The sequence below is a fragment of the Gymnoscopelus microlampas genome, assembly GCF_963454915.1.
Source record: "Gymnoscopelus microlampas genome assembly, chromosome: 8".
Classification (NCBI taxonomy): Eukaryota; Metazoa; Chordata; class Actinopteri; order Myctophiformes; family Myctophidae; genus Gymnoscopelus; species Gymnoscopelus microlampas.
Window position 1 is genome coordinate 45,516,383 of NC_139945.1, and position 144,179 is coordinate 45,660,561.

At 40.9% G+C, this 144,179-nt stretch overlaps 7 protein-coding genes and 1 long non-coding RNA gene across 17 annotated transcripts in view; 3 read left to right on the forward strand and 5 right to left on the reverse strand.

Annotated features, from left to right (window-relative positions):
- Positions 1-16,625: 16,625 nt before the first annotated feature.
- On the reverse strand, positions 16,626-39,399 carry LOC311050374 (tripartite motif-containing protein 3-like). 3 transcript variants are annotated; one of them, XM_084064418.1, is made up of 13 exons: positions 39,233-39,399; positions 27,358-27,536; positions 26,159-26,399; positions 25,795-25,946; positions 25,523-25,703; positions 24,644-25,373; positions 24,440-24,543; positions 23,446-23,613; positions 23,176-23,344; positions 22,601-22,660; positions 21,950-22,020; positions 20,434-20,574; positions 16,626-18,934 (listed from the first exon to the last, which is right to left on the reverse strand). In XM_084064418.1, the coding sequence occupies exons 2-13, from the start codon at positions 27,501-27,503 to the stop codon at positions 18,782-18,784; spliced, it is 2,316 nt and encodes a 771-aa protein (XP_083920544.1). In that variant the 5' UTR covers positions 27,504-27,536; positions 39,233-39,399; the 3' UTR covers positions 16,626-18,781. The 3 variants fall into 3 exon arrangements, with proteins under 3 accessions (XP_083920544.1, XP_083920546.1, XP_083920545.1); XM_084064420.1 differs by lacking the exon at positions 39,233-39,399 and adding an exon at positions 31,930-32,184; XM_084064419.1 differs by lacking the exon at positions 39,233-39,399 and adding an exon at positions 31,376-31,919.
- A 5,321-nt stretch (positions 39,400-44,720) lies between these two features.
- Positions 44,721-52,872, reverse strand: fhdc4 (FH2 domain containing 4). Its single transcript, XM_084065025.1, has 12 exons — positions 52,714-52,872; positions 51,593-51,986; positions 50,465-50,526; positions 49,633-49,735; positions 49,448-49,533; positions 49,251-49,351; positions 49,090-49,160; positions 48,881-48,988; positions 48,616-48,686; positions 48,402-48,519; positions 48,125-48,289; positions 44,721-48,036 (listed from the first exon to the last, which is right to left on the reverse strand). The coding sequence occupies exons 2-12, from the start codon at positions 51,929-51,931 to the stop codon at positions 46,813-46,815; spliced, it is 2,448 nt and encodes an 815-aa protein (XP_083921151.1). The 5' UTR covers positions 51,932-51,986; positions 52,714-52,872; the 3' UTR covers positions 44,721-46,812.
- A 2,473-nt stretch (positions 52,873-55,345) lies between these two features.
- On the reverse strand, positions 55,346-63,720 carry LOC311050857 (arfaptin-2-like). 3 transcript variants are annotated; one of them, XM_084065042.1, is made up of 10 exons: positions 63,230-63,720; positions 61,941-61,973; positions 61,184-61,292; positions 60,820-60,882; positions 60,101-60,172; positions 59,823-59,935; positions 57,665-57,886; positions 57,399-57,556; positions 57,085-57,259; positions 55,346-56,693 (listed from the first exon to the last, which is right to left on the reverse strand). In XM_084065042.1, the coding sequence occupies exons 1-10, from the start codon at positions 63,329-63,331 to the stop codon at positions 56,538-56,540; spliced, it is 1,203 nt and encodes a 400-aa protein (XP_083921168.1). In that variant the 5' UTR covers positions 63,332-63,720; the 3' UTR covers positions 55,346-56,537. The 3 variants fall into 3 exon arrangements, with proteins under 3 accessions (XP_083921168.1, XP_083921170.1, XP_083921169.1); XM_084065044.1 differs by having other exon boundaries at positions 61,159-61,292; positions 63,230-63,337; XM_084065043.1 differs by lacking the exon at positions 60,820-60,882.
- A 1,393-nt stretch (positions 63,721-65,113) lies between these two features.
- LOC311050858 (caspase-1-like) lies at positions 65,114-71,156 on the reverse strand. The gene is made up of 8 exons (XM_084065045.1): positions 70,994-71,156; positions 68,149-68,430; positions 67,862-67,974; positions 67,303-67,491; positions 66,928-67,162; positions 66,599-66,751; positions 66,336-66,445; positions 65,114-66,167 (listed from the first exon to the last, which is right to left on the reverse strand). Exons 1-8 carry the CDS (start codon positions 70,998-71,000, stop codon positions 66,069-66,071), a joined length of 1,188 nt encoding a protein of 395 aa, XP_083921171.1. The 5' UTR covers positions 71,001-71,156; the 3' UTR covers positions 65,114-66,068.
- A 7,068-nt stretch (positions 71,157-78,224) lies between these two features.
- On the forward strand, positions 78,225-79,678 carry LOC311050864. The gene is made up of 5 exons (XR_014601326.1): positions 78,225-78,317; positions 78,816-78,883; positions 79,065-79,089; positions 79,273-79,395; positions 79,488-79,678. It is a non-coding gene; the product is annotated as an uncharacterized lncRNA (long non-coding RNA).
- Positions 79,679-114,963: 35,285 nt separating this feature from the next.
- Positions 114,964-144,179, forward strand: part of abhd15a (abhydrolase domain containing 15a) — a 47,143-nt gene continuing 17,927 nt past the window's right edge. Inside the window, exons 1-3 of one of the 2 annotated variants that reach the window (XM_084065033.1) lie at positions 114,964-115,898; positions 135,778-136,130; positions 141,686-144,179. The exon at positions 141,686-144,179 is cut by the window's right edge and continues 468 nt beyond it. In XM_084065033.1, the coding sequence (XP_083921159.1) occupies positions 115,329-115,898; positions 135,778-136,130; positions 141,686-142,340 (1,578 nt within the window). In that variant the 5' untranslated portion in view covers positions 114,964-115,328 and the 3' untranslated portion in view covers positions 142,341-144,179. The remainder of the gene's footprint in view (positions 115,899-135,777; positions 136,131-141,685) is intronic. The other variant, XM_084065034.1, reaches the window with a different exon arrangement.
- Positions 116,053-120,372, forward strand: LOC311050852 (uncharacterized protein). 3 transcript variants are annotated; one of them, XM_084065029.1, is made up of 8 exons: positions 116,053-116,386; positions 117,525-117,605; positions 117,726-117,842; positions 117,961-118,062; positions 118,177-118,278; positions 118,393-118,494; positions 118,609-118,710; positions 118,825-120,372. In XM_084065029.1, exons 1-8 carry the CDS (start codon positions 116,141-116,143, stop codon positions 120,004-120,006), a joined length of 2,034 nt encoding a protein of 677 aa, XP_083921155.1. In that variant the 5' UTR covers positions 116,053-116,140; the 3' UTR covers positions 120,007-120,372. The 3 variants fall into 3 exon arrangements, with proteins under 3 accessions (XP_083921155.1, XP_083921156.1, XP_083921157.1); XM_084065030.1 differs by lacking the exon at positions 117,961-118,062; XM_084065031.1 differs by lacking the exons at positions 118,609-118,710; positions 118,825-120,372 and having other exon boundaries at positions 118,177-118,475.
- LOC311050851 (uncharacterized protein) lies at positions 123,322-127,857 on the reverse strand. Of its 3 annotated transcripts, XM_084065026.1 has the most exons (9): positions 127,524-127,857; positions 126,305-126,385; positions 126,068-126,184; positions 125,848-125,949; positions 125,632-125,733; positions 125,416-125,517; positions 125,200-125,301; positions 124,984-125,085; positions 123,322-124,869 (listed from the first exon to the last, which is right to left on the reverse strand). In XM_084065026.1, exons 1-9 carry the CDS (start codon positions 127,767-127,769, stop codon positions 123,688-123,690), a joined length of 2,136 nt encoding a protein of 711 aa, XP_083921152.1. In that variant the 5' UTR covers positions 127,770-127,857; the 3' UTR covers positions 123,322-123,687. The 3 variants fall into 3 exon arrangements, with proteins under 3 accessions (XP_083921152.1, XP_083921153.1, XP_083921154.1); XM_084065027.1 differs by lacking the exon at positions 126,068-126,184; XM_084065028.1 differs by lacking the exons at positions 123,322-124,869; positions 124,984-125,085 and having other exon boundaries at positions 125,097-125,301.

The following is a 144,179-nucleotide window of genomic DNA, read 5'->3' on the forward strand; positions in this document are numbered from 1 at the left end:
GGGAATAAAAACTGTGGGAGGAATAGCGGTTTGAAAAAAAGTTTATCTATAAATAAAGAGTATAGAGTACTATAGTCTGGTTGCCCTGTTGGGCAACCACACTAATGTCTCAAAAGCATGAACATCCAATTTTGTCACTACCGAAACAATGATGTCACTACCGAAACTTGAGCATAATGTTTCGGTAGTGACTGTTTTGGTAGTGACAATTTTAGCTAGTTTTTAGCTTAACTCAACAATGCTAGGCTAGACATGGCTTGCAAACCCAGCTTTGAGCAGTTGTACATGGATAAAAAAACATCACATTTGAAGTAAAACCCAAAAGGAGTTTATAATTGCAGAAATGATGTGTTCGGTAGTGACAATCCTTAAAAATACACACAGATTTTCAGACTTTGGAAGACATTTACTTCTGACTGAAGTAAACTAGTGTGGTATCTTTAAAACCACAGATTTACAGGTTTTAATGCACTATACTAATTGCCAACAACGCCATATTGTAAGATAGTTTGATGTTCCAGAGATGTGAATAGATGTTTGAAGAATGGATTTGAGTCATCACTCCATAGTGAGGTTCGTTGCTTCGGATTTATTTCATGGAACAAACAGAGTACAAACAGCTTTCCTAGGGAGCCTCAGCTCCCCTAAGCGCGGCCCTCCGGCCTCTGACACACACTCAAGCCTACATTTTACAGTATATTTATAGTAGTGAGATCTAACAAAAGTACATGGGTGGGTGTGTCAGCCCTGTAAGGTGGGACCCCACCTTCTCTGGCTCTCCACATTTGCAACTGTAAAGAGCCAGGAAAGGAACGGTGTCAGCCTTGATCACAAATGCTAATTGTACCCCCACCCGGCCAGGCTGGAGCCCACAAATGGTCTGAATCCACTCTTCTGTCTGCAGCCCAAAGTAGACCTGCAATCCTATTACTTCTAACACATGGCTTAAATATGTATCTTAAGTTATGAAATATACCACACTAGCTACTCACCAGGTGGCCATGATGAACAGGAAGTCTATGTAATTTCTTGGTGAACAGTGTGGGAGTGTGGCTAAAACCAGGCTCCACCTATGGACTAAAACTCGTTGTGTTTCGGTAGTGACATGAAAACATGGGACAGCTTTTTTTATATAATGTTTTTTAATTTAAAGAAAATAAAAAAAAATCAATCTTAATATTTCAACTTCACTTTAAGATAAATATAAAGGATGTATTTAAAAACAAAATGTAATAAATTGACAAAAATCATTTAGATATTGTTTTCATGAATTGAAATTTAGGAGTTAGGGGTTGGGACAGCCACCTCCTAATATGAAGTAACATATAAAGTATATTCTTTTATATATTACATTTTGTTCTATCTCAATTAATGTATTGTGATTAAATAGATCATAAGATGATATTAGTACACATGTAAGGTCTGACTACTTAATTGTTTTTAAAAATAATGTTTTCATTGTGAGACTGCAATTTCAACCAATTCGGTAGAATGGTTGGAAGCACCATAGAAGACAGGGAAGCACCACAGGAAGCACCATAGAAGACAGTGACGCGCCATAGAAGACAGTGAAGCGCCATAGAAGACAGGGAAGCACAATATGAAGTACCATGACAGGGGAGCACCATAGAAGACAGTGAAGCACCATAGACGGATTTCCGCGCGACGTCATCACAGAGCAGAATGTGCAATCTGCGCATGCCCGGGTGAAAGGCGCGTTCGAAAATACAGCCCTGAGTGGCAGTGAGCGCACTGGCCAATACAAACTAATAGGCGAGTGTGCTCCGGTGCGTAATTTCCAAACGCACCCATAGGCTTCCCCCTCCTCTGCGCGGTCATATTCCTCTCATGTTTACTAACAGGAAACCCGTCTATAGAAGACAGGGAAGTGCCATAGGAAGCACCATATGACAGGGAAGCACCATAGGATTAGGAAGCACCATAGGAAGTATCATACCATAGAAGACAGGGAAGCACCATAGGAAGCACCATACCATGCCATAGAAGACAGGGAAGCACCATACCATAGAAGACAGGGAAGCAACGGTTTCATAAACTCAAGGCTGTTGGTTCAAATCCAGCTTTTGGAACTTTTTCACTACATCTAAATACTATCAGGCTAAGTATTCAATTATAAACAGTTACGAACGTGAATGTATGTTTTCATTTTCTCCGCCAGGCCGAAGGCATGGCCGATCAGTCTATGTTTGTCAGTATCATGATCAGTGTCATGGTCAGTGTCATGGTCAATATCATGTCAATATCCTATCATGGTCAGTGTCATGTCAGTATCATGTATGGATGCATTATGTTGCATACAACATGACTGCACAGTACATATTGTCATAGCTCAATGGCAATAAGATTGAAGTAGACTAAGTGAGCTTTAACAGGTCGATTATTGTCTCCGCCAGGCCGAAAGGCATGGCGAGAGAGTATGTTTTACCCTCCGTCCGTGTGTCCGTCCGTCCGTGTGTCCGTGTGTCCGTGTGTTACCAGCTAATCTCCGGCACCGTTGGCCCGGTCGCTGCGAAACTTTGCACACACACTCCCTGGATGCCAATTCAGAACCTCTGCCTCAAATTTTTCACATGGGCCTGTTATAGCGCCACCTGGAGGCTGATTTGTGCAAAACCCATTTTTTGTATATTACTCCTACAGATTTTATCCAAACGTCATGCACATCGGTACACAGTATCTCTATAGTCATGTGATCAACACGGATCTGTCCGATTTCCCATATTCCATCCTCATTGGCTAAGGTTGGCTTCCAAAGTTTGCAGGATTGGTCCGTTTTGAACAAACTGCCTCCAATCATGAACGCAGCTTTCCATTTCCATAAAATTGCACACGCACATTCCCACTAGGCCGAGGAAGAAATGCCACCCTTTTTCACATTGCCCTGTTATAGCGCCACCAGCAGGTCTAATTTAGCAAAACACATTTTTGGAACAAAATGCCTCAAATCATGAATGCAGTTGCCGTGAACGACCTAAGAATAAATGGCACCCTTTTCACATTGGCCTATTATAGCGCCACCAGGAGGCCACAATAACGTACCTGACCTGGCGGAGACCTGTGCTCCGAGGAGCACTTTTTCTAGTTAAAATATGTATCTGAAAACATTGGAGGTGAGAAATAAGAAATACACAAAAGTGCCGCAGCATTATTTGCTCCTCTCTCTGTCCCTCGTTTCTGAGCTAAACTTAGCAAAAACGTTAGCAATAAAGCTATTTCATGATGACTTTATTTCCGATTGGATAATCAAGGGCCCTTTCATGCTCAGGGGCCCCTGGGCACGTGCCCAAAGTGCCCATATGGTAGATCCGGCTCTGTTAAATAGTCTCAGTCCCTGGCTGAGGAAAGGAAGAGAGAGGGTCATTCAAAGCCTTATAAGGATGCAATCTTTGTAGTGTATGAGTAACAAAGCTGAGGATTCTCTGCAAAGCCATGATGCAATGTTACTACAATGTCACAAAAAAGTAAAGCGCATGTTTTAGATTTTCAAGTGTGAATGCAAATCATTTCACAGAAATAAAAAGCATAGGCTGTCACTGTCATACAGAACTGAAGTACTAGAGAGATGTCTGTTTACATCTAGACCATTGTTTCACAAAGTGGGGTCCGGGGACCCCAGGGGTCCTTGGAGGGGGCAAAATTAGTTACAGTTTTTCACAATTGTTAACACACAAAAAGCGAAAATTCGGCACAATTTTCACAACCTTAACTTCATGTACTAATCGTTCCACCCAATTTGGCACTACTTCACAGTCCCTCATCTGCATTAGACTCTGACTTTCCTTCTTTACACTCTGATGTCAATTATATTATCACCTTGTTGTCCAAACACTACACACAATGTTCAGTTGTTGCACACACTTCTCACATCAAATCACAAAGCTCAATCTACAACACACCTTGTTGTCCAAACACTACACACAATGTTCAGTTGTTGCACACACTTCTCACATCAAATCACAAAGCATCAATCTACAACACACCTTGTTGTCCAAACACTACACACAATCTTCAGTTGTTGCACACACTTCTCACGTAAAATCTCAAAGCATCAACCTACAACACACAAATAGTCAAATCTCTAAACATTCAGGTCTGGTGAGCAATTTGCACCACCGGGCTGCTCCAGTGCGTGAGTGGTTCCAGGACCACCCACATTTTTCCGTTCTGTACTTTCGACCTTATTCTCCTTTCCTGAATCCCATTGAGGAGTTCTTTTGAGCTTGGAGGAACCCGAGAATGAACGGAACCCACAGCGCCCCACTGCTCCAGGCCATGGAGGAGGCTTGTGGCGACGTCACTGTTAGGGTGTGAATATTCTGCTATCGATTCCGATTCTTGGGGTCAAGATTCCGATTCTTTTCCGATTTTTTCAAAACAAACGATTCTCGATTAGTAAAATATGTTTTTTTCCAATAAAAAAATCGAAAAATGTCATTACAGTTTTTCTCGAATGTCAGAACACATTTCTGGAAACTGCCCTCCGTTTTCACTAAACTCTAAACACAAAACACCTTTCTCAAGCTAGCTCCACAAAAACTCGCATTCTCTTTGCAAAACCAAACTCTCACTCCAAAACCCAAACTTTCACCACAAAACTGTTGCTCCTATGGCCAAACCAAAACTTTGACAACAAAATCGTCCTCGCAGCTTGCAAAAATGTTAACACTATTGGGTATCAATCACACACTTCAATAAAAATTGAAAACACAATGTTCAGGGTGTGATGTTCTATATATCCCATCATCTGTATAGTAATCACATCTGTATAGTAATCAATAGTAAGTCACAGATTATTTTTGGGGGAATTGAATCCCATTTATTGATGACAACTAATGGGGAAATACAGTACAAAATAAAACATGTCAAAAATTATTGTATTCTTGTAAAGAGGTACTGTATATTGTGCAAGGTCACACGACTGCAATCATGGGGTTTGTGCGGGGGCCTGTGCGGGGGCCTGTGCATCACGTCGTCGGGCGGGGTCAGGCCACAGGACCTCGTGTGCATTCTAAACTGGCCTATATAGGTGTTGTCACATCAGTGGCAGGTGTCTTCAATTTTGAGTCACCGTGTTTAAGCAATGACACCTGTGCCTTCGTTGTGTTCAACTTTTGATGACTGAGTCTACCATTTTGCATCATGTGAGCAAAATGAGTTCAGTGAATGAGAATGTGTTCATATTGTTGTGCAACGTGTGTTTTAGCAAGTGCGAAAGTGTTTAGACTAAGTGCAAATGTGTTTAGAGTTCTGCAACATGTGTTTTGGCGAATGCCAATGTGTTCAGAGTTTTGTGAAATCGGAGATTGAGGTGAAATGTGTTTATAGTTAAGCCAACTGGGGGCCTGATTTATTAAATGTGTTTAGGCAACTGGTCATTGTGCTCAGAGATCTAGAAATTGTGCTTTAGCAATCGAGAAAAACTGTATACAAAAATCGTGAAAATCGATTGCAGCCCTAGTCACTGTTGAGGTCTGTCAGGGCTTCATGCACCACTCGAGGCGTTTCTTCCAACGCTGCTTGGACAGGGAAAACATTGCCTATGATGTGGATGAGGCCCTCTGGCCAGACATGAACCGGAGGCATGATGCCTAAATCATGTAGAGAAATAAAAAAAAATGTGGCTGCATATTTGTGTTTTGTTTTATGTTTGACTATGAAAAAAGTAGGCCTACACTGAGTCATTTTACAAAAGGAGAAATGGCTCATTCTCCAGAGTCATTGTCATTCATATGGTGTGTTCCATTTATATGATTGTGTTTTCAATTTTGCCCTGCAGTGTGCTGTAAATGCTTGGTAGTGTGCAGCACATGCTTAGTTGTGTGTACTGTAATGAATGATATGTGTGTGTCATTTGAAATATGGCGTGTGTGTACCAAATGAAAACACGAGTTCCATTTTTGTCACAGTTAAGAGATTTGATGGCAAAGAGTGAGGGATTTCCAGGGGGTCCCCAGCTAAATGAAGGATATAGGAACCAATGGACCCTTATGGGTCTGTAACTCTGAGTGTCCAAATGGAACCAAATGGACCTGTTACACTCTCAGAGTTAAATTAACATTGATTTTATCATATAAATTGGGGTCCCAGAGATAGAAATGCCATTAAATGGGGTCCGTAGCCAATGCATGTCAAACTGGGGGTCCTTGAAATTAAAATGGTTGAGAATCACTGCTAGGGCCGTACAAATCTTCTCTTTTGGGGGTCCCTGGCATATCTTTTCAAATGGGGGTCCGTGGGCCAATAAGTATAGGTGTCAAGTTGGGGGTCCTTGACATGAAAACGTTTGAGAACCACTGCCCTAGGAGTCCTTGGAGGGGTACCAAGGGGTCCCCAGAAAAATTAGTTTAATATAGCGTGATTATTTTATACTTTGGCCATTCAAAAATAGCAGATATATACAAGCTCATAGCGCGGCACCGAGTGCCCACTATGAGCTTGTAGATCTGCTATTTTTGAAAAATCCCTGGCTCAAAATATATTTCAGATGGGGGGGTCCGCAGACCACAGCCAAATACATATCATTGTGGGGGTCCTCCTCGACATGAAAAAGTTTGAGAACCACTGATCTAGAGTAGACACACCGATGTCTCACCTTTAAACACAACTGCAGCAATAGGATCAGGCTCTCCAAGCCTCTTCTTGGGGATGCCCTGGGCAGACTCCACCACCACACGCAGCATTGTCACTGCGTTTTGGTCAGATTCTTAGAATCGCACCATAATCCTCCAAAAAGAAAAACAACTGCGCTGCAGGAGACATGAAGCCATGTGAAACCTGTGAACAAGATGATATGAGAGAGAGAGAGAGAGAGAGCGAGAGAGAGAGAGAGAGAGAGAGAGAGAGAGAGAGAGAGAGAGAGACACACACACACACACACACACACACACACACACACACACACACACAGACACACACTGATGAATAGAACTTCGAGCCACGACCACATCATATCTCTTGAACAATATCGCCACCGTGTGTTTATTATAAGAATCTGACGTTGAAGTTGTTTCCTTCGACAAATCTACAGATGTAAAACAAACACTCAGTGGTGGAAAAAGTACTCACATTATTGTCACTTAAGTGAAAGTATCAATACTGCAATATTTTTACAAGTCAAAGTCCGGAATTCTAAATTTACTTGAGTAAAGTACAAAAGTATTGGTATCAAATGTAGGCTTAAAGTACGAAAAAAGTAGAAATTACTCATTATGCAGAATGTCCCACAAGTATATACTAATCTTTAGCAGATCTACAAGCTCACAATGCGTCAAATGGCCGAAATATATATATATAGGGCTGAGTGGTTAATATATATTTTTTTGCAATAATAATCAAAATCTACAGAGTAGCGAATAACTCACGTTTTCAAGTAATTTCAGTGGAGTAAAAGTACAATATTTGCGTCTGAGACGTAGTGGAGTAAAAGTAAAAGTACTGAAAATTGGAAATACTCCACTATAGAAATACCTCAAAATTGTACAGTACTTGAGTAAATGTACTTACTCCACACACACCACTGAAAACACTAACGTTTAAAACGATGTACTAGGCTATGTATTTTAATCCGTTTCTTAGGTCATGATCAGCAGAATTCAATAACACATAAACGTCAGTTTATGTACATTTTGATACCAATACTTTTGTACTTTTACTCAAGTACATTTTAAATTCCGTACTTGTACTTAACAGAGTACTTCTACGATACTTTTACTTAGGTAAAACATTTGAGTACCTACTTTTTCCACCACTGGTTTGTTTATTTAAATAATAAATGAATTCATGTACACGCATTTGTTTTGACGCTATCGTCTGATCCGCTCTTCTAAGTTTGCAGCCAATTGAATGATGTTTTTTTTTCCCCACAAAAAAAGGCGAAAAATGTTTTGCTCATGTTAAATTTGCATGTCATTGTTCAAATAGCATAGGCTGCAGATAATTAGTTTATTTCCAACTCATTAGACCCAGGGTAGTAGCCACGAAGCGTGCTTCAGAATCCCACCGCACTCTATCCGGAGGCCACGCCCATTGTACACAAACACGCTCCCAAGGCCGTTTTGGGTGACAGCGCGGCGCCTTTGGTGACGTGGCGTGACGTATCACGTTTTTTTTACATGGTGTGACGTCACACCATGCAAAAAAAAAACGTGACGTCTCGTTGATGGAGCTCACAGTTACCATGGTATCCACTTGGTTTTTGTTGATTGAGTTGGTCTTTAAAAGGTAGGTGACAGACCACCAGAACTCATTGTGAAGTCAGCTGTAAGTTAGAGTGGTCTTATTACTATCCTTAACTACAAGTGAGCTACAAGTGAACAGAATGTTCAAATCAAAGTCCTACAAGTTGGAGAACAGCACGGGAGGCAAGGAGGGGAGAACAGGAGAAACAGCTCCCCGCCGGTTCCTGAGAGGGGTGAAGCGTTTCTTCAAAGCTGAGAACAACAGCAGCAGCAGCAGCAGCAGCAGCACAGACACTGCTGCTTCTTCTGGATCCAGCAAGGAGAAGGGAACAGGAGGAGAAACAGCCCCTCAGATCCTGAAGAAGCGTTTCTTTGGACAATTAAAGAGTGAAACTGCAGGGACCTTCACTTCAGAAGATGATTCAAACATCATCAGCACTCCACCCCCATCACCACCTCAGGCCCAGCTTGAACCTGCTCCCCCTCAACAAGCCAAGGAGGATGGACCTGCTCCCCCTCAACCAGCCCAGGAGGATGAACCTCCATCGCCACCTCAGGCCCAGGATGGACCTCGTGCTGCTGAAGATGCAGGGACCTTCAGCACCTCAGTGGAAACTCCTAAAAAGAAGAAAACCTTCAAAGTAGTGATGGAAAGCATCAGGGACACTTTTGCTGGATGGAGGAGAAAAGAGCAACGTCACAGTAAAGATGACGTGTTCACGTGTGACGAAGAATCACCTGAGCTCTTTGTGTCAGCAAGGAGATCCACTACCACCAACATCGTCACACCTAAATCATCCAGCATGCAGGTTGTAGCGTTAGTTCATGCAACTGAACAGCCATCGTCCACCGCCACCAGCATCATCACACCTGCATCCAGCGAGGGAAGGCCAGCAGCAGGAGCTGCTCCACCTCAACAAGCCCAGGAGGATGGACCTGCTCCACCTCAACAAGCCCAGGAGGATGGACCTGCTCCACCTCAACAAGCCCAGGAGGATGGACCTGCTCAACCTCAACAAGCCCAGGAGGATGGACCTGCTCCACCCCCATCACCACCTCAGGCTAAACTTGAACCTGGTCCTGAGGATGAACTTGCTCCACCTCTAGTGGGCAGCAGCTCCACACCAAAATCGCAACCCCGTACGCCCATTCCACCACTCCTCCCACCCCCTACTGTATTACTTATCGGTGACTCAATCATCAAGGACATCAAATCTGCTAACACAATTACACGCTGTTTTCCTGGTGCAACCACGGTTAAACTCATGGAGAGAATCCCCGAAGTTCTGGCTTCTCTCCCCTCCTCCGTCAAAACGATAATCCTTCACATGGGTACAAACGACCGCTACTTGGAACAATCCAGAATCTATTTCACGCATCTCCTTGACCTCCTCAGCAGCAGCGGAAAGTCTATTTACATCTCTGGTCCACTGCCCAAGCTGTGTCGCGGTCGAGGAGATGTCCGTCTTAGCCGCCTGCTGGCCCTGCACCACTGGCTCCAATTTGCCTGCTTCTCACACAACATCTACTATATCCACAACTTTTACCTATTTTGGGACCGTCCATCGTTTTATGCTGCAGATGGCCTCCATCCGAGCATACTAGGCTCCCAAATGCTCGCCATCAATCTACATCGCTCCATAGTTACACGGTCAAAAGGGACTGCACATGATGGTAATTAAATTAACACTACTCCTCCCCAGGCTAGGCCAACAATGAATAAAAAAGAGAAATAGGCTAAATAAAATAAAATAAAATAAAATAAAACAAAACAAAACAAAACAAAACAAAACAAAACAAAACAAAACAAAACAAAACAAAACAAAACTAGAAAATGTGCTCCTCGGAGCACAGGTCGCCAGTACTGTTCCTGATTAATCCTGTCTTACCTATTTATATTACATATTGTCACGTGTAACTTGACCAATGTTAGCTTGGCTGAGACGGACACACACACGGAGGGTAAAACTCCTGGCGGAGACAAAAAAACACAACCCATTCATATTTAGAAACAACAGTGGTCATCACAGTGATGGAAGCTCACTTCAAAAATATAAAAGATTTTTTGAAGTGCGTGGTGCTATTTATAGGTTTTTATTTCATCATGCGTCTCGCTAGCCAATCAAAGCATTGGTGACAACATATTGTCATGTGTCACATGAAGCTTGACCAATGTTAGCTTGGCTGAGACGGACACACACACGGACGGACGGAGACGAAAACATACTCTCCACCATACTGGCGGAGACAATAAAACTAGAAAATGTGCTCCTCGGAGCACAGGTCTCCGCTAGGAGGTGGTAAAAGGTGATCGAGGTGGTAAAAGAAAGTACTGTTCCTGTTTAGTTCTGTCTTACCTACTTATATTACATATTGTGATGTCACGTGAAGCTTGACCAATGTTAGGTGTTCACACACGGACGGACGGAGGGTAAAACATACTCTCCACCATGCCTTCGGCCTGGCGGAGACAATAAAATAAAATAAAATAGAATAAAATATACTTTAGAAATCCAACCGTGGTGAGATGTGGAAGCAGGGACGGATTAACCGGGCCGATCATCTTTTAAGGCCCCCCTCCCTGATGGAGAAGACAGTAAACATAGCAGAAGAGATGAAGAAGGTGTCAGGTTGTATAGCGAGGTTCACACTCCTGTTTTGTGCTCCAGTCATTTCTGTGAGTGTCATCTGAATAGTGACACACACACACCTCAGCTGTGCTGAACTGAAAGTGACTGGAGTTTAATTTTTTCCCTTAAAGCCCTTGAATATATATGACTTACATTTCATATCACACACACCATTGAGTAAGAGCTCCTGTAACCTTTACCATCAAAAAAATTATACATTTAAAAATCGATTTTTGGAAATTGTGAATTGATTTTGAATTGTTGATAATAAGAATTGCGATTTTTACATAACTAGCGAATAGATGGAACCAATATTATAGACCGAATATATTGAAACAATATTATAGAATGAGAATACAAGTGTGAATGTAATATTTTATCTTGGCGTTCAGGCTCTGCTACATTTTTCTCCCTGCTCAGCACAATTAAGACAACCATCATTAACCTTTAAGAGCAGGGAGATAGATGTATAATAACAACCCCCCATGGGGAGACCAATAGCAGAGCCTACTGGTGGTGCTGGGGTGGTGGTGGGAGCAAACGCCACATGACAACAAACCAGAAGACAAGCGGATGGAACGTCTGATGAAAGTGAGTTTAAATACCCGCCCAATTGGACAGCTGATTGCCACGTCAGAGTATGACGTATGGATCTTGCATGACGCTGTAAACAGCCACATAGAATGAATGAGCATGCATTGATTTTTTCCAACACCCCTTGGAGCATTGTGGGTTCTGGGGACCCCCAGGGGTCCTTCAGGGGGTCCCCAGCTAAGCATCAAAATCGTTTTAAACACTTTAACCTTATATGCATCGGGTATCTGACCGTATATATAACCGTATATCTGCTATTTTCAAACAATCTTGAATGAAGTTTCAAAATTTTGAATATTTTTGAAACATATTAACAACACAAATCAAGTCCTTGGCACAAACTATTCTCCGATGGGGGCCTGCGGCCGAAATACATATTACTTTGGGGTCCTTGACATGAAAAAGTTTGAGAGCATTACACATTAGAGCAGGGTCTTTAACGTTTTTCAGGCCAAGGACCCCTTAGCTGAGAGAGAGATGAAGCAGGGACCCCCACTACTGTTTGCATTCATTTTAAATGTGTGTTTTCTGACATTTAACGACTTAAACCCTCAATACTTTGTAAACTTGACCTTTGGCTCGGTACTTGGTCTGCTCTTTTTTCCCTGTACACCAAACCTCTTTGCAGAACATAGCCAACAAGCTCACTAGATCAGCTATTTTCGGCTAATGTTCCCCCAGAATAGGGATGTGAGGATTCATTTAATGTAAAAATTTAAAAATGTCCTTATCACACAAAGATTTGGCGGCCAGTCTGCAGTATCTCTGAGGACCGCCTAGGGATCCCGGACCCCCTGCATTAGAGCATTAAGACAATACAAAGCACATTAGGAAGCTCATTATAAAAGAACATCCTGTACTGTAGAGTGATGTTTTAGTCAGTGCAATGTCACTGGTGTACACTTTATTCCATCGGTGGGTGGAAGCAACGCAAAACTTGTTTTTGTGTGTATTTTTATAACATCAAATTCTATTTTGAATTACTTCCTGTAAACGGAAACATACTGTGTGATGACAAAGATCAAGGGTTCCCAAACTTTATATTTGAACTGGGGCCCCCCCAAAATAATCATATTTGAACTGGGGCCCCCCCCCAAAACAATCATATTTGAAATGGGGACCCCCCACCCTGACAAGCATTTTTAGTTTTATTCGATTCCACAGATAAATATTGTGAAACTAGCTGATCTTCCAGCATGGGGGTCATGCTTATGATCCCGCATGGGGTTCATGCTTATGTTCCCTCATGCAGCCCTATGTTCCCCCATCCCAAATTAGACCCTATGTTCCCTCAGCCCTACTGTATGTTCCCCCATCCCAAATTAGACCCTATGTTCCCTTAGCTTTATGTTCCCTCAACCCAATTCAGGATCACATATAGCCCTTTGATTGATTGATATCTTTATTGATCAAGAAATAAAACATATGTCACATGTAACATACATCTGACCCCCACCATAATCAAAAGGATGACGCAAAAAAAGCTTACAGCTTGTTTCCATTGCAGTCCCTTCCATAATGTGTTGGTGAGGTCACCTGTTGGGGTCCTCTGAAAGGGGGTGCAATGGTGCGCCTCGCCAGTCCGGATATTACGTTTGTGATGTCGACCCACCATTCACTGTACGCATTAGGCAATTTTAATATAGGATAGGCCACGTCCGATTTTATTTAATTTTGTTGGCTATCCCTTGGCCTTATGACAAGGGTTAGCCTAAAAATGTGTAGAATAAATAAAAAGTTTCAACCTTTTTGTCAACTTTGCGTTAGCGCCTGCGAAACATTTATTGGCAAGGCGCCAGACACGTGGCTTTTGTAAACAAACCGGCGTGTGATTCCAAATACAAAAAAAATAAAGATAACTGATGGTGGGGGAATTATGTGAAATCATTACGCGGTGGATACAGGCATGACATTTGGAACACATGTAAACTGTAAACATAGCAACATAATTTGGTGCAAATGTATGCGCATGTCTGTGTGTAGGGGACACAGAAACTGTCAGAACCTTGCCTATAAAACATCCGGGACAACACTCCATACATCCTAGACTTCCAAACTGGAACAAACTCCCCTTTGCAGTTAGAACTACAGACTCACTCCCAATTTTCGGTCATAATCTGAAGACACCTCAGACTCCACTTTAGCCTCTAGCACTAGCCTTGACGACCATGCAGTCTTATGCAAAGGTTAAAATGTAATTTCCTATAGTTTGTATATTTTCACGGTACAGATCATTAATTGTTTGATATTATAATGTTTAGACTGATGCTAGGTCTTGGTTGACTATTATTTTAATAGTTTAATATTATTGAGGCACTACACTGTCTCTATGCATTTGATGTACGTGTTTACCTTTGCTTATTGTAAATCACTCTGGATTTAGAGCAACTGCTAATTGCCTAAATTGTAAATTGTAAATTTTAGGTCTGTTTTGCAAACCATACAGTATGATACTGCACAGGCTTATGAAACATATGTTTTCACTTTATGGGAGAAAACTGAAGACAGAAGATAAAAAAGAGAAGTATGACTAAGTTACAGAAGTGGTAAATCTGATCGCCAACTTCATGTCTGGAAACAAAAGTCAGCCTCCACTGGAAGTCTCGCTAGCGAGACTTCCGGTGGGACGCATTCAAGACATTCACGTTGCATGGTGTTGTCACTATGAACGTCAGATCTAAAAAAAACAAATAAAAAAAAAAGCTATCAAAATATTGCCGTGGTCCAAAATTCCTCTTTACTTACAGCGGCCCTCATATTTGTGATTAAAGAAATAATAATAATGATAAGTAGTGAAAGCTCATCTGTCAATCAAATAAATACAATACAATAAATACAAATTAAAGGGCCCCAGCATGACAATCTATAGGGCAAGACCCCTACGGTCTGTTTTACAAACCAGTATTGTACTGCACATGGCTTATGAAACTATCTCATATTTTGACACTACTTGCCTTTTTTTTACGTTATGGGAGGAAACTGATTACAAAAAGATAAAATAAGAGAGAAGTGGTCAATTTCATCATCAAATTTATGTTGAAATTTGTGGACAGTAGATCCTATCTCACACTAGATATACTAAATAGTGCTAAATAGCAGTAAAAGTGGTTCTCTTGTGTGTGTGTGTGTGTGTGTGTGTGTGTGTGTGTGTGTGTGTGTGTGTGTGCGTGTGCGTGTGCGTGTGCGTGTGCGTGTGCGCGTGCACGTGCACGTGTCCACTATGCAGAAACAAGAAGATACGTAGAAGGAGGCATGGTTGGTACAGTATCAGCAAATATTCAGATGGATTGAAAAACGTATATATTTGTGACAACACTAAAACTGCAGACTAGAAACAAATGTATGTTTTCCACAAACAATAATACATTCATATTATTTTTATTATTATTATTGTATGATAAATGGACTGCATTTAAACGTTTGTTTTTGTCCGTCTGGCCATTCAAATGTGCATGCAGTGTAACCTGTGTAGCATGCAATGTAACATGTAACCTGTGTAGCATGCAGTGTAACCTGGGGGTTACGGGACATCAGAATAATGGGCTGTCTAAATAATGACATGGCACCGTCATTGTAAATGATCGGGTTGTCACACACACACACACACACACACACACACACACACACACACACACACACACCACACTCCAACAGGATTAAATCAGTGTTTTTTTGTCTAAAAATCTGTCTATAACCTTTTGAGACAAAGTTGTTGAAGCTAATCATCTGGGCAGTGGCGTCGTTAGGGGTGGGCTTCGGTGGCTATAGCCACCAATGTTTTGTCCAAAGCCACCAATAAAAAAAAATTAAAAATTAAAAAATTAAAAGTTTTTTTTTTTTATTTGAATTATATATCTATCACCCTAACCTAACCCTACCCCTAACCCTAAAACCGAAATAAAGTAACAAAAAACGGGGAAAAAAGCACCCTAATCCGCGAAATCCGCGAAAAAAATCGCGCGCGCGCGCTTCGCGCGCGCGCGGGAGGAGGGGCACATGCACGCGCGCTGCGCGCGCGTGCATGTGCCCGTTGCCTGCGGGGCTAAGCCCCCGACCTAGTAGAGACCTAGCGACGCGTCTGCATCTGGGGACCTCTCCTAAGATCATTTGGGGACCCCGACCCCTAGTTTGGCAACCACTGACATAGGTAAGACCTTTATGAATATAAACAAATATTGATTCCATTCACCTGTTTGATTCCCACAGCTGCACGTTCCTCCACTCACACCCGATGTTAATTAGGGAGACACAATTGGTCTGCTAGGTTCTTTATTTAAAATGACGGTCAGATGGTGCGTTTTATTGTCTCCGCCAGGCCGAAAGGCATGGCGAGAGAGTATGTTTTACCCTCCGTCCGTGTGTCCGTCCGTCCGTGTGTCCGTGTGTCCGTGTGTTACCAGCTAATCTCCGGCAGTGGCACCGTTGGCCCGGTCGCTGCGAAACTTTGCACACACACTCCCTGGATGCCAATTCAGAACCTCTGCCTCAAATTTTTCACATGGGCCTGTTATAGCGCCACCTGGAGGCTGATTTGTGCAAAACCCATTTTTTGTATATTACTCCTACAGATTTTATCCAAACGTCATGCACATCGGTACACAGTATCTCTATAGTCATGTGATCAACACGGATCTGTCCGATTTCCCATATTCCATCCTCATTGGCTAAGGTTGGCTTCCAAAGTTTGCAGGATTGGTCCGTTTTGAACAAACTGCCTCCAATCATGAACGCAGCTTTCCATTTCCATAAAATTGCACACGCACATTCCCACTAGGCCGAGGAAGAAATGCCACCCTTTTTCACATTGCCCTGTTATAGCGCCACCAGCAGGTCTAATTTAGCAAAACACATTTTTGGAACAAAATGCCTCAAATCATGAATGCAGTTGCCGTGAACGACCTAAGAATAAATGGCACCCTTTTCACATTGGCCTATTATAGCGCCACCAGGAGGCCACAATAACGTACCTGACCTGGCGGAGACCTGTGCTCCGAGGAGCACTTTTTCTAGTTAGGTTCTGAAATAATACTAAGAATAAGTAATAGTTGATGTTGAAGTTTTGGGAAAACTATACTCTGCTACCCAAAGAAACATCCATGCATCTTATACAAAATCAAAAAGGGACTTGAAGACTATTTGAGGGACTATGAAATCAATCCAAACACAAAGTACACAAGTGAATAGTCACAAGAAAATACAAGACTTTCGTAAACCATGTGCTTTTATTACCAGTGCATATTCATTGAGAAAACAAAAGTGTTTGTATTTGGTGTAACACAAATGGCATACTTTAGGTTTTCAACAATGCTTTGATCACTTTTCCAAAAGTGAGCCTGACTCTTTGAAGATATCTGGGCTCCTGTTTGGCAACAAGTCAAACAACAGATCAGATGCATAAAAGTGTTGGCACTCTTTATCCGTCCCATCGTGCAACACTCATTCAGAAGTTCTGATGATTTCTAAACTGGCAGGGAGTGTGATGTGAATGCTTGGATGCGCGCTATGGTATGTGAAATCCCATCATACTAGCACTGCAGGTGGCCTTTTTTATGCATCTCATCCATTTGCTGCTGTGGGAAAGGTCCTTATATTACATGATACTGTATGAACAGCAGGGAGAGTAAGAACAATATATAGCTCTTCTAGCATAGAAAGTTTATAGGAGCTATGGCTTGACATAATGCAAATAGAAAACGTTAAAAGTATTTTTGCATGTCCCATAATCATAACACAGTGGTATTATCATAGGCAAGTCAATTCTAAGCTTACGTACATGACTATCCCCAAATGTCATCAAATTCTTCTTTACATCTAATACATTGTCAGAATTGCAGCAAAGAAAAACAAATGGAATCTGTAAAACAGAATTCATTATAGTCAAGTGTTGAACTGTGGATATCAATGAGTTTCTCAGTCTCCCTTACAAAGTTTGCATTGTCATAAACAAAAATATTTTGGAGCTGCTCTTTTAACAATGAACATGAAATTTGAATTTGAGGACAATTCATCAGTACCCGGGGTGATATTCCAGGGACATACATGCATGTTCTAGGTTGAAATGTTAGTCACCGTCATACGGTATTTTGCTGTAAAAGATCAGTCTATGAGACCACACCACCAGTCTATCATTAATTCAAAACAAAGTACTGTAGTTTCGAAACCTCTCCCTTGATGAGTACAATGTAAAATCCTCAGTGTTAATTTATTAATTTGTAACTCAGGGAGTGTACACATTTACACACTCAGAGTTAAATTTACTCTCAGGATTTCACAGAGTAGTTTTGGACCTCTATCTGACTTTAGGTTAGAGTTGTTCATGCTTACAATGTGATGGAAGTGTCCAGGTTTGAAATAATGAGCTCTGCTTTAGGGTGAATGTTACCTTCAAGGGAAAAGGACAAGGTGTGGGATTTTAATGAGGGGAAAAAAGCACATAAAATAATTAGAAAAATAATTTGTAAATGCTGAGCTAGTGTATAAAATAAAATAAATTAGCAATTCCTTTTTTCGTTTGTATTTTTCTTTAAAACAACAGGTATTACAATCATTTATTGTGCTGCTTACATTTGCAATAAATATGACAAACTTTATTTCGAGCATGTGCTAAGCTTTTCGGTTCAAGAGCACACTTTTAAACAGCTGCCATAAACATTTGTTTGAAATGCTGGAATCGTTGACCGCTGTTTGAATTACCAAAAGGCTGTGTTTCAAAATCATAGCACATGTAAATACGGAGTGATCCAATATACACAATATACATTTATGCATATACAGTACATACAGCAATTCAATGCACAGATGGTGGTGACATTAAAGTTAGATGCCAGTTTTCCATAAAGGAGGAAAGTATGACTTTCATAGTTGAATAAGCTTAGCGTCATTCAATTCACTGTAAGCACTAACTAGATCATGATGAAAACAACCAATTGAGTCCGTGTTCTCTCCTAGGCATTTAGGAGCAAACAATGGCATGCATTTGGACAAGTTATGGCTCATTATACTTCAATCTATCTCTGACCCTTCTGGTCATCCAGAACAGCTCTGATATCTTTTAACAGTGTATTACGTACAGTACACAACAATTCTTCATACTTCCTCTGACATCCTTACCCCGCTTTACGTGAATTACTGTACTTGACACAGAGGCATTACATCACCTTTAAAAAAAGAAAAATAGCCTTCAATACACACCATAGAAGAGCGTCAGTGTGGGCAACGTCATTGTGTCTGGGAGGTCAGTGAACGTTGTTAATCGGATGATGTGCATGTCAAAAGGCTGAATTGGAAATGGCGATTGCACCCTGTGTGGTACACTGGTTATGTCATCCTTCAAGTCCTCACAATGTTGTCAGGCCCACTCTACTGCAGGTAACGATAAACTTTGAAGCAGTGGTTCCCAGAGTCTGCCACCGCCACGTGGCCATCAGAGGTGAGGGCTAAGCCCTGGGGGCCGTAAAGAGGGTCCGCTGATGTGTTGATATATGAGAGAAAGGACCCTGAGCTGTCAAACACCTGCATGGAAACGCAACATACAGCAAAGGACAGGTTTAGACAAAAACATCAGAAATCCAACAGTCTCATCAGAAAATGGATTGATACTTAATGAGCAATTCAAATAATGTCAAGTAATTACTGTATGTATTTCTCAAGCCATCTATATGATACAAACATGTTAATGTATATTAACATAATGTACAGTAGCACTAGCAGCTAAAAGACTGTATTATATCAATAACAAGGCAGGCAACAGAAGTGGGCTTGAGCCCTGCCAGACAAGCTCAAGCGAGTCGCCAGGTGAGCAAGTGTCTGCGCCAACTGGTACGATGGCCAGATTGCCCACACTATCGACACCAACTTGCATACGGTTATAATCTACTCCCAACTTGCATAGAGTTGTACAACAACTTATTATAAAGACTTACATATTGTACATACAAACTTTTTTTTTAAATATTTGTTTTGGGATTTTTATGCCTTTATTTAGAGAGGGATAGTGAAAGTAGGCTGACAGGAAATGGGGAGAGAGATGGGGGGTGACACGCAGCAAAGGTTGTTGGTTGGGAACGGGAGTCGAACCCGCGATACGTTTTCAGGCTGGCATTGCAGCCCAGGGTTCCTGGAGAGTCACGCTACGGCCCAGGTCGTACATAAATACTTTTAAAACACATTATGTCAATATGTTACGTATAGAAAATAATATACTTCATGCACTTTTTTCCTGTAGTACTATGCATTTCATATGAGATCATTCTGTGAAAATCATGACAGCTAAAACTACACTCAAAATAACGCACCTTCGAATAGTGGTTCGAGATAAGAGCTGAGATAAAGCTGTCACACGACTCTTAACCACCATTTTCTTATGGGCCCTATACGTCGTTGACCGTATTCCCATGGGCTACACTAAATACCGTTGCCAAAAATAGCAGATCTACAAGCTCACAACCCGTCGCAATGTACACTGTGAGCTTGTATATCTGCTATCTTCCCCTCGAATAGGGATGGCAGGGTTCAAGTGGTTCATTATATGAATTATTTCATACTAGACCATACCCGGTGAAGGGCGCAGGCGAAAATAGTTGCAAATGTGGGGTTATTGCAGGTCCTGGCGCGCGGTTCCCCTCCCCCCCCCCCCTCGCGCGTCCCGTCGTGTTTTCATAGACCTTGCTGCTTGTTTCTCGCAAGAAACCTGGCAACGCTATCTCCCATTGTGTGACACATAAACGCTAATAATACGCTGAGATTTGATGAAATTGAGAAACGGGCTTCGCAGTTAAGTTCAGATGGTAATGGACAATGGTCAATGGCTGTGTGCAAATTCAGAGCAATTGCTCAAGTCACTGAGGAGAACCGGGCAGCTTTCCATGACACAACGGACGACGCACTACACTACTACAGAGAGACAGACGCGACGCACTACACTACTACAGAGAGACAGACACGACGCACTACACTACTACAGAGAGACAGACAGAGGTTTGTGAAATTATAGGAGGATACTGTAAGCCTACCTGAATCCGGCTGTTGCCCCAATCAGCAACAATGATATTTCCATTGGCATCTACAGCAACCCCAGTTGGAGCATTGAACTGACCATTCCCCTCTCCATGGGAGCCAAATTTAAAAAGAAATTCTCCATCTGCATTGTACACCTAGTAGAGAGATTGAAGTTTCAAAGTTTAGTTTCACCTTATCATATATGATATCAACATTTGGAGAAATGATTTGTTTTGACATTTTAAAGCTCCCTCCACTGTTTATTTTATTTAAGAATTTCAGGAGTTTAATGTTTTACAATGTAGTACTATAAATCAACAACAGGAAAGGGAACCAGGCGCTCAAGTGGCTAAAACGTTCCCATACAAAATATAATATTGTCCAGCGCTCTTGGAACTATATGAATGAAGATATATCTGAACAAGAAGCGTAGCTCCCAGGCACTCAAACAGGAAGGAAATCCTATATTTTTAATAATCTTTATTGTAGAGTAGCTATATGATTAAATAGACATGAAAAAACATCGGTCGTCATCAGGGCAGCAAATCTAAAGTGACCAACAGATGGCAGTCACATAAATGGCATTTAAATAAACAAAGGAAAAAGTATTTCTTTATTTATCTTAATTATGTTTTTTTAAGATAATAAAGCAGCAGTGTAATTATTGATATTGATTATTACTTTTTCTTCATTGATCATCTTTCTCTACATTGTACTATTTCTCTTTGCTTATTTAAAGGCCAATACCATTACTGCCACCTATTGGTCACTTTAGACTACTGTATTATGTGTCTGAAACCTTTCTTTCTCTTTTGTTATGCCCTAATGAAGACAATGTGGTTGAAACATGTTGGCTCTACAATAAAGGCTTTTAAAATAAATTCTTCCTCCCTGTTAACATTTTTTGGTGCCTGGGACCCCACGCTTGTGGTATACATTGATTCCAGGGGCACCATTGACCATTACGTGGATTTTGAGGGCGAATTCAACAATTTAAACTCCTTGTGAAACGGTATTTGTCTAAAGTGACATATGTGGATTTTAGGTTATAGTTCAAAGTGAGAGTAAACTTTACTCATAGACAACGGTGCTCGCTTTTGCTTTCACTTTATTACCTTTGTGAGAATTTACCTAATTTGCCATAGAGAAGTCTATGATGCATAATTTACAACCATACAGGGTTTGGTGAGAACATAAGGGAAGGAGGGGGATTTAAAAGTGACACTAACTATGATGAAAAACAATGCAACAGACATGACACTCTCAAAATCCTAAGCTTCTACAACAAATATTAATTTAAGTACAGTATGTGATCTAGAAATAGTTTCGTCATAATCCCAATAAAATGTAGGAATAAACAAGGAAAGATGGTTGGGCCTGCTTCAGTTGTGTCTCTTTTGATAGGAATCCCATTTTAAAGTATTATTTAGAGTATTTGCTCACAAGGCATACTGTATTGTTGAAATTTAAATGTTCACTGACATTAAAAAATAACACACATATTCTCCACACTCACATGACAAACCCTACCTTGACTGAATGGTTATGGAAGTCTGTTACAACAATTTCATTTTTGTTGTTTATGGCCACAAAGTGAGGACCTAGAGGGGGCCGAGTAGGAGAGAGGAAAGATGAGTCATCTACTGCCTGCTAGCTTACAGTATGAGAGGATGTCCCAATCTATTTTGGGACTTTCATTAGAAGAAACACACTTTCCACAGTAAAGGGCCGTTCACACTGAGCACTATAACTATAACTATATCATTCACCATTGTATTCTTTTTTATAGTAGGTGTGAACTCTGCCATCCACTTGACTTTGACAATTTGACAATTTTTAAAACTATATTTTTACAGTTGTAGTAATAGTGCTCAGTGTGAACGGCCCTTTAGACTGTAAAAAACACACCAGTTTCAGAGTGGTAGAGCATGGATTGGTTTGTAAAGACATAACGCTGCTATTGCATGGTGAATGCCCCTCCCAGGCTCCCACATTGTTAAACTAACCATAACCGTATCCGTTGAGTCACCCACACTTCAAATCAATCCTTTCTAGAGTTTCAATTGCAGAGCCCAGTTGGTATGTTAACATTGAACAGACTGAGCATGTGTGAAAGGAGTAGACAAGAGACCTGTTTGTCAGGATGACATAAACACAGACAATAAATCAAGTATTACTTACTGAAAACAGGGCCAGATTTACTAAGCTTTTGCTCCAGAGTAATGTTACCACCACTTTTTTCTAAAAGAAAAAAAGGTCCAAGTGAGAAATGAGACTTATAATGAATGGAGAAGTGTCAGATGAAGTAGAGTACATGATGGGCTTTCCATGCAACAAGTGAAGCCATATAATTGCAGGATTACACTAATTCTGAAAATCCTCTTAGTTACAGAGCAAAAACAATGGTCTAACGAGGAGGCTCGTTATGTTCTTTCATGCAACAGTGCACTTAAACAATTGGATTCAAGAAAATTATAATATTAAGCAGGTATAATGTACAATATAATGTGATTTTATTAAATTAAAGGATCTCTAAATAGTCATGCTACTCGCTAAAGTGCTGAGTCATCGGTGAATGTGTACAAATGATCATACTCCTGTGCAATATGAACCATGGAAAACATCTGTAAATCTGGCCCAGGTGTGTTCACTCAACACATACATGAGGCAGCCCTTGCCTTGCAAAGCTGTGCATAATGAGTGCTTCAGTTTAAATTATTGTTTGTTATTGAACTCAATAGCACATCGTACTGTACCTGCGAACTGTCTGTCTGATGTTCCTCGAGCTCCAAACTTAGTCACTAGCTTCCCATTTGACTGGAAGATGAAGACACAGCAGGCCTTGTTATCAACAGTGATGATATGGCCATTCCTGTCAACGGCTACGCCTTTGGGTCCCATTAAACGGCCAGCCCCTATTTTGTTCTGTGAGGGCCAAAGGAACAGTCAAAAAGTTAGTGATATATTTTGATTGTGTGAGGAATGGTCTGTCACTTTTTCTCCCAACTTTGCTTATGACCATTCACCTTGAACTTTCCATCTGACGAGAAGATGCTGATCCATCTGTTGTCATAGTCAGCCACAATGATGTCACCATTACTGTCCACTGTGACGCCTGTGGGTCTCTGCAGTTGGCCTGGTGAACGACCTCTGACACCAAACCTCAGCTTGAACTGTCCATCATTGGAGAAGACCTGGAAAATAACACTTCAGTTACTCCACATTTTAACTAGCCTGGTAAACCCTCCCTCCGGAAATCTCATTTTCATTCGATGTCAGGAAGGAGTCTGGCATGAACGCCCATGCTGCAATATTGGCTGCGGGCTGGAGTTGGGCGGGAGTAATACCGTTGACTGACAACCCCTTCAGCCAATGATCGTTTTTCCCCTTCAGCCAATTGCAGTGGATTTTTACGACCTCCGTCACTAATATGACGCAGCGGGACTTTTGAGACGGCCCAGCCCAAAATAGGTTGCCTTATGCGGATACATGCGTGTCACAGCCCGCCCCTCCCGGTTCTCTGAATTTATATTTTTAAATAGGCTCTGTCATGATTAATTGACCACATATATGAAGTTAAACAACTAAATTCTATCCAAACGATATCTTAATAGTAAATTCCGTGCCTCAAAAAAGAAGTTTGAGACCGTTTTAAAACCCAAAATAAGAAGTCACGGCACTCGCAGAACAACAATGGCTGCCGTTCGTTTTTTTTCGGCCCCAGTCAGGCTGCACTCGGCTTCATTCGGGCTCACTCGAACTCGCCACCTGATTGGCCAACGTAAGCTGTCAATCACAGAACGATGAGCGACGACGCTGATAGGCGCGGTTAGGTCCTGATTTCGCTGGAAACTCCCCAATATTGCAGAATGGGCGTTCATGCCAGACTCCTTCCTGACATCGAATGAAAATGAGATTTCCGGAGGGAGGGTTTACCAGGCTACATTTTAACCACTTAAGCCCTATAAACTTTGTCATATGATGAACATCCTCCAGCTCTGTGGTGTGGCAACATCCCACCTGTATACACTGGTTGTTGCTGTCGGCAACCACAATGCGGCCATTGCTGGATGTAGAGATGCCTTGTAGGTTGGTGAACTCTCCTTTATCTCTGCCCCTCGTTCCTGGTAATGCAACATATGTAATATAAGAATACAGTGTTCCAGTTACACATGCACGCACGGCATTTAGTGCCAGCCAGCCATCAATTAGCCGTATACCCACCCACTCTGTAGATCAGCTCGTCTTCAATGGGGTTTTCCTTTTTCTTGGTGGTGCTGTACATACTGGAGGGCCTGCGGACAGCCTTCTGTCGAACGTGACCCCCTCCCCCACTGGGGGACTTCACCCTTCTCTTCACATCATCTGGTGACTGGAGGACGTCTGATGGCTTGACAGCACGCAGGCGGAACGGGCTCCCCCTCACAGGCTGGTCGTACAGCAGTAGAGAGAAGGTGAACTCTCCCTCAGAGCGTAGGGTATATCCCACCTCGTAGGTTCCATTCTTATTGTCCACCACCTCAGCCTCAGCACACGCAACGTCTGCGGAGGTGATTTCTGCCCTCAGAGCAGCATTCCCAGTCTTCACCAGCTCCCCAGCCTTGTCCTTGGTGGTTACCGTAACAGTAGTGTGCTGACCCACCAGCGCATGCCTCAGGCCCTCGCCGGTGGCCACACTGGTATGGCCCACAGCCCCTGTTGTAATCAGCACTCCCAGATTTTGGATGGAACGCCGCAGGCCCTCTGTCTCTACCTGGCAATCTAGGTGTCCGTTCTCGTGGGGCTGCTCAGGGAAGGTGTGTCTGGCTAGGGCACTGACCCGCTCTCCCATCTGCTTCTGGACCAGCAGGACCTCTGTGGCGCTGCCGTGACTCAGGGCCTGTTCTGTGAAATTGCAGCTGCTTTGGATGTTCTCCTTGCCCTGCAGCAGTGATGCTAGCTGTGCCTGAAGTACCTGAAAAAACACACAACCAGGTAAAGGTCACCAGTCAAGGGTGATTGCAATGCAACGCAGTGGAAACATTTCAACAAATGAACAGCACCGTATAACCCTTCTAGAGGAAGGGTTTATATAACAGCTATATTCTGGGATAACATTCTGACCTTCTGCTTGGTACTGCAGATATTCTCTACATCAGTGATGAGGGCGGTTTTACGTAGGTGTAAGGCCTTCTCCAGCTCATCGAAGGTGTTACTTATTTCAGTTACTGCCTCGTTCTTGCGGTCCGTCAGTTGCTTTGAGATATCATTCACAAGCTCGATGGCTGCCATCAACTGAGGTAGCCTGTCAGAAATCAGTAAAGAACAAATAGTTAAAGTCTGAGAGGGACCTACTGTACCTGAATAGTAAAACACCATCCTTGATATCTGCATACCTGTTGCGCACAGTGTCCAATTGAGTTTTTAACGCTGACTTATGCTGTTCCAGCACATCCCTCAGTGGAACGGTCACATGTTCTCTGTGCTCCCCTTCTGTACACTCCAGGCACATGGCTGTTTCACATGACTCGCAATAGAATTCCATCACCTGCAGAGGGCGCAGTGGAGCATAATGTAAGCCAAGTGACTAATGCATTCCTGGAGCTCAATCCTCCAAGAAATTAAATAATACAAATATGCATACACAATGTAACTGTACTCAGGCCTAGGTGTACTATGTTCTGTTTCTGCTTATCTTTGAAAGACCTCAAACAATACACAATAATCTTGGTCAAATTGTTATATCTGAAAGAAGCTTACCTTGCCCTCATGGTTGGGGCAAGAGAGAGGCTGGCAGGCTGCAGCTGCACTGACTGACTCAAGAGCATTGCAGGCCTCAGGTTTGGTGCACTCTGGGTCCCGCTGCAACACCTCCATAAGGTTTGTGATGAAGAAGTTGTTCTGCAAGGCAGCCACACCTTTCTCTGGTAAGATAGACGTTTGGCGGCACACTGGGCAGGATAGAGTCAGAGACTGAGGAGGGATGTAGTTTTGTAAGCATCTAAAAGAAGGCAAGAGGTAAACGACAGAGAGATGAGTCAGGGAATTGTTGCTATGGAAGTGACTTCTAGTTCCTAATGGTTCCAGGTTGAAATTGTTATTTGTTAACTTGTGCTTAGTGTAAACAAAAAGGTTTAATTATGGTTAGAAGGAAAGGTGGGGGAAATTGAATTTTTTACTAACATGGCAGACATAAATGATCTGTGGTGGCAATAAAGACTGCAAAAATGCTCAAACTGATGAAAATGCTTCTGTCATGTGAGAGGAGCAAGCCTGTGGAAATGTCTGCTCATTGCCAGCAGCGCTTTAACATGACTAATCCTGTTTTCCTGTGGCAAAGTTCAGACTGGTTGGGACCTTATGTCATACAGACATACTGTAGGCCATAATGACGGGACAGTTACTGGCATGAGTGCTGTCTGTGCCCTAATACACATTTCAAGCTGTGATCCAGTAAACATACTGAACTCATTGCTGCTAATTGTATTTATTTTCCGTATTTTATTCAAAATAACAGAAAATGTCATTCCATTACAGATAGAGTACACTTTATACTGTCTTATTCCATAATGAACTAGAAAGGGGCGCTCAATGGAGAACATTCTCTGCCAGGCTGGGTTTTCTAGCCAGGGCTGTGTACGTCATGGGTTGCAGCCATCAGGACCCATGTTGAGAGACCTGTTGAGGCCCCTCAACATGTAATTACAATGTGGGATGATCGGATGTTGCCTTCATTGCATGTTTTGTTTTGAAACAAAACATGCAATGTTTAAAAATATTCAGTGGTATGTATTTAGACATAATGAAGCACTTAAGCCCTATAGTACATAGGGCTTAAGTTCGTCATACAATGGATGTGACATGTTGTGGATCTGCTATTTTCGAAAATGTTAATGTAGGATTTTCACCTATAATGACAAAATAGGGACGCCAGGTTGAATGAAAAGTGGTAAACTCACTTCTCGCAGAAAGTGTGCAGGCAGGGCAGGACCTTAGGGTTGTGATAGTGATCCAGGCAGATGCTGCAGACCAGGAACTGCTTGTCTATCTGCCTGACCACAGGGCTAGTGCTGCCTGTCTCACGCTTAGCCATGATGAGGGACATTCAAAGGACACGGGAGCACAGGTACCACTTAACCTAGACGAAAGCGAAAGGAAAGACATTTGTGAGCGAGGTGAAGAGAGCCATGATGAAGAGACAATCACAGCAGAGGAGGGTGTAATCACTTCATCAGCCTAATGCAGGGGTCTTCAACGTTTTTCAGGCCAAGGACCCCCTGTTGAAGACCCCTGGCGTAATGGACATGGAAAGAAATGAGTCACAATGACGGCTGCTCAGTAGGAAATGAGGATGAGAAGAGCAAAGATCAGTGGCAGAAACGGACTGAAATCCGGTATTAAATGATACCAAATACAATACAAAACATGAAATCTCTATTACATATATTACAGTACGGTATCCATCCTTTCTCTCCTTTTTCCCTACAAAAGAATATTGGATTACCCTTTTAATGCTTTTCAGTATTTATGGACAGAGGAGGACTTTTGTATTAATATATTGTAAGTGAAAATCATAATAATGTTAATGGCATGGAAGAAAAATGAATCCATGTAATTATGGCTCTCAGCCAAGTAAATATCCAATCTAGGAGCAGTCATTCATGTAGATATTAATCATATTCTTCAAGGATAAGAATGGATGACTGACAGATTCACACACACACACACACACCCTCTCACGGATGCCTAGATTAAGTAGGGACCTGCTATATGAAATAATGACACACAAAGACTCTTATTCTTTTCACGATTATTATTTTACGAATAGTCAAAACCCATATCAAGCTTCAAGGTTCCAAAGTGTTTCAAGTCTTTGATGTTATGTCATGGGTACACATACATAAGGATAAAAAATATATCGTTCTGGTTCCTCATGACATTGTAGCAGCTTCAAAAATAAGAGTTAAAATCTACAACAAGGAAGATAAACAAAAAAGGAAAAGAACTGTTGTCCTAGCGCTTAAGGTACTTGAAGGTGCTGTGAGCAAGGTTCTTACTCCTCGGTTATACACATCTACTATAAACATATGTGTGCAACTAAAAGTTGTAAAGTGACCTGTGCCAGTGTCCTTGGCATTGTCCAACACAGATCAGTGGATGCCACATGCATTCTTATAGCGTAAGATGCTACAGTATATTACATGGAAGGGTATCAGTGGGTTAAGAACAGATTATCTCTCTGTGCCAATGATACATTGTGCATCCGTCATACGTGCACACACACATAGAGGATTACACACCCAATAGCCATAACCATGGCATGGGTATACTGCTTTACCATGGTCCTTGGACATTGCTGAGAAAAACGGCATCTGTATTTCATATTTTTCTGTTACTACATGCAAATACTTTTCTGATAACCTTGTTTGTACTTTTTTTTATCAACAGATTTGCTACTAATTTTGTACATAGAACTGAAGACCACTAAGAGAAGAGTGCTGTGGTCAGAGAGCTGAGATAACTGCCTAAAGTATATTTGCCACACAAAACATGCGTCACTAGCACTAGTTCTACTACTTGGGGTCACATGGGGTGGTTTTGCAAAAGGTGCAAAAAGTTACGCGGAGTGCCATAACCGTATTAAAACGGTTTTGGTGTCTTTTTTTTTTTTTTTTTTTTTTTTCCACACGGGAGGGGCTAGAGCAGCTCTGGGAGTACCCATTGTGATCCTGAGAAGGATAGGCCAGATGGATCGCCGGAAACAAAAACATGGCTCCCCATCCGCTTCCTGTCTATTTCCTTCTTTAAAACGCCTATATCTCCGAATCTGTTTCCGGTGGGGAAAACCGGTCATGCGCGATGCGTTGTAACTCGCGAGTGAAATGTTATCGTTCCAGGATATAGCCAGGGTCATCGCGCTACATGAATGGATGCTTTTTTTTAACGTGGATTTGCTCGTCGTGGAGTCTAGAGCTTTAAACAGCGCAGTCAATGGGGAGAATGCTGGCACCCACGGTAAGTTGTTATGAAAGAATTCAGGCACCCAATGTGTTAAGTTCTACTACAGATGCTGCTGTACAGAGGAGAGTGACCATGCCAATGTCTGCCACTGATGGTGGTCTGTTCTACAACATTGAGGATAAAAAATAAATAAAAGCTTTACATCAACTTCACCAGTTTTCACCATCACCAATGGGTGGAATTCTGAGGAACAGTGTTTATAGGAAAATAGATACTTTTTCCAGTGCCTTCAACACCATCCAGACATAACGGCTAGCTGAGAAGCTCTCTGTGATGCAAGTGCACCAGGACCTGGTGGCCTGGATCAGGGCACCGTTCGGTAACCCTTTTTGTTCACCCGCTACACATCTGACTTCCGCTTCAACTCCGAAACGTGCCAGTCAGATGTTCTCTGACGACACTGTCATTGTCAGCCGTAGCACAGATGACAACACAGTCGAGCACAGTGCTGTGGTGGTGAGCTTCGTGAAGTGGAGTGATGGCAACTTCCTTTACCTCAATGCAAGCAAGACCAAGGGGATTGCGGTGGTCAATCGCCAGAGCAATAAGAGACCTCCAGCCCTCTGCATCATTCATGGGGAGACAGTGGAGTACGTGGAAACCTACTATTTCCTGGGGGTACACCTAAAACAAGCTGAACTGGACTGATAACACGGAGGCCCGTTACAAGAAGAGCCAGAGCAATCTGTTCTTCCTGAGGAGGCTCAGGTCCTTAGGCGAGTTCAACAGGATGCTGCAGGTGTTCTACCAGGCTGTTGTGGCCAACGTCCACTTGGGGGGGGGGGGGACAGTAACAAGCTGAATAAGCTTGTGAAAAAGGCTGGATCTGTCGTTGGAGCTAAACAGGACGGTGTGGAGGTGGCGGTGGAGGTAAGCACAATAAGGAAGCTAGTAGCCATCATGGCTAACCCTTCCCATCCCCTCCAGAAGGAAATTGTAGGGTGACTGAGCAATGGCAGTCTTTCGTGCCGTCTGCCATGAAGCTGTACAATTACGCCACCACCAGGCATCCCGCCTGGTCCGTGGTCTTGGTCAAATGACCAATATGACTCTGGTTCTGGAACTTCTTATCCTGTGGACTAAGCACTAATGACATCAGAAACTGGTGTCTTGAAGACATACATGTCTTTAAGCACTGAGATAAATAAAACAAAACTATTTATGGAAAATATGATCGATATAAAAATGCTATATTCATGAAACTTTCAAATAAAGTGTTAAAACAAAAAAGCCTCTGTATGCAGCAGCATAGTATATGGCCAACCCTCTAAATGTAAAAAGCTAGATATTTTCTTGAATACTTCATTCAATACTTTCATGCATACTACATTCTGAAATCGCATGCAAAAACAAACAAACACACAAACAAAAAAACATAGTAGTTTAAAAAACTTCAATGCTAGCTGGGGACAGCTGGCTCTGATTTTCCTACTGTTGGCTGCCAAATCAAGAAAAGTATTATTCTATATTCTAGGGAGTGCAGTTGTATTTGACAGACAATAATGTCAACAGGATAGGACTGATGCTTGATGGAATATACCATGACCTAGAGATCATGGATTTTAAATAGTGCAGAAATGAATGAGAGAATTGTGCAGAAAAACTCTAAGCGTCATTTTCCATGAAATGTTAGAATGTGAGGTATTTTGTTACAAACTCAAACGACACTGTAACAAAGCTATTGGCTTTACTTCTCGATCTGTGGGGGTTACCATTCAGCCAGATAAGAAAACAATGTGCACATTGTGTACAAATTGATTCACTCAGTTAAGAAAGCATTACTACATCTACTAGCTCATCCTTGTAACTATAAGCATTCCACCCCTACGCCGTAATGTGTTAAAAACACAGACAGAGCTGCTGCTGGTAATGACAGTTTAAAGGCCATTACTTAAATCTGACTAATCCTTAGAACACACACATAAAAATGTCCCTTAGAAAGCTATGTCAACTCACTCTTAACCTCTTTACCCGTCACAGAACCGTGTCAGAGGTCAATCTCGCCTCATCGTTCAGCCATGGCGCCAAACCCAGGATTTGTAATCCCTCCATTGAGGTTACAGTACTTCTACTGTACAGGGAGCGATAGTTAGATCTGTCCTTTGATGGAGCAGACTGCCAGCAGCTTTTGTGTGCATCCAGTAGCAACAGAGGGAACTAAACTCAAGCTTAACGCTCCATTTTTCAGTTCCTGTCTGAACAGTGCTTTGACAAATACAACAAGGCCTGTCTTTTCTCCAGTGTTAAGAGGAAGGAGAAAAAGAGGAAGCCTTAAAACGCCACACCCCAAATTCCTAGTTCCTTCCCTTGACTAAGACTGGCTGAGTTCACTCAGGCACCACCTGTCTGCCTATGGGGAGATGGGGTTAAATACACAGTTAACGGAGAGCTAGTAGCTGGCCTCTCTCTCTCACATGAACAGGCAGGGTTCAGAGGCAGCTGTCTTTCTGCAACACAGAGCAGTTAGCTCTAACAATGGCATTCCTTCCCTGCTTTCAGCCACAACTCACCACAATCGTCTATTCCCCTCCTTTCCTCTCTACTGTTCTTTCTCGCCCTTTCAATTGCCTTCTCATTTTCTATTCGACATACGCATTGTCCTGTGTGTCACCAACCCAAATCTCAGCGATGTTAGAATTTCTGTTACGCAGGAGGACCCGTTGTTGTTATAGTTCCTCAGTGATTACAAGGCCCAGTGACTAAAGGAGTTATCCAGATGCCTTTCACTGTCCACACACACACACCCAGTCTGACTGTCCCAGCTCTTCCCAGCGCCTCTCTTCCTCCCTCCCCTTGTCTCCACTCCAAAAAGCCCCCTCCTCGCCCTCCCTGTGCCTGCTTCCCCTCACATGGGCTCTGAATGGCAGCAGCTGAGCAGTGACATCAGGAGGCAGCAAGCCTGCCAGATCCCAGAGGCTCCTCCTCTCTGTTCTAGGGCCTGCTACAGTCTCCCTAGTCTTCCATTCCTCCCCTGTCTGTTCCCTCAGCAGCCCTCCTTCTGCTCAGTTCCTCCCCCCTCACCACAGCACAGAAAAAAAGACAGCAGCTTGCAGCAGCAACGCATGCTTGCATGCAGCTCTACGGAGTGACTGTAGACGCGTTTAGCTAAAACAAAAAATAATACAGCAACGGTTAGAAATATAATATCACACAGAAATAGATCCTAAAACTCCAGGGAGACAAGCAAAAGTGTGATAGGACATCTGGATAAACACACACAGTCATTTTACGTACAGCACAGTTTAGTAGTAGAGGTTAAGTCAAGGACTGGCCCTTGTCCAAAAGAGTACAGATGAGGACAAATCTTATCTAGATTGATCATTAAAATGAAAACATGAACAGTGATAATGGTGATGGTAAGGTTCTAATAGAGAAAGGAATGTGGTGAGTGAATATCCTCTTCAAGGCATCCTTATGGGAAATTGCCTGTTCAGCAGTTCTTTTTACAGATCAAGTTTATTATTCTAGTCAGTCTGCAGCAGTGTGTTCTCCTTACTTCACACTCCACTTTCACACAGGAACAGGATGGCAGCATAGAATATACAGAATATGTGTAGTTGTAAATCCAGGTCTAGATCCAGCTAGATCTAGTTCAGCTTTTTGAATATAAAGTGTTTTTCACACTCTTGCCCCTGCATTAACAACTTAAGCCCTATGTACACATCGTCTTGCAATGAATATTGAAAATACTAAATAGCAGATTTACACACTCACAAAGTGAGCTTGTAGATCTACTTTTCCTTTTTTTTAAAGAGAGCCAGGTTGAAAGTGGTAAAGTGGCTTAATGGCCTTCTCTGATCTACCACCTGGATTACTGTGGTATCCCCCAGAATGTAATGACAAAATCAGCACACTTACACATGCCAAATCACTTTGAGTCTAACTCAGAGCCGAAACTTCAAAATGACCATCACATGACCGAGGCAGGACAATCAGTTCAGCAACTATCGATAATTTTTATTGCGATCATTCTATTTTACTAATTACTTTTTTGATTCATTGAATAATTGAGGCACATTTCTTTTTTCATATTGATTGACCAACCACTTAAGCTTAATATTTATCTTATTAAACAATTGTTGATTACTTTTTATAATCGAATTCCATCGATTAGTTCGATTAACTGTTGCACCCCTATTCCAAACAACCTTTCACCTGAGGTCAGGTCTGTGTGACAGAGACAGTTTAATTGGATCTCAGCAACAGGCTTACATTTGGAGAAAACATTGTGCTCAGCTTAATCTGCTTTGATCAAGTCTGCTGCATGAGGGTATATGGCTATATGCCTTTCTCTTTCCCAAAACCCACCATTAGTTTTGCCCCTCACAGGCTATACTGTACTGTACAGTAGCTCCACTATACTACATTATAAAAACAATTGTGGTAACACTGTATAGGAAGGTTGCGTAAGAATTGTGCTCCGTTATTCCCAGCCTCCATACTGTAGCACTGACTTGGCTGGCTAGTTCTGGCGTACGATTGTACTTTGAACAGTAGCATGAATAATTCTGTTATTACTAATGGGTGTGATACTGTTTGTTGTGGGGGAGGAAATGTGCCACTTAGAATTACACACCAAAAATATCTGAAATATTGCTTAAGCTTCTACTCCACATTTTGTAATTATTAATTGGATCCATTAAGCAGAGAAAATACAAGCCCTACACCTTATTGCCTTTTCGTGAAGTCAGTCTGTCAATATAATGTTACAATAAGATACTCAAAATAATATATGATTAATTTCAGCTACTTTTGCATTACTTTGTTTTCAGGAAGTCTAATCTCTGTGATTTTTCTGTCTTCTTCATTTCGTTTTAGATTTCTCTGTTTTTCCGATTTTTCTGTTTTAGTCAGTATTTGCGATCAGTATTTCCGCATTCCTTAACTGTGTTTTGAGTAACTGTAACAAATTGCACTTAGATGTGAAGTCGCTTTATTGCAATCCTGTATTCCATTCCATTGGCCAACCACTGTGACTCAATACTGAACCTTCCAGACTGCCTATTGCAACAGTCAGTTGTGTGGTGCACTGGTAAACATTCATGAGGATTTAAGTGACCTCATGTAGGAAGTGTTAACCCATGGTGATGTGTTGTCAAGACAGTGTTTAAAAATAGAGCATTGCATTTTTCTATTCACATCTATTGTGTGCGGGTATGTCATCAATGTACAACAATTGTTCTACAGTGGATAGGTGAAATTAGTAAAGAACTAATTTTGAACAAGCTCTCCTTTCTCACTGTAATTTTGTTCATTTCTCTGTTAGGCAGATTGGCTGTAGGTCTCTGCTTGACAGACAGGGTGACAGAGAGAAAGTGAGACATAGGTAGAGAGAAAGAGGGATATGTATAATGCGTTTGACATGTACAACAGGCCTACCATTGATAAGATATTGATTGTAAGGTTTAAAATACATACTTTATCCAAGGCTTGAAGGTTTACTTAGATCTACATCTCTCAAAATATACAAAAACAAATGATGGTGACCTCCGAACTGTAGTGATTTAATTTGAAGGATTGATATGCTCTTAAGCAGTGAAAGATCCTTCAGACATGGATAATGCATGACTGCTCACAGACTCATGTGTATTGTGACTTCATCTTATCACTCAAATGACCCCATTTGCCCTAGTTATAAAAGTCTGAAAACAACAACTTGGTTGAATCAGACCTGACCCTCCGGCTATTCTATCCTTCCATCAAACATGAACAATAAAAATGTTTGTATGCCGAATCTTGAGAATCTTTGTGGGCTGGGCCCCGTAAATGTTCCTGACTTTCACAGGAATCATCAGTCAAAGAAATGTAGGCCTACAGTAACGTCAATACACTGTAGTATATGACCTTATTATTTGTCAATACTTGAAGTAGATAGCCTACTGTATTACTGTATACCACTAGGTTGCCTTCTCGGACTCAAATACTTGATGTAACATTTGAACAGCTACTCCCTAAATCTACAAGAATGTTTAATTCCTTGGACATTCTTTGATGGCCAGGAAGATTGATTAGGTGGCACCAATACAGGACAATTAAATTTGAAAAAAGCGAATCTTGCTCTTACCACGTATTGCGGAATGATTAACCAATTTCAACCTGGCATCACTATTTTTGGCATGTTAAAATAGGGCAAAAATGTTGGCTATTTATGCCACGTGACACCATCGTGTACTGCAAGTATGAAATAGGGCTATAATAGTATAGAAGACAAGTTATGGTACAGCTATAGAAGACAAGTTATATTATAACTTATACAGTATATTATAAGTTAGCTATTGTAAGTAAAAATATGTCAAACAGCGTTCAAGGAAAAGAGCAGTTTTAAGATCTGAGAAAATAAATGATGACCATGTTATATCAAGTACAGTAGCCAGAAGTGTCGATTGACAGTGACAAGAGAAGACAGGGAGTCAAGAGATGTCTGTGTCACTCACAACGTCCCATCACACAGGGAGACAGAATATAGTCTCGCGTAGCCAGACAACTATTCCACAATCTCCGAATGCCATATAGAGTCTGGAACTACACCTCCCGAAATCCGAGAGAGGAAACTGGCGCTTCCGTTCATGAAAACATTTTATTTTTTCATTTCCATTTCTGCTGAGCAGCAAGCTAAATATCCTTAGATGATTTTGATTTATATTAGGATAAATTTGCGCGACTGGATAGACTAAACGGAAGTGGGGAGGAGGCTTCACATCCGGTTTATATTTTAATCATGATCAGAGCTTCAGAGTCCCATACTGTATGGAAACATTTGAAAATTGTTCAAATGTGTGGGAGGCAACAATTGTGGGAGGCAACAGTCTGGCCACGCGAGACTAGACAGAATACAATGCGGCATGTTGGAGAGACTTGCAGCCTGCAGACATGCACATCATGCGCTGCAGATTTCATAAAGGTTGATCAGCATGGGGCACAGGCCAACGCCCAGACCACCACCTATGGGCAACTACTACTAACTTACTGCTGTCACTCAAAACTTCACAGCCATTATCATGTGGTGCTGTGTAACTCAATAGATTATACAACAAGTTATAGTTATACCACCAGAGTTAGGATAATTACCCATATAGGCCTAGGGTCGACCCATGCTAAAACTGAATGACGAATAATGGATCATTGGTGTCATCATTGAAATTTGATAAAAAGTGAACTCATTTGAATTTTGTAGGCCTTCATTATGAGACTGTAATGCTTCAGCTTCCTATAGTATTTCAGTAAGTTTAAGTTTTTTTCCTTTTCTTTTATTACATTACAGAAATAAATGTGTATATATAGAACTAGGCAAGAATAGAGAGAACTCCTGCACACTGTCCTTAAACTTGGCAGGAGTTCTCTTTTCTTGCCTATGGATATTTCCTCCTACGCACCTGTCTACAAGAAACGGAATGTGTGCTAGACTACAGCCTTTACTGTCGAGATATACAGTAGAACTAAAACATTATATATAATGTGACAAAATCACCCACAGAGGAGTTGTTAGTATCATGTCTGCATTTGTTTATAGAATGCAATGACATTAAGATGATAACTGTCCGCCATTAAAAATGGTTCCAAATGTGTGTCTTTCTTGCTAACAAACTGATATCACATTCCTGGAAAACGTGCCTGAGGATTTCATTAAAAAGCATAACACCATGTGCTGGCCAAGATACTAAAGCAGAGAGTGCAGACTGACTTCTATGGTCATTACATGATCAATGTGAAACATAGGTGCTAGTAAAGTATGCTAAACCTGTACAATCTCTGCGACTAGGCAATCATTGAGCTTACAGTGTGCTTATAAGACATTAAAGCTCTTACCTAAAATCAATTGGGCTAAGCACAAAAGTGATAAAGAGGGTGCAAAAGACTATCTACAATGAATTGCTATGATTAGTCTAATCTGAAGACTCATGTAGTAAGTGAGCAGAAAATAATCAATAATGATCATTGTGCTCACAAGCATCATGATATCTTGACGAGGCCAAGTTATGGTTTTCACAGTCACTCATATGACAATAATAGGCTTTAATGCATATATCCAAATGGAGTTAAAGGGGGGGGTAGATGCCTTCATCATTTGGCTGCATTGAAACATTGACTTCTCTTAGTGTCCTTTCTCTGATAATAAAAATAGAGACATTAAACTTTTATTGTAGTAATAAAAAGTCACCTAGACATAAATCTGGTCAAGTTAGGCGAAAGTACGGAGTGCAACACGTCGCACATGTTGAGATGAAATATCTCAAAAAAATAATTTCTTGGACATAAACCCAATTATCCACTGCACAGATTGATTATTCAAATCATACTGTACCAACAGTCAAATCCAATGCTTAGACGATTGAATAAATTATGTTTTACAGTACAGTTACTACAGCATAATGGACAGACAGTGACATTACTTCCTAAACAGCTGGCTCCATGGTTAAATGTGGTCAGTGAGAGACTGGTGGTATCTGATTATTACATCCATTAATGTAATAATAATAATCCATAAATAACGACCCATCACGTCTTAGTCTAGACATACAGGGAAGTGATTTAGAAAAGAAATACCCCTACTAGGCAGTAGAAGGCACATTCCTATTTCCTATAGGGTAGCATGGGTCCAGCTCCATCTTCATTACTGCCACATTTGTTCAAATTAGTATTCAGAGATCGTATCCAATCATTTCTGAGGTACAATTTGTGCTCTACTCTTGGCAGTTTACACTTAGTTGTTAATTAGTTCAGGGTTTGCAAGGGGAATGCTACCCTGGATCTTATATCTGCAGTGCTACAACAGTGTCTGAATATATTTGCATCTAAAAGTGTTTCATGTGTTCCACTGTTATAGTGGCCTGCCTGATTTGTATACAGCAGCTGTAGAAGTGAAGTGAGGTGAATCTGACTGCAACATCAGCCATACTTGCTCTGTTCATTATGAGATTTGTATACAACAACCTTGAAGACCTGAAGTAGACATGCAACCATTCTCTATGCCCCTTAGGCACAACAACCAGGGATGTCTGTAACCTGCCCACGACCCGGTGTGGACTGCAAGCAGAGGAAAAAACTAGTCGAAGCATCCCACCAGATGCACCCATTAAATCCAGATATCTGGGAAAGGCGCTTTACACAAAGATAATCTGCTTGAAAAATAAACAAACGGCCAATCAATAATAAAGATTCACTGAACCATCTGGAAACCATCCAGGTCAGAGGTATGCAAATTGCACTGGCTGTTGCTGCAGTACAGTGCCACATGAGGAGTCATACAATGACATAATCAAACTACCAGCTGATTCACAATTTCCAAACAGAGCTTACAACCTCCTTATAAATTCAGATCACACCAGCTGCGAGATTTACTAATCTCCCAAACAAAAGAATGTGTATGCTTAGTTGAGGAGCCCAGCCCTCAGACTGCAGCAAAGATGCCCACCTGCCACAGATAAAAAGCAGCCAGGGCTGCCTACTGTAGAAGCTAAAATGGAGAAATGAGTGGGCTGCTCAAGGAAGCAGTAAAGACACAGAATAGTAGGTGGTATAGTGCAATCATTTCTCACAAAGACTGGTATACAATGCTTGTTTTGTATTCCTTTTTTTAAACACTTATCAATCAAAACACATTGCATATCCCAACAGAAAGGGTAGGGTGACAGTAGTAATTACTGCCACCCTGTGATTTATGGATGGACAGATGCCGGGCAGGATGTAGCAATCAATTATTCATCCCCCCTTCCCTGTATTGAGGAATCCAAGGAAATCTGCACCGTTTTTTAATAGAACAAGGAGGCAGCAACAATACCGTATATAAATAATGAATGGCCAGATTGTACTCACTTGAATTCCTAGCAGGAGGCATTGAAGTGTCAGCATCGCAGGCTGTACAGAAAGCTGCCCATTGTCAGTGTCCTATACACGCCAACAACAAAATCCAGACGCCACTGAGAGACAGAAATGAAAGGGCAGGGTCTGTTTGGGAAAAAGAAGAGACAGTGAGGAAAGGGAGAAGGGAAAAGAGGCTATGTGGGGAGTGGCATGCATACAGACTAGCACAGTGTTGGTTTGGATAGCTAGTGGGAGGAGTTTATGTGACCAATGGCAGAAGGAGGGGGGCAGGGAATATGCAGAACGGATGGAACCTTATGAGCAGAGAGAGCAATATAGTCGGTCTGGTGCAATGGGGCTTGGCCTCCTCCTGTACCACCCACTTCCCATAAAAGGACAATGGACGCTTTCTGTTGCCTTTGGGGTTACTTAAACCCCATATGGGTAACCGGAGTCCCTCAGGGCTCAATACTAGTATAGCCCTGAGGGGGTTATATAGCTGATCGACAAGCTCACAATGCAACGCAACCTGTCGCGAGCCTGTCGATCTGCTATTTTCAGCGAAAGCTTTCATCACAATACCGATGCTGGGGTTTAAGTGGTTAATAATCAAGATGTAAAGAAATAAGACAATAATGCATATGGAAATAGAAAAAGAAAAATAGGCAATAATAACTGGCTGTATCAAACAATTATACCTACTACAATCATTATCATATTGTATCTTCTTGGGGTTGGGTTAATAAAACAACAATGTCCTGCTTTTTGTTTTGTTTATGTACTTACATTATGAAAATGTAATGTATTATTACCATGGAATTCTTGGCAGGGAAATGAGAGGTTATGGGGGATGAAGAGAAAGACTTTGGTATGTAAACAGTGGGAGAGTCCAGCTAAGATGTAAACTTGGTTTACAAAGAGCGATACAATTGGGTGGGGTTACAGTAGGTGATGGTATGGATGTTAGTGGTTGGGACAATTGAACATGCAGGCCCTCTGGAATTAAACCTCTTAACCCCTCTAAAAAAAACAATAAAAATAACGTATCTACAATCGCACAACACGTTGCATGATCCATCCGTTGCGAGCTTGTAGATCTTTTTTTTTTTTAAGTGTTTGAACATTCTTGGACATTTTCTACCTTTTTGGAGTATGAAAATAAAGAATTTCACCATGCCCAACATAGGGACGCCAGGGTGAAAGAAGATCAACCAATGATTTTGGTGGCCTAATGATTCCTTTGCTTTCCGGATTCAGCATCCAAGGTGTTGCATTAGCGTTTTTTGGCACGAACAGAGAGTTTGCATAATAATAGTATGTGTGCAAATAGGCTTTGGACGGGGAGACACGAGGAGACTGGAATAAATTAAGAGATGGTGGAGATGAGCAATACTGTGGCAGCATTATGATGTATGATGGTGCTAGTGGAGGGAGGGAGGGGGCATAGACTGTCGTCTCAGGGTTTTATTGTGAGACATGTGGTTGCCATGGAGACTGCATCCAACGTAGTTAACCAAGAAGGCGGGGACAGTCTGGTTTCTCAGTAGCAGCAAGAAGGTCAGACATATAGTAGGTAACTCTTTATATAAGCCTGTCTTTGCACCATTAAAAAACACATGTAAAACAAAAAAAACATTTAAACTTAAAATATATGTAGTGTATTTTAAAATTAGGGTGTAAGTGGAATTTTCTGCCCTGTGTGTGTGTGTGTGTGTGTGTGTGTGTGTGTGTGTGTGTGTGTGTGTGTGTGTGTGTGTGTGTGTGTGTGTGTGTGTGTGTGTGTGTGTGTGTGTGTGTGTATGTATGTATGTATGTATGTATGTATGTATATATATATGTATATATATATATATATATATATATATATATATATATATATATATATATATATATATATATATATATTGTATTCAATACATTATATTTATGGCTGTCCCCGCAACTTCTCAGCATTTGTACCTTTTTTGGGGGTTGTGGTGGTGGGGGAGGGTTACAATTTTTTACAGCTCTTATCTCAAAAACTGAGGTTATAGGGTAGCTCTAGCTCACATGCACTCTGCAGTTTTTGTTCTTTAAAGTCAATTTAACTGCACTGTGAACAGTCATGTTAACCACTTAAACCCTATTATCCTTTGTTGACCAGGGTTCCCCAGGGGTCTGGATTTGGCAACCTGCTTTTTTCCTCCTCTACACCACAAGTCTTGGCTGCAAAATCTCATCACTGAAAGTAGCTGCATATGTACAAGCAAGTATGATAACATGTTTTAGTCCAGGATGCTGTTAAATGTGTTAATCATTCATTAGGCTGATGTAACGATCCCCGTTGGGAGGGAATGCCCCTCCGGTTTTGCAATGCCCATTGTACCTGTTGTCAGAGTAGCCTTATAAGAGTAACTGTAAGTTAGCACAGTACCACACTTAGTTAGTGCAGTACCTTCTATCATAGTACCTGAGGCAAGTCTATTAAGTCAGTACTGTGACATATTGATTACATCAGGGATCTCCAAATATGGGCATCAAAGGGACACAGACAGGCAGACAGAGATCCCCATATTTGGGAATAGCTGGGAGGGAACTTGTGAAGATTTGGCTCATGGTGACAAGTTTCTGATTTTTGGTATGGTGTTAGGTATAGGCATAAGGTTTTCAAAAACCATCACAAACGAGTCGGGCTCGCCCCGTAGTGGTCCGTTTGCAATAACTCCAATATTAAATAGGTATAGGTATATACAAAATAATTGATAGAAAATATTTGTCAATGGATTCTGTTACTATTGGGCATGCTAGAAAGCATATAAAAAATTTATGAAAATCTAACATAATTTTCAAGATAGTGTCAAAATGGAGCTTAAATTGCTTTAAGATGGGAGGGAATATGTAAAAAATCATAAAAATTGTGCAATTGGCAACTAGTTTTTGATTGTTGGCATGGTGTTAGGTATGGGCATAAGGTCTTCAAAAAATATTGCAAACGAGTTGGGTTGGCCCCCTAATGGTCGGTTTGCAATAATTCCAATATTAAATATGTCAGTATATGGTTGAAACCCCAAATAATTGATCAAAAATATTTTTCAATGGATTCTGTTACTATTGGGCGTGTTAAATAGCATACAAAACATTTAGGAAAATCGAACTTCTGGAAAGGCATCATTTTTAATTAGAACAAAAAAATACTTGTTTTTTCTTGCCCTGAACTGGGAACCACCGTGGCCGTGTCAATATTCTACAGGTTGGAAGATGCACATGCGATATAAACAATGGCAAAAGCTAGCGAAGAAAAAAAGTTTGTTTGTTAGTTTGATAGTTACATGTAACTATGTCTTTGTTTCGCAACATGTAGGATTCATCTTACTTCCACTGGTGTAAAGTCCACACTAACCAGCTTCATATCCACTTTAGATATTCTGTACACACACGTAAATCCATTCATAACAGATTGACAGCCTTAAAAAACATTGTTTCTATTTTTTTTTTTAAATATAAAAAAAAATGGAAACTGTAGCTGCCATTGATGATTGCATTTCCCCCGTGAAATAAATAAAGGTCTATCATCATAGCCTGACACTCAGCCTGAATTTTCATTTCGTTTCACTCCATTATAACATATTTATTTTAATGACCATGGAGGGAGGGGCTTGAGCCAGGCCACTATCATCAGGCTGTAAAGTTTAAACATCAACACCCTCCGTACATGACGTATCCTTGATTACAATGGTTCTGCTTAAAACTGGTGGAAAGCACAAGGGTCCAAGAATCTAGAACAGAACCGGTTCTAGGACCAAAGTTCTTTTGGTGGAAAAAGGGCCTGACTGATACATCTTGATCACGTGATGTGTACTCATTTGCACATGTTTTGGAAATCTGTTGAGTAGTAGCAAAAAGTGTTTTGAAGAAAACGCACAATATTGGAAAATCTCCACCCTTGAGGTGAGTTGCATCATGATCCAAAGAATCCAGGGGCAATTTATTGTTATTGTAGGACCTACACATGGTTATCAGCAAAAACGTGAAGCGGCCTGTTAGCACCACACAAGGTCTTCCTCTGCATACTAGGAGTGTACGTGCAAAGTTTAGTGGTAATTGATCCAGTGGTGCCAGAGATTAGCTGTTCAGACACACGGGCGAAAACATAATCTCCGTCTCCTGGCCGTTCCAGCCTGGCGGGATGATCTGACCCCAAGATCTGACCCCAAGTTGCAACACAAAGCACTATAAGTTAGAAATCCACCGCGATGACTCCCTCCCCAGGAGGGCATGGCTGTGTTCTATGGCTGTAATATGTACCCAAAATGTTTGCAATATCACAGCCATTCTAGAGCTACAGTGATGGTAGGTAGCACTGATCTCAACTGCCTAATACTGTGTAGATAGATAGACCTTCATGCGTTCATGTTGATCCTACACTGGTGACTGGGCCTGATTTGTTGAGGCAGGGGGTAGCTGTCTGGCTGTGCCACTAGCAGGGGGCTGTGTCCTTTTCATTACAATGAACCTCCAGGTGTGTCTACCATTATACGCTCTGCACGACTTCACTTGTGATTGCCAGCCTTCATTTTGCCATGCAAGCTTGCAATGCTTCAGTTTTGCTGACATACAGGCTGCCTTTGTAACACTGACCCAGTTAAGGCAAACACAATAGTTGAACCAAATACGGTCCTGTCCTGAAACCATACAGCCATCTGTATTTTTGTGATGTATTTGTAGGACAGCTGCAGAGGGAGCCAGGAGGGAAAACAAAGAAATAATGGTTATACACAATTAGCATTGTGATTAACTTCAGGGGGTTCCTTCTATGTTTGTAGAAACACATCTGTGACCTTTATATTTTCACAAATGGTTGTTCGTTTTCACCTAGCCCCATTTAAGAACCTCTCACTCCGCTATGGAGGTTCATAATGGGGCTAGTTTTCACCAAAATGTGTTTGATTTACTTACCAGTGCTCCTCCTGTGCTCTACTAATGTAACAGGCTGTTTAGGGGTCGTTTAGTATTAATTTAGCATGAAAAAAAAAGGAAAAAAGTATTAATTTAGCATGAATTTCAGTCACTATCAATGGATGACTGCCTCTTTAGAAAGACAATGCAACGGTTTTTTTTTTACAGCGTAGCCCCGAAAGGGCCCGCCATAGAGCTTTTTTCTGTGAATGTGTACCTAATATCTATCCTCCATGTATGCATACACGCCCCCCAAGGAAAGTACAGCAATCACAGTGAACTACGCAGCTCAGCTGACTCTTCTACACCAATCATAGTTGCCACAAAAGTAGGCATGGTGGGTGATGGCAGATTTAACCAGTCACACCTGGCTTGTGTCAAACTAATTAGACTCCGAGCTGGGTGTGATGATGTGATGACACACCTGTTGGGCATGGGCAGTGTAGTGGCGATTTGTCCTCAAAACAATAAACAATTCAAAAAGCCACTGAGGCACCACCATAGTGAATCTTACTCAGGTCAGGGTTTAAAGAGTCCAATGTCCAGGCAGAATCAACAGGTTTTGCAGTGTTTTATTCCATTTTAGCTTTTACAGGAAAATCAGCATTATGTTGTTCTGCTTCTGGTCTGACCCTGAGTCTGGTAAAAACATGTGCACCTTCACGGTGCCAATCTGAATTCTGTGTCTGTCTGATGACTTAAATAAATTCACCTGTGCACCCTAATTGCCCAATACCTTCAAAATAAAAGCATTTATCTGCAACACAAAATTAACTGAAGTAATACTGTTGTAATGAAACTAATTCTACAAAACAAATCAAAATCAAATAAAGACATAAATGTGAAATAATACAAACACTGAATAGCTCCAACAGGCAGCATGGGCATTGAGCTACAGTAATTTATGCACACAGGCTGATCATCCCCACACATAAGAACCAGAGTTTAGCCTGTCTGCATTGTGATCTTAAAAGATAGTGATTATACTGCATGGCAAGCAGATGAATGTCGGTTTCAACCTACTGTTGCCTAAAGAACTGTTATCAATTTACATTTTAAGATTTAGGCCAACACTTATTTTAACACCTCGCTAAACATACAGATTGCACAGGGAAGCCATGCCGTTTATTATACCATCTAGTTTTTGGCTGACAGCCAACAACAGCACACTCAAAATAATATACAAAATACAAAAGTACATTATGAATAACTCCTTTTCACCTAATAGTAAGCCGATCTACAAGCTCACAATGCGATGCATTGTGACCGATTTAAATGACCAAACCTGCCTTCTGATGATGATGTCACTGGTAGGCAGGTTTCTGAACTGTCCACAGTCATCCTCTGAGACACAGAGTAAGTCGACAGAAATCGTGGTGGTCTTATGAGCAATAGACCAATTAAATGAAGATGGGTGAAGTGGTCTTTTTACAGTCACATCTCAAACTGTACCTGGTAACCGGCTAAACTACAAATGCAGTCTACCTTTTGAAAATGAATAGTCCCTTGTCTGAGATCACAATGAGGGGAAATTCCAAATGGCTTGTTCAGACTGTTATTTCATCACAATTGCAAATTGCAAGTACTAGTACTGCTTCATACTTTTTTATCACATACCCAGCCTTTATTTTCATGGACGCTATGGCAGTAGCTGACCAATCAGTGCAACACATGTCACAGTGAGCCATCTCAATATGGAAGGAACATGTCAAACGGCCAAACACAGTTGCTCTGCCGGTGGTGTGGTAGTAGAATTCATGGCTGAGGAGACACTGGAGTATATACTGTATGTCGGTGCAAAGGAACCAAAACACAGAGCAGAAAACAGCATAGCAGCACTGAATAGCTGTATCAAAAAGGTCAAGACCTGTCAGTAACAGTAATATTTATAAGTAATATAGCTCACACACAGACCCTCTCATAGATAGTTGGCCTCTTGCAGATCCATGCTGTAATAAGGCTATTGGAATGAGATAAACGCCTGTCTCTGGGATGCCTCGGAGATAGGCTACCGCGTACAGATACATATATGATCATTTTGGGCATCAATGAAAAGTGATAATCTACATTTACAGCACTTAAATGACATCTCTTCGAGAGTAAAATCCAACCCAAGGACAGACAAATATTATTTACCATAAATACACCTCTTTTAAATGTAATGGTGCAAAAATAACATTTTTAGATTTAGAGACAGAACTATTTATCAAAGTGTCAAAAATAACATCAGTCCAAGGATTTGGAATACTCTGCTGAGCAGGTAAAGTGATATTAATCCAATTATCAAATTAACTGGTATAATGCCTTGGGACATGAAAACAGCCTTTCAGTAAAAACTAACAAACAAACAAAAAAACTACTAAGCTTTCCATGAATAAACCTATACAATGGACAATAGAGGAATAACTCATTGAATACCAATGGTGATTTATTTTCTGAGCGATAGTTTCTCTGCCATCTAGTGGTATAACACGGACACTGCTTGTTTTTTCATTTACATCTGCCAAACTGTCTCACTGTCAGCCATGTTAACTTGATCAATAATTCAAAAATGTAAAAATTAGTATATAAATTAACAATAATACTGTTATATGTGCATCCCCTCATATATGACATAAATGGCATTCACTATCTTGATTTGCTTTCTATTAAGCAGCCTATACAAAAGTACCACTGGTCTTCTGTACAGTTTCCTTGCTGTAGGGTTGTTTGCTCTTTTCCCCAAGGCGTCTGAAAAAGTTTAAGAATCCATTTGAATCAGCCTTAAACCATGGGGACTTAGGGGGTAGTGTCTGGCTTTGAGTCTGATTGTCAGATGGAGGTTCTGTTGTTATTCCCTCTTGGTCTTCATCAAGCACATCTGTTAAAGAAGAATGTGTCTTGTCTTCCTGTCCAGGAATGGATTTCTGGCTCTGGATGGTAGATGTTTCAGAGCCGTGAGAGTGGTCAGTCAAACCTAACTTGTGTTTTATTGAGGAATGCAAACCGACATCCTCTGATTTCATCTTCCCTATATCTTTTAAAGTTGGGTTTTGACGTCTGCATGGAGGTGGATCCCACAGGTTATCTTCCTCTTCCTCACTCACAGGGTCTTTAGGAAGGACACAGAGAGTATGGCGCCGGCTGATGGTAGTCTTAGAGGAGAGCTGAAGATTGTCTCCAGTCGAGTCCTCGCTACTTGCCTCTCCGAGGTCAATGGTGGGTTGGTGAGGTGAAGTGCTAAGTGCACTGTGAGATTTCTGATTATCCAAACTGTGATCCCCAGAGGAGATACTGCTTCGGCTGTTCTGATAATGCAAAACTTTCTTAGATGCCTCACGCAACTTTTGGACCTCTTCCTTATTATTGTCCTCTGGTTCTTCTTCTTTGGCGTCCTCAATAGTCGCAGAGAAAGGTCTTCCCGAGGATGAAGTGCTGCCGGTCCTCTTGGTTGTGTAAACATTGCAGTTTTCTTTTCTGTGTGTTTTCAACTTCTCAGCACCTGGAACACAGTCTTTTACCTCACTTTCATTGTTGTGGATCTCAGCATCTTGTACAGAGTTCTCGGTCAGGGCCCCAGCTGAGTTCCACAGATTTTTGGCCCCCTCCGAGCGACTCCTATGGTGATCTCCAGTGTGGAGGTTTCCAAGGGAGACAATCTCTGTCAGGCTGCCATTGGTGGGGCTGCTGTTGGTGGGGCTCCCATGAGCAGAGGAGGGGTTTCCTACTCTTCTGCGGGACCTGCGGCTGGTAAGGATGTTTATTAGCATGGACTCCAGTGCTATACCCTCCATGTCCTTGTCCATTGTGGAGCAGGTGGCAGTGGACCTCCGCTTGGCAGAAAGCTGCAATCTCTCCCTGTGTCTCCTCTTCATCTCGGCTCCCTCTCGATTCTTGTTTTCCTGCATGGAAATAATTGGAGGGTTAAGTTGTGATTATTTCAACAGGATTGTCCGCCACTCATGAAAACACAAACATGAACAGGCTAACCTGGATGGCCCGCAGAAACTTGTCACAGAAGGATTTAAAAATGGTGCAACACTCCTCTAGTTTGAACATGCTGGGGTCCTCGCAGAAGTATTCTGCCACCGAGTCACTCACTGAGTTCAGCCTCTGAAGAGAGATCTGTCTCTCCTCCAGACAGGCCTCAGCCTCCTAAATGGGATCAGTGCCAAACTATTAGGACAAAGGCCTACAGTACAATCATCATCTACACAGGTGCTGAATGTGGCAGATTCGGCTGAGACTGGTCAAAATAGGGCCTAACCTTTAGAAAATCCTCCATCTGTGGCTTGAGGTCTTCCTGCTCTTCTGTGGTGGTTTTGGCCTGCTGTATTTTCTTCACCTCTCTCTCAAACTCGGCTTCAATGTCATCTTTGCTTATTCTAAGGGTGTAACAGAACAAGTAAAATAATATTATATAGGCAAAAAATAAGTTAAAATGGGTGTTTTTAATAATAACTTCTTTTTTTTTGTTTTACCTTGCTGCAGGACCAATGTGTTTCAGTTGCTCTGTAAACTTGAGGAGGGTCACATCAGCCTTCTGAGCTTGCTGTTATTGTAAATATGTAAATATTTGAAAAGGCACATTATATACAGACATCATCATCGGTACAAAAACAAAGACTACCACAATTAGATTAGGAACATTAGGTGTAGAATTTTGGTCAGAATTTATTGAGAGGATAGCCCCTTGAGATGAAGCATCTCATTTTAGAGGGGGTCCTAGTACTGTACTGTACTTGCCATCACAACATAATGCATGAGGTTCATGCCTGGTTTGTTTGCTTTGGTGTCGACTAATTTCAAGAGGGATGTCATTCTGAAGCCAACAGCACTTCCTGCATAGCCACCCTATAATCAAACAAATAGAAAAACAAAAGAGGTACAAAGTGATAAAAAAAATAAACACTGAGACTTAAAAGTATAATCTCAAAATGACATCAAATACTCACCGCATTCATGTAATTTCCTGTCTTCAGTACCAGTCGAATAACAGAGTGGAGTTCATCACACTCCAGCAGCTCTATGAAGACATAAACATTGTGAATAATCGACAGTCCAAGTGGATTATTAGCGCGGTGATTATGTATTACAAATATAGAATAAGCAATACCTTTGCCAGCAGTGGTCAAAATGCTAATGGATTTATGCATTTCTTCCATGAGGGGGAAGAATTCCTCTTTGAGCACCAAGCTGTTGAGACGCTCTTCATAGCTAACAGACAAAGAGACAAAGTTTTCCCACTGTTAATGAAACAACAGACGTGCAACACTTATGTAAAGCACAAAAAACGGTGTTTCATTAGTTCACCTGGGAATCTTGACCAGCTTCAGCATAAATAGATCTGCTTCAGGAAGAGCTGACTCGTTGCCATTAAACTTGACTAGCTGTTTCACCTGTATCCCAAAAAAATAAAGACAGTATTATATTGACATTCTGTTGTATCAGTTTTCAAAGCAGACATACAGTAGTATGAAAACATCGAACACTAGTACCTCTCCTTCTTCTGGCAACAGCTTGCACAGTTCCCTCAGTTTCCCTGTACCAAATTTAAGCATGTTTCCTAAATTAATGTCTTCAATCATATCACTCACAGACCTGTGCAGGGAGACGGAGAGACAGATATAGATCAATTTATTAGATACCAGCAAATTCACTTATTACCACTTACAGTAGTGGCTATTTTCCTGTATAACCCTGGCTTTATTTTAGCTGGGGGACCTTTTACCTGCAGTGTGCACTTCCTAATGTAAAACTCTGACTTCCTGTTAGCGATTTAGACTGCAACAACAAGCCACTACCTGCTGAGACCTGAGAGTGTAATTAGCAACACATTTTTTCCACCACTTAGAGGCACAAACAATACTACTATAACACTATTATGAGAATACACACAACCTCCTACAATTGAACGTGTCATTATTAATACAGTATGTTCAGATTTCTTGTGTGTAGTTGTGTATAATATTAATATGTATGAGGACAGCATACCAGACATTAGAAATATATAAATATAAATGTATATAAATATAAAATACTGTAATAATATGTCAGATATGTTGCCATTGCCAAATAACAGTAACAGAAGTCATGTTTTCATTTCTCAATAGTTGATCTGTGTCCCAGCTTAGGGAGGGATGACCTGTTCTTGCAGTCTAGTTACAGTGTAGTTATGTGGATTTGGCCTGTTAAGACATGCCAATGAGAGATCTTTAACTGTACGACAAATACTGTGAATGAAGCTGTGCGCCTGATTCAGTGTTATAAACTTGAAGTGCAAAACCATACATACAAACATACATTGATAGTTCTGCCACACTGACTCACCTCTTGAACTGTTTTAGGAAAATTCCAACATTCATGCTCCTCTTTGAACTGAGAATGGTAACCTTAAAGACACAAAGGCAGAAAATCAACTTGTCAGTAGCAGCTGATGAGATAAAGATTCTATTGGCTTGATCATCGTCTTGTAAATTACCTATAAGTACCTCATACTTTTAAGCAGACAAATATTCTGGATATTATATTATACAATATTATTGGATACTTTGCAATTGATTTTATTGCAGTAATTGGGCCAAAGAGGAACTATTACTGTTAGAGCACACTGTAATTTAACACATTTTGACACTCTCGGTTAAATTGGCACTCAGGATTTTCTAGTGCAATGATGTTTATTGAGATAGCCTACATAGTACTTTAAAAGGAGTACATAGGTCAAACAGATTCTATCCCACTAAAGTCAAACAGATTCCATCCGACTTTCAGTATCACTATTGACCTACAGTATAATGACAGAGAGGTTTCACTACTGAAAGCTACAAATACATTACATACAGTATGTAATGACTTTAGCCTCTCAGAAAAAAACATTGCCTTTAGACAGAATGGAAGTCAGCTTATTGTATAGCTTGCATACAGAATACAGAATAATACTACAGTATGACGAATGCTTTCCCTTGGCAAACAGACATGAAGAATAATAAGACTCCACCCTTTATTGTGTGATTCTAAAATACCTTGTTCCTGGGGAAGCATCTAAGAGGAACTACAGATCTAGGAGTGAACCTATTAACCCATTACTTCCACATCATTACTGCTTTAAAAGATATATAGTATGTAGACATTTTAGCCCAAAGATTTTCACTTTAAACACACTACCAGGAATTGTAATCAATAGGCTTTAGGGTGACAGTGGTTTAATGAGTAAGCCAAAGGAGGCTATCCATGGCTAGATTCCTACATAGGTGAGCTTGCTGTGATTGCTTGCTGCTTGATGTTTTAGTCTTGGGAAACTGCTACTAGGAATGCTTAGCGTGAAACAGCATACGTTAAGAAATAAGGTCCAACAGACTACATTACTGTACTCAATAGTGAGTGAGTCAAACAGTTTCTCCAGAATAAATAAGAAGGTGTTATTGCTTTGGTAGAATATTCTTATCATAGCAAACTCACCACTTCAAGTCCTCCTGAGCTTGATGTCGGCAGGCCCCGCAGGCTCTGGCGGTTTTGGGCCTTATTGTGATGCTGTCCCTGTCCCGGCTGGCTGTGGCTGAACAGTTCCGTCATGTGGTCAGTGTCCAGCTGATATTCCTGTAGAGTCTTCGGGGCTGTCCAGATGTTGTGCTTTCCCATTACACTCTGTTTAGGAATGGTGTCCCAGTTGAAGTTCCTCATCTTTGAGCCGCGGCGTTCTGACCTGGACAGGCATGCTTTGCCAGTGGCCGGTGGTGGTGGTGGTGGTGGTGGAGGGGGAGGTGGAGGGGGAGGTGGTGGGGGAACACCTGAATGCATCTTCTTGTGAAGCTGTCACTTCGTATGAGAAGTTATCATGGCCTCAGGCACACAGCTGTGAGGGATTGAGACATGTAAAATAGTAAAGTATTGTCGGTCAAATAAAGAGTTGTGATGAATAAAGGCTCATACAGCCAGAACTAAACATTTAGTTTATCAAACAAACTCCCAGAAAACTGCAGGTCTGCTCTAAATTATTTTAAATTAAACATAAAGACCTTTCTGTTTGCCTCTGCCTTTTACTGAGTTTCTTTTATAATGTGTTTTGCACTATACTTTTTTTTAGTTTTTTTCAGTTTCATTTTATTTTTTAGTCTTAAAGGTGATGTAAGTGATATTGTTTTGTTTCCCTCTCTCTACAGCTCTTTTTAGAAAAAAATAAAATACATTTTTCAGGTCGGAATACCAATCTCAATAGGGTTAGGGTTATAGGCTACAGGATAGGCTACACTACAGGATAAACAAGTGAAATTCGACATTGGGGAGGAAAGAGATGACAAACTTGGAACTGGGACAATATAACATTGAAGCTTTTATAAAAAATAAAAATAAACTATTATTATTTTTAACCAAAAATATCATCACCATCTGTCTCAATGTACAGCACTTTGAATTGTATATTGTTCATTGTCGTTCATATGTAAAATGCTTGTCTTTAAGCCAAGGCAACATTTTTCTAAGTGGATACAAATTATCTTGGGTAGCCTATTGGCAACATGTAGCATCATATTGCTGCGCTATTGTCATTTCGGACTCGGATCAGAAGAACAAAATAATCTTACCTTTTGCCTCGGCTAATTATAGTGGCTCAACGTCTCTAGAGTCTAGGCCTAATTTCTGTAAATTGAATTCACGTCCACGGTCCTTCTGTCCTCGTGTGGAACTTTAACACGAGCTAGATGACACTTTCAGCCACGGAAGAAGAGAAGTGTGTTGAAATGTTCACCTGTGTAGACAGTGTGTACACGACACGCCCAGTGGAGTCACTGATGGTCCACCTTCTCTGCAGGGTTGGGTAGAATGGGTACCACTACACTACACTCCATACGCGTCCAGACTCGTTCTTATACAGCTCAGTGGTCCAGACCAGTGCCATCTAGAAGGCTCTGGTCCAGACAAGTTGCACCTTGTCATCTCATTTCCTAATTTCACTGGCCACGTCAATGTGTTTACTTTGACGTAATTGATTTTTTTTTTTAGCCTTTTGTTTTTCTGGGATAGTTTCTCTTGGAAGTATGGTCTGCTCTAGCCATGGATGATGGATCACTCAATCCCACCCTATTGGTTGGGAGGTGTATTGCACTCTGATACATTATAACTCTATGAGAAAATGGCCACCAATCGCATTAAAATGCTTTTTATTGAACAATACGGAAGATACGGGTTCTTCTGAGGGCCCGTACATAATTGTAACATCCGTGGTCATGGGGTAAGCACTTCATATTTTAAATCTGAACGTTGATGTAGATGTATGGACCAAAAAAAAAAACGTGCAAACACCAGGTTGAAGTTTAGTCATGATTGTCATATAATAGATGACAGTCACGTTTCAGGGCTAGATCTGCTGTAGGCGGCGGACTATTATGTTTCAGTAATAGAATATTAATACAGTAAATCTACTCTAAGCCAGTGGTTCTCAAACATTTTAATTTCAAGGACCCCCATCATTCTCATAGTTACAGACCTGTAGCCCCGAGGGCCGAGGGTACCAGCATGGATCCCACTTTAGAGAACCACTGATCTACAGGCTAGGTGATTTAAAAAAGGGAAACAGCCAGTTGTTCTTTTACTCATTGCCTTTCTTGTATAACCTTAATTGTTCTCAATTTTCTTCTTGGGATCCTCAATCGTGGTCATTGGTGAGAAACAACAAAGTAGGCTATTCTATATAATGTAATGACAATGACATAACAAATGTTATGTGAACCAGAGTAATTTCTTGCAAGAGAAAAAAACCTGTCAGACTAAGCATGAGGATATTGGAGTGACACAATCAATCACATTTATCTGGGGACAACCTTGTTTTACAGGTAGTAGATCAGTCACTCAAACAGATCATTTCACTGTCGGAAAAAGGATGACTGATAATAATGATAATGCAATCAGCTTCGTTCTTTCACAAAACATTTCAGGAAAGTAACAATTTCTTCTCAGTAGACCAACACCACAAAATTGTAGTGGGACAGACAAGTGAAATAATTACCCAAGGAAAGGGATAGACAATAAAAAAAAAAAAATCTCTGTCTTGCTTTTTTCATCTGATATGGAGATGATTATTTGACCTGAGAATAGCCCTATTTGGAGAGGATTCACTTTACTGGGGAGAGAAGGATAAAGTAGGCACATCTATGAATGTAGTCCTGTATAAAATAACTGTTGGTAACTTTGAAAAGCTGTGTAAGGCTAGGCAAATACAAATCCTGTCATTCTTTAATCTATGGCCATTTGCCTTGTCTGGTAAAACTACTTTAGTCAGAATTAACAGCCCTACTCTAACTTGTTTTGTTTGGTTGTTTTTTGGGTGGGTGGGTGGGTGAGCGGGGGTCTGGGGTTTATCAGTCCAAATAAGGCATAGAAGGAAGTTACATAATGTCACAGATATACGCAAATCTGCACGTATCTAAATGTAAAGAATGTATTTAAAGAATGTATCACTCTTGCAAAGATTAGGGTGATTTTAGAAGCGGAAATAAAGGCAGTTCAATACTGGATGACTCAACATGACACTTCTGAAGACAGAATGTGTGTGCAAGACCACTTATATACTGTTTTCTTCCAGATAAGCCATGAAAAATGCAAAGCTTTAGTTTTTGCTTTCTTCCAAGGAGGACAGGAAGTTGTTTTAGTACAATGCAGCGCCTGACCCAACTTGCCACATTGCAATCTCACTATTGCATTCCGATGTTGATGCTGAAACAATATTGTGCAGCAGCCCTACTTCCATTCCAAGTCCCTACCTCAGCATCAAATAAACAAAACACTTGAAGGGGGTGGGGGCATCACCATCCCACAGGGATGCACCTTACTGTACATACAACAGAGTTGTATTGTTTCAAGACCAATTTCATGTGTAGCAGAGTTGTACATCCAATGTACCCATGTCTGTGATTGCTAATCCTGTGCACATTGATTCTTACCCTCAATTCTTGTCACACATTGCCCAAAACATTCCCTCCAAATAGGGCTAAAGATGAAACAACAAAGTATGGTTCTACACGCAGCTGGATCAGTTATATCTCCAATACAAACTTTTTGTGAAAAAGGGGGGAAAAGTCTTTACTTCAACTTGATTACTATTGAATGTATTGTATAATGTACAGTATAGGGCTTTATAAAATCTTGTACCAGTTATTTAAAATGGGTAAAGCAGCAGTAATTTGATGATTGAGAAATAACAACTCCTGAAAGACATGATCAGCTGTAATATCATGTATATAATGAATGGTTAAGTTCACATTACATACTGTAGAGAAAAGTACATAGTATATATTTATTATACATCATATACATACATACATCATCGGTGGAAGCCTGCTGTTGTATGCTGCATGGACATTTTAATTAAGAAGGATATAACTGTACTGTAATCTTGGTCAGAAATGCAGAACACATGGCAAACAACAGTAACTATGAAAGGAACTATGAGACATGTAACAAACTATGTTACAGTACAAAGGGATAGACAAATAAATAACACAAAATTAAAAAAAATATGTAGTTGTACAGTCTGTCCTCAAACAGATACTGAAATGTGTACGTACCATTCAGTTTCCCTATCCACCATTAATTAATGTACTATAACTTAGCAGATGTGAAAATGTCATACCTTTTCAGTTTAGGACCTCTGCTGTAGAAAAACCTCAATTAAACCTAAATTAAACAAGATATGCTTAATTTATATGCTGACTTTTTTTATTTGAGGTCTGACATTATGTGGCAGCTAAACATGAGTTTGGGGGTTTCATGAGGCTTTAAAAGGCAATGTAATTATTATGTCTGTAAACACTGGTATACAACAGGCCTACAGTTGTAATGGGTTAGAAAGTTTAAAAAATAATATTTTCTATCTACAATTCAAACCTCTTACAACATGTTTGAAGATTAGATAGTCAAATGAATTCTGGATTGTATCTTTAAGTTAGAGAGAATTACCCCTCTAAGCTTGTAAACAGTAAACTGACCATCCAGGTGCAATGCCCTGACATGTTAAAGATAATGTTTTAAACCACAACATTAAAAAGAAATAATAAATGCATGTGCAAAGTTGCCCAGGGATTTCTCCACAATAGAATATTTTACATAAATAAGAGGTGATATACAGTACATGTAAATAATTGTGCTACAGTACCTAAAATTAATAACATGATTTTGTGTGAAAATAAATCCTAAATACAGGTTACACTGTAGCTGAACCATCATATGAAAAATGTGTGACATTGAAAAACACAACCAATTGAGCTCTAGTGTTTCCCCTTATCACTTGCCTTTTCTGATCCTACAGTATAGTTCTGGTTGAATGCCACCTAATCATCCATCTACTGCTACTGTGCAATGGCCAGTTCCTCACTGAACCGTTATGTCTCAAACAGCTGAACCATGAGTACCCTTATTGTTCCTCCAGCCAGGATGGCTTGTCTGAACCTGGTGGTTTTAACTTGACATTGAACTGTATAAGAGTTTGTTCCAATTGCTGCTGGTTGCCAGCAAAGTAAGCTGATATAGCATTATGGAAGAGAAGCAGTTGTTTGTGCATCACTTTCACCTAGAGGGCAAAATGAAATGGAAGAGAACATACAAATGTTAAATGTTAACAGTGTGCAAGAAGCCAAGAACCTAACGCAGCATACTAACAAGTTATTTTCTAGCTGCTCTCTGATTATCTTTACTCTTATCAATCTAAATGAATTGGGGGGTGTTCCCTCACATAACATGTTTCTTTGAATGGATTCATTCCATTGCTTATTTCTATATTCTACATTGTGATATAAAGAATATATTTTCTAATTATAAGTCAGTGGTCTGTCTGTTATATACCCTTTCTCTCTTGGCTACAATATATTATATGAAGCATTGCTGCATTAAAAGATAATCATTAAGATGCATTTATTGTGTTATCTTTTTGCTATTTTAGACAATATCTCTTTACTACAAACCTTATTCTCCTCCAGAAATTTGAGTTTGATGGAGACATCACTACGGAGTCTTTCATATTTGTCTCTGTGGATCTGGTAATCATGTTGGGCCATGTCAATGCGCACCATGGTAGCAGCATCCCTTGGACCCAGGCTCAACTCCTCCAGATCCGAACGGTAGGCATCAAATTCAAGTCTGCATAGAGATAGAGATGAAAGCTGTCAATCATGTATTCCCTATAATTTCCTAGCATCAAAACCTATACTTGTGACGAATGTGACGTGTCCATGTATCAGCGATCAAAATAACTGATCAAAATGTCATGCTATTTTACCTTGCATTCTCATAATGCTTGATAGTGATCAGAGTGTCCTCCATAGTTTTGTTAACCAGTGTGTTCACACTGGACACAAAGAAGTTGATGGCACCCAGCAGAGCCTCCCCATTCTTACATAACAGCTTTTGTGTTTCTGCATTGTATCCAAATTCATCCTGCCAACAAAGACAGTGGGGTTACCTGCTATGACTGCTGACTATAATATAGTTAGCAGATATTATCTGCAGTTCATATCAAAAGTGAACCTAAAGAAAGACAATTACCTGCAGCTCTGGGGATTTCTGGCTGAGATCTGCAAAGGTATCTCCCAAAGCCTGTTGTGTCTGCACCATGTTGTGAAAATGGTTGGTGAGTGCAGAAGTCAGTCTTAGTATGTTCTCATACTTGTCCTTGGTATCTCTCAACACTTCAATCTGAGCCTCCAGTTCCAAGTCCACTGTTCGTGAGCCTCGGCCAAAGCGCTCTGAGAACATCTGCTTGGTACACTGGAATAGGATGGATATATTATGAACAATAAAATTACAATAAACCCACTGTTATGAAACCTGATGATAATAGCTTCAAAAAATACATAGGCTAGAAGATGTCTGCTTAAGTGTGCAGTGCCCTTGTCATATATAAAACTTGGATAACAATGACCACAGCCTGGAAAGGTCATGGAATTGAAAAGGCTCTGGCAGTTAGATAGGCGTCAATTACATTTGATTGTGAAATGTTAACAGCACGAGGTACCGAAAGACATTAAGGCTAAAATTATAACACAAAGAAGTCCTGGGGACTTGTTTCCATTGTGGTCCTATGTATTCAATTCATCAACATAGCATAAACAATTACACAATAATACAATACAGGGCCCTATATAGACAATCTTAGCCATGGTTCACATGACGCTCATCTGTCACAAGCGTCATGGAACCACTTGTTCCTGGTTTGCGAAATGTTTTACATTTACAACTGCTACATCTACATAAACGTTCAGATTTCAAATATAAAGTGCTGACCCCCAAGCCACGGATGTCACCAGTTAAAGTAACCGGTCTAAGTACCCGTATTTTCCGTATTGTTCAATAAAATGTTCTCCAATGCTTTCAACTACGCGACCCTATCGGTTGGGAGGTGTATTGCACTCTGATACATTATAAAAAAATAAAATAAAAAACAGAAAATGGCCGAAAGGTGCGCTTGTGCTAGGCGCATTGCTATTTAAATGAGGGATTGGGAGACGCTAACAATTTTCTGCTGAGGAAAAGTGAAAGTGTGCGACCTGCAAGCAGCATTAATAATGTGATATAGTTATTTCAGGAGATGGGGAAACTGGCATTTTGGACATGCAAAGAATCACACCTTCCTCCAGCAATGTCTCCTCATTCATAAGACACATCCGTGAAACCTTGACATATCAACTTAATACCGGTAATCATTTCTCATTATCAGTTCTTTATTTAAACCACGTATTATAGCATGGCATAGCTGCTGTGTACTGTGTGTCTTGCATCAGAGTTCCAAAATGTTTATTGACGATGTTACTGCTGTCCATTGAGCAGTAACAGATAAAGCATGGAAGGAGGCTATTGATTCATGAACTGGTCTAGTGGTCTAGCACCCCACCGTTCCCACTGTATTGCGCTGCGTCATTGTGTATTGGCTGCATGCTTGCCTCTCGCCGCAATGACCATTCTATTACTGGCTACGTGCAGTTTCTCTCTCAACTCATCAACTAGGTAAACTGGCTGTGGGTGTGAAAGAAGAATCAAGTGCTGCTATGATAGACTGAATGACCAGGGATCAGATTACCGCAGCCAATTTATGTGGGAACAAAGTTGTTCCCCCTTCAGTTAAAGTGAGAGCCGAGAGCGCATGCACAAACTATACCTCCGTGGAATCAAAGTGCACCGTGGTATGTGTGATCACGGATTAGGCTACTTTATTCATCGAGGTGAATGTCTCTTATAGTAGTCTGCTACAACTGACATCTCGCCTATACAGTGGTATTACAGTGTTTTAGGTTTGTCGGGTTCATTAAATAATTAATGCCGTCCGACGGTCCGGGTGCATTTTTCTTATAAAAATAAATTATGTCGGCTACACTCGGATCTCGGAACCAATTTCAGGTTCCATTAGGGTTTGGGTCCGTCATTTTGAACCTGTGAAGAGCTATGTGTATAATATCTAATCTAATCTAATATGTTCACTATTTATTCTGACTTCCTTATTACTAAGTGATGTAGATTGAGATCCAATGTTTAATTTAGTTCTTCTAACTTTCACTATAGAGTATAAAGCTTGAATTTCCCTTAAATAGAAAGTCTGAAAATTACTATAACGTTAATTCAATTCCGAGAAGTCCATTTGGTTGTATACTCGATCGGAGCTACACCAAAACTGACAGTGAACGCCATGACGTCACCGTCGAACCCTTACCTTGTAAGTGTTGATGCCCCATTTCTTTACGCTGTCCAACTTCTCCACTGCCACACCTCGAGAAACCTCCTCAGATGCCAAGGAGGAACTGCTAGTGCTATGGTGCATGGACCCTAGAACAACATTCAATCAAAGACAAAATTGTTACAAAGTGGATTTTCTCCTACTACAGTTTTCAAGACCACAACTTATGTTCAAACAACTGTTATTATGATTATATGATATGATGATGATAATGAGAGAGGATAATGAGGACATGATGCTGAGCCCAATGATACCTCCTGGATGCTGGTCTGTTTGTTTGGCATTTTGGTTGGCCACAGACTGGCCCCTGGATTTCATGCGGATGTCTGAAATAAACATGGGAATGATAGACAGTGAGGGTAAAAAGAAATGTTCTATATGAGAGAGTTTTGGGGTGAATTACACTGTTACAAAGCAGAGTACAAATGAAATTAAAAGAGGGTGTTATGTTTGTTGAAACCAGAATATATAGACAGATATGAAGAGTGGTGAATATACTGTGGATGTAAAACAGGTTGGTGCTAAAAAAGGCTTTGAGATGATGCACCATGCAGGTTTCTCATGCAGAATGAAATAAATATGTGAATAAATAAAACTGTTAATGAAAAATGGATGTCATGGGTTAGGTTACGAATAACACAGTGGTATAATTATTATAATGGTCACTTTATGTGCATGTTCCAGTACAAAAGAGGCCATTAACATTAAAAACATTCACAGACAACACTTAACATAACATTCTTGCAATATCAGGACAACGCATCCATTATTTTGAAATCAGTGGAATTCCAAGTTGCTTGTGGCCACTGGAGAGACTTAATGTATGAGAGTTAAAGACAGAACAGGCAAAGACCGCTGACGATTCCCTTGGTCAAGCAATACGCCGACGAAAACAATGAAATAGAAAAGATGCAATAGAACCAGCCCAGTTAGGTTAGATTTAATAACTTAGATAGAGGCTTGTCACGGCCACCTGGTCCTGAGGCAGGGGTTCGCCTTCTGTCCAAATACTCTGGGTTGAAGTGAATTGCTGGCCCTATGGGATATGGTGGATTGTAAAAAATAGTATAATATGACTGAATAGTATTAGTCCCCCCCCCCCCCCCCCCCCACACCCCACACACACACACACACACACACACACACACACACACACACACACACACACACACACACACACACACACACACACACACACACACACACACACACACACACACACACACACACACACACACACACACACACACACAATAGTAACAAACATCATGGAGTTGTTCTGGATGATGGAAGGTTTGAAATAGGAGTTTACCAGGTTTGGGAAGAGGCGACAGTACCTTTGATGGTGCTGGTAGGAATGATGCCCCCTGCTGGCCCTCCGTAACCTCCTGAGACGATGCTGGTTTCATTCATGTTGGGCCCAGACACCATCACCTGCTGCAAGTCCTAGTGGATTAAAACACATTTGCAGTAACAACCAGCAGCTTCTCATTCCTCCTTATAATTTACTTCAGATATTATGTATCCAAAGAAATATGATGGAATGAACAATACTGAACAGTAGTTCAGGCTAGATGCATATTGTATAATATTGGTAGGGTAACCATGGAGTTACCTCTTTTTCTATACTGGCCTTGTTTTGATATATCTAGATATACTCAGTGCTTGGAGATCATCAAAAGGCAAAACTAATAATAATAATAATAATAAGTATTATTATTATTATTGTTATATCTGATCTATTGATAAACAATAACAATACAATAACCCACCATAAAACATGAACCCAAGCATACTACATACATACATATAGTACAGTATCACACACACACACACACACACGCACACACGCACACACGCGCGCGCACACACACACACACACACACACACACACACACACACACACACTCTGTCTATTAAAACAAGTTTAATTTAACCTCCTTAAAATAAATATCCAAGGCATTACAATTTAAGGGGTAGCCTTAATACATTTCATTATAAGGACTTATAAATCATGTATAGTATGTAACGTTAACTACAGGTCCAAACCACATTTAAATATCACATTCGAATGTTGCAACCCACTTTTCCTACCTTTTCATCTAAGCTCCACTGAATCTGTGCAGCCTGTGTGAGAACAAGACACAACATGTGAAGGTCATCTAATAAAACAGTCCACTTATTATTAAACAGGGCAGGAGACAAAATGATTCCATGCTTTCAGAATTAATGATGCATTGCAATGTAGAAATACTCTGTTACTAATAAAAGTCCAATACAAAACAGTTCAAAATGTACTATCAAAAGTAGTAAGTACTAAGTACTCATTATGCAGAATGTCCCATTTCACAAGTTTTAAAATGGATACAATGTATAAAAATATTTTGAAAATAGCAGATCTACAAGCTCACAATGCTTCGCATGGCAAGGCATTGTGAGCTTGTAGATCGGCTATTTTCAAATGGCCTAAATCTATATAGGGCTGAAGTGGTTAATGCATGTTTTGTAATAATAATCTAAATATATGAAGTAACTAAAGTTGTCAAATAATTGTAGTGGAGTCAAAAGTATAATATTTGCCTCTGAGAAGTAGTGGAGTAGAAGTAAAAGTACTGAAAATTGGAAATACTCCAGTAAAGTAAAATTACCTCAAAATTGTACTTAAGTACAGTACTTGAGTAAATGTATGTACTCAGTTACTTTACACAACTGATGATCCACAGAAATTGGTGGTGGTGTGGGCCTGGGCCTACAGTATTGTACAGTATGTATAACGTTAGCTTGACTCAAATCCAATCAAGGTCAGACTGACATACATGTTACTAGAGGAACATGTCGATACAAGATGCCTTCATCATATTGTCAGTTGTCAATACTCATTGAATGTGTATGTGATGCATTGGTCAGCTCTCAGCTCTGGTCCAGAGCGTCAGCGAGTTCTATCTAACGCTCTGCCAGGCGCGCTGCTATTCTCAAAGACCATGTTATTTACTCCACTGCGCCCTCTACAGACCTGGTCAATGGTCATTTATATTGACCAGGTCTGTAGAGGGCGCAGTGGAGTAAATAAAATAATTTCTGTCAGGCGGACATATTTTATTTTCTGCCCAAAAAGTTGTATTTTACAGAGACGGTGAGGTGCTGAGAGGCTTCCCACCCTGGAGAATACACTTCCAACAACCCAAAACTGCCTTTGTTTCGGTGAGTAGGGAAATGGTTTTGTTTATTTTTTTACTAAAAGACGGAGACCTCGCACTGCAGTGGACTTTTCGGTCTATGAGCAGAGCAGCGCGCCTGGCAGAGCGTTAAAGATAACTCACTAACGCTCTGGACCAGAGCTAGGCATTAAGGTGATCTGATGGAATAAGAGAAACGCCACTCACCTGCTCCAAGCTGTCATCTTCTTGCAAGGTCCCTGTATCTCCATTGCTATTAATGGGGATCTCCATTGTAGCAGCCTTACTCATGATGATATTGTCTGCCATAATAATGACAATTTCTACAAGACGGCAAGATTAACAGCTGGCTCCAGGTTTTATTGTCGCATGGGTGACGCATGCGAGGACTTTATAGAACCCTCAGTCAACAACACGCCTGACCGCTTGTTTTGATGCTAGCGATTATCTGATGGTTGCCGATGCTGATGATGTGGCTGCTACTGCTTGACAGTTAGCTACAGGCTGTAGTAGAAGCCAAAATTAAACACGATCTTGTCTATGCATAAATCATTTCTTAAATGCGACCGATTGATAAAGACGTGAACTTAAATGTTCTGTGTTAGATTCATGGTTGTCGCTGTGCGCATATTATTATATCTGCTTCCATTCCTGATTTCTTCGGTGAGAAAATCTCTGCATCCTCAACTCACTACCAGTGTTGCCAGATTGTGTGAGAGAAATAAGCAACCAGGTCTATGAAAACAAGCCCAAAAGAAGCCACATAGCCACTGAGCAGCAGTGAGCGCTCTACCCTATGTCATACATTGGCTATTTGAAAATATCCGATCTACAAGCTCACAATGTGATGCGTTGTGAGCTTGTAGATCTACCATTTTTTTTGAAAAAGGGAAATATTTTTGAAACGTTCCAACAACACAAATTTGGAGTCCCTGGCACAAAACATTTTCAGATGGGGGTGAAGGAGACAAATACATTAATGTGGGGGTCCTTGACATGAAAATATTTGAGAACCACTGGTTCAAATAATAATAATATTTTTGGGGAAAATACAAGCCCAAATGCAACTGCACCTTAGAAACAAGCCCCCAAAAATCGCTTATAATATACGGACATGGCAACACTACTTTCACGTAGCTCTCATCGCTAGCCCAAGGTAAAGCTCCGTCTCAGATATACAAGCTCACACCTCGTAGTATCGCGACTTGTTGTGACCTTGTGGATCTGCCTTTTTTTGTGGTGCGCGACACCGTCATACGAAGAAGCAAATCGTCACTCTTCCACGTCGTGCACTGCTGACGTAGCATTAATCCCGAAGACCCTAAACTGTAGTACTTTGCATCCCCTCTAGATGTCAGTCAATACAAATGTCATTCTAAGTAGCCTACCCACAGTGGTGTAAAGTAACTGAGTATATTTACTCAAGTACTGTACTTAAGTACAATTTTGAGTTGTTTTTACTTTACTGGAGCACTTCCAATTTTCAGTACTTTTACTTCTCCACTACATCTCAGAGGCAAATATTATACTTTTACTCCACGACAATTATTTGAAAACTTTAGTTACTAGTTACTTTGTAGATTTTTTAGATAATTATTACAAAACTCACAATTCCAAAGATGGGACATTCTGCATAATGAGTACTTTTATTTGTGTACTTTAAGTATATTTTGATACCAATACTTTTGTACTTTTACTCAAGTAAATTTCATGATTCCTAATTCTGCCTTAAACGTTTGAATGTAAATATGACACCTGCCTACTTATTTAATACTTATATTCCATAATCATATACAATTTTCCTGTTTTTCATAATTTATACTTCCCGTTTGTGTTTTCCTTGACCACAAATGCTAAAATGTTATTAAATAGTATGCACTCTATTTACATGACCATTTAGCTGTCATTTGTTAGGTTGTATGCCATTTAATCTGATCTCACACTTACAAGTCACTGGTTAATTAAATCTTCTAATGCCCAAATTGCATACATTTCTTGAAATTCCATTCCATTTAATATTAATATTTGGAATAGGTTTGGTAGCGGTCCCCTCCCCACTCACACACTTAAAGAACCCAAAATCAATGTAAGAGCTATACAAACACAAAAACAAACAAACAAAATACTGTTAATTCCCTTAGTCTACCATACTTTATAAGCTCACATGAAGCATAAATCCACATAAATGGCACATTCAAAAACCTTAATTAAATGTGCTTTGATTGAATACTATATTTAAGAAAAGATTGTTAACAGTATGTACAGTCAAAAGCTATGCTATAAGGATAACACAAAAAGCTTGTTTCCATTGTGGTCCATTGTATTAAATTCATTGGTAAGACAAACAATACATACATTTCATTACATAACAGTAGCAGAAAAATATATATTCAGAGAAAAAAGGGGAGGGGGCAAATTAGTGGGGGTAGGAAGGAATCTACAGACCAGTTGTAATTTGAGGTCAGCCATGATTTTAGGTTAGTTTTAAGTGTGCATAGGGAGTCAATATCTTTAATGGCTGTTGGAAGGGCATTCCACATTTAAAACCATAATTGTTTCACTCAAATGGACAATAAAATGTCCATAAAATGTGTTTTCTCTGTCTATTTCATGTAGTTGCCCAAGCTTCAATACTTTCACATGCACAGCTGCTAGTTAACATCGTCGATATCAAAAGTTGTGACTTCTATACAGCAGTGAATCATCTAAAAAAAACAGTGAAACATTTAAAAAAAAGGATTTCAACTAAAAACAGAAAATAAAAGGTTGATTTAGGTAAATTTCACAATAAAGCATCAACAAAAGAATACAGCTCACCAAGGGATATCAGGATAGTACAGAATATATTTGAGTTCTTTTATAGTCTTGTATAGTCAAATACTTTTATCCTCACTAGAAACAAATGTGTTGTTTATAAAATATATAGCCTATATATGTAGCCTCCAAAATATAAAATGCATTTAGCTTGTAAGCAATTTATAAAACAAAATGATCATAATATGGAAATTCCATTTCAAAGCTTTCTGTTTTTGTGGTCAGTGGTGTTTCAGTAGCCTGGAAAGAGGTAGAGGTGTTTTGTCAACGTGCATCTGTCTTTGGTGGGCATCTGTCTTCTTTTTTCAAATTCCTCAAAGCGGTTCATGACCTGTGATTAAAACATTATATGAAAGACAATACAATAATTTGACTGTAGGTAATAGAGCAGATGTTACATGCATGTATGATAATTTGATCATCCAGCTAACCTTGCTGGTTAGCTGGCTTTTGGATCACAATGCAAAGTGGTAAAACTGTAGTCATTTGAAACGCTTGCCTTCCTGAACAGTTCCTCAATGTGATCCTCATGGGCAAACGTGTTGAATATCTCAACAATGTACTGGATAAGAAAGGATCCATTTTCTGTACTTCTAAATGAAAGCGTATCTGCAGGATAAAATAAAAGAATGCACATCACATAAATGTATTATCATTTAAGTATCTTATCTAGAATCTTATCTATCAAGTTCTATTAATCATAAAGACAAAAATAGAATTGATCTCCCTTATAAACAAGTAAATATGTTAATACACACTCACGTGGGGTGCAGGAAAGGAGGGAGATGAAGTCCTTTTCTTTGTGCACCCGACAAGCATCATCCTCTATGCCTTCTGTGTCATTCCGAGGGTTGAAGGGTGGCTGGCAAGCATCTGCACCAACACCATCGTGTACAATCGTCTTCCCTTCCTCCTCTGAAACAATCACATCATTGGCCAGGACAATTTAGGAGAACATTTTGAACAAGTCCCCCTGTGTCTCTTAAGATATTTTAACAACATATTTCTTCACATCTGTAATAATGCCCACTTTCATGCTAAGCTGATAAAGTGCAACTACATGGGCATTCCTATGGCAACCAGATTATCACCTCCTCTGCAGGCCTGGATGATGATAACCTTGGGTTTATCCCGCAGAGCCGGACAGTTCTCTGTGTTCAGGTAGGTGTAGATCTTTTCAATGTCGAACACGTCGGGATTTTTCGCTGTCCAGTCGACGCCTAAGATGAATCCCATCTTCCCATGAGACATGATGATGACAAAAACACTGTCTGTTTTGGAGAGACGTGGATCTTGTGAAAACTTCTCGATAGCTGAGTCAATCGCCTGTAACAAAATAATAAGTCAGTCACTCTCTATATCACAGTAAGTCAATCACTCACTACAACACATTAAATTAGTCACTCACTAACACCACTCAGTTAAGAAACTGGAGAAAATCCCTTCCCATGTTAAGCCTACAGTACCTTCCCATTGAGATTTCTATGTTGTTCCACATCGTATCCCAATGCTTTGAGCAACATCAGCGCGTTCTCCTCATCTTTCTCAGCGCCATTCCTTTTCATCCCAGGTGACTTAAACTCCACATTAGTGATTACTAAGGCCAGGCGATTCCTAGAGGACTTCTCAAGCACAGGGTACATCTGTGAAGAAACCTATTAAAACAAAAAAAAAACATAATTTTCTGAACAGGTAGAATTATAGTACAAGAGTTTAAAACAATGAGGTAGCTACAGTTTGAGACATAAAACTTCAAAGTATCCCTCTTTGATTCACATTTGTGAAACCATAATAAATATTGTGACAATGTCCTTTCACAAACATTTATAGAGTGCACATGCAACTATGAAATTATAAATGAGATAATTTGAAGATCCTGCATAGGGCCTATTTTATGAGTACAACCCAGTAGTAGGCATAGAATAAATAGCTTGCATCTCTTGCATTATGCATTTCTTTCCGTTATTTCAGAACACATGAGATGTCTAGTACACCTTTTAAAATTGTATTCGTTGAATGACTTACTTTTGGGTTCTTTAGTTGAGCCTTCACGAATGCATCGGTACAGGATGTGAGTGTGAGGGACATTTCACAACCCTTTGACTCCTCCTGAGCCAATGCTGGTGCTGGTGCCACAGCTGGAAAACACAAAGTATAGCTTCAGTGGCTACTTGTGTAGCGTACTTTACAGTAGACTAGAGACTTGATAACAAAGATACAATGCTTGCATTTAACTGAAAAGCATACATCTTCTCTTGGTAAAATGAAATCAGGACAGTGCAGTGGCTGTTTACTGAAAGACCTGAACTGACCTGTCTGGGCTGGTTGCTCTGAGGACAGACCCAGTTCTGAGAACAGTTCAGGGTCTCTCTCCTCAAGATGAGCGATCAGTGCGTTAGAAGCCTTGTTTCCTTTCTTCTTAACAATGTCTACTAGAAAACGTGCCTTGTCAGTTTTGGTAGGGTTCTCCTCAAGTACTGCTTCTTTCTCTCCATCGTTCAAGATCTTATCATCCAAGAGGTCATCCAGGAGCTGCTTGAGTACACTTGAGGACACTTTATCTACAAATGTACGCCGAATCTTGGCAAGCTTATCTAGGAGAGAGAGAGCGAGAGAGAGAGCGAGAGAGAGAGAGAGAGAGAGAGAGAGAGAGAGAGAGAGAGAGAGAGAGAGAGAGAGAGAGAATAAAGCAATGTAATTTTGTTTCACCACAAATAAAGCATCAACCTGTATGTACAGTATGAGATATCAACTATATGAAAAGTTTTTATGTGTACAGCCACACATACAGTATAGCGCATGAAGCCATGCTACTCATTAGCCTGGTAAACCCTCCCTCCGGAAATCTCATTTCCATTTGATTGAAATCAAATGGAAATGAGATTTCCGGAGGGAGGGTTTACCAGGCTAGCTACTCATAGGCTGAGTTGGCCAAAACTCAGCATGGCCAAATGCAAGTGCGAGTGTTACAATGACTGAGCTACCCGCACTCAAAGACCCATAACACACCCGGTGTGTTGAGACCTTCATGCTGGTATTTGTTTTGAGTACAGTTTAGCTATAGGCCTATGACACAAGCTCCCCTCTTAACTTTGTAAAATATAGCTGTGCTCTGATCCCTGATTTCCACATAGAACTACTATACCACAGTCCTCCTGAGGGTTTAATTCTTCTTCCATGAGCTCATGTAAATACATTTCTATCTTTGTAATAGCTAGAATGATCATTGTGGTTGATTACCGGTAGGTGAATGAGAACTTAAAAGTCTCATAGAGGAAAACCATAAGTCTGAATTCTACACAGTAAAACCTGACAGACAGAAGTGACTGGCACCGCACTGATGGATAAAATGAAAACATTTTTATTGAACACAATGTCACATACAACACAGTAATGTGTCTTTTTCCTAATGTCAGACAGGTTACAGTTGACTTATTGAATAAAGTTTTGACTTTCATGGGTTTTGTTGTTCAGTGATACTCAATGTATGCAAAGAAGCATTGATGTTTGGTAGGTCACTCAAGAATTGAGTGGTATGTGAGGTATGTGAGGAACTCACACTAAAATGCTAAACTGGGATGTTTAGCATTAGCTGGTGAGGTAATAATTACCTATGGACACGTACACGTTTTTTATTACTCCTTTTGCTATAACACAATAGTATGGGCAATGGATGGGACGATAATCGTTATCGTTTATCGATTAAAAAAACTCACAATAATCGTATTGCGGAGTAATAATGGTATAATTAGTTTAGTAAGTAAATACATAATAATAGTAATAATAATAATAACAATAATAATAAATAAATAGTATAAGTAATAATCGTATATTTCATTTATCGTGAAAAACGTTCCCCCCCAGAATAGGGATGCATGCTGGGGGTCAAGTGCTGAACAAAAGTGGCATTTTAAGTTTTAAGCATATTTAGATTATCATGACAATATTAATATCATTAATCGCAATACATTTTTGCCACAGTAATCGTGACACGTCCTTTTCACACCGTCCCATCCCTACTTAGAGCAGCTGTTTAGTGAAGTATTATTAACTAAGTACATCACATAAAGCATATATTATTTTCTCCCCAAAAATATTTTGAGCTGAGACATTTGCACAAATGAATGCGGTCTGTCTGTCTGTTGTGTTGTAGGCCGTTGGTTCTCAAAGTGGGGTCCAGGGACCCCCAGGGGTCCTTGAGGGAGTTCCAGGGGGTCCCCAGCTAAATGGTAGTTAGGAACCAAATGGACCCTTATGGGTCTGTAACTCTGTGTACAACTCTGTGTACAAATGGAACCAAATGGACCCTAACGGTCCATTTGGTTCCATTTGTACACTCTCAGAGTTAAATTAACATTGATTTTACGATATAAATTGGGGTCCAAGAGATATAAATGCCTAATGCATGTCAAACTGGGGGTCCACGAAATTAAAATGCTTGAAAATCACTGCTATATAGAGCCGTAAAAATCTTCTCTTATGGGGGTCCTTGGCATATCTTTTCAAATGGGGGTCCGCGGGCTAATAAGTGTAAATTTGGGGGTCCTTGACATGAAAAAGTTTGAGAACCACTGTTGTAGGCTAAGTACTAAAATGCATCCCTGTAAATGCTGCTCACTGAATGTAATGCGCACCTCATGCATGAGTGAATAGAAGTGGATTCTAAATTTAAAGAAAAAAAGATAGTGCCTATGCACTAGCCCACTGCCCAGCTTATCCCTCCAAGAATCTTTTTTGCTATACTTTTTGAAGCAGTGCACCAAAAGAAATGCAAAATGCAACTCTGATTAATAGAATCTAAAACGGATTACATTTTGGAAACATTTTGTTGAGGGAAACTTGTAGCCTCATTCCCCCCTTCTTCTTCTTACAATTATTCAAATAATTGTGCGGAAAAAACAAGGGCGAGGTTATACACGAAAGTGAAAGTAAAAAAAGTTGAGAGTAATTCAACAATTTTGTTTAAAATCTTTGTTGTGTGCATCAAGGTAGAATGTCAGTATTCACACATTTCACATAAAACAGCAGGCGTATTGGTTTCTATCATGACTAATATATAACTTTAAGTCGTCAACCTTTACCGTATGTTTGTAAAAGTTAGAAAACGTGTCCCAACCTAGCCAGTTGTTCTGCCTTGAATCTAAAAAAAAAACTTACCTGCCATTCTTCACTATACTGCACGATCTTGGTAAACGAGGGTGTTGCGTCGTTTTTACTCGATAAAACAATCTTCTCAAACGTTTTGGTGATAAGTTGTGACAACGTAGCCTTAGGTTAGGCTGTGCAGCTGTAGTGTAGACTCGTTGACTTCCTTAACTGATCCTGGTGTTACCAGATGTGCATATTGCTACAATGCCAATTAGCGCCACAAGGTGGTGCCTCCGGTCTATTGACGAAGTGGTCGAGAGTTGGTTGAGAGCAGTGGTGGAAGTAGTTCACATTTTTTTTACTTAAGTAAAATTATCACTACCGCAATGTAGAAATACTCTGTTACAAATAAAAGTCCGGAATTAAAAACGTACTTGAGTAAAAGTACAAAAATATTGGTATGAAAATGTACTTAAAGAACCAAAAGTAGAAAGTAGGCCTACTCATTATGTAGAATCTGATACTAGCCTACATTTAATAAACTTTATTACTTTTAAATAACAAAGTTCTTTACACATAAGGCAACAGCTTAAGTGACAGCAAATGAGTTTGAACAGTGGTGGAAAGTAACTAGGCTACATTTACTCACTCAAGTAGGCCTATACTGTATTTAAGTACAAATTTGAGGTATTTTTTACTTTAAGGGCGCGCTCTCACCAAAAGTTGGCTGGCCGCTGTTAAACGCAGGTTGTGCGCGGCCACAGTTTTTTGCAGCCAGCGGATTCTAAAAAAACGCTGTGACGCACCTGTCACTCACATTCAAGACCGTCCCCGTAGCCCGCACCGCCACTAGACACTAAACCACTAGACAAAAAATGTCTTTGCACTTTCACACTTGGGGTTCGTACATCTACATACACATTCAGATTTCAAATATAAAGTAATTACCCCATGGCCACGGATGTTACAATCATATACGGGCCCTCATAAGTATCCGTATCTTCCGTATTAAATAAATATCAATAAAAAGCATTTTAATCCAATCAGTGGTCATTTTCTCCGTATGCTTTCAACTGCGCGACCCTAGCGGTTGAGAGGTGTATTGCATTGTTGGTACATTATAACTCTATGGGAAAATGGCCACCAATCGGATTAAAATGCTTTTTATTGAACAATACGGAAGATACGGGTACTTCTGAGGGCCCGTACATGATTGTAAAATCCGTGGCCATGGGGTAAGCACTTTATATTTTAAATCTGAATGTGTATGTAGATGTACAAACCCCAAGTGCACAAATCATAAAGTACTGGGTGAGATGCAACAGCTACAACCAGTTGGTCCACTGAGAGCACCATGTTGCTTCCTGAGTCTTGGGACGGTCCGCCTTCGACTCACCCGATTGGACAGAGGGGGAAAATCAGGACTGCCTCCAGCAGTTAAATGCTTCTTCGTGTAGAGCGGATAAACGCAAGGTCTGCGCCACAAGCGGAAAAATCTGCTCTTGCGTGAATCCACGCATTTGCATTGACAAAGCATTGGCAGATTCTGCCCCAGAGGTAAAATAAAAGTGCGGTGGGAGCGCGCCCTAATGGAGTATTTCCAAATTTTCTGTACTTTTACTTCTACTCCACTACATCTCAGAGGCAATTGTGGTACTTTTACTCCACTACAATTATTTGATAACATAAAGTAGCCTAGTCACCCCCAAAATGACTTTTTTTCCCGATCAATTACTCACCCCACGGAGCCTTGAATTCAGATTTTTTTGTTTTAAAAAAACGTTCCTACCACACAAAGATTTGGCGGCCCCTAGTAGGACCCCCAAGGGGTCTCGTTCCCGGACCCCCGTTGAAGACCCATGCTCTAGCAATGATTATTATCAGTATATATAGAGCTTTGACTTTTTTCTTATTGCAAAAAAACAATGTGTTCTAACCAAAATATATCACTTATGCTACCTGACCATTAATAGAATAGTATAACCTCTGTCTATAATATAGACACAGGAACAATAAATAATCATATCAATACTGAATTTAACATATAAATCCCACCATCCTCTGAGTCATGCTATTACCTCATTATCATCATCATCAGTACCCTGGTAATGATCGTGGATCATTACCCTGGTAATGATCCAAATCCACGATACCAGAGTTGTCTTGCAATCTTACAATTTTTTAAAATTTGTGTGTCACACTGTCCAGGGCGTAACTCGGAAAGGATCTGACCAAACTTGGTGTGTGTGTGTCTCATATTACCCACAATTTTGCCACTGTGGCGAAATTGCTTGCTCAAGGTGGGACAATGTCGGGTCTCTCTATGTTAAGTGTCTTGAGACAATTTAATACAATTTAATTGAATTGAAATTTTATTGAGGTGTGAGTGTGACCCATTGAACGACAGTTCATACGGACCAATGGTTTCTGAGAACAGCAAAACCATGAATAGGCCTATCTGTATCTGTCAGCCCGCTGGGGCTACTCAATTAAGAGTAAAAAAGTAATTGCTTTTAAATATACTTAAGTATTCAAAAGTACATGCTTTGAAAAATACTAAAAGTAGAAGTACATTTCTTAATTTTTATGAATTTCAGTAATGTTTTCACAATGAATTTATAGGACCTTGTAACTCTTGCTTCAGAGAAGTACTGTAACTCTCTGAAACCACCTGCATTGCATGCACTGATGTGCTTGCTTGCAGAACCACTACATTATACAAAGCCTGCAGAAACACCTAGAAAAACATAGAAATGACTGAGGAACCAGAACTAAATACTTTTACTCCATACACCCATACAAGATGTAACAAAGAGGCGAGTGGAGGGGGAAGCCAGAAACACGGCTAGTGTGAGAGCAGAAGTTAGGCCAATTGCATTTTAGGGAAGGAAAAAAAACAGCCAACCTAAAGGCCAAACCGCACCAATGCAACTATAGTCGCAACTCATTGCTACAAAACAGTTTTAAGGTCATCCACACCAATGCAACTCCTTGCAACTGCCATTGGCAATTTGGCAATAATGGTTGCAAGTAGTTGCAAGTAGTTGCATGTTGCAAGGAGTTGCATGGCGAATCATTGGTGTGTGGATGTGGAATGGGCTTAAAATATTTGTCTTGGAAATGTACTCAAGTAAGAGTAATAAATATTTAAAAAAATCACACCCTGTGTGAAGGTAGCGGCGCCTTTGATACATTTTGTCATCGATATGTGTTTATAATGTGTTTATAGCCATGTGTCACTTGAAGCTTGACCAATCACTTTGCTGACGGGTCTGACCAATCAGAACGTTGACGGTGAACACGGACAAAGTCAGGTATAGAGCAGGATGTATAGAGCGGCTAGCGCCGCTAAAAATCTAATACTCAAGTAAAGTACAGATGCTCAGAATCTGTACTCAAGGACAGTGCTCAAGTACATTTACTCCGTTACTGTCCACCACTGTCGGCGTCCCTGATTGGCCAACCCAAATCGCTGGCTTCATGGATTGTCATGTCACGTTTGTGCCACTTGGCCAGACCAGAAAGGCCAGTATAAGTCATAGACTGTAAAAAAGAATGGACAAAGCCACTCCCCTGCTTTCTACAGAACGAAAATGAAGCCGATAGTTCAGGAACATGCATTCCTCCATCGTTAATATATACAGTTGGCCACGTCCGGAACTCAAACGCTATTGGTTGAGACCAGACACGTGACCAGCGAACCGGAAAACACCCCCAAAAATGCTATTGGTTGGGTAGCTTGTCAATCAAGAGCGGGGGCGGGGAATGAATGCTATTGGTTGTGTAGGTTGTCAATCAAATCATCCCGCCCCTCCTGGAGCATAGCCTACTTTATCGTCAATTTTAGAATAAATGGGACCATAATTTAGCAAAACGCATATCATGATGATTGAAAGGAGACTTTAAACTAGCAACTAGAAGCATATAGAATTTATGACAATTTTTATTACGGTAAGAAAATCTAGTCTAAAGTTTGTCAAAAACACATTCACTTGCGCTAAAATAAATTCTTTCTGACACTTCAGGTCGGCGCAGGGTAAAACAGCGCCACTCTGGCCATTCATAAGCTTCCGTGTTGGCCTCATCGTAAATATCCAAGCCTTGCCCCTTGGTATAAGTCCCTGCCCCGATGGCTTAACTGATTTGCTGAACTTCGCGTAACATTTGTGCCACATAGCAAATATCAATGGGACTCACAGAACTCCATATATGGGCATAAAAGGGATGCAGGCAGACAAATACAGAAATATCCATATATGGGCATAGAAGGGACAGACAGGTGGGTACAGGGTACTCTTACAATGGGTAGTACAATGGATATTGCATAACCGTGTGGGGCATGCATTTCCAACTTGCATCTGGTCTAGTAATAATGATGATGATGATGATGATGTGGATGATAATAATAATTATAAACAACAATAATAACAATAATTTCATCATTGCAGAATTCTGGGAAAATATTATTTATTGAGCTTTGTTACATGCTTTGCTTTGCATGGTCTTGCCCCACCACCTTTAATTGAATCAATTAAACAGAGGGCTGACAGTGGTGTTGGCATCAGGGAAACCACTAGAGGGGACTGTGAGACCATTTAGATGCACCACATTTGGCAAAATGTGCTGTCAGTGAAGTAAATGTTTCAGTGGCCTACGCTTACAATAAAAGAGTGCCCTAAATATCCAACTTTTAAGGCCTATCTGTACGGAGCCCCTGAAGGGACATCACTAGGTAGATTGTATTAAGGGTAGGTACATTTTTTTGGAAGGGTCACTTTATTTTTAAAAGCTGGCGGTTTATGTTTTGTGGTATGGTGAAAAAAAAAATATGTTGGCAGAAAAAGAACAAGGCTCTAAAATATTTTTTTTTAGGGGATGACATTTATTTTAAAAGGGGAAAGAATTTTTTTTTGGGGGGGTGACTTTTTTTTTATAGTTGCTTTATTATTTAAGGATGTATAAAATAATATTTTTAGAGTATGACATTTTTTTAAAGGGGGATGATTTTTTTTTATTTAGGGAATATAATGTTTTTTTTCTAGTTTTTTTTTTTTTTTTCATGCATGACTTAAAAAAAAAAATGTTTTTACAAAAAAAAAAACTTTTACAAAAAGAAAAAAAAATTTACAAAAAAAATGTTTTTACAAAAAAAAAAAAAATTACAAAAAAAAAAAAATTACAAAAAAAAAAAAATTTACAAAAAAAAAAAAACTTTTACAAAAAAAAAAATTACCTATCTTGAAAATAAAACCTCTCCTTTTCAAACTCGTGCGCACGACTTTGAACTCGTGCGCACGAGTTTGAAAATCAGTACGTCACTTCCTCTTTGACCAAATTTGGTCACCATACTTTCCACTTCCAGTTTCCAGTTTCCACCACGGAGGAAATAGCTGGTCAGCTAACGTTCATTTGTTTACAAGGAAATGATTGTAAGTGATAAGGTGCTCTCATTAATCTACCGCTATCTGGGAGAATTAATGAATGAATGAATGCGTGTGTACCATAGAGGTATGGTGTGTAGAGCTTGCTTACTAATGTTAGCCATTATGTTAGCTAACGCTAACATTAGCACCGTTAGCTCCATGGGAAGCACCCAGCTAGCACTGGCACTCAACGGCAAATCCACTACGTTAATGTACGTCGCCGATCATATTTATGTTGTATATGGCATTGATTCTCAAAGTGGGGTCCGGGGACCCCCAGGGGTACTTGAGGGGGTTCCAGGTACTTGAGGGGGTTCCATTTACCCCAGCTAAATGATGGAAAAAATTAAAATTAATGTTAATTTAACTCTTGAGAGTGTACAAATGGAACCAAATGGGGTCCATTTGGTTCCATTTGTACACTCTCAAGAGTTAAATTAACATTGATTTTACAATATGAATTGGGGTCCCAGAGGTATAGATGCCATTAAATGGGGGTCCGTAGCCTAATGCATGTTAAACGGGGTCCTTGAAATTAAAATGGTTGAGAATCACTGCTAGAGAGCCGTAAAAACCTTCTCTTATTGGGGTCCCTGGCTTATCTTTTCAAATGGGGGTCCGTGGGGTAATAAGTGTCATTTTGGGGGTCCTTGACATGAAAAAGTTTGAGAACCACTGGTACATGGAGTGCAGCGTTTCAAAGTGATTTAATTCTAGGGAGAGAATGTCATCATATTGGCTGGCATGTTCTATCATGTTCTATCATGTTCTATCACATGAATAACGTTGACACCGAAAATAGTAGATCTACAAGCTCACAACATGTTTCGTCCGCGACGCGCTGTGAGCTTGTAGATCTGCTATTTTTGGGGCCGACAACGTTGTGTGATGTAGCATACCTACTGTAGCTTATTGAGGTGTTGTTGCTATACTCTACTGTACTATACTGCTATGATACTTAACATAATTTGTATAATGATGAACCGTGCATGTTCACATCATGTATACTTTACATTATTATTATTATTATTATTATTATTATGATATACCGTTGCTTGTTCACATCATGTATACTTTACATTATTATTATTATTATTATTATTATTATTATTATTATTATTATGATATACCGTGCTTGTTCACATCATGTATACTTTACATTATTATTATTATTATTATTATTATTATTATTATTATTATTATGATATACCGTGCATGTTCACATCATGTATACTTTACATTATTATTATAATGTACCGTGTATGTTCACATCATGTTTTTCTTTTTTTACATGTTGGACAAAATAGCAATTTTTTCATACATGTGTTTGGTGAGGTGGAATGCTGTGCGACTTAAGTGGAGGAATGGGAAAAGTTAGAGGACGACAGGATTAAAAAGTTGCACTCAACTTAGCTAGGTTGAAGGCCAAATTCTCACATACTGTAGTATTAGGGATGTGTTGTAAACACTTATTTATACACTTATTTAAAATAAATTAATAAATAGAGTGTAATTGTTTTGTATTTGATTTTAACAAATGTATCCATTGTATAGTTCTGATAAAGCAATAATTCCCTTTTCATACTTTTCAGGATTCAAGCCCCAGAAGGCACTCCACAATTGCCTACAGAACAGCAAAGCGTTTCAGGGGAGGAAGCAGCAACATTTGCACTGTAAGTTCAATTTTTCTGTTAAAGCAGCTTTACAAGACTAGCTTCACCTTGACTATAGGTAGGGTAGGGTTACAAACAACTTTGTCTGATTAGTCTAGTTGGAGATTCATGTTTTTTTCTTTTCAATTCCTTTAGTCATTCCTCTTTTTTTTAAATAGAATATGTGAAATCCTCAACAAAACCGGTGATGGGAAATGCTTGGATGCCAGTTTCCAGGAAAGCCATTACATCTCCATGACTGAAAGAAGATCAATGGTCCGTATACTCGTCTCATCTGATGGAGAGCTTCGTAGAGAAGTGAGTATTCTCACACACAGATTAAGCCCATTTGTTGACTAGTGTGTGGTTAGTGGTACATTTTCACTAATGCGAACCACAACAGCATTCTGAACAATCTCATCCAGGTAATCTCGGGTGTGAACTAGGTTTAAACAGGATAGTTCAGATCATTTGAATTGGGGTTGTATGAGGTACTTATATATAGTCAGTGTATTAGCTACAGATGATGGCGGTCAGCACACTTGCATTTTAGAGAAACAGAGAGTAGCACAGACACTAAGCAAAGCAATTTACTGATGTGAGAGGGGCCAGCATCAAAATGTAGAATTTTAGCCATGTAAAAGATGGCCTACTTAAACAATATCAGTTGTATGTACAATACAGGCTATTTAGAATAATTTAGCACAGCTAAAGGAGAGGAATGTCAAGCTAAGGTAAAGCAATAAAATATGTTTGGCCCTACTATCCAAAAATAAATGTTAATAAAATGTCTATTGTTTTAAATTCCAACTTCAGCTACGAAGGCAAAGCTGGTGTCATCGATAGTGGATACATTTCCATGCCTGAGGGACTGTCATGGGACAGTAAGTAAAGTTAATACATTGTTACAAAACATTCCATTGTGAATCCTACTGTAATGTGAACCATTATTGGCAACTCTTAATTTCAGTGTTGCTGCTGGTTATTTCCTAATGTGTGCATGTGTGTTTGTGTGTGTTCTTTTCTGATATCTTTCTCTACTTTATGATGCATGTTTCAACCCAGGCCAGGGAGGAGTCACATGAAAAAGGTAAAGCAAGGTGTCTTGGATTGAAATAAGGTACAAGTTGCCCTTCTATCTCAATCCAACTCATGTGACTACTGTACATTTAGGAGTGGATGTGACTATGCTTTTTGCAACAAACCGTTCTTGTAAACTTGGATGTTCATCTATCACCATTAGCTTGAGTTAATCTTTTTCTGCTCTTCACAGAATCAAATAACTGCAGACAAGCCTTGCCAAAACATGTGGCCACCACTGCAGACTGCAGATGGGACAAATTCAATCCAAGCCATAATCGAAGAGTTGCCGCATCTAGTGGACACTCAAGGCATGGTGAGGTTACATCTCACAGAATAAGTTTAGTACAGACTAAATCGATTATTGTTTGTGCCTTACACATTTTTTTTGTCTTTAACTGTCTGTAGATTTCTCATGATTTCTCGATGTTAAATCCTGAGTGTACTGGGAGATGAACCCTGAATTCTCTGCGAAGATCACTCACATGGCCGGCCAGGAAGGAGAAGACGGGTGAACTTCGCGTCAACATACAGTAGATTTGCTCTCAGCTGGTATTCACATAGAGCTCACATACTCCGGGAGCAGTATGGGTTAGCGCCCCAGCCTTGGTCTCCAGCCTTGGTCTTCCGTGAGGAAGAAGCCCAACAAACAGTTGGATCATGCAGACACATTTTTTGTAATATAGCCTAATACATAAGTTGGCATAAGATATTGATAGCTAATTACAGTGACATTATTTTAATGCTGTGTAAGGGCAGGCATGTGTGTTCCACCTACATGTGCATTCACACTCATGTTCAGTAACTTTGGACACTATTTGGACTTGAGCACTACTGGGGAATTAACTCAACCTAGACTCCAGATATAGTGACTTGACTACAGCACTGGAGCTTTGGAGTTCAATTTAACCTGTTGTATCAACTTGTAATAATCTTGTTCTTTCCTCTTTTCTTTTCTTCTTCAGCCTGTGGCAAACCTGGTGCAGTAGCTGACCGCAGCAACCACAGAGAGCGTTCTGACGAGCGGCACCACAGCCTGGTTTGGGAACTGCACCGCAGCGGAAAGGAAAACACTGCAGAGAGTGGTGCGAACGGCGCAGCGCATCGTGGGAGGGGAGCTTCCCCCCCTCCAGGGAATACACGAGAAGCGCTGTGTGGCTAAGGCCGAAAACATCATAAAGGACTTTTACCATCCAAGCCATAATCTGTTCGAGCCACTGCCGCACCCACGGCCAGGCAAACGGTACAGGAGCCTGGCGAGCAGTACCACCAGATTATTGAACAGTTTCTACCCCGCATTAATCCGGCTGCTGAACAGAAATTAAAGTCTGGTGACACTGCACAGAACTGTGAATGTGCTCTAAAAGGGACATTTCTTGTAAACACTTGTATGCACTCACTCACTTTATTATAGATATTATATATGTAGTTTAGTCATTTATGCACTGTATGCTTCTCCTCTCTCCCTATGAGATGACTATCTTTTAACTGCAATGATGAGCCTGCACAACCAAGAATTTCACCCACTTACTTGTAATGTGATGTGACAATAAAGATTGATTCTGATTCTGTTTTAAAGCATTTTATGTCTTCGATCTCAATTTCCCTGAAACCATGTTCCCAGGTTTGGGAGTTCATTCAGACTTTCATCTTTGACATCCCAGGCTTCCAAGATTTCAAAAATGGGTTACCCCCCACACCCCTGTTCAATGGTTCAAGTCATCCTGATGATAGTAAAGTACACTAGCTTCCAAGAGTTACCCCCCTCCAATGGTTTGAGTCTTTGTCATGTAAGCTAAGTATACTTCAAGTGCAAAAGAAAAAGGTTTTTTAATTGGTCTATTTTTTGGCCAAAGGCTTTCTGTTAGCAACATGAATGTGGGAATGTATGTCAGCATAGCATGAGATAAATGCAACATTTAGCATGTAATGACTTATGTAATGAACTAAGATCTATATGTTTTGCGGGGTAATACTATTCAACAGAGTTCAACGTGACATAAGCAATTGATAATGTAGGAAACAGCAGTCATGAACATGGCAAATGTCAAAGCACAAATGTCTATTTGTAATTCTTGTATGCACTTTTAATTTAAGCTGTCATTTATATCAGTGTGTATGTATATGTGTATAAATATATATATGTGTGTGTGTGTGTGTGTGTGTGTGTGTGCGTGCGTGCGCGCACACACACACACACACACACAGAGCTTTGGTGGAAAACATCGGATTGCTGCTGGACGCCCTGCCAAGGTTACAACCTGACCTGACCATGTCTACAGCCAGCCATCTAAGAGGGCTTGAACAACACACCCAACATGATGACACAGTGATGATGTGATGACACAGTTATTGCTGATGTATACATTTCTGCAAAGAGTGGCAAATAAAGACCCTGATTTTGTAGGCTACATGGTTGTGATGAGGAGTTAAAGTGACCTATCTATTTGATTTATTATTTCAATAACTTCAATGACAATAGCTGTACCTTAGCATGTCAATGAATTAGAAAGATGACCCAAGACGACTCACCTCTGCATTCACATGCCATTTGAGGTACTTAGCTGCAATAGCAGAACATGACCCAAGATGATGAGACGATGATTAGCATGTTAATTAGAAAGATGACCCAAGACGATGATGATTGTTAGAGTGAATCACCTCTCTTTCACTTGTAGAAGTTGGAAGTAAGTATAGAAGTAACTTATTTTTGATCAAAGTAGTTTTTCAATCCTGTAATCTCATTCACATAATATGGGCTCCAGCAGTAGTTAAATAGGTCTATATGGTTATACTGTATACATGCATGCATGTATGTTTTTATTCTTTTTTTAATTTGTAGAAGTGATTCTATAAATAGGCGAAGCTCTCTCTCTAAGCCTATCTAGTTTTAGTTCTCCAATAGCTGCAATAGCAGAAGCATGAGGCATGTTAATGAATTAGAAAGATGAGGGCATTATATAGGCTACTCCATTCTACATTGTGTTATTACGTTGGTGTATAGACCTACTTAATATTCTACAGTTTATTGAAACTAAAAAGCGGCGCAATTACTTCAGACTAAACTTTTAACTCATTAGAAAATCGTCCAGAAGAGAAAAGGGGGAAATAATAATGACCCGTCCGAAGGGCCACTCTTCCTGGGTACCAGATGGGACGAGTGCCCCCCTCCCAGCTCTGGAGGTGTGCCTCCGAGCTCCAGGTGGGTCCCCCGTTGTCCCTGGCCGAGCCCCGGAGCAACTCAGCAGAGGGGGAAGAGGGGACCCCACGCTTGCCGGGTAGAGACGGTCCACGGGCCGCCCGGAGCTCCGAGGCGCACCTCCAGGGTAGGGAGGGCACTCGTCCCATCTGGTACCCAGGAAGGGTGGCCCTTCGGACGGGTCGGGCAGCTGAGCACCGGCCGACACGGGGAGCCCCGTGGACCCCTGGCCAGTCCACTGGGACCTCGGTGGAACCCCGGCTGCCACCCCCGCCACGGGGACCCCTGTGGACCCCCGGCCGTTGAAAAAAAAACTTTGAAGATGAAACAATACTTGAAAAAAAAACACTCACTTTGAAAAAAAAAAACAATAATCTTTGAGAAAAAAAAAATTCTTTAAAAAAAAAAAAAAAAATCTTTGGAAAAAAAAATATTTTTCTTTGAAAAAAAAATATTTTTCTTTGAAAAAAAAATATTTTTCTTTGAAAAAAAAACATTTTTCCTCCTTTTCAAAGTCGTGCGCACGACTTTGAAAAAAAAACACTCACTTTGAAAAAAAACTTTCTTCACTTTGAAAAAAAAACTTTCTTCACTTTGAAAAAAAAAACTCACTTTGAAAAAAAAAAACTTTTTCTCCTAAAAAAAAAATCATCCCTCTTTACAAAAATGTCATTCTCTAAAAATATTATTCTATACACCCTTTAATAATTAAGCAACTATAAAAAAAAATGTTAACCCCCCCCAAAACAATCCTTTCCCTTTAAAAAAAAATCAACCCCTAAATATTTTGTTTTTATAGCCTCCTCCTTTTTTTCTGCCAACATATGATTTTTTTCCCCATACCACAAAACATAAACCGCCAGCTTTTAAAAATAAAGTGACCCTTTAAAAAAATGTATCTACACTTGAAACAATCTACCTAGTAATGTCCCTTCAGGGGCTCCGTATATCTGAGACTGAAACAATGTCTTATGGGAAACCAGAATTGTCACTTTTAACCTGACATGTAGGCTACAATGTATTTATTTTCTCTACTTGTGTATTTGTATTTGTATACTGATAGTGTCACTTGTAATGTTTTTGGTTTTGTTACCAGCTCAGGGACATACTATTTAAATACTAGACATACTATTTAAATTAGCATTCTTGCTCAACTACATTTTATATTTTTATACTGATGTTCAATAATGACAAATTAACCAATAATATAAATAAATAAAATGATAAATAAATACATAAATAAATAAATAAATGAATAAATGTCAAGGTCTGAATACTCTTTAAGCCTATATTACTTCATCGGACTTTGAAGCCTTGGCAACAAGACTACATGCAATAAAACTAAATAATAACAGCAATAATAATAATAATGATAATAATAACAACTTGTAACAAAGTAAGCTATTTTAGCTCCTTTCAGAAAAGAAAATTGTGCCTGTAATGACATGCCCAAAATAGGGATGCCAGTTGAAAGTGGTTAAAAGTAGGCCAAAAACACCTTGGGTTGGGAGGGATAAAGCAAAACATCTTTTCAGACAATCATCATCAGTCAAGTCACCCTTCTTATGGTAATAGATGCGCTCATAGATTTGGCCACATGGCTGTTTCTGTTTCTGAGGCAAGCTGAGGCTGGATAACGTCTTTCTTTATTATAGATTATGACACATTAACAGCCTGAACACACTATAACACGTCTGGCACATATTCAGCAGCCGCAAATACAAACACTGAATCCCAGCAACCTCAAACACTGATTCTCACTGCTCTTGATCAGCTGCACTGCACAAAATGTTGTTTAGACACTGTACAGTAAAATGTTGTTAATTTAACTCTAGAGTGCAAAAAATGTAGGGCAAAAATACTTTACTTGCTGAGCATGGGCAGTGGATCATGATGTAGCCTCTGGTGCTATAACCTCAGGCCAAAATGTTAATTTGCACAAATCTCAATTTATTAGGCAGATTGTTAGATGAACGATATTGAATTTGATGGCCGCATGGCCTTTCCTCTAGTGCTTCCTTCAGTGAATACAATATACAGTATGCCCCCCCAATTATTCCACTATAAATAACTTTAAATGTATTTATTTTCCCCCAGTAGTGAAATCATGGAGCTGTAAGGATGACTGTGTTGGTTGGTTCTAGCCATGTTAGTCCTGTTGGGTGTAAGGAGCAGGACAGTAGCGCTTTTCAGTTAACACTGTGATATCAATAGAAAATGACATAATTAAACTGAGTTGTATTTTTATTTATTTATCGTCTTAGCCTTTATGTGAAGAAGGGCATCCATCTGTGAATAAGATGTATAGTATATTATGTTTATATTCAATGATTTTTTCTGCATTTACCAATTCTGAAAATGGTCTACATGTAATTTTGCTTATAGCCTTCAACAGCTTGCATGGGACAAAATGCAGAGACTGAAAGGCCTTCAGATTTTGAAAAGCTATACTAAACTTGTCATTGTAGTTTGGTGACTTCAACCTACCTGCAGACATGTGTCTTTATGTTACTTCTCTTTGGTTATAACTCTCAAAGTATATTTATCTCCTTCTCCTCCTACTCACAGAGCTAGTATGTTCAGAACGTGGTGTTCTCTAGAGCTTGGACTCTCTCTAACCTCTCTGTCACTCCTCTTTGTGTCTCTGACGACCTCTTTATAACGTTCCATCTCTTTCATCACGCTCCCACCTAATCCAAATTCATTCTGTCACCACTCCCTAAACCCCTCCTCTCTCATCTTCTATCCTCTTCCCTCCTTGATTATCTGAAACACAGAGCTGAGCGAACACATCTCAGAGCAGCTGAAAGAAACTGGCACAAAACTGACAGGTCAGACACCTTCCCATTTTCATTCACTCCACCCTTCTTCTTGCCTTCTCTACCATAGCTAAGTCTATACTTTCTCTTGCACAAACCTACTACTGGTTACCCCCTCATCCCAGTCTCTGCTGAAGTTTTTGTCAGAAGCAGCTTTTGTAAGAAGTTCGGAATCTCCTCCCAGCTTCAACTAATCATTCCTCATCAAATAGCTCATCAAATGCTTAACCCCAACATCTCATGCATTCCATTTCTCCTCTATCTCCTCCTGAAACTTGTGTCATCCATCAGACTGTTCAGCTCTCCTACAAGAAGAAGAACTGCAATCCAGTATCACTCTTCCTATCTTTAGAAAACTCTAGAAAGATTTGAATCTGTACAGTTTATTATTCAAGTTTCAGTCATCTCGAGTCTAGCTTACTGTAACTCCCTCCTTGCCTGCAAGGCATTCTCCATCTCCCTCTGCTGTCTAAAACGTAAGTCTTGGCAACAAGACTCAGACAACGCCTTAATTATTTGTATGAGGACTTGTTGCCTATTTAAATAGATGCTGGTTCATCCAGGTGTATGTTGTTTACTTGTTTACATAGTATAAAATAAGCCTTGCAGAGGCAGTTTGATGTACAAGTACACCCCCTGGACATGACTCTAGGACTTAGCCATAATCCAACCCTTGATGCTGAGTGCCAAACAGAGAAGTATTAGGTCCCATTTTTTGGATTCTTTGGTATGACCCAGCCGGGGATCGAAACCCAACAACCCAACCTCCCAGTCTCAGGGTGGCCACTCTAACCACAAGGCCACTGAGCTGACATTAGGTGGCTTTGTGCAATTTCCTTGTCCACAGATGCCAAGTTTGTTATTTAGATAGACAGATACTGTGTTTGATGTCTACCTGCTATCTTAGTTACTTTGTGGCACTTACACGTTTTGGCACTCTATTTAATCGACCACTTACCATGTTTGCTGGTTGAGTAGAGTTCAGATGTGTGTAAATCATTCGGACATAGCTAAAGCATACCTCATATTCACAGAATTTAGAAACATTTGAATTTGGATATCAATGCATGCAGTCATGTCTTAAACCTCCTTTTGTTTAGCAATGCAAGCAAGGCAGTTGCTTATCAGAGCATTGATTATCGTTTCACTCCATTGTACATGTAAATGCATGTGACTTTTGTTGCCTTGATGGTGGCAAGGCAACAAAGCGATTTCTCCATCTACATTGATTCTTCCTTCATTGTTCAGGAAGCAGCAATTTTATGCACCATTAAACCTTTTCATTGCATAATGGTGTTGCGGGCTGAAAATAACCTATATAGACCCGCAACCGCTTGGAGCTTATATCTGCTCTTTTCAGCACGTGACACCGGCGTACGATGTAGCATAAATTAGGATGGATTTTCGTTATGCAAGATCACTACTGTACTATAGATGTGAGCAAACACAGAAAACAGCTAAATGCACAACATGCACAACACAACACGCACGCACGCACACACTCTAATAATTACACAGCACACTGCTCATCCAAGGCAGGTGGCAGCAGCTCCGTCTCTGTTTGTTGGATAGCAAATATAATTTTCCCTCCTTTTTACAGTCCCTTACCTCCCCCGCCTCTCCCCCGCACCTGCTTTCACTGCTGTCCAGGGACACTAATGAAGTTACCCTGACTATAACCACACTCATTCAGACCCTTAAAAGCCTCAACAGCGCTGTGATGGCTGGCCGAAGTGCTCCCCATTGCTCGCCCTTCGCCCTCGTTTGCCTCAGTAAACAGCCTATCATATGCCATCAGAAAGCAGCTGTTCAACCAGTGGGACAGTCTCTGAGGCTTTAGCTCCATTAGCATCTCACCCTCCACTTGATGGTTATTTTTTATGTCCTTCTGTTTGTTTGTTCTTTCTTTCTTTCTTTCTTTCTTTCTTTCTTTCTTCTTGCTCCTTAGCTTATTTCCTTCATTCCTTCAGTTTGATCTTTCTGCCTTCCTTTCTATTATTTGTCTTTTATAACTATGTCTTTGCCCTCTAAAAGTTGTAAGTACTATCTCTATGGCTATGTTCTCTCATTCCTCACTGAACAGTAATGTTCAGCTGACATGATTCATGAAGTCTGGGGAGACAGGTTGGCATTGATAAAGAGTGACACCAAGGTTACTTTGGATTGTATGCGTGGCACTGAACTGAACCTCCAAAATGCTCCAGGCGCAAGATAGGGCCCTGTGTGTACGGTATGAGCATAGTAGCCATATGCAAAAGGACACATTTCAAATACCTTGCCACTCTAAACAGTTTGATAATTTGCAGTCTTCCACTGTGTCATAACAGTCAGTCACAGAGGGAGTGATAGAATTCCTTGCAAACCATATTACACATAAACACAATGTGGTGAGGAGGCAGCTTTAAGTGTTGCAATGCCATGCTCACTGCCACTTCCCCTTTTGTACTACATTCCTTGTTTTCTATTCTTATCCCTGTAATTGTAATATGTGATTAATTATGACATTCATCACAATTGAGTTGAACATTTGAGATTATGTTATGTTATGTTGTTTTATTTATTTGATATGGACATCACAATTACATTGGACAAAACCAGATGCATTGTTTACAGTGTATATAGCACGAGTGCTAATTTTCAACACCTGTCCACTCCACAGGAAGCTTTTCTAAAATACAGTAATACCAATCTAAAACCTAACAACATAAACAATTAACAACATCGTATCGTTCAACAGACATATATATTTGATATATTATTTTAAAGCTCAACCCTTTTTGAATAAATTACCCATTTCCTGTATAGGTGCTATCTGTAGGCCTATGTTAAAATGTTACTCATACAGTAGCACAACCCAGGCAGGCTTATATGTAGCTTCCAAATGCAGAAGCAGTCTGAAATAATGCACACAGTCCAAATAAAAATTACAAGGTGCTGGATAAAAACAAGAGAGGATATCTATGCACTGTTGGATGCTCCCAAAGTGAATGTTAGTGTGTATGTTTGAACCGAAATCAGGTACATGAGAAGGGGTATACTGTATATAAACCAGGATTGATCCATTATCCACACTACATACACCTGTTGATTGAATATTGGTTTCACATCTAGTTTGTACTAATATTCATTCTGACCTACAGTAGCCTATATGTTCTCATGGGTTGAGCTTATTGATAGTTGCTTTGTTACTTGATTATGCATGGTTTCCTTTGAATACCATTTTTTCTGTATACAGTTGTTTCATGAGTCTATTCATTCTAATAATTATACGTACGTACACATTTTCTGGTCTATAAGCCTATACAGTTCCGCCCCTTCACATGTTTCCATTCAAATACTGTACCTGATGAAGACCGTTTCGGTTGAAACATTAATACTTTAGGAGCATTCAAAACAGTGGGCAGATTTAATATCCAAATGCAGAGCCCATACCACCTGGTTGGTTCATCAGTTACAGAAACCTCCAAGTTCACTCCTAATGGGAAAGATTGCTTTGCCATGCTGTGTTAAACTGCTGCAATGTAGTTCATTCATGTTATATTTGGGAACTAATAATGGTTTTATAGTTACAGTACATCAGTTCTGTGCACTAGGATTCTTAGTTTTTGAACACAAATAATATACTTTTCTTATTATATATCTTGTGTATGTCTGTTTTATAATTAAGCTCACAGTAGTCTGTGTGTCATAAGTAAGGGGCTATGTTTTCATCATTCTGCACCACTGAGCAACACTGATAGTAAGCCAAAGCGTCCATTCATTTTTTTTTTTTTTTTACAATCTTTGGTCCATGATGCTGTACAGAGACTGTACTGGAGATAGGATGTCTGGGCCATTGCACCTAACTGGAACTAACCTACTCTGGGGAAATGGTCCATACACAGTCATTTCACAGTTCATTACTTTGACCTCCATACCACTCACTCACTAACATAGGTTTAGCTCATCAGCAGTCTTGAAAGTGAGTTTTGTTTTTAACCCTGTACTGGGTTGATTGGAGTAGCCCAGGGGTCCATACTAGGCCTCCTCCTGTTTTCACTCTACACTAAATATCTTTGCCAAGATTTGCTAATCTACAAACTCATAATGCATCGCATTGCAATACATTGTGAGCATGTAATGTTCACCACAGAATAGGGTTCATCCTTCTAACATTTTAGAATATTTTTATATTATAATATTTTCTAATTATTTTCCGGGTTTGTTGCTTTTTTTTTGGGGGGGGGGGGTTGTTACTTTAATGCGGTTAATTCTGTTAATTTGGTACAAAAAATGTACTCCATGAAGTGAAGATGTCGGCGTGTGATGAGTTTGAGATGGGTGCTCGTCATTTCCCCTGGGTGCTTTAGCCCCGAGGCACCCACAGTATCGGTGCCCTTAATGGTACAAGTTATGTCTAACGTGCACCAGCGACGCTGTACAAAACTAACACTCGCTTCGACGTTTGCAACGCATATGGAAAGTGACTGCATGGAAACGACGGAGGGTACAGGATTTAATCAGCGTATTGTCTTACTTTATAACTAAACAAATGATTACCCTGGCCTGAGGACAGCATAACAGAGAAAGAATGTTTTACATTACTGGACACCAGTGCTGTGTGTGTGTGTGTGTGTGTGTGTGTGTGTGTGTGTGTGTGTGTGTGTGTGTGTGTGTGTGTGTGTGTGTGTGTGTCTTGCATAGCGCTTTATTTACTACTTGCCAATAAACCATACGTGACAACAAATGCTATGTCCTTTCCATCGCCACAACTACCTTACTATTGCACCTAATTCTCTACTCACATCATATCCACTACTACTCCAAAAAACACCTTCATTGTTCACTAAACTTACTCATGCCCCAATAACACAACACTGCTAAACACACATAAATTATTCACACGCCCGAAGGTCGCTTTTTTCTAGTATAGTTGATTGATTTGCCTATGCTGTCTGTCACTGTATATAAATAAAATATTTTTGAATGATCGCATTGTCCCATGATAATTTATTTGCTGAGGTAAACTGTGTGCCTTGGTCATTATCAAAAAGACATAAGTTGCCATATACAGGAATGTGGAGCATGATGTTAACAACCAAGTAGGGACGCAGAGAGGGGGGGGGGGGGGGTTTGGACATACTCAGTTCCATTGGGGGAGGGATATCCCCCCCACTTTTGGGATGAAGAAAAAAGAAAAAGAAGAAACCTCCTACATCTACACTTCATGGAGTACATTTTTTGTACTGAATTAACCGTATTAATGTAACAAAAGCACCCAAAAAAGTAACAAACCCGGTAAAAAAAACACAAATCCCAATCACAAGCCTCGTGCACACGCACGTAGCGCATGCACGGGCGTTGCACGCGCGTGTGCATGCGCCCCCTTTGGTTCTAAAATGCTCTCTGCGTCCTTCACTAACCATGTATGTAGGTTGTATGTAAGTTACTCAACAACCAACTAGGCTGCAGCAAAAAATTGAAAACCAGGTTTGCAAACATCAGCCTCAAGGTGAATGACACTCTCGATACAGCAAATCGGAAAGTGAGTAAAATAAGGGCAAACATTGTGGCATGGTCATGCTGGACCTCCAGAAGACTTTTGACACCGTTAATCACCCAATTCTGCATGATAAGCTAAAAGCAATAGGTTTTGATGATACGTCGGCTAGCTGGATGAGATCCTATCTGGAGGGGAGGGAACAGGTGGTCGAAGTAAACGGAACCCTGTCCCCCCCCTTCCCAGTGAGTTGTGGCGTTCCGCACGGAAGTATACTAGGACATTTACTGTTCCTGATATATGTGAACGATATGTCATCAACTTGCGACTGCAACCTGTTCCTGTTCGCAGATGACTCGGCTCTGCTGGTCTCGGACAGGGACAGGCTGCAGGTTGAAAAATCGTTTTCTGTACAGGATCAACTTTCTAGTCAGTAAGAATACCCTGAAGATTCTCGCAGTGGCCCTCATCCATTGTCATTTCGACAATGCATGCTTCTCATGGTATCACAACACCACTAAGGCCTTAAAAACAAGGCTCCAGACATCCCAAAACAAACTGGTAAGGCTACTTCTTGGCCTCAATCATACAGCCCATCTAACCCCTGCTCACTTTGCTAGGGTTGGATGGCTCAGGGTTTGAGACAGAGTACGGCGACTTGCTATGGGCCTGGTCTACAAGATTCGACACAACATTGGGATCCCCCATGTATTTGTCAAAATACTTCCAAAACGTAAATGAAGTCCACAATCATAACACCAGAGGCAGCTCCACTGATCATGTTCAACCCAGATTTGGCACAAACAAGGGAATGAACTCTTTCTCGTGCTATTCAACAAAAATGTGGAATGCCCTACCCAAAGGAGTAAACCCTACTCACTTTCAAAACTGCCCTAAAGAATCACCTTCAGGAGGCTGCAATTCCAAATTGGCCCCTGTCAAAGTCTTAACCTACCCCCCCCCCCCTCCTCCAAAAACTGTCTATTGTACATATCCCTTGTTTTTCATACCAGTAACCTGTAAGCTGATTGTATGACGTTCTGCATAGTAGAGTATATTTGCATGTCTTCTTAATGTCATCATGATTTGAGTGCACAGGAATCTCATTTTAAATAAGCCAAGTGCTTTTATGAGCGATCCAGTTTAGAGGACCTTGTATTGTGAATTGTACTTCAATGTACTTTGACCATGTCTTTCTAAATAAAGTATTCAATCAATCAATCAATCAATAGGTATGGCCGATCATGTAATGACATTTCAGATTAGACTACCGTACTTGATATTTTGCTGGACGTTCCTCGTAAACTTTATTTACAAGTAAAAAATAAAAAAAAAACACATTCAAATATTTATATTATTATATATTATTTAAACAGAATAAAAATATAAACAGATGGTAGTATGCTGGGATTCATGTCATGCATGTGCGTATGCTGTGTGTGTGCATGGGATCTGTCATAAACATTTATTGAATAGATTTTTGTTATGCAACTATGCAGAGGTTGGGATTCCTGACATGAAACGAGACGGAAAGAATCAGAGTTGGAGAGAAGTATGTGTGTGTATGAATATATACACACATCCATGTCCATGAATGTGATTAGTGTAGTGTAGTGATTAGTGTAGTTATTTGGATGAGTGGGGATAAAGAATGGTTAAGAGTGTGTGTGTGTGTGTGTGTGTGTGTGTGTGTGTGTGTGTGTGTGTGTGTGTGTGTGTGTGTGTGTGTGTGTGTGTGTGTGTGTGTGTGTGTGTGTGTGTGTGTGTGTGTGTGTGTGTGTGTGTGCGCGTAGGTGTTCAGAATGCATGGGTGTTTCATCAAAAAGCTGTCTTTCAACCTTTAACAAATAGGCTACTCAGTTGACAGAAATGCTACAGTAAATGTTGCATAAACTGTAGATGGATATGTATGTGATTCCACTTCTCCTTGGCATCTGTATTTTGGCCATGTCATTATAGGCAAAAGAAAACACACGTTATTTGGGGAATGGGGCTCAAGGGGTAACTTATTTTTTACCACCCCCCTATTTTTCACCACTGGAGCTGGGGTGATGGGAACAAAGAAATTCATTCCAACAGCGGCGATGGTGTGTGACAGCAAGGAGAACAACAATGGAATGAGCAGCTTACTGTAAATAGACCGCCAGATTTGTCAGCTTCTATTGACCTGTCACAGTTTCATAACCCACTGAGGTGAACCCACCTCTAGACCCACTGCACATAAAAACAGAGCTGCTACCTTTAAACACATTTTAAAATCTGAGGCTTTTCTGTATACTATTTAAATAGTTTTGAGAAAAAATGCTTCTAATTGTCCTAAAATGTAATGTAAATGTAAAAGTGTGTGTAAATTGGGGGGCAAGTCAAAGAAGAGTTTCCAACTGGCCTTAGCTTTACTCGGTGGAATCCTCTCCTCCGTCTCTATATACAGTAGGGTCTTTGGCCACTGTTTTTGTTGTCAGCAGCAGCAAGATTCACCACATTCCCCTTTATGTCCATTATTTTGAATGGACCCACCATTTCTTTGCATTTTTCCACCCTTTCTCTGCAGACTCTCAGATACAAATGTTGCTGCTTGTTCAGCCCCTCTAAAACCTCCTCCCTCATGAGGACACCCTCCACTTTTTAGGTTGTCACCTACAGGAAAAAAATGAAAAAATCAGCGTGTGGGGTTATTTACACTTTACAGCATCTACAGTAAGTAATTACAGTATGATGGCAGTATGGCAGTATTACAGTATGAAAAAAATACAAATATTGTGTGTGTGTCCGTTTTGAACAAAATGCCTCAAATCATGAACGCGATTGCCGTGAAGCGTTGCACACACTAGCGACTAATCCAAGGAAGAAACGCCACCCTCTTTCTCTCTCTAGGTTTTCCTCAGACGAGCCTTCCATCGTCGCTTCCAGTCATCCCAGTTCTCCATACATCTGAGTACATCCATGTATGTTAATGTGGGACGTCCTCGTGACCGGTGCCCGCGTGTTGGTTCCCACAGCACCAATTTGCTGGCTGGCAGCTCTTGATGTCTGTGGCAGTGTCCTGCTAGTCTCATTCTCCTGGCTGCTATTTTCTCGCTCACCCTTGGTATTCCATCATACAGGTTCTTGTTGGTAACATGTGTATACTCTTGCTGATGTTAAGTACTGCACGCAACATTCTGGAATAGCGCCCGGCTAGAGACTCCTGCAGGGTTGGTAAAAGGGTCCAGTATTCAGCCTTTCACTTCCGGTGGTGCGTGCGACTATGTTTTCATTCCCACTAACAATATTTCTTTTTTTTTTTTTCTTTTTTTTTTTAAAGATTTGTTTTTTGTATTTTTTTATTGTTTTTATTGGAGAGGGACAGGGAAAGTAGTCTGACAGGAAGAATGGGGAGAGAAATGGGGGGAAGACATGCAGGAAAGGCCGACGGGAACGGGACGCGAACCCGCGGCACACTGCTATTAAGGATTTGCAACCAGGGTGCCTAGACCGCGACGCCACGGTCTAGGCCCACTAACAATATTTCTACACGGAAAACTAACACCACTTCTCCCAGACAACATGGATCGTTTTGGTTATAAGCCCACTTGTTTCTATGATGAAAGAGCAAGTTAAAATGTGAATATCTTTCCGTGGTTTTGTCTGCTCCGAGGACGCTATTGTTAAATGAGTTTCGGTTTGTTTCTAGTGGGGAAGGATCGGTACACACGTAAATCCCACCCACTACATTTGATTGGGTAAAGCGCGGCCTGCTTCCTGATCTGAAGGCACGCCCACTTGTAGGCCAGTCCGTACGCGATATGACGAACCCCCCCCCCGACAGATTCAAGCGGAGAGCAGAATCTGTTCTTGAGAGATTACCTCTATAATGACTGAAATCTGAACATTGCAAGGTATTTTTATATTTTCAAATGTGACCCCTTTGAAAAAGGTTTGGACATCCCTGTGCTAGAGGAAAGGCAGGACATCAGCTACATCAGTAGGGTTCATCCTGCAATCTGTCTCTTAGGTTATAGTTATACAATATCTTGTGTGCAAGGTTGACATGTTGGCCTGAGGAAAGGTCATGGGGTCACTCTAATAGTAAGGGTTCTTCCCCCAGGGAGCATAGTTGGGGTTCTTCCTCCAGGGATCATGAAACGATGTAAAGGATGATTACATGGTATCATCAAGCTGAGCAGAAAATTACAACTCTGGGAGTGTCAAAATGGACCCACCTGAGGTCACCCTGACACCCTCACAGAGACAAATTAATACAAGTTTTTGCAGTGCATTTGTCACTCAGGGAGTGAGCATCAGTGTTTAATTGGAGGACAAAATGACAATTCACTGACACAAAAACATTGACTATGTCTTTTGTTTGTAATGTCTTATCTCAACATCTGGGTTATTTTGAGAGTCTAGCACTGTCAAGAGTGTCAACATTCCCCCAAAATATGGCACATACATGGTCAACAATAGCAAAGACACACAACGTTCTCCTGGATTACAAGGTTTTTGATTCATTCATCTATTTTGGATCTGATACCCGGGTTCTATTCCATCCATGCATGGTCATTGTTTGAGGCCAGAACATTTGAATAAAATATTGGGCAGTAAATATGACACTTGTTATCACATCTGTACTCTGTCATTATTCATAGCAGTGTAGTCTTCTTGACTGGCCTTGCTGGATGTTTTCAAGATTGGACACATGAAATATTTAGTACCGGTGGTGCCCCTGACTTGAGCTGTGGACTCACTACCCCAAATAAGGAACTGCACAATCACGTAAATCGTATTTATATTTTATAGTGTTTCAAAACATGGAGTTACAAAGAGAGAAAAAGACTAAAAGCAAGATAAAATCAAACAACAGGAAACACATGCAACTCAGTGTAGGTCTAAACGTTTAAATTAGAGAAAGGGTTTAAGAATAAAAACACAAATAATAAAATAAAACTAAATTAAAAAAATGAAAAGCTACCTAAGCTACAAGTCTATTAAAATGAGACTCATAGAATCAAATCTCTGGAAGATCAACTAGCAGTTTGCCAAGTCAAAGCCAAATGGCAATTCTTACAGCTCATTTTTAAATCTACAAGAGACCATGTGAACCAAACACAAATGCAACACAGGGTGAAGCCAATTTCTTTATCCGGGTGCTGTGTGCATGTTATTATGTTGTTTCCATAGAAACACAGCACCACACCGTGCCTATACTCCCAATGTTCTTTCCTCCAAAACATTTAAGACACCTCTGTCAGAGTCACTTTGTGCCTCCGGCTCCATGAATCAAATGCCCCCCTCCACACATAAAACACACACTTATGAATGCTGTGTGAGGAAGAACAACATGTACTGTATTATGCCTCGTGTTTGATGCAGTATTGTGGTGTAGGGTGTGCTGATTTAAGCAGTCACACCTTGCCTGTGTCAAACTAATTAGACTCAGAGCAAGGTGACTACACACCTGTTGCTGTTGTACAGTGCATCAAGCTAATCGATTCACACAGGACATGGTCACACGTGTCTCAAAATGATGTGTGCATTCACTTCCATTCTAAGCGAGCATCTGGTTGAAGCGTGTTGACGCTTCACTGCGTTGGTTTTGTCGCCTTATAAGCATGTGTCGGATATGATTGTCACACATTTGTCACCGTAGCCTACCCTAAATAAGCCATCCACACACATTCAGAGATAGTCAACGCCTCTGTCATGACAAGTCTTGTACAGTATCTACAGCAAAATAAACACTGACGAGCAATGCTGTTGGGGCTGTTGACTTTTATTCTTTTAAACTGTAATTTTGTGTCCAGCACCAGCAACAAACCGGATGTGCACAAACCAATTGTTTTGAACTTGTACATTATCTTTACATTTCCATGTAAATAACACAAAACTGTGTTATTTGGAAATAAAAAACTTTTATTTAGCAACCTCGGCTGCTAAATAAAAGCAGTCTGGGTGACCCATCTTGAGATCTGCAGGTGTCTTCCACCAAGGATTCAAATGTTGAATATTGCCTGACAACTACCATTTGGTCAGTCCGCGTTTGCACTTGTTTACAACTCTGTTCCCTAGTGCTACATAAACATACCCTATGCTGTCTGACCGACTCCGGGCATGACACTCGATATACACGTACGTGTGTGTGTGTGTGTGTGTGTGTGTGTGTGTGTGTGTGTGTGAGTGATAGTAGCACATATTACAAAGGAGTCTGACTAGAAATGGTAATGGGAGATACTTGGCATTTAGTCTCGCGTGGCCAGACTGTTACGTAACTCCTACAATTTTCAAATGTTTCCGGTCATACAGTCTGGGACTCGGAAGCTCTGTATATAAAATATACAGAAAAAAATATAGAAAATTTAAAGCGGATGTGAAGCCTCCCTCCACTTCCATTTCATCTTTACAGTCGCACAAATTTATCCTAATATGAATCAAAATCATCTAAGTATATGTAGCAGGGCTATGTAAAGCAATGACTACGCCACCCACACATATAGGAGTGAGGGATCCTTTAAACACATTAACCATATACTGTATATATAGATATATAGGACTGAACAAGGTAAGGTTCCCCAGGAAGGTACGGGTTCAGAATTAACAGAACCAGAGGCTGATGTATCAAATGTGTCAAGTTTATTCAACAGTTGGTATAAAAATGGTCAGGTTAAAATACAGAACGGAAGAAAGTGGTTAGTGTTAGAGTTCTGCAAAAGGGACTAAACTCAAGAGGCAAAGGGGCAATAAAGGTAAGGGCTTCGGGGCCTCTAAACTAAACAAACAGAAATTAAACAAATCAAATCCAAATAATGCAAAACCAAAACAAAATAAAGTAAATAAGTAACCAAAAGCAAATCAGCAAATAAGCAAATCAAAACACACTACAAATAAGCAAAACCAAAATCAAAATCATGCAATGTTACTTAATGGCCCAGTATAGCTCTGTCCTCAGTCAACCCTGTTGCACTCAGTCTAAATAGTATATATATATGGCACGGTGGGAAAAACAGTGATCAGTTCAGCTCCTACAAAAATCAAATAATAAAGCATTAGAACAATTCATCCCAATTCATCAATTCATTAGGCTCCTATAGCAAGATGACAAAAGACAGCAAAATAACAAACATACCCAAATAGTCAATATATGCTCATGGCTCCAATTGATAAAGGCCTGCACAGCCACAGGGTACTGCTGCTCAAAGGACCTGGAGGCTTCTGGAAGTACAGATATCTATTAGTATAATTAACAACAGGCCTCATATTGTCAGCCTATCTAAACTTATATACTATTGTTACAATGAGTTGTAAAAACCTTGTCATTTGTTTCAGATTGTCTTACCGAGAATTAGTGTGTACCCCTCATGCCTCCAGGTCTCTCTCACAAACACTCAAACCAGGCTTCTGGCTAGACAGGAGGCCACAAACCTGGCCACCCCTCTTTATGCACTTTCCTTAAAGGGCCAGTGCTACGTATATTAGCTTGCTGCTTAGCAGAAATGGAGAATAAAATGTAAATATATTTGAAAATATATTTTCGTGAGATTGTGGAATAGTTGTCAAGTAGTCTCGCGAGACTACTTGGCATTAAGAGATGGACAGAAAGCAGTTGTGTGTGTGTGTGTGTGTGTGTGTGTGTGTGTGTGTGTGTGTGTGTGTGTGTGTGTGTGTGTGTGTGTGTGTGTGTGTGTGTGTGTGTGTGTGTGTGTGTGTGTGTGTTTTCTTTTGCTAATTCAGGAGCGTGATTTTGAACCACGTACTCTGACATTATTCAGCATGCTGGCAGTCACGTCGTAGAAATATTCGTTTGACTTCGGCACCTGATGTAGTGGGGGGGGGTGTGTGTGTGTGTGTGTGTGTGTGTGTGTGTGTGTGTGCGTGTGTGTGTGTTTAATGAGGCATATAATCAACTCTATTGTCAAAGCATTGCTTTGTAACCGTGTGTATGCCTTTTGCACAAGCACATTTTGCAACCCGTCCATCGTTTTCATGGGCTACGCTTTGGCTGGGTGGAAGTGACGTGCGCCCGCGCGCAGCCAGTCTGTTTACATTATGTACTGTATCTGCTATCGTTAGCTTAACACACATTTTATGGTCAAGTACTGTTGTGTGTACTTTTAAAATGACCAGCTCACCAGAAAATAATTATCCCATTGCTGAAAACACTTTCAATTGTGAAAATATCTCTCCACGTTTGCTTCCTTTGGAATAGCGACGCTGGTGCTACATACAGTATACTGTATGTGCTTTATAACCCTCACTTCTCCCAATTAACAAGCAATTATCTATTTGCACCATTCCGGGATTGCTGACCTATATGTGACACTATTCTTACTGCTGCAGTGGTCCATATGGAAACTCAGGATTTGGTAGAGTAGTCAAGCTGGTGAATCCTTATCACGTCCATGTCAGCCATGCAGATAGTAGTGAGAATCTAGGTTCTGCAAGATGCTGCAATGTGCCTAGTCCAGACAGACAGCTGGGGTTTGGATAGAAAAGCAACTGAATATCAGTGGGGGTGTTGGACAGGGACAGTTTTATGGAGAAATGTGCGTGAATACACTCTTAGCAAGATTTGTGTGTGTGCTTGACTGTGTCATATAACCCATCGTATTATCTCAACAAGAACTAAATTCCTGACCTAAACCACCGCTTACAGGATCGAAAGTCAAAAGTTCAGCTGGGTGCCAAATTATATAATCATGACCTCCGAAAGCCAATGCCTACAGTGTGTGTGTGTGTGTGTGTGTGTGTGTGTGTGTGTGTGTGTGTGTGTGTGTGTGTGTGTGTGTGTGTGTGTGTGTGTGTGTGTGTGTGTGTGTGTGTGTGTTAATGCGCGATTGTGTGTGAATATGGTGTGCATCCCAGAAAATAAGGCATGTTGCCAATTTGGTCTGCATGTTTGCATACAGTACATGCATGTGCATGTGTGCATGTGCATATGCACATGTTTGAATATGTGTAACTGTGCCAATGCACACATTTGACATACAAACACAATTTGACCTCACAAAAGTAAATAGCCCTCTACTGTATGATAAGTGATAAAATGTGTTGAAATATACAGTACTGCATATAAAAACAGATAATGGGTACCAAGCTTTGATAATGTCTGGAAGAAAATTACGATATAGGCTGATGTCCTTTAGCCTTTAACGTTTTGGTTAAAGCCACATTGTAAGTGAACAAGTTAAAGCTGCACTGCATGTAACTTTCCTCTTCTCCCCCGGATTTGAACCTGTTTTCCTGTGATTTTTTTTTACCACTAAGCTAATAGAATCTTCCTGCTTACTCAGGGGATAAATTGAATCTTGACCAATACAACCATCTCAATTGTACAAGTTATATTGTATTAACATACTCTACCATACAGTACATATTATTCATAAAAACAATGTTACATAATTTCGCTTTAAAGGATTGTTATTGTATTTCAGAAGCAATCCACAAGGGAGTGCACATCATTTTCATCCTAAAAACACTGCATTGAAATCATGAGGGAAGTTTGTGACCTTAAGTTTGCCTGCACTCTCAACATTGACGTCATTGATGTACTTAAGATCTCCCACGCTGAAAGGGCAAGACACCATTCATCCATCACAATTTAAGTCAGACTGGTAAAAGTATTTTCTAGTCCAGTGGAGAGGTCTGAGATTAGCGTTTTCCTGGGCTCTTGATGGATCAACGCTCTGGTGAAGCTTGTCACATTGGGGATGGACAAAAAGGGCTTCAACTAGTGATGAGCGGGTCGACCCGTAACCCGCGGGACCCGCGGGTCAACCCGCGGGTCCCGCGGGTGGGTCGAGTCAGAATTTCAGAGGCAATTATGCGGGCTGTGGGTGAGCGGGTCAGCCGCTCTCACACGCAAAAAAAATAAAAATAATCACATGCTCTTGTTTTGTCTGTATTCCTAATAAGAATAAGAATAATAACAATAAAACAGTTTGAATATACTTGGGGATTATTTTCAAACCATGATTTTACAGAATAAAAAAAAATCGCGGGGCGCGGGGCGGGTTGAGCCATAGATTTATATATGGGTTCGCGGCGCGGGTTGAGGCGGGTTGGGTTCCGTCGCGGGGCGGGGCGGGGCGGGTCATGAAAAAACCCGACCCGCTCATCACTAGCTTCAACCAATTTCAACCTGGCGTCCCTATTTTGGAAGTCTCTCAAGCCGGGCAACTCTTCCGCAATCTTCTAATACTAAAGAGAGTCTGTAACTCTGCCGTGTAAAAGTAGTGACAGGAAGCTGCCATCTGTTCGCTATTTACGTTCATGAAAATATATTTTAAAATATCTTTAAAATGTATTTTTGAATGTACATTTCTGCTAAGCAGCCAGCTAAATTTGGTTCTCTTTATTCACCATTCCTCTGCTCTACATTAATCTGAGAGGAGGGTGATCATTGTTCTGTCCCACTCCATAAATGGTAGCCATGGACTTTTATAGGTCTTTTACAGGACAGTGTAAAAGAGACAGGAAACTAAGAGGAAAGACATGCAACCCAGGTCCCCAGCCAGAATCTAAATGGGGGACATTGTGAATTCAGATGGCGTACTATCCATACCGCTATACTTCATTATCTGGTCATAATGTTCTGCATGGGTTTTGTTGTGGGGATCTATTATTTTCTGTAAACTCTTGAGGACATTGTAGATGTGCACTCATCCTGTCATGTAAGAACTTCCTTCCTGCCATTCACTGTTGATGTCATTGGTGCTATTTTAAGAGCACAAAGAATCTGCAGAAACTGTCATCATTGTGTGACATTGGAGAGCAACAGTAAAGAGAGGACAGAAACAATGATTTTGGATGTGTGTGTGTGTGTGTGTGTGTGTGTGTGTGTGTGTGTGTGTGTGTGTGTGTGTGTGTGTGTGTGTGTGTGTGTGTGTGTGTGTGTGTGTGTGTGTGTGCGTGTGTGCGTGACTGTGGGTGTGGGTGTGCCCTTTATTTGTGTATGTATGTATGTGTGTGTGTGTGTGTGTGTGTGTGTGTGTGTGCGTGCGTGCGTGCGTGCGTGCGTGCGTGCGCGCGTGTCCTTTTTGTGTGTGTGTGTGTGTGTGTGTGTGTGTGTGTGTGTGTGTGTGTGTGTGTGTGTGTGTGTGTGTGTGCGTGCCTGCGTGTGTGCGTGCGTGTGGTGTGTGTGTGTGTGCGGTTTGTACGCCCATATGAAACAGTGACAGGGAAACAAAGAGTATCTGCAGCAACATGAAATTGAAAATGGCCTGCTTATCTTTTAAATATTTTGTTATTGTCAATAGGGTGTTACAGTATGCATAGGTAAAATAGAATAAATGTATTTTTTTTTTTTTTATTAACTGTAATGTAATCTGGAACAAAAGAAAAGATATTTAGAATAGTATAGAATGATAGTTTTGAGAGATACCAAATTGATTCTGATCTCAGATCTAAATAAATATAAGAATAGTCATACACTGTATTCTCTGTCAGGTTGTCACAAGTTATAGCTTGACAAATAGTTTGCTGACATCCATCGTATTCCCTCCTGTCAATTAGTTATTAATATCCGGGCTGTGTGTTTGCTCTGTGATTAACCATATCAACTAACAGCCAATGAACTGTCTACCTTTCAGACGGAGCTGATAGTGCACACATAACTGTACTGTAGCATACTTATCTATTATCCGCCAAGGATCTAGCACACCTATGATGCTGCTAGACGTCAATGACATATGCATCTACAGTATGGAAACCAAATAGCATAATACACCTTTTATCTTTATTTTATTTTTCACAATCTCTGCAGTTGACATAAGAGAGTGAAGATACAGTAATAGAAATAGTAGATGTTACACATTAGGATAGAGGTGAACAACCCCTGAATTTGCATGGTGTAGTAAAAACTAAATCAATACAAGTGCCCTGACTATGAGGTCAGTAGGTAAGAGGTTGTCATGGCTCGAGGAGATTTTCAAATAGCATCATCCAGCAAAATAGTGTTATATTTAACAGCATGTGTCATGGACGGCACCGCTAGCTCAGATACTCTATTCTAACCGTAAAGGGAGGAACGCTTCCCCTTTGGAGACACGGTTATAATTGCTACTTCTAGGTTAATGGCAATGAACTGCCCATGAACTCAACCAAGATGTTAAAGTGCACATGTATTGATGCACACGTGCCGTTTGGTTATTAAAGGAGAATTCCAGACATTTTAGATGTTTGCTTTGATGTGTCGCTAATCACTCACCAACATACAAAGGGCCGTTGAATTTTTCCAGAGAAGCCCCTGTTGTCCATTGTGGAGACCCCTTCCACTGGCATAATGGAGTAATGCGGATAAACAAAACTCGCCTATTTTAGCAGCTCCAAAGTTCTTTTTTTTCCCACTAATCCTCATTATGCAGTGTACTGACACTCAAACATGCACTGAATGTCCCTTATGAGCTGCCGTTCATGCAGAGCGACATAGAGCTGGTTGCTTGTTTCTCTCACAGAATCTGGCAACACAGAGGACTAGCTTCAACGAACTTTGGAGCTGCTAAAATAGGCGAGTTTTGTTGATCCGCATTACTCCATTATGCCAGTGGAAGGGGTCTCCACAATGGACAACAGGGGCTTCTCTGGAAAAATTCAACGGCCCTTTGTATGTTGGTGAGTGATTAGCGACACATCAAAGCAAACATCTAAAATGACTGGAATTCTCCTTTAATTTGCAGGGCAAAAGTTTATCAGTTATTGTGAGATGATGTTACAAAAGCTCTTTAGAGATAGCCTAGATGTAAACACGAGTACTTAGGGTGATTTGCCACTGATTAATTAATGTTATACTACTTTACTTTTGGAAATCCAAAGATTTATCTTTACATAATTCCCAACTTCTGAGGCAGTATGTCTTGGTGTGTAACATTAGATGGAATTGCAAAGCATTGCTAGTTATTATGTTCAATTCAGACTGTATAGCAGCAACCAATAAGCAAGATGACATTGTTTACTTCCATGCAGTTGAATTTTGAAGCCAGTAGGCTATGTAGTCTGAGAGCTAGAACCCCCCTCTGAGAGTTATGACAGTTACCAGAGGAAGGGATTTGGCTGGAGTTGGAGTGTATGTTGGAGAAAAGTGAGTTAGAAAGTGAATCAAGGAGTTTCAGAAAGGGGAATAGTGAGATAGAAGGAAGCCAAGTATGGACAAGAGAAGAGTGGGATCACACTGAGGCGGTACAGTACTGTAAATCCAGGCCCACTTTGAGATGCCATTATAACAGTGGAAATGGACAAGCGATGCATTTAGCTTCACTACATGATCTTGAGCATGTAATATTGAGTGATTGCAGAGAACAAGTTAAATTTTCCCTTTCACTTTTCTACTGGGATCTTCTTCTGAGAATATAATATATATTTATCGCCTCACTTACTTATACCTCTGAAATGTAAAGTGCGGGATTGTGGCAGTTCATGTTTCCATGGCAACCTGTGCAGAGTTGGTATAGGTGCCAGCTCTTTTCTAATACGCAACCCGCCCCCCAATCAACTGCCCAATCAAGCAGATGATTCGCAATTCCACACTGATGCTGTATCGAATTGCAGCCAGACAGGCCTGGATAGCCCGCACCCTAGTCAACTTTCAGTTTAATTTATCTGCCAACAGCATTAGGTCATCTATACATGTACTTACTGTAAGTATCCACATCACAAGTGGTCAAGATGTGAAATATATATCGTGGCAAGCCAGGCCTCAATATTACACTGGAATACTCGTTTAACCTCGTCTGTGTGCGGATATTGTTTGCTGAGTCTTTGATGCCATCACAAGGGAACCCTTTATATTGGAAAAACTCATTAGCTAAAAGATGCCTTGTGCTTTCAAAGGGGGATATAATCTATTACCGAGTGATAAGAAAGAATTACTGAGCCAGTTGACGAGAAATGCAGCTGAGCTCAATGTCTTACTGTTTGTTATATCTCTTGTGACACCACTTACCGTCAAACTGTTGTTTCACATCGTCATTATATACTTCAGTTCATGACCCTTCAAGGTCAAGATCAATAACCCCCAGAGTCATGTTACAGGTGACATTTAGATCAATATACGAAGGGTACTGGTAATTAAATCTCCCACAGCTGTTGTCAGCTGCTACTGTACTGTACACAAGATGAAAGCCAGCCCCATACGTATAGATGTTGGAACTCACCCAATTATCCAGTTGCTTTGTTTATGTTCCGCCTAGTTGCTCAATATATTTGAGCAACATAGCTAAGCCAGCTCCGATTGAGGGAGCAATGTTCTGTTTATATGTGAGTGAGCGTATGCTGTGTTTCAGTGAGTATGTGTGTACGTGCCCTTTTTTTTTTGACAGCATCGAATGTACTGTAAACAGAACATAACCCCTCAGCCCCTATGTGCTGGCAGAAGAGGCCTGAAAATATTTAAAAGGTCATAGGGGCTCAGCTGGTCACATTCAACCTCAGCCTGAATGTGCTGAGGTAGCTTGAATCTGCCAGCCCAGGACACTGTTCCATAGGAGGTCAGACACATACAGCACTGTAAAATCTTCTTTTAATTTAACTCTGAGAGAGTGAACAAATGGCCATTTTTAGGCTGCAAAGTTGCAAATGCATTTTAATGAAGAGCCAGTCCAGTTCAAAAGTGCTGTCTAGAAAAAAACTAATATCAAAAGACAGCATGCACAGCCTCATACTCTTAGCTCTGATCCAACAATATGGATTTATTTAATTAAACTAACATTTTTATACTATTGCCGTCATCATTGTTTGTTTCCTTAAAAAGTGACCACCTTCTGCTACGGAGGAGCTGAGGTTACACAGGGGCTTCTTTTTTTAAAGTGTTGGGAATAAACAAAATAAAAATAGGGTGGTAGGTTAGAAGGTTCCAGAACTATTCTCGCAATTTTCTGTCTGGAATCTGCTTAAGCCAGTAAACACACACACACACACACACACACACACACACACACACACACACACACACACACACACACACACACACACACACACACACACACACACACACACACACACACACACACACACACACACACACACACACACACACACACACACACACACACACACACACACACACACACTCATCTGCCCCAACTTTCTTTTTCTTTTTTTTTACAGTCAATTACAGAGCCTTCAATCTTCGGGTGCTGTAATGAGATATGTGGGCTGATGAGATCTTCTCTGTCTGTGTCAGTCCCACCAGGGGGAAGGAAAACTTGGCTAGAGGTGGCAGCTAGATTTCATTTTTCCCAGTGGAAAAGTTTGACACACATAATGATTGCCTAGTGTGGTGAGAGGGTGTCTTGACAAGCAGGGCAGTAACGGAATGAAACGCACATAAATGCATACAGATAAGTATGCAGTTTCCCAGGAATAAAGGATCAATCTTTTATTCATATGTTGTCTTATCTTACACACATGCACTTGTTTATCACTTCCCGTTTTATCTTTCACATACAGTGGTATTGTTTATTTATGCAATGCATTTCATGTTGGGGGGATAATGCCGTAATGACAAACAAATTGGCCTTTAATGACGCTGCGTGCCTGCGTCTACCTTTGCTGTAGGAAACACTGAAACTCTTTGAACTGCGTAGAGAAGTGAAACCAGATTTTTCACTGGCTCAAACGGTTTTGCTTTGAAATGTTAAAGTAATTTGTTGCAATATCTCAGTTTTATGTGAAGGCATATATTTGTTACTTAATATTCATCAAAACATTTGATTTCCCTGGCTGCATTGGTGGCTCAGCCATTTCTAGCAACTGCCTATCCCTACTACTTTATAACAAAATAGTGACTTATAAATACTTATAACTTGACAAATGTCATAACAACAATCAATAGAAAACAGACGTGAGTCAGCCATCAATCCTTGTAAGTGTGTTATGGACAGCTAGGCCAATTAACCATGTTTGAAACGTTGATGTGTTTGTCTGTTTAGTCTCCTGTCTGAGCTTTTGATGCTATTATTTCACAGGAACTTTAAATGGCACAGGAAATCAGCTAAAGAGCATGTGGTTTATAGCGCACCACAGCCCCAGCCCATAACCAGGCGGCAAGAGTTCGTTCTTGAAAATGAATTCAGTGCGGAAGCATGCTGTAGTTCTCATTAAGGGCCCAGCGGCGGGCGTGCTGATTCCCCTCTTCCGGCTGCTAAATAAATTTAATTCCATTGAAGTCAATAGGGGCTTGACATGACTTTACACACAAGGTTGTATTTCCTTAGTAAACCGCATGATTATGCTGTTTTTGTAAATTATGGTTGCATTAATTTGAAAATTGATGATAAAGCAGGGTATGCCTTTGAGGCTTGTGATTGGGTTATACTGAGTGAAGATCCACCCCCTCGCTCCCTACCCACCAATAGTACAGTGGTTGTGGTTGCACTCGCAGGCATTTTTCAAAATGGGTCTCAACTTTTTTTTAAATTACTTTTTCAATAGCATTAGTCTGGCTCATCTTCTTTTAGACTATTTATTAGTATTTATTATCTGTATGCTACAGTTGTGCAGGACATTGTTTAAGCCATGGTCCTCCTTAATGCAAAATATGTGTATTATTTATTGATGTTATAAAAGCAATTGTGTAGAGACTTTTATTTTGGCAGTTTCTGTTATGTACACTACGTGTCTCATTCCTCAGAGACTAAATTCATCAAGTAGGCATCCATGCAAGTAGACACATCTATTTAACAATGCGCATCACTCTGCCAACACTATGAGCTGCTACACGTCAGCAGCAGGGTTCAGTGGAAGGACGTGTGTGGAGATCAAAAGGTTGACTTTTGCTCAAGTTGATGCCAACAAAAGCCAGCACATGGTGTTTTGCAACAAATGAGCTCACAAAAAATATACACATCATCTTTATATGCAGCTGATTTTGAATACACTTTTAACTACGTATGCCCGGTTGTATACTTCATCGCATGACAGTGTTGCGCTGCAAGAATATTTTTGCTGTTTTTTGAAAACTTTGGTTTATAATGACATGCCCAAAATAGGGATGCCAGGTTGAAATGTGTTTTTCCCCATAACCCAAATCAAATGAGTCATGATAAAAGCAAGCCCAGATATATCCTGAGATGAAGTGTCAGATGCCTGGACTGCAGCAAGCTTTGTGAGGCCATGACACCAAAGGAGCGGCTGTTTGTTTTGAGGGTTGTTGTAGTTATGCCATGGCGACACAGTCGATGAAGAGACAAGGTTGCAGAGGAGTTTGAAAAGTAAACAAGGAAGGCTGCAATCTTCATTTCATTTCTTTTCAATACACATACAGTGTCACATATATAAAAAACAACCACTGATAATTACATCAAACACGCACAGCTGGTTTCCATCTCCATCAAGGGAAATTTAGAATGGAGAGAGAGAGTGATATTTGGTTAAGGAAGGGCGGCCCACAAATTGGTTCTATACACTTACTTAACCATGACTCATAGGGCTGGACCAAGTGCTCCCTCTGTCCTATCCTTGGCCTCACATGGCACTGACTTCCTTTCTCTCCCTTTTGGGTCTGAGTAATATCCCTAATTGTGATGATTAACGCATAACAACTTCAATTTATTCAGGTCTCTGTGAAGTAAGAATGCCACTAATCCTTTTCTAGGGAGGTTTTGACAAGTTTTTATCAACAACTTTTGTATTACTTTTCTCCCAGTTTAGTCATTGTCAAATTACCACTGTGTATTGTGGCCACTGTCACTGCAACCCCCACTGTTGGCCAAGAGAGAGTGTAAACAACCACATGCCTCCAATGATTCACATGATTTCACCCAACAGTAAAGTTTGTAATGTAAAGAATGTAACACTATCTTTCCCAGTTCCCTTCCCCGCAGAACAGGCGCCCCAACCAACCAGAAGGAGAGTCCTTGTCACTACTAGGGCAGAGACAAGGACACAACATCAGGAGCGTCCGCTGGCCTAGCGGTCCAGGCGCACACCACGTATAGGCCTGAAATCCAGTCTGACAGAGTGTTGCGAGTTCGACTCCCGATCCCGACGGCCTTTGCTGCGTGTCTACCCCCATCTCTCTCCTCATTTCCCGTCAGCCTACTTTCCTCTCAAATAAAGGCAGAAAAAGGCCCAAAACATATCTTAAAAGGACACAACACCAGTATCCCACTCACAAACATGACCATTTGCCTTCGTTAGAGCATTCGGCCAAGTCGCTAGCGAGAATTATACCAGGGCCTCATGGGTGTTTAACATCTACGGCCGGACCACCCTTTTTTTTGCCAAGTATTGGGTATTGGCAGTGGCAGTTCTTTTCACCTCAAAACAAACATACCCCTTCCAGTCCCTGGACACCATCTGGGGAAGGGACAGCAACCGTGTTAGTCTCTGAGTCCAGATTTCATCCACTGGACGGATGGCTATGGCCTGGGGAGCTTCACATCAGCCATTTGGCCCCTGGAATTGTCAAAACATTATTGCCTGGCTGACATTCAATCTGAGCAGTCTTCTGCCCCCAGGGGGGTTTTTAGACCAGTTTCAAACTGACCCCACCCACCAACGCTTATGTTTTAGATTAAATAGCCTAATCATTGTTGAGCTTGTGTGGATGTGCACTTACATTGTGCATCTTCCTATGACACTATTTCTTGGGCTTTGACAATGCTGTCATGTTCTGATGACTGTGCAAGAGACTCTAGTTTGTATGTCACGCATACTGTAGTTACAGAGATGAACAAATGAAATAAACTCACCCACTTGCGTCGTGTTTGCAAAACAGTACATTTTGTTGACTAGGATGGCAACATTTTAGTTTTGCTCTGTCACACACGGTAAGTGGTTTCATGACAGTACATTCATTTCAACCCAGTGAGTGAAATAATCCGGCCATGCAAGTATAGGCTAGAACAGATCTTCTTACATTCTGAGTAGCTCCGCTGATCTTTACAACAAAATTGCACACGGTTTGTAATAGAACATAAAAGAGCTGTGTAAAAAAATCTGCAATACTATACTAATACAGTCCATTGGGAAGAAACAAAAACAAAACTTCCCACAGAGGCTCCCAGGAGGACCAGGGCCTGTTTCTTTTGAAACGTTTGAAACATTTGCCTCTGCCTGCACCACAATGGAGGCATCTCCAAGATGTTGGGGAACATAACATCACAACACATGTGTTCCAGCTTCCTGCAGAGCTTTAGTTGTCATGAAGAGCGATATTTATGTTATGGTATAATAACAGTATAATTAGAAAAACATGTCCAAATTCTCCAAGGTGCCCAGAATGTCTTCAGCTTTGCTTCAGCCAGGAATTATTTCATTCATAAAACATCCAGGTGGAGAACTGGAGATGTTCTATATTCAGTCTCTAAAAAGTGGCTAAGCCTCATAGAGAAAATAAGAAAAGTCCTTTTCTTTTTTTGTCAGTAGGCTATGGCACAATGCATGTTTGTGGACAAAATACACATGAGCATGTAATGTATGTGCATAACTTGTTAAAACTATGTCTTTTGATTAACACATTGTTTGTGTGTTCTTACCAGGTTTGTGTTAAAAAACAAAGCAATATGGGTGTGTGATTGTTTTCATTACATCCATGGATGAACAGGTGTGCTGCCGTTGTTAAAACAGGTGTTAAATAGATTTATATTCTATATAGCAATCATTGCTGTATAGCCTATAGTGTTTGTACAGTAACAGGGGTTCCGTCTCTCCATCTATGCATTAAGCAGGAACTAATGTTTCAGGTCAGGATACCAATTTCATTCAATCAGGAGAGAGAACTGAGAGGTGGTTCTTACTAGACATCTTTCCCTTATTGTTCCAGTTTTGTCTTTTTCTTCATCCAGTTGCACTTGTTTTGTATCCCCTTTAAACTCTTTCTTCTCATCACTTCTGATTTCTGCCTCTGTTTCTCATGTGATTTCATTAACCTTTTTTTCCTCCTCCCTCCTCATCAATACAAAATCTATTACTCTGGTACAAATATTTCCGTCATCCCATTTTGACCTCCTTAAAGCAACTGGCTGAGTTTGCACACTGGTTACATCTGGATTATTGTCATTGTTGCTATTCACCAAAACATTTCATGCAATGCATCGATTTGAAGAATCTTTCCTCTAAAGGCCAAACCGCATCGATGCAACTAGTTGCAATTCCTTGCAACAAAACCGTTTTATGGTCAACCGCACCAATGCAACTCCTTGCAACTGCCATTGAGGATAATGATTGCAAGTAGTTGCAAGTAGTTGCATGTTGCAAGGAGTTGCATGGTGAATCATTGGTGTGGATTGGGCTTAAGAGCACAAACAACACACAGGAATTCTAGTTAGCTATGTAAATGGAGAAAATCACAATCTTCTATTTTCACTTCATGAAATCCGAAAATGGTCAAACTAAAGTTTTATCATGTGCTCAAATATAGTCTTATGCAATATACTGACAACTTTGCCCAAAAGACTAACATCTCAAAAATAATTTTGGCTCATATTCTCCTGTTGAATACTCTGTTGAAATTGCATGTTGAAATTAGATCCATGAACAAAATTCACGTTTTTGAATGGACAAAGCGAAATATTTCTATAACAGGAGTGGCTTTCAACTAGGTCTACATTACACAGTCGTGAGAGAGAAAGTAGTGATTATAAACAAAAAAAAGGCTTGGTTGCCTACCCAGGGCCTGCAAAATTTGGAAGGTAGTCATAGTCAATTGGAATGGAATCTGCCAAATATGACTGATACTGATACATGACTCCAGAGATAATATGTATCAATTTGTGTGAGTTTTGGAGACAAATTGTAGGAGTAGTGTGTTTAGAAGAAAATGTGATATGGCGGAAAATCTAGTCTGGCACAAATGGCGGGGTGTGATCCAAGGAATCCAGGGAAAAAATATTTGTATTGTAAGACCTATGGTTCAATAGTTATAGGCCAAAACATGAAGCAGGCTATTATAGCGCCACCATGAGGCCAATTTGAAAGATTGGCCATTGGCCATTGGATGGAGGTTTTTCCAGGCAGTGTGTGTGCAAAGTTTCATGGAGTTGGTACAACTGAGGTTCGGGAAGTTGGACCATTTTCCATTACCTAACCCACAAGAGAAAAATAAGGTGTTAGCAGGAACATATTACACACACAACGTTTCATTGTTTTATCTCTTCCCCTTTGGGTTTATTTTCACTTGAAAGCTTATGCAACATCACTATTAATTTATCCCTGGCAGGCCCCAGCACTTTGTTAAGGTGCCATCATTTATATTAATGTAGTCTAAAATAAAACATTTCCCTCTATAGCAAAGGTGCTAATGTAGAGTGCAACCTTACAAATAAGTCACGTATTAACTAACAGTTAAGTCACAGTACTTGTAGTGGTAATTCTATTTGTTTTTGAGTCCATTCATTTCACAATTGTGAATATTGACTTGAGTTTTCCCCGTAAGCTAGGAAAATGCGATTTTCATCCTTGGCCCAAATAGCCTCTTCTCATCAACAAATCTTCATTTTTTACTACATAGGATTATCCAGTCTTTATTTACAACACACCCATCCACAATTTCATATCGTTGCTGTCGGGCAGAAACCTCAAATAGCATATTATGTTTTTAATGCCCTACTTCGCCATACAAGAGTCTCGCAAAAATGAAGGAGTGAAAATATAGCCGATCTGCAAGTTCACAACACGTCACGTTGTGAACTTGTGACGCGTTGTGAGCTTGTAGATCGGCTATTTTTTCTGTTTTAATTTAAAAACATAAGTAATAGAGTTGATAAAGGGTCGTAAATCCTGCTCTATGTTAATTAAAACTATTTGTAGTTGAAAACCCAGTGTAAAAAGGATGAGACGAAATCAAAGACAGACACAGGCCGGTTCTCAAATTAAAAGGTTGACGTTGTATTAAAGGGATATTTCACTTTCAAAAAAACTTTTGGTGATTGTATCGTCTACTCAGGCTTTTGTGAGCCCCGCAGACAGTTTTTAACTTGCTTGATTCAATATTTAGATATTAGATATTCATTTTATCAGACACGCCCCCTTCCTATACAAACCCATTGTAACTTCAAACTCCATTTTAACCATGTTAGATTCATCAAAAACACCCATCCTTGGTTCACCCGTCTCCTACCGCCCCCCTAATACGTGAGGGGGCCGTGTTTTTTCGATTACTTTTTTCATTTATTTTTAATATCTTTTTTGGAAAATGAAAAAAAAGAAAAATACAATAAAAAAATAAAATTAAATAAATGAAAAGAAAATCTCGGAAAAACACGGCCCCCTCACGCATTAGGAGGGCAGGGTGAGTCACCAGAACCAAGGACGGGTGTTTTTGATGAATCTAACATGGTTAAAATGGAGTTTGAAGTTACAATGGGCTTGTATAGGAAGGGGGCGTGTCTGATAAAATGAAAATGAAATATCTAAATACTGAATCGAGCAACTTAAAAACTGTCTGGGGGGTTCACAAAGGCTTGAGTAGATGATAAAATGACCAAAGGTTTTTCTGAAAGTGAAATATCCCTTTAAGAGAAAGAATCAATCCACGAGGCACCGTACAGCAAAAATATCTCTCTGATATTACAAATACAGGCAATAGTATTTATACACAAGTTGGAGTCCGGACATCAGATATAAGGTGGATCCTAACGATTGGTTAAGACCCTTAGATGTCAGATCATATCTGATGAGCTGTCAGGCATCAGGGTGTCATCATAATAAGTTGTTGTTCATCTTATAGTGTCCTTGTGTACAACTTTTGGTTCCATAAACACGTTATTCCTTCGATATCATAGGACATGTGGCAGGTTTATCTGTGACAGGGTGACAGCTGACAGAGTAAATTAGTGATATCCCGGTCATACAGAGATATAGGTCATCGTACAGAGATACAGGTCATTAGGACATTGAACACACCATTTGACATTAAAGCACAAAGCGTGCTTTCAGTGTCAATTGTTTTCATTGATAGTGCATAGTCATACAGCGCTGGGGCTAAGAGACTGCCTCAGAGCCTATAACAACCAGACAGTAAAGGATCTCTGTAACAGTTCGAAAAGCGCAAGGGTGATCTAAACATGCCTGAGACACGCGTACATCAGGATTTACTGCAGAGAGCTGCAATGTGCCATCAACAAACAGTTAGACTAGTGGTTCTTGACAACCAGAAAGGACAACAAGGAAACTAAATAGTTTGTGAGCGATTCTTACCCCTCTAATCGACTTCAATGAGCCCTCAGTGGCCCCTTATTGCTCAGGGCCCCAGCCCCCGGGTGCTTGCCTATACTTTGCCTGTTCATAAAATATATGCCTATCTGCGGGGCCTTTTAGGTTCAGCTTCTGAAATGAAAGGCTGGTGCACTGGAACGGAGCACAAAGTCAGGATCCTAGACAGGCCCATCCAGGGATCCAGCTCTTACAGTGTATGTTGGGTGGCCGGTGGCGTCATGTAAACAAAAGGTTGCATCCTGCTGAATTTATCACTGAAGATGCATTCTTCTCGGTTTCATATTTAAGCATGAGAAATATGTAGCAATGTGCCCCACCCAGCATGCTAAACCATAACTGAAAGTAAAGAGTGAGTATATTTTGCAGTGTGCACTATACAGCTCTCTCCCACCCATGGGAGGAAATGTATAGGCCTACTTGAGCTCAAGTTATATAGACCTACCATACAACCTGATTGAAAAAAAGCTATAAAGAGTCTTTATTAAAGACTGCTGAAAGATCAGAATAGTACTGTCCCAATAAATATTCTATGGGACATGTGTTAGGCAGGGGATTCTTGCCACAAATGATTAGTAGGCTAATCCCCTTGAAAATAATATTACATTTGATTAAAAAAAAAGTAACTCAGACACAGATCTAAAAATGGATAGTCTAATGATGGAAGAACATGTGCAAGAGACCGACGCAAAGGGCACGTTTGGACATGATGGGAGGCGCCTGCCTGCCTCCAGCATCAACAGTCAGTGCATCGCATTCAGCTCAGTGTTGCCATCTCGGCTTATTATAAGTGACTTTGGGCTTCTTTTTCTCTAAAGTTGCTTAATGTAAATATTGGTAGTTGCAGGTTTTAGGGCTTGTTTCTAAAGTGTAGTTGCTTATTTTGGGCTTGTTTCCTAATGTTGTTTAAACCACATTTTGTTCGTGTCAAGGACCCCCCAAATTAATATGTATTTGTCCACGGACCCCCATCTTAAAAAACCTTGTGCCAGGGATCCCCGTACGGTACGGTTGAAAACATTTGACATATAAGTCTGGTACGAGATTTGTGTGGACTTTTTTTCCACAATTGTATTTGAAAATAGCAGATCTACATGATAGATCTATTTTCAAATCGCTTATTTTGGGCTTGTTTTCATAGACCTGGTTGCTTGTTTGTCTCGCGAAACCTGGCAACGCTGATTCACTTCACACTCACAGCGTTGCTGGCGTTCACTCACACACACAGTTGATCTATCAAGCGCAGCCCTGCACGGGATCCTCATCCTTCACCAACAGCTTACGTTGAAGCGTGTACTGTAAATGGAGAGAAGAATTCCAGTGTGGAACTGACCTAGGCTGACATTACATTTAAGACTGCATCTGACTGCAACGAGCAATCTGTGCGCCTTCATTATTTGGCACAACGGCAAACTGAAAGAGGGACACTGGCTCAGCCGTAGTTCATAATAAAACTTCACTGTCGAGAGCAGTTTCATTGTCCTCTGTGCGATCTTGTTAAATTGAAGATGGTCCGTTAGAGTAGTATTTGTAATGCGATTTTATATACATCAACCTAAAATCCAAACGCTAAAGAGGTGTAGTAGCCTATATATCATTAATTGCGCTCGGTCCGTCTGATCGTTCCAATGCTGGGATGGCTTGTGGCTCTCTGCATTGTTGTGATCCTGGTGGCATTCATCTGGCCAGGCTCACAATATTTTGCCACCGAGAAGAAGCAGACAGAAGCACCGTTGCTCCAAGGAGGACGACGGAAAACGAGGGAGACGACGGCAGAGAGCACTGCGGTCTCAGACCGTGGAGACCACGGTGGAGACCACGGGCTGCAGACAGGAGATGATGATGACGCCTCCACGGTCGCGCTGATATGCAAGCCCTCCGCGCTCGCCAACTACCTGCTCAAACACTGCAGGACGTTCAGCAGCTATTCGCCGTGTGTGGGCTGGTCGACCTGGCGAGCCAGCGCCTTCCTCCAGACCGTGTATGAGGCGTGCTGGCCCTACGACAGTCCGGTCACCTTTGTCCGCGACAACCTGCAGCTGAGCGACGACGGGCTGGTGGCCTTGGACTGGGCAGTGGCACTGCATGGCACCTCTTACCACCACAAAGCCCGCAGGAGGACCTCCAGCCATTCCACGTGTCCTGTTCTGCTCATTATCCCCAATTCTTTTGGGAAGATCACTAGGAATGTGCTTAAGGTAACATTCACCATGCAGCATGCACCGTTCTTGATTTTCTTTCTTGTTCCCCCTTCACGTAGCCTATACACGAATCCACAGAGCGCTTCCCTGTAGGTGTAGCTCCGCCCCCTTTAGGTTCCACCGCCATGCTGCGGTGTCAATAACAGTCAGCTGTACTGGGGCGAGTGCGGTGTTAGTGAAGTGCAGTCACTGACTGCTCAAGTTATGGTTTTTACCTGCATTTACTAAACTAACTAAAGATGTACAGAAAGTCGGGACGAACTTGCGTTGTTTATGGCTGCTCCAACAGCAGTGGACAAATTCAACTTTGGAGAGAAAGGGAATGTGAAACACACAAGCCTCTAGTTCATAACAAGTGTCGGTGCCCCAGGCCATATGGCTTACACAGATTCCCTGGGCGTGAGACTGGAGAGGACCAAGATGTTCGCCGAAAGTGGGTAAAAAATGTGAACTTAAAGGACTTTGTTCCCACGAAGAACAGCGTGGTAAGTTTGGGAAACTTTTGGTTAGTTCGCTCTTAATGTTAGCATGCAGCAGCTGCTACTGTATGTAGGCCTAGCTCTGGCCCACAGCGTCAGAAGGAGTTCTCCTTAACGCTATGGAACCTTCATCTAGCCTTTGCCCGAACACCCGCGGTAGCACAAACCTGTTTTCAACATCTTAAAACCGTCTTTGTTTTGGTGAGTAGACAAAGTGCATTTTTGTATTACTCGAGACGAGAGGCTGAGCAGCCTGTGCGTTAAGGAGAACTCCTAACGCTATGGACCAGAGCTACATGGGTGAAACATGTTATCTTATCTAAGTTCAGCTAACGTTAATAACATCATTGTTAGTAGTATGCTAAGCTGCTGCTCTTGTGTGTGCAAAAATGAACCACCTGGGGCGTTATTGTGATAAAATAGTACTTTATTTGGTAAACCTATGGCAGTCTAATGAACACAAATACTACTGTTTTTATGTTGTATTCAGCCACTTATGTAACACAACTCTGTCAGGGTGTAAATGGAACCAAATAAACAGAGTGACTGTTGACTCAGTCACAACAGTGGCTGAATGTTGATGAGCTTCCTATGAAAGCAATGTCTATGACATTGGTTCTCAAAGTGGGGTCCGGGGACCCCCAGGGTCCTTGAGGGAGTTCCAGGGGGTCCCCAGCTAAATGATTGATTAGGCACCTAATGGTTCCTTATGGGGTGTAACTCTGAGAGTGTTCAAATGGAACCAAATGAACCCTAACCTAACGTGTCCATTTGCTTCCATTTGTACACTCTCTGAGTTAAATTGACATAGATTTTACAATATAAATTGCGGTCCAAGTGATAGAAATGCCATTAAATGGGGGTCTGTAGCCCTAATGCATGTCAAACTGGGGGTCCTTGAAATTAAAATGGTTGAGAAGCACTGCTAGAGACGTAAAAAATCTTCTCTTATGGGGGTCCCTGGCATATCTTTTGAAATGGGGGTCCGCGGGCTAATAAGTGTCAATTTGGGGGTCCTTGACATGAAAAGGTTTGAGAACCACTGGTCTATGACATGAAACCATTTAGTGGACAATAGTTTATGTATTGTTGAGTTATATGTGGTACCAGTATTTACTATTAATCTTCTTTATTCCATCTTAAGGTGTGTGGAGTACACTTCCCTGATGGTAGGCCAACAAAAGAACACCCATATCCAGTTTTGCAACTAGGATATAAATATCACGTACGTGAGATCCTTTTTCCCTTCAAATTGATTGTTTTTGGTTCAACATGTTGTTTAATTTATTTTGAAAGAAAAAAAAATGTAGCACTGTTTTTCACTCTTTTTCTTTTGTTTTCATAGGGGAGAATGCAGTCTGGTAGAGCCCCCCCTAAGAGAAGATGCCTTCAGCCATTAAGCAGCAACACATTAAGTGCAGCACCTGAAGACACCACATCGAATGTGGAAAATGTCGATCAAGTACGCTAGATCTTTTTCCCCTTCAATGTGATTGTTTTTGGTTAAATGTATTGTTCAATTTATTTTGAAAGTAAATAAAAAGATGTAAGCACTGTTTCTTTTGTTTTTGTTTTCATAGGGGAGAATGCAGTCTGGTACAGTGCCCCCTAAGATTCGGTGCCCTCAGCCATTAATAGCAGCGCCTGAAGCCACCACATCCAATGTGGAAAATGCCTATCACGTACGTTGGATCTTTTTCCCCTTCAAAATGATTGTTTTTGGTTCAACATGTTGTTTAATTTATTTTCAAAATGAATTTTAACAAATGTAAGCACTGTTTCTTTTGTTTTCATAGGGGAGAATGCAGTCTGGTACAGCGCCCCCTAAGATTCGGTGCCCTCAGCCATTAATAGCAGCGCCTGAAGCCACCACATCCAATGTGGAAAATGCCTATCACGTACGTTAGATCTTTTTCCCCTTCAAAATGATTGTTTTTGGTTCAACATGTTGTTTAATTTATTTTCAAAATGAAGTTTAACAAATGTAAGCACTGTTTCTTTTGTTTTCATAGGGGAGAATGCAGTCTGGTACAGCGCCCCCTAAGATTCGGTGCCCTCAGCCATTAATAGCAGCGCCTGAAGCCACCACAGCCAATGTGGAAAATGCCTATCACGTACGTTAGATCTTTTTCCCCTTCAAAATGATTGTTTTTGGTTCAACATGTTGTTTAATTTATTTTCAAAATGAAGTTTAACAAATGTAAGCACTGTTTCTTTTGTTTTCATAGGGGAGAATGCAGTCTGGTACAGCGCCCCCTAAGATTCGGTGCCCTCAGCCATTAATAGCAGCGCCTGAAGCCACCACAGCCAATGTGGAAAATGCCTATCACGTACGTTAGATCTTTTTCCCCTTCAAAATGATTGTTTTTGGTTCAACATGTTGTTTAATTTATTTTCAAAATGAAGTTTAACAAATGTAAGCACTGTTTCTTTTGTTTTCATAGGGGAGAATGCAGTCTGGTACAGCGCCCCCTAAGAGAAGATGCCCTCAGCCATTAAGCAGCAACACTTTAAGAGCATCACCCGATGACACAACATCAGCACCCGAAGACGCCACATCCAATGTGGAAAATGTCATGCCTCTGCCTGTGAAGCGTGACATCGGCATCCAGTGGCCCGATAGGCCTACTGAGCACAACTACTCAACTACCAAGACACGGCGCAACAGGGCAACACAAACTGATCCTACACCATCATTGTCAGTCTATGACCTGGATGACAAAGATTCAAAATTTTACACAGGCATAGGGATTGAAAGTTTTTGGCAGCTTTTGCATGCCCTCGTAGATTTTCTCCCACCTCCAAAGATTACCTATTTAGCAGTCCACGACCAGCTCTTACTTGTTGTAATGAGGCTACGTCTTTGTTTGATGTTCACAGACTTGGGTAAACGATTTGGAGTAAGCAGGAGCTCAGCATGTAATATCTTTTCACTTTGGAGACCAACACTTGCTAGGTTTATGAGGGAAAAGGTGATTGCGTGGTTGCCCAGAGATACTCTCAAAAGAATAATGCCTTCCTGTTTCAGTGTAAATTATCCCAAAGCAACATGCATAATAGACTGTACTGAAATATTTGTACAAAGGCCAAAACACTTCAGGAAAAGATCACAAACATACAGCAACTACAAACATCATAACACTTACAAAGTCTTATATTGCATTGCCCCGAATGGTTATGTTATGTTCACATCAAAACTGTTTGGTGGAAGGGCCAGTGACACTTTTATCACAAAGAACAGTGGGCTTCTGGAACTCCTGATTCCTGGTGATCAAATTTTAGCAGACCGTGGGTTCAACATCTCTGATGTATTGCCCCCAGGGGTGACTCTGGCTCTTCCAGCCTTTACTCGCGGCCTCAAAGAACTTCCTGAGCATGAAGTTGTGGCAACGCGACGCTTAGCAAATGTCAGAATCCATGTCGAGCGTGCAATTAGAAGGTTCAAATGTTTTAAAATGGTCTGTTATGTGATTCCTGGGAGGGTAAAACATGTTGATGACATTGTAAGTATTTGTGCTGGGCTTTGTAATTTGCAACCCAAGTTAATTCAGACTGGGGAAACATCTGACATTGAGGAAGAAGAGGAATGTCATTTGGATGAAGCTGATGGAGAAAATATGTGCTGATTACTCCAAAAACAGTCGTATTAATTAAGACTTCATTCTCCATTGTAGCTTTAATATTCAAAAAGCAAATTGAAGCACTAACACATCTTTGTCACAGCGTTGCGTTAAATGTACTATTTGTTTCTGAAAAGGAGGGAGATGTTTGTATGAAATGCATCATCTGTGTATTGTAAGACAATATTGTACTTTGTTATATCACAAACTTTGTCAACTGACCATTTGACTTTGATGAAGTGCATTTACTCATGAATGAAATCATTTGACCCTCATTACATTCAAAAGAGGACTACTTTAGCCCATGTACTTTCATGACTCCATGTGCTATTCTAGTAGCTATTGCTGGTAATAAATACTCAAAGTACACAACCTTCAGGTGGCCGATTCTCTCTGTTATCCACTCTTGGTTGTATGGGACATCTGTGATAACCTTTTCATTTTGGGTCCATACAAGGAACTTGCAATTTGTTTTGCTAGCACAATGCATTGCTAGCTGTACCTGGTAATAGAACCCTAATCCCGATGCTGTTTCCCTCAGAATGTATTGTCCATTAATATGCCTTACATCATATTTGTTTGACTCAATCATTTTTAGCAGACTGCCATTGTGTGCCTCAAGTTTTTTCTCTGTAGGACATTTAATCTCAAGGATGGTATCTGCATCTATGATACCATCAAGGCTGGCACCAAGCCAATTTTCTTCTTCGTGCACAATAAGACCTGTAGTCTCCACCGTCAGTCCTGTGGTCTCCTCAAACCATTTTCTAGCCAAAGGCTCAGATGTCTGACCATGTCTTGTGGCTGCATTACCAGCAAAGGTGCCATTCACTTTCCGTTCCACCCAGTTTTGTGGGTTTACCTTTTTGGGCACTTCAGATGCCTCACTACTGGTAATTCTAATTTTCCTTTGATCAAGCCAAAATGTACTATTCTGGCCCTTTGTTTCTGTGGCTATTCTCTCCCTCTCATCTTTCCCACATACCACATATCTTTCAAAAACAGAGTTACAGAGTGTACATATGTGTTCAGCACATTGTTTATGAAATGTAGGCAGTTCATTAACAGTTGCTTTCTTTTGTGGCTGTGCAGTCAACACATTATGCAAAATGGTACCCGGTATATTTGCTAGGCCAGCCATCTCAGGGGATGAAAAGTGCTGAATGACGTCTGCATCTGTCTGAAATGCCGTAGCTGTGACTTTCATATTTTTTCGAGGTCCCTGGTCTGGCCCTCGTATGTTCTCCACTGTGTCAGGCAACACATTTTCACAGGTGGATTTATTCCAGGCACAAGCCTCATCAGTGCATGCTGTGCCTGTGAATTCCTGACTGGCAGCATCTTTCACTTTGTACAGTATCCCTGCTGAATGACTGCAGCTCCTCCCTTGGTTGGCCATGCAGTCACAGCTCACATCTACAACTGTGCCATCCCTCCTCTGCAGAGTTACTTCAACATGATGATAATGTTTTATGTCCTGTGAGTAACGCACAGGTCCTTTCAGAATGATGTGCTCATCATCTGGTAGAATGTGGAGTATCTGGCCAACCCATCCGGAGCTCAGGTAATTTTGACCCTCTATCAGGGACCTGTAGTTGGCATTTTGTTGCTCATCACATGCCAGGTGATGAATGAAATATTCTTGAATACCTATCAAAATTTGAATAGGGTTAATACCACTGATCTGTAATGTTATGAAATGCAATTATTAACAAGACTAGACGGTACAGTCCTTAAGAGCAGTGGTGGAAAGTAATTAAGTACATTTACTCTCAAGTACTGTACTTAAGTACAATTAACGGGATTTTTTACTTTACTTCCACTCTATCCCAGAGGCAAATATTATACTTTTACTCCACTACACGTATTTGAAAACTTTAGTTGCTTAGTAGATTGGGATTATTATTACAAAACATACATTAACCCTATTTAAACTTCGGTTAAATAGCCGATCTACAAGCAAACAATGCCATGCATTGTGAGCTTGTAGATCTATTTTCAAAAGATTTTTCATACCTTTGTGAAATAGTTATGCAAATACTTCTGCATAATGACTACTTTCTACTATCGGTACTTTAAGTACATTTTGATACCAATACTTTTGTACATTTACTCAAGTAGATTTACAATTCCGGACTTGTACTTGTAACAGAGTATTTCTACATTGCAGTATTGATACTTTTACTTAAGTATAAAATGTGAGTACTTTTCCCACCACTGCTTAAGAAGTTGCATTTCATAATCTTATAAACAAACAGAAATTAAACACTCGCAGACCTAAGCTCACATTTTTATTTTATTTATATTTTTTGGGAAAAGACATGTGGTGTAGGAAAACTAGCCTAGGACCTACTGGTCAGATACTGGTCTTGATTGGTCGCCAAGAAAAAAAAAAACAGAGATCATGACTTTAATAGTCCCAGTGAATACCATAGGAAGTGTCATCCTTAATTGTACTGTGATTGAGCAATGTGTTTAATTTCTCACTTGATATAATGCTGTAAATATGGGAGAAAAAAAATGTATATATATATATATATATATATATATATATATATATATATTATCATTATCTTTTTATTTTATTTTATTTTTTATTTATTTCTATTTATTTATGTATTATTTCTTATTCCCCTGACATTTAATTTTCTAAATGCTATTATAATATCTAACTTGGAAAGCCACGACCACATATGTGTAAAATGCTGATGGACACTGATGACTCTGAAAAACAATAAAAAGATTATTAAAAAAAAAAAAAAAAAGGTCACCAAATGAACCCCATGGGACATTAGTTGACCTGGGCAACAAGAAAAATGTCTTAACTACCATAAGGGTCATAAACATGGGGTAAAGTAGAATACACCTTAAGTATTTAATACAAGGATTAATATAGATGTGATTTGAACATTTTCTGTTCGTTTTTTACAGTTTCTGTCCTGAAATAGTCAAGACCTGCTTGAATCTTAATAATAACCACTTTAATGAATTCCTTGGGTCAAAATGATATAGAAAAATGTGTTCATTTGTCGCTGTATGTTGTTTACTTCAAGAGTTATGGTATTCTCTGTTATCTCCAGGTTATGGTTTGGGTTGGGGGTAGGTGTCAGAAAGGGTTAAAAATAAATCCCATGGGACATTAGTTGACCCGGGCAACAAGCAGAAATCATAACTAGACACCTTTAGGGTCCTGAAAAAACAGGTTTAAGAGATGTGTTTTTGGGGTGCTCACGGAGCCTCGAAAGTGCCCTACTAAAAAGGTTATCACAGATGTCCCATACAACCAAGAGTGGATAACAGAGAGAATCGGCCACCTGAAGGTTGTGTACTTTGAGTATTTATTACCAGCAATAGCTACTAGAATAGCACATGGAGTCATGAAAGTACATGGGCTAAAGTAGTCCTCTTTTGAATGTAATGAGGGTCAAATGATTTCATTCATGAGTAAATGCACTTCATCAAAGTCAAATGGTCAGTTGACAAAGTTTGTGATATAACAAAGTACAATATTGTCTTACAATACACAGATGATGCATTTCATACAAACATCTCCCTCCTTTTCAGAAACAAATAGTACATTTAACGCAACGCTGTGACAAAGATGTGTTAGTGCTTCAATTTGCTTTTTGAATATTAAAGCTACAATGGAGAATGAAGTCTTAATTAATACGACTGTTTTTGGAGTAATCAGCACATATTTTCTCCATCAGCTTCATCCAAATGACATTCCTCTTCTTCCTCAATGTCAGATGTTTCCCCAGTCTGAATTAACTTGGGTTGCAAATTACAAAGCCCAGCACAAATACTTACAATGTCATCAACATGTTTTACCCTCCCAGGAATCACATAACAGACCATTTTAAAACATTTGAACCTTCTAATTGCACGCTCGACATGGATTCTGACATTTGCTAAGCGTCGCGTTGCCACAACTTCATGCTCAGGAAGTTCTTTGAGGCCGCGAGTAAAGGCTGGAAGAGCCAGAGTCACCCCTGGGGGCAATACATCAGAGATGTTGAACCCACGGTCTGCTAAAATTTGATCACCAGGAATCAGGAGTTCCAGAAGCCCACTGTTCTTTGTGATAAAAGTGTCACTGGCCCTTCCACCAAACAGTTTTGATGTGAACATAACATAACCATTCGGGGCAATGCAATATAAGACTTTGTAAGTGTTATGATGTTTGTAGTTGCTGTATGTTTGTGATCTTTTCCTGAAGTGTTTTGGCCTTTGTACAAATATTTCAGTACAGTCTATTATGCATGTTGCTTTGGGATAATTTACACTGAAACAGGAAGGCATTATTCTTTTGAGAGTATCTCTGGGCAACCACGCAATCACCTTTTCCCTCATAAACCTAGCAAGTGTTGGTCTCCAAAGTGAAAAGATATTACATGCTGAGCTCCTGCTTACTCCAAATCGTTTACCCAAGTCTGTGAACATCAAACAAAGACGTAGCCTCATTACAACAAGTAAGAGCTGGTCGTGGACTGCTAAATAGGTAATCTTTGGAGGTGGGAGAAAATCTACGAGGGCATGCAAAAGCTGCCAAAAACTTTCAATCCCTATGCCTGTGTAAAATTTTGAATCTTTGTCATCCAGGTCATAGACTGACAATGATGGTGTAGGATCAGTTTGTGTTGCCCTGTTGCGGCGTGTCTTGGTAGTTGAGTAGTTGTGCTCAGTAGGCCTATCGGGCCACTGGATGCCGATGTCACGCTTCACAGGCAGAGGCATGACATTTTCCACATTGGATGTGGCGTCTTCGGGTGCTGATGTTGTGTCATCGGGTGATGCTCTTAAAGTGTTGCTGCTTAATGGCTGAGGGCATCTTCTCTTAGGGGGCGCTGTACCAGACTGCATTCTCCCCTATGAAAACAAAAGAAACAGTGCTTACATTTGTTAAACTTCATTTTGAAAATAAATTAAAAAACATGTTGAACCAAAAACAATCATTTTGAAGGGGAAAAAGATCTAACGTACGTGATAGGCATTTTCCACATTGGCTGTGGTGGCTTCAGGCGCTGCTATTAATGGCTGAGGGCACCGAATCTTAGGGGGCGCTGTACCAGACTGCATTCTCCCCTATGAAAACAAAAGAAACAGTGCTTACATTTGTTAAACTTCATTTTGAAAATAAATTAAACAACATGTTGAACCAAAAACAATCATTTTGAAGGGGAAAAAGATCTAACGTACGTGATAGGCATTTTCCACATTGGCTGTGGTGGCTTCAGGCGCTGCTATTAATGGCTGAGGGCACCGAATCTTAGGGGGCGCTGTACCAGACTGCATTCTCCCCTATGAAAACAAAAGAAACAGTGCTTACATTTGTTAAACTTCATTTTGAAAATAAATTAAACAACATGTTGAACCAAAAACAATCATTTTGAAGGGGAAAAAGATCTAACGTACGTGATAGGCATTTTCCACATTGGCTGTGGTGGCTTCAGGCGCTGCTATTAATGGCTGAGGGCACCGAATCTTAGGGGGCGCTGTACCAGACTGCATTCTCCCCTATGAAAACAAAAGAAACAGTGCTTACATTTGTTAAACTTCATTTTGAAAATAAATTAAACAACATGTTGAACCAAAAACAATCATTTTGAAGGGGAAAAAGATCTAACGTACGTGATAGGCATTTTCCACATTGGATGTGGTGGCTTCAGGCGCTGCTATTAATGGCTGAGGGCACCGAATCTTAGGGGGCGCTGTACCAGACTGCATTCTCCCCTATGAAAACAAAAGAAACAGTGCTTACATTTGTTAAAATTCATTTTGAAAATAAATTAAACAACATGTTGAACCAAAAACAATCATTTTGAAGGGGAAAAAGATCCAACGTACGTGATAGGCATTTTCCACATTGGATGTGGTGGCTTCAGGCGCTGCTATTAATGGCTGAGGGCACCGAATCTTAGGGGGCGCTGTACCAGACTGCATTCTCCCCTATGAAAACAAAAACAAAAGAAACAGTGCTTACATCTTTTTATTTACTTTCAAAATAAATTGAACAATACATTTAACCAAAAACAATCACATTGAAGGGGAAAAAGATCTAGCGTACTTGATCGACATTTTCCACATTCGATGTGGTGTCTTCAGGTGCTGCACTTAATGTGTTGCTGCTTAATGGCTGAAGGCATCTTCTCTTAGGGGGGGCTCTACCAGACTGCATTCTCCCCTATGAAAACAAAAGAAAAAGAGTGAAAAACAGTGCTACATTTTTTTTTCTTTCAAAATAAATTAAACAACATGTTGAACCAAAAACAATCAATTTGAAGGGAAAAAGGATCTCACGTACGTGATATTTATATCCTAGTTGCAAAACTGGATATGGGTGTTCTTTTGTTGGCCTACCATCAGGGAAGTGTACTCCACACACCTTAAGATGGAATAAAGAAGATTAATAGTAAATACTGGTACCACATATAACTCAACAATACATAAACTATTGTCCACTAAATGGTTTCATGTCATAGACCAGTGGTTCTCAAACCTTTTCATGTCAAGGACCCCCAAATTGACACTTATTAGCCCGCGGACCCCCATTTCAAAAGATATGCCAGGGACCCCCATAAGAGAAGATTTTTTACGTCTCTAGCAGTGCTTCTCAACCATTTTAATTTCAAGGACCCCCAGTTTGACATGCATTAGGGCTACAGACCCCCATTTAATGGCATTTCTATCACTTGGACCGCAATTTATATTGTAAAATCTATGTCAATTTAACTCAGAGAGTGTACAAATGGAAGCAAATGGACACGTTAGGTTAGGGTTCATTTGGTTCCATTTGAACACTCTCAGAGTTACACCCCATAAGGAACCATTAGGTGCCTAATCAATCATTTAGCTGGGGACCCCCTGGAACTCCCTCAAGGACCCTGGGGGTCCCCGGACCCCACTTTGAGAACCAATGTCATAGACATTGCTTTCATAGGAAGCTCATCAACATTCAGCCACTGTTGTGACTGAGTCAACAGTCACTCTGTTTATTTGGTTCCATTTACACCCTGACAGAGTTGTGTTACATAAGTGGCTGAATACAACATAAAAACAGTAGTATTTGTGTTCATTAGACTGCCATAGGTTTACCAAATAAAGTACTATTTTATCACAATAACGCCCCAGGTGGTTCATTTTTGCACACACAAGAGCAGCAGCTTAGCATACTACTAACAATGATGTTATTAACGTTAGCTGAACTTAGATAAGATAACATGTTTCACCCATGTAGCTCTGGTCCATAGCGTTAGGAGTTCTCCTTAACGCACAGGCTGCTCAGCCTCTCGTCTCGAGTAATACAAAAATGCACTTTGTCTACTCACCAAAACAAAGACGGTTTTAAGATGTTGAAAACAGGTTTGTGCTACCGCGGGTGTTCGGGCAAAGGCTAGATGAAGGTTCCATAGCGTTAAGGAGAACTCCTTCTGACGCTGTGGGCCAGAGCTAGGCCTACATACAGTAGCAGCTGCTGCATGCTAACATTAAGAGCGAACTAACCAAAAGTTTCCCAAACTTACCACGCTGTTCTTCGTGGGAACAAAGTCCTTTAAGTTCACATTTTTTACCCACTTTCGGCGAACATCTTGGTCCTCTCCAGTCTCACGCCCAGGGAATCTGTGTAAGCCATATGGCCTGGGGCACCGACACTTGTTATGAACTAGAGGCTTGTGTGTTTCACATTCCCTTTCTCTCCAAAGTTGAATTTGTCCACTGCTGTTGGAGCAGCCATAAACAACGCAAGTTCGTCCCGACTTTCTGTACATCTTTAGTTAGTTTAGTAAATGCAGGTAAAAACCATAACTTGAGCAGTCAGTGACTGCACTTCACTAACACCGCACTCGCCCCAGTACAGCTGACTGTTATTGACACCGCAGCATGGCGGTGGAACCTAAAGGGGGCGGAGCTACACCTACAGGGAAGCGCTCTGTGGATTAGTGTATACTGCATGCTTCGCAGCCCACAGCACCGTGCGTAAAATAGCCTAAATCAGGGGTCTTCAACGTTTTAAGTCCAAGGACCCCTTAGCTGAGAGAGAGATGAAGCAGGGACCCCCACTACATGTTGTATACAATTATGTTGCAGATTAAACTTTTTCATAGATAACTTAGACATGTTTGTCAGCACTATCATGTTGGATTCATGATGTTAATGTTACTTTATCGCTTTGGATAAAAGCGTCTGCTAAATGACTGTAATGTAATGTAATGTAATGTACTTTCCCCCACTCCCCACCAAACAAAACATCTTGGCCAAATATAGCCGATCTACAAGCTCACTCAGGTGTTGTGAGCTTGTAGATCTGCTATTTTTGGCTAAAGTTCTCCTCAGAATAGGAATGCTAGGGTTCAAGTGGTTAGTGTAAAAAATATATATCATATCACACAAAATTTTGGCGGCCCCTGTAGTAACTCTGAGGACCCCCTCGGGTACCTGGACCCCCTGTCGAAGATCCCTGGCCTATATGAACCAGAGGTAACCCAGATGAGATAAGATGCCCATCTTGATTAGATTCTGACTTATTATAAAAAAAATATTGTCACTTGTCTCCCCAAATTACACAAGCCTTCCATTTCAGGCGGCTGTATTCCTATTCCATTCTGCAGATTGCTGGTAGGCTATAGACTACTAGCCTACTACAGACAAAAAAAAATGTTAAAAATATTGGCCTACAGAAGTTTTGGGGGATAATATCACTGGTTACTTTAAGAAAATGTACAGTTAGTTTCTGATTAGTGCAATTAGTATTTTGATATTAAAGACAAAGAAATTGCACATTTAACATAATCCAAAATACAACCAAGATTAATGTAATTCCATCTGTACATCTGACACATGCTGTTCCTCTAGCACAGAATTTGTGTAACCATATAGACCAACTGTAACTTAAATTATAGACGTTGTCAGTGAAACAGCGTTGCTAAGGAACAGCTTGGGTCTAAGTTTATTTCCTGTCAGCCACTGATATTCACAAACACTGCAACAGGAAATACACTTCAACCCATCTGAAGGGTTATGTTGTCAAGTGTGAAAAGCCTGCAGTTCTCTACAATCAAATCCTCAGTGTTAATTTCATTCTGCAACTATAAAAATGTACCCAAATGGACCTTGTAAGGGTCCAACATTTTGATTGAAAACTTTATTAGTCAGAAATGTAAACAGCACGAGGTACAGTCAGACATTAAGGCTAAACGGATAACACAACAAAGTCCTGGGGACTTGTTTCCATTGTGGTCCTGTATTCAATTCATCAACATAGTATTAAAAAAAGAACACAATAATGCATATCATCAAATACAAAACACTACTGTAAGTACAAAGGAGAAAAAGGAAAATGCCGGCAGTGAATGACACCTTTCTATGGGAAAATTGCATTTACCTCCCCTTGTGGTCTCCTGATAGATGTTTTTTCAGGCCTGTTTTGGAAGAAGCCAGTGATCTACATTTTTAAGGGATGGTGTCAGGGCGTTAGTCAGGGTATTGAGGGCACTGCCCCTTTGACTATCTAAAATACCAATCCCATGTTTAATTGCTTAACCCTGTCTTCTACCCTGAGTCATCCCAGACTAGCAAAGTGTGTTTGGAATTAGGTGGGTAATAATGGGCGTTAGGCTGAGAAGTAGTCGAATCAGTTTGTTTTGGGAGGTATGTCTGAAGCTTAGTTTTTAGTGACATTGAGACGTTGGAGAACCAAGAGGTGCAAGCATAGTCAAAGTGGCCTAATTGTATTTTGGAGTAGAAACAGGTAGCAAATATAAAGGGGCAAAATGTATGGGCTTCAGAAGATGCAAATGCATAATGGTTATTCAGCTACAAGCAGTTTGAACATTTAGCTCTGGAAAGCCCAGTCAAGAAGAGGGGAAGAAAAAGAGCAGATGAGGTCAAAGTAAGAAAAGTACCTGGCAACATCAGGTATTCTAATCTTGGCTTTCAATACGATTGTTGTAATTGAGTGAGGCTGAGGCATCGCTTGACTTGTATACAAGGCATCGCTTGAGTCTGGGGGCCCAGAGCTGTTCAATGAATACACTTTGGCTTACACTTGAATGCCCATTGCCTGATTTATACTTCGTTATACGACAGAGTATGTTTGCTAATGAGTCCGGGGCCTCCTGAATAGTTGCAGCTCATTTACTTTACTGTTAGCTCTGTGAGCAAATCCCCATAACAGTCTTCTTGACTGCAGGTTGTCCATGAATACAAACTGCCTACGAGCTGTTGAGAAGAAAGCAGTGCACTGTAGAAGGCATTTGGAACAGTGGATTTTGCAGTGTGAACTAGAAAGGGGCTCTCTGCACTGCAGACCTCATATCTCCGCCAGGCCATGGCATATTGTTTTGTGAAAAAATAAGCCCCTCGCAAATTTTGGAAGGCAATTACAGACGAACTGTTGAATATCAAGAAGTTGTTCACGCACATTATCACATGACTCCCGAGATTATGTTTATCTAATTTAGTGAAGTAAACTGGTAAAAATAATAATAATAATAATCATGTTTCTGCAAAAAACAATATGCCATTTGTCACATTTGTGGAAACCCCTATGGGTCTAAGTGAAGTTACTTAAAATTTGAAGAGGGAAAAAAAATGTGATTGTATGACCTATGGTTGGGTTCAAGAGTTAAAAACCTCATGTTTGAGTGTCTTCCTTGGCTGTGTCCATGGAAATCGGTCGAGTGTTTTGCAAGATAAGCTCCGGACTCAAAAACACACAAACATAATCTTCACCCCTGCCTTTGGCCTGGCGAAGATAATGAGTGACTTCCATTATTTCCATTAAAAATAGAGGGAGACAGAGGCAGATGACTGGCAAGAGAAATAAATTAATCTATGAGACCCACAGAAGGGGAAAAGAGTCTTACGAAAGGACAGTAAATATAAAGTTGTGGTAAAAGAAAAGAAAAAAAAGACTGTAGCTGCAACAATGCAACTTTAAGGTTGAAGTATTTGCCCTATGGACCTGATTAGACTGTTTAATGATGCAAATTAATACTTTTTATTATTATTTTTTTACAAATAGGTGATTTCTTTAAACAACTACCCAAATCCAATGGGAAAATTATAGAGGGAAAAAAGCAATTTCTTAGTCTGCCATTATAGCCAACAGCCAAATGGGAAAGATGAGAAGTTAGCTCCACATCTTGTGCCTCTCCCGTTTACTCTTTCTGGGCCTGCAATAAATGTGTTGTAGTATATACAGTTATATCATCTGTGGCTTGAGGCTCTGTGAGGTCTCACCAATTAAGACGGCTCCTGTCACTGTTGGGAGATTCACTCACACAACTCTGTGTCCCTCTCTATGTGTGGGGGCACTAGGGTGCCCGTGTCAGTGTCTATATGCACCAGAATGGCACTATAATGGCCACAAAATAGTCTGTTGTACAGTCACTATGTAGTGACTGACATGCAGACACCTATGGGCCTCTGATCAGTGTGTAGAGTAGTCACTTCACAGCTTGTAAAGTAAAAGTGCCACTAACCAGACATTCTGAGCAGCTGTTGCAGCCTTCTGTTCTTTACTTGATAAGTTTGTGGTTTACAGGAGGAGACATAAACAGAGATAGAATCCCCCCTATTGCTAGATTCCTGAGGTTCCTATTTCTTTTGTATTGCCAGTAAGTTTGTGTCCCGTAAAGACCGCATATACAGTACATTATATTCATCCGGTTCATACATTAAGATTGTATTTGTCAGATGCCTGGGGTGATTTCAGTGCTGTATGAAAGTCAGCACTGAAAGAAGTGACGGCATCGTTTTATGAGCAGTTGACTTGGGGAAACAATTAGGAAAATAGATCTCAGACTTAAAAAAATAAATGATTGACAATAGAAACTAAAAACAAATGTCTCAAATAACAATTTAGTGTAGGCTATTCATTGCACATGATGGCTGAAAGGAGTACAGCATGGGAATGTTCTAATTCAACTCTGGGTGGATAATATTGTACTCAGGAAATAAAACAGAGACTGCCCCAATGGCAACAAGCATGGTGCAGAACTGCAGCATCTATCAGTAAACATAAGTTAGGAACTAGGAAACCAACAGCTCCCGATCCGTGACGTTAATTGATATTCCTCTGTTCAGTCAGGTCAGATTTACACGGTAGGAAAGATGAGCTGTGATCTGTGTGTGAATTTTACAGTCTGGTGCAGGCACTCAGTGGCAAAACCTTTCACATACTGTATATCAGTCCAAGACAGCTTTATTCCAAGGATATCCATAACAGCTCTGCTGAAGACTTGTCAAGGAATAACACTGACCTGGTCTAGCTTTGTAGACTGGCTGTGGCCTCAGGCATCTGAAACCACTGAGAAAATCGCTTTAGATTCTCTTTATTTGGTCCAGCTCCTATCTGTGGAAAAAAAAGAACAAAATGGTGAATGTACTTTATCTATAGCTGGGCTCTGTTCTTTGGCCGATATGTTTCATAACATTGTATGCAAAAAGATGGACTTGGTATTATAGAGCATAGATAGTTCAAATGAATAGAGTGCTACTCATTTTTAATAAGTACAGTGTAAATACAAGTGTTTACAATACATTCTATCTTGTGGAATGTCACTCACTGTCTCTGTGTGTGTGTGTGTGTGTGTGTGTGTGTGTGTGTGTGTGTGTGTGTGTGTGTGTGTGTGTGTGTGTGTGTGTGTGTGTGTGTGTGTGTGTGTGTGTGTGTGTGTGTGTGTGTGTGTGTGTGTGTGTATGCGCACGCGTACGCGCATACATATCCTACCGTGTCTCAAGACCGTACTCAGGGAATTCCTCATTGACGTGACAGTTTATTAGACCTGACGGAAAATCACAGGAGTCTGTGCTGGCCTGTCCGTGCTCAGAATACCTTGGGAAACATGTACATTGTCCTTGTTGAAGTTGAGTATGCCTGGCTTAGAGTTTAATTACAACATTGCAGTCTCTGCAATCTTTGATCATTCTAAAATAATCCATGGTATGTGGTTGGATTAGTACCTCTCTCGAAGTGAACTAATTCAAAGCACGTAATATGTAGAAAGACACGCCGGCTGGCTCAGCACAAATTCATTCTGCAGCAAGCTTACAGTGCCTTAATGTATTCTCAATAGCAATATTCATCACTTCAACATCCGCAAGTGGGGTGTCATATTTCAGAACAACTGTATGCCACAATAACGATATAACGGAAATTAGAATCAAATAAGCCAACAGCCTCTCACACTGACACTTCACTTTCTCCTGTTAGAGGTAGACCTTTTACAACACAAATTATAAAAAAAAACTATGTTTAGAATACAGGACGGAATGAATGAAGAAAGGAAGGAATATTCCGGCACTTCTAATCACCTATACAGACATGTAAGCCTTTTCTTCATAAATATAGAGTGAACAAAAGTGGTAGATACGGCAGATTGTCCTCAGCCTGTAAATATTTAATGTATAGCGATACGTGTTATCTCTTCCTGCATTCCATGGTGCTCTCTGCAGCCTGCCAGGCTTGAATAGAATTGAATTACATACTGTATGTTACGTCTATGGATCAGGCCTAAGCTGTGGCCACGCACACCTGTCAAGAAGCTGGACAATTGACACTCTGTCTCTTCATCTTATTAATCACAATCATACTATCCATGGTACTATAGTATGCATAGTACACCATAGTACTTTAAAGTACATAGTGCCACTAGGTTTTGTCCTTGAACATTAATGTGTATTTATAAAATAAATATTTATTTTATAATTTGGCATTATACTGTAATAGTCACTTTAGGTACAAAAACTGTATCCTGATCTTCAGTAAAAACTATTCTGGATGCTGAGTCGTATTCAATTAACATGTTTTGCCTTTCATCTTATAAGTAGAACACTGGTGTGATATCACACATTCTGTGCGTGTGCGTGCGTGTGTGTGTGCACGTGCGCATGCTTCCTTGCATGCGTGTGTGTGAGTGAGGAAGCAGGTGGGAGGGGAGACTCTACCTCAATATAGATGCATGCCTGGACTGGGCTTCAAAAACAGGGGCATCAAACTTTTAAGATTCTTGAAAACAAAATGTTTGTTTGCATTATAACTCCCTTATGTAACTTTCCTGTTCTACCCCGGACTTGAACCCGGGTCTCCCACGCAAGTGCTGACATTTTTACTGAGCTAATTCAGCCTACCTGCTTGCTTTGGGGAGACCTTCAGTTCAAAATTTGTGTCAAACCATAAACAAGTTTGTGTCAAAGGTTGTGTCCAACCTAGACACAGGATCTAAATGTCTCAATAGAAGAGCAGGGAAACCAAATAAAAACTATGCCAATGGTATAAGTTAAATTATATTAACATACTCTACCATACAGCTTGGACAAATAAATCTTTTATTTACTAAAACAAATAAAACAATAGAGCGTTAACTATTGTCAGTGCAGTGCTTGTTCTTTGGCATACCTAAATCAAACAGACGCATTATCCTGCTATGACACGTAAAAACGATCCTCAAGACTTAGAAGGAACTTAGTTTTAAGCCAATTGGTCAGTAGTTTTCTTTAAGGCCTTGGGAGAGCAGTTCAGTTCCTCTGTCCAGCACCATTCTTCTATGATAGACAAATAGGTTGTCTGAAACCAACTCAACTGGAGCTCTCTTTGATGTAAACAACCAAACTGACACGGTTTTGGATGGAGGCCCCTAAGACCTGATAATCAACCTTTTGGAATAATTGCCATGTTTATTTAACACCAGTTTAAAGACCTACTCCACCAAAGTCACCAAAAACATAGGTATTAGGGGGGCTTTCACATAGGATGGATCCAAACCACCAAAGGGGGCTTTGTTCTGGTTATATCAATATTTGAAACTGTAACTAAAGATGTGAGGATCCTATCAATCCGTAGCCATTACTGTACATTACATGTACAGTAGGTTAGCTTATTGCAGAAGGCTGGACGGTAAATGTAGATTTTAAATTACGGCTTGCCCTGAGCCCTCTTCACCATTTCTGTTGTTTTTAATTGTTTGTGGTAATTTATGTGTGTTTGTATTGTAAATACTTTTGCAAGATTTCAGTGTAGAACTGTTGGAACAGGTTTGAATATATTTTTGAACAGCTCTCTCCGTGCTCACTCCTCCTTCTTTCCTGAATGCAGTGTGCTGCATCTCTCTCTCTCTCTCTCTCTCTCTCTCTCTCTCTCTCTCTCTCTCTCTCTCTCTCTCTCTCTCTCTCTCTCTCTCTCTCTCTCTCTCTCTCTCTCTCTCTCTCTCTCTCTCTCTCTCTCTCTCTCTCTCTCTCTCTCTCTCTCTCTCTCTCTCTCTCTCTCTCTCTCTCGTATATTGCTCATAATTACATAAGATGGATTTTGGATTAAATGATTGTGATGAGTTACGTACTGTCAAAGCTTATATCATCACGTAGATGGAAAACAAATATACAAATGTAAGGTTAATGGCCTCATAATCCATACCAACATTACATTATGATGTGTAGCAGTAGGAGACTCACAGACTCCGCACGCACAGAAAATGTCATATAGCACATTATTTAATGTGCTATATGACATTTTCCGTGCGTGCGTACTCGTGCGCTTGTGTGTACATGCATGTGCAACTCAATAAACTTTATGGCGGACAATCACAATAAATGTGCACATTATGCTTCAGCCATTTCGAAACGTTTAAGTATAATTTAGAGAACTGCAATGAACGACCTCTATCTGATAATGATTTTATGGTTTTACACACCCAACAGGTCACTCTCGACCTGTTCAAAGACCTGAGCATAAATGGACACCCAATCCTTCTCTTCTCTGTCCTTTCTCTCCCCATGCAGCTGTGCGAGGCAGCACTGTCCCATGGCTATCTCCCCGTCATCTTCAACCGGCGCAGCCAGAACTCCACGCCCCTCACCACCCTCAAACTGCAGCAGTTTGGTGACCCCGGGGACCTCCGCGAAGCTGTGCGCTACATCCGCTACCGGCAGCCTGCGGGACGGCTGTACGCGGTGAGCGAGAGCACCGGCTCGGGCCTACTCCTGTCCTACCTTGGGGAGTGCGGATCATCCAGCTATGTAACGGCAGCAGCCTGCTTGTCGCCCGTGTTCCGCTGTCAGAGCTGGTTTGAGAGCGGCCCGTGCTGGCCACTGCAGCGGGCTGTGGTGCTGTACCAGAAGATGTGCCTAAGCAGGTACAGAGGGGGAAAGAGAAGGGATGTGGAGATTAATGAAGTTGTGTTCAACGCAGGTTCAGGAGTAGAGACCACCCTCTGTCCCACAGTATAAATATCCCACAGTATAAATACACCTGTGATCACTTCATAGATTTGTTTCATCTGCGTCATGACAGACCGAATGTGGGTTGAGAGTACTTTGCTTGTAGATCAGCTATTTCCGCTATTCATTGCTTTCAAGTTTGTTGGCCACATTATCACAAGTATAAGCTTAACTAATTCACTGCCAGAGTTTTTCAGAACAGTATGCAGCCAGTGCCAGCGTTTTTGAGCATTTAAAGGTTTACTAACCTTTCTAGAGTCACAGAATATTTTGCTCCAGGACGATTAACACACAGAGTGTCGCAAAAGACGGAGGAGTGTCTCTGCTTCTATCGGGGAAAGAAAGCGTGTCACCGCGACCCTCCATTATTTAGTCATTGGCTGTTGAATATAGCTTGTTCTTGCCAACAACGCAGAAAAAAACGAAAGCTGAGAAGACATTTTTTTTCTAAATCCTTTAACATTAGATCGGACGGGGCTGCAGTCAATCCTAAAGGACATCACCCCGACTATGAGCGCCTAGTATCAAAACCACCGTTTCGATGGTCACCCTATCACCTAAACGGTGATAGGGTGACCACCTCATTTGGTAGCATGCAGGGGCTTTACACGTCATTGGCACTCTGGGCCTTGGAAAAAGATGTATGTGTTACACGTCATTGGCACTGAATGAGTTAATACATTTATCAAGTGCCAGTAACATCCGTTGAGTTCCAGTCCATAACTCCTGTCCGTGAGTATATCACGCTCACCGTAGTTCCTACATTTGAACATGTTTGTTGAACATGTTCTCTATTATTTCATACAGGATGATGGTGTACCTGCTAGGCCTTGGCCTGTCGCACCTCCAGCGGTGCCGATGGAGGACTATGCATGGCAGGGGCGTCCGCTTCCCTGAGCCAGGCCTAAACCTGACCGCATACCAAAACAGTTGAGCTGCAGGGTCTTCAGCTGGGGACCACCTTTCATTGATGTTTCGCCCCTTACCCAGAACATCTCCTGGTGGCGGGGCAGTGAACAGGGACGTCTCCCTGACACCCCCTGCAGCTCAACTTATTTTGATGTCCCCCCCCCCAAGTCTTGTCTCGTCGTCTCAGCCAGAGCCAGTGGCTTGCTTTCTCTGCTTCCTCTGATAGCTCTTTGGTGGCTTTGCTCAGTCTGGCTCCCCGTAGCCCCACCTCTCTGAGCAGGCGTGACGTGGAACTGCCAACGAAGCCCCTGGCTCCCACCTCCACCGGGTACGTCCTCGCAGTCCATCCGCTTTCCCTGCACTCAGCAACCAGGTCTGCATAATTTGCCATCTTCCTTTCGTAGGCAGCTTCCAGACCCTCCTCCCATGGCACTGTCAACTCAACCAGCAGTACTGACTTCACCGCTGCTGACCACAGCACCACGTCGGGTCTTAAAGTGGTGGTACAGATTTCCTGTGGGAACTGGATCTGTCTACCCAGGTCCACTTCCATCTTCCACTCCACCCCTGGTGTTAACAGCTTGGAGGGTGGTAATCTCTTGCTAGAGTGTTCTGCAGGTTCCCCCTGCCTGTGGAAGTGCATCCCATGTTGGCTCCTTGATGGACCCTGGTTGTTCGCCTCCTGCCGGCTTTTCTCCAGCACCTCTGCCAGCTTCCTGAGCACTTGGTCGTGCCGCCATGTAAGTCGACCCTGTGTCAGAGCTGTTTTACATCCTGACAGGATATGCTGGAGTGAGGCATTGGTGGTCCCGCAGAGGTCACAGGATTGCTCTGTTCCAAACCACTGATGGAGATTTCGAGGGCTTGGGAGCGTGTCGTAGGTCGCTCTAATGAGGAAACTGAGTCGACCTTGTGGCATTTTCCAGAAGTCCGCCCAGTTGATTGCTCGACTCGCGACATCCTCCCAGGTAGTCCACCGCCCCTGCTGCCCCTGTGCCACAGACTTCACTCTGAGTTCCTCCTGTTCTATTCTGGTAACCTCGGCAACAACAAGATCCTTCCTCTCCTTCCTGTTTGCCTTGGACCATAGAATAGGAGGGTCGCTCCATCCAAGGCCTGCCCGCCCTGTTTGGACCCTGCCCACGACCTCTTGATGTTGCAGTCTGCCCATCACCTTCTGCACCTCCTCCTCAGCCCTCCATTTACTTCCAGTCGCAACTCTAACATTTGCTTCTGCCACTGTCCTGTCGGCGGAGTCCCTTAATTCCATCACCAGTCTTGCCTTCTCCTGCCTGTAGCCCAGGGTGATGGATTTCAGGGGTAGTTGTAGTGAGTTCCGACCGTATAGGCCAGCTGCTGAGAAACACCGTGGCAGCCCGAGCCATTTGCGGATGAAGGAGTTGGCTTTTGCGTCCATCCTGCTTACCGCTGATGAGGTGACTTCACACAGTTTCAGAGGCCACATCACTCTCGGGTACAGGGTGAAGTGATAGCACCACACCTTGTGCTTTCCGGGTAGCTGGCTTGAGTCGATCTTTGCCAGGCCTTCTGACAGCTGCTGAAGAATGGTTTTCCCCATGTCCTTGTCTGAGAGACCTGATGTATATAGTCTTCCCAGGCTTCGGATGGGCTGGTCCACGATGAGAGGGATGTCTTCCCCGCCAATGGTGAAGGCGACTCTATCATTCCTCTCCCCTTTCCGCAACGAGAGGCTCCTGGACTTCTGAGGCTTGAACTTCATCCTTGCCCAGGCGATCAGCTCGTCCAGCCTCTTTAGCAGCCTGGATGTGCATGGGGCAGTTCGTAGCAGGCAAGTGATGTCATCCATATAGCTCCTTAGGGGGGGAAGCCTCTGACCTGCAGGCAGTCGGACACCACCCACCACCTGCCTGGCCCCGATCAGGATGACCTCGATGGCCGCCACGAAGAGGATGGGGGAGATGGAGCATCCCATTGCAATCCCTACTTCTAGTTGTTGCCAACCAGTAGTGACCTTTTTCAGTGCAAAGCACATGTACATGTCCTGAAAATAGTTCATGATCATGGTCTTGATGTTGTTTGGGATTAATGATGTTGTTGGGATTAATACTAAAGATCTTTTGTATACTGTTTGTGTTTGTAGCCATCGTCAAACACCTCGAGTAGTTCTCCCTAAACGCCTCAAACGACAAGCTCTTCTAAACAATTCATCCAGCCATCAACACCATACAGGAGGTCAACTTTATTGTTATTCCAACACGTTGATACCGTCTCAGTCTTTAAGTATTACGTTCTAGTAGTATAGTAAGTATATGTTCTGCCTTACATCCTAGTTAAGTCGCAGCTTTGAGCTTCATTCTGAGGAGTTTCCTCTTCCTCCCACCTCACTGGTTGACATACCGGAGTTCAGCCACTCCAGACAGACCTGTTAGCCGCCTATACGGTGCACCTGCACACTTGACAGGGCACTCCCGCCCCCTCCCGCCCCCCCCACCCCCCCTCTTTGTTTCGCCACCGCCGGGCCCTTCGAGTCCAACGCCTTCACCCACTCCATACATCATCCACACTCCGTGAGATTTACGGCCTACTACTCAACTGCCTTTACAACTGCCTGGCTACTTCTCCCCTCTGATCGTCTCGACCCTTGATAGCGTGTTCCTGCTTGCTTTTTGGCTTCCTACGTTGCTCAGAGTTCTCGTCTTACTCCGAATCCCTCACCTTCACTCTCAGGCGTAGCTAGTGGAATCAACAGTTCATCCACCCTTCATCTGTTCAAGATCGACTCTTCCCTCAATCTATACAAATGCATCCTCCACTTTCATCCTCCACTTTCTCACTTGATGAGAAAGGAGAAGAAAAGAACATTGTCAGTCATTGTGCAGGGTATTGAGAAAAAAGGGGGAGGAGATTGAGGCAGAACACAATGGAAGGGTAAACTGATTGTTGATTGCAAATGCTCAGTAGGTTGAGAAAATAAGTGCGCTACTATAGCAACAGGTCAATCAATGTAAAGCCATTGATTTTTAGAGACTTCATGACCAAACTAAGGTCTCACAAATCAATGTTCACAGGCAATATGAGACTCAAAGAGCTCTTTGAATTGATTTACTGAATGTGTGTGTGTGTGTGTGTGTGTGTGTGTGTGTGTGTGTGTGTGTGTGTGTGTGTGTGTGTGTGTGTGTGTATATAAAATGGTTCTGTCTGTGTGCCCCCCACGGTGAGATTTCCCCTAACCCAGTACAGGGCTACGCAGATGATGTCCAGTTGGCTTCCAGGGAAGAGAGAGTAATTAAAAACATGCTCACCAGAACAGATTTATTTCTAGAGTGGTCAGGCCTGGAAGTAAAGGACATAAAATGTGCTGTTCTGTATGAGAGAATGAGCGGAGGAAATCTATGGTACCCACTCAAAAACCGATACATGCCCTGATTTCAGAATAGCCACAAAACCCATGTGTGTGTTCTCCCTTCATGAGACATACACCTGTCTCGGGCATAAAGTTTACATTGCAGGAGAATGGAAGGAACAAGTTAACATCATCTTGTCCAAGTTCACATCTAGGTTAGACTTTATTGACAGATGCTCTCTACCTTAACTATGAGGCTAGAGGCCATTAGACCAGTAGCACTGTCTAAAGTACAACACTTCTTCTACAATGTTCACATCCAGCAGAACGTACTAAGTGAAATGAACAACAAACAGTGAGCTTAGTACGTAAGTGCACTGGTTTGCCCTGAACACACACAGCACCTGTGATATAATTTTCCACCCTCAGTGGGGGAGGGCTGTGTGTACCCAATGTGTTGTGGACTAATACCAGCATGACACTGATGTTAGGGAGCTGGCTAGATCTTCCCTGTTCCTTGATCTAAGGAGAAGCAAGGTCCCGTTAGCCAGGGAGTCAGAGCCCCACTATAGCGACTTGAACAATCTCTGTGTCCAAACTGGAGTGTCCCTGGAGGGGAGGCATGCGTTAATCCGACAGACCTTTTCTCCGACTATGTGGCATCCGCGTGCGGTTAGGGTTAGGGTGCGGGTTTGGTTCGGGTTTACTGTTTAATGTCGGAGCACTGCGCTGTCGGAGGAATGCGCTGTCGGACTAACGTATTGCACCCTCCCTGGAGTAGGTCCGGTCTGACTCGGAGACTGTGAGGGTCTCTGAGGACATAATAACTGACCCCCTCACCTCTGTGAGAGCTACAGTGACCTACAGTGGACCCTGCTGGATCTGTTTCAACATCAACAACAACAACCCTGGACTGGACTTGAACTTCAGGGAAAACTTGCTTCCAACAACTTGGGATGCCAAAAAAGCAGCTAAACGGCTTGCAAAATTCTGTGCAATCTCTTCTACTATCAGTAGCCGCCAAATATGGCGAAGGCGCTGTTACTTGTATCCCTGAAGGGTGTGTGGGTATTTGTCCATGATTTTCTGACCGTACATTTTTACAGCACCTTGTAATATTTGTGTCCTTGTATTGTATCTCTTATAGGACATAAATAAATGATTAAATGTGTGTGTGTGTGTGTGTGTGTGTGTGTGTGTGTGTGTGTGTGTGTGTGTGTGTGTGTGTGTGTGTAGGTACAGGACAGTGCTGGGTGAGACCATAACGACAGACACGCTATTTTCAAGTTGTTCCTTACGGGGCCTGGAGGAAGCATTATTCTGTCAGACTAATCCTAAAGGCACAGCTCCAGTAGCAATGCTGGGGGGCAACAGTAGCAACAACAGCAGCTCAAGTGCCTGGGAAGCATATTGGGAACGCAACGAACCCTTAAGGGATGTAGATGAAGTCGCTATTCCCGTCCTGAGCGTTTGCGCTCAGGATGACCCGGTACGCGGCAACACCCAGTCCACCTTACCACTGGAACTCTTTGAGACCAACCCCCATTTCTTTCTCCTCTTAACAAGTCACGGAGGTCATTGCGGTTTCCCCACCCAGACTGATAGTGCCGCGGTTGGTGCTGTTGGTTTGGCTGCCATTGCGGGTGGTGTGACTGGGAATCCCGGGACAAGGTGGAGCCACACTGCTCTGCTGGAATTCTTCCGGGCGACCACAGACTTCTTCGTGGCAGAGGAGAGAGCTAAGCAGCTAGCGGCAAGGAGGAGGGGGTTTGGGGGAAGTGCCGGAGCAAGGGCTTTCCGCCACCGCAGCGTCAGTACATGTAAAAGAGTTCCGGCGTGTTCCCATAACATCCACGCCATTTACAACTGGCAGAGGTCCTATACAAGATAAGTTGTTTTAGTGGACATTCCTGGCTTGGAGAGATGTGGTGCTTCTTTATATTGTCAGATTCTTATATTCATGTAGCATACACCCAGCCAAGGTAACAGAAACACTGAAAATCATGGAGTACTTGGTCAAATATTAAGTTCAGTTAAAATGAGGAAAGAGAAAGTGTGTGTATACTGAACTCACTGTTCATACAAGTTAGACGTTTTAAACAAAGATTATATCCAGTCACACTGTAAGCTAGCATCCAGGCATTAAGCTCACTGCTGAGCACAGCTGAGAAAGACTTTGCTTTCGAGTTAAATATGCTCCTATAATTCTTTACAGACCACCATGTACTGTAAGTATCTGCACTGCCAATTGTTTTGAAGGAAGGACAGTCTGCCTTAGCCTCTTTTCATAGGCAGACGACTATTGTGACATTCATGCCTCTTGCACAGATGTATTATTATAAAGACCACTGCACCATTATTTAGGATTTTACCTTTTGTCAGTGTTTTATATTATTGCCTAGGATGGCTGATAAACAATTGAATGTCCTGTGCCTTGTGTACAATGGCAAAAACTAATCCAAGAAAAAAAAAGTATAGTTTGAATTAAATGTTACATTTTGTCAGGTTTTCACGTACAGTGGTGTATTCATAGCATCCCTATCAAGAGGTAAGTTTGTCTTGTTCTATTTTTTTATTTGGAAATGAATCCCTATGCCCAGACTACTGGTATTTATGTGTGAAGACCACCTGTAAAGATTTTAAAGGAAAATCTGTATCTTGGGATTATGACATTTTACTGGGTGGAACTGCTCTGTGGGGTTTCCCATCTCATAATTCTAGGGTTATGAGATGTTCCAGGGTTTTCCCTATAATTTATAGAAAGGCTTGAATGGTTTCACATCGGGATTATGGATTCAAGGCTGTCAGCAATGTTTAAGAGTCAGCCTAAGGCATCCCTTTCAGGAGTCCTAAACCAAGAAATTACACTGCAGTTATTCTCAGCTTGATATACATTAGGCCACAGACCAGCATTTGATATAAGGGTCTATTTGGTTCCATTTGTACACTGCACTGAGTGTTACAAACCTGTAAGGGTCCATTTGGGTCATTTTGCTGAGGATCACCTGGAATCCCCTCAAGGACCCCTGGGGGTCCCTGGACCACATGTTGAGAACCACTGCACCATTAAATCCACTATTTATATGGATTAAGCTGATCAGTGGTACAAAACCTATATCTACAGTATATAGTTTATTTCACATTTCAGAGATAATGCTCTGTCATGCTCTGGTTGTCAACAAGATATTTCTTGCATTGTTTTTGAACATCAAACTCTTCAATGTGCTAAATAAAATGTTCAAACTGAGACAAGAATAATGAATGCACAATGCTATAAAGAACACTGAAGTAAATGTTTTGCAGACGTACATGAAAGTTGATTAATTTTGCTCTAAAAAAAATAGAGTTTGTGGTGAAACAGAGTAGGCTACTGATCAATATCTCATAGTGCAGTGGTTCTCAACCTGTGGGTCAGGACCCCCAGGGGGGTCCCCAAATGACCTTTTTAAACGTAAAAGAAAAAATCACACCCTGTGTGAAGGTAGCGGCGCCTTGATACATTGAACACGGACAAAGTCAGGTATAGAGCAGGATCCGGCTAGCGCCGCTAAAAAAAAAGACCATTACTGCATCAAAAGTAATCAACAAACTATAGGCTATAAAAACTGGTCAAACATTGGCCAAATTGTCAAATAATATAACAAAGAGGCAAACATTGTGAACATAACTGATCTACAAGCTGTAAAATCTGTAGCCTGGAATCCAGACTTATTCGCTATGTTCGTTTTTT

Coding starts and splice junctions, on each gene's coding strand:
- fhdc4 (XM_084065025.1), bottom strand. CDS start 51,931: ATGCATTCAGGTGTTCCCCCACCACCTCCCCCTCCACCTCCCCCTCCA. Junction 48,687..48,880: donor TCATGCATTATGTTGTGATG/GCAAGTACAGTA, acceptor TTACAATAACAG/CAAGCTCAGAAGGCTGATGT. Junction 48,520..48,615: donor CACATTGGTCCTGCAGCAAG/GTAAAACAAAAA, acceptor TTACACCCTTAG/AATAAGCAAAGATGACATTG.
- LOC311050852 (XM_084065029.1), top strand. CDS start 116,141: ATGTACAGAAAGTCGGGACGAACTTGCGTTGTTTATGGCTGCTCCAAC. Junction 116,387..117,524: donor TTCCCACGAAGAACAGCGTG/GTAAGTTTGGGA, acceptor TTCCATCTTAAG/GTGTGTGGAGTACACTTCCC. Junction 117,606..117,725: donor AACTAGGATATAAATATCAC/GTACGTGAGATC, acceptor TTGTTTTCATAG/GGGAGAATGCAGTCTGGTAG.
- LOC311050374 (XM_084064418.1), bottom strand. CDS start 27,503: ATGTCCCTCATCATGGCTAAGCGTGAGACAGGCAGCACTAGCCCTGTG. Junction 23,614..24,439: donor GCAACAACCAGTGTATACAG/GTGGGATGTTGC, acceptor GTTATTTTCCAG/GTCTTCTCCAATGATGGACA. Junction 23,345..23,445: donor CGTCAGATGGAAAGTTCAAG/GTGAATGGTCAT, acceptor TGGCCCTCACAG/AACAAAATAGGGGCTGGCCG.
- LOC311050858 (XM_084065045.1), bottom strand. Junction 66,752..66,927: donor CATCCAGGCCTGCAGAGGAG/GTGATAATCTGG, acceptor TGATTGTTTCAG/AGGAGGAAGGGAAGACGATT. Junction 66,446..66,598: donor CCTCCTTTCCTGCACCCCAC/GTGAGTGTGTAT, acceptor TTTATCCTGCAG/ATACGCTTTCATTTAGAAGT.
- LOC311050857 (XM_084065042.1), bottom strand. CDS start 63,331: ATGGCAGACAATATCATCATGAGTAAGGCTGCTACAATGGAGATCCCC. Junction 59,936..60,100: donor AACAGACCAGCATCCAGGAG/GTATCATTGGGC, acceptor ATGTTGTTCTAG/GGTCCATGCACCATAGCACT. Junction 56,694..57,084: donor AATTTCTGGAGGAGAATAAG/GTTTGTAGTAAA, acceptor TTTGCCCTCTAG/GTGAAAGTGATGCACAAACA.
- LOC311050851 (XM_084065026.1), bottom strand. CDS start 127,769: ATGTACAGAAAGTCGGGACGAACTTGCGTTGTTTATGGCTGCTCCAAC. Junction 126,185..126,304: donor AACTAGGATATAAATATCAC/GTACGTGAGATC, acceptor TTGTTTTCATAG/GGGAGAATGCAGTCTGGTAG. Junction 125,518..125,631: donor ATGTGGAAAATGCCTATCAC/GTACGTTAGATC, acceptor TTGTTTTCATAG/GGGAGAATGCAGTCTGGTAC.